Raw genomic sequence first — 122,610 nt, 5'->3', positions numbered from 1 at the left:
AAAAACCTTATTGATTTAATATGCTAAAAATTGTATCTTATCATATCCCCTAGCTAATCGGGAAATACTGGTACAAAATGTATGTGTATATACTGAAGGGAAGACTCCATAAAACCAAGCACAAGCCATTGCTGGAGAGTTCCACACCTTCCAGGAAACACGGAAGTAATTCAAGTGCCAAATGGAAGCCCTGCACCTTAGGAGAGCACGGATAGAAGAAGCAAGTTTACCTGCTGGTTCTATGCCTGTCACTCACAGGTTCATCTGACAGGAAGTGAATTCCCCTTTGTCACCTCGGGCTCTCGGTCATTCACAAGCTTTGTTGGGGGGCGGGGTGTCTACAAGTAGCCGGGAAGCAGAGTTGACTGGGCAGGCTAGACCTGGGCTATGAGGTATCTGCCCAAGCTCCTCAGCAGCCAGGTAAAAAAGCAAGTACCAGGGTCCAAGACTATCCAGTGCCGCCAGGTGTAGACGGATAAGCACGAGGTGTGAACAGTGTAATGGGCACATGGAGAATTCTCTACCTGCCAGTAACTCTTCTGCCTCTTCAACATGGTTTTTAATAATAATAACAACAACAATAACAATAAATGATAAACTCTGCTTCTACAAATTGGTTTCCCCATTAGCCTTTAACAGATTGCTCCAATCTCTTGCATTCTCTGGATTTCTGTGACTTCCCCATTACTATTCCAAGCTTTACTCTAATCTCTCCCTGTTCTTTCCCAACCTCCTTCTTTTGCTGTTCTTATATGACCTCCAAGTGGCAGAGGTCTTTTTACTTATCTAGGTCCTGTTGCTTTCCTTTCTCTATACTCCTGTCCCCACTAGCTTCTATTCATCTCACGTAGAAATTATGGATTCATCTTCCGTTCATTCTGATGTCAGTGAATATATAAGCCCCAATAATTTTTGTTCACGTGACTATTCAACTGTTCCAATAACCATCATTAAAAGTCCATCCTTAAAATCAGAGAAACATCGCCCTTCACAATAGCCACAAAGAGCATAAAATATCTAACAAAACAAGTGGAAGACTTATATGACAAGAACTTTAAATCTTGGAAGAAAGTAATTGAAGAAGACACCAGAAAATTGAAAGATCTCCAATGCTCTTGGGTTGGTACAATTAACATAGTAAAAATGGGTAATCGTACCAAAATCAATCTACAGATTCAATGCAATGCCCAGCAAAATTCTTCACAGACCTCAAAAGAACAGTACTCAACTTCATATGGAAAAACAAAAGAACCCAGGATAGCCAAAACAATTCTGATACAATAAATGAACTTCTGGAGGCATCATAATCCCTGACTTCAAACTCTACTACAGAGATACAGTACTGAACACAGCCTGGTATTGACATAACAACAGACAATGGTACCCAATAGAAGACCAGGATATTAACTCACACACCTACGAACACCTGATTTTTGACAAGAAGGAAAAAAAGGAAGTATATTTAACAAATGCTGCTTGCATAACTGCGTATCAACATGTAGAAGAATAAAAATAGATCCATATCTATCACCATGAACAAACTCAAGTCCAAATGGATCAAAGACCTCAACATAAAACCAGCCACACTAAACTCTATAGAAGAGAAAATGGGAGGTACACTTGAACGAATTGGCACAGGAGACCACTTCATAAATATAACCCCAGTAGCACAGACACTGAGAGAAATAATTAATAAATGTGACCACCTGAAACTGAAAAGCTTCTGTAAAGCTAAGGACATAGTTATCAAGACAAAACGGCAGCCTACAGAATGGGTAAAATCTTCACCAACCCCACATCAGACAGGGGACTGATCTCCAAAAAAAATAATGACATCTTAAATTTTGCAGGCAAATTGATGGAGCTAGAAAACATCATATTGAGTGAGGCTACCCAGACCCAGAAAGACAATTATCACATAAACTCACTCATGAGTGGTTTTTAGACATAAAGCAAAGAAACCTAGCCTATAAATCACAATCCCAAGACAAAAATAAGAATCCTAAGAGAGACATACATGGATCTAATCTACAAGGGAATTAGTAGAAGACAAGATCTCCTGAGTAAATTGGGAGCATGGGGACCATGGGAGAGGGCTGAAGGGGAGAGGAGCAGAGAAAAATGGATATAGCTCAATAAAATCAATTTTTAAAAAAGTCCATCCTTACAGTTCTGCTGACTTGAAAGATAACCAACACTACATTTTTGTAAGTTTTTAGGTCTTCAACTAGATTTCCTCATCTATGGAACTAGTTAAATATGAATTCCTTTTAAACTTTAAGTTGTACAAAAGCAAAGAGCCTATATGTCTTGTTTTGCCTCTGTTCTTATTGTTTAGAACAGTACCAAATACACCATAGAACTTCAACATGTGTTTATTTTATTTGTTGTTGATAAAATACAAGAAGAATATTTCTTTTCTCACTCTATTTAATAATAGAGAGTGGAATTTAAAAGAAAGTGGTAGATGACATATATTACATACTTCTGCTTGACACCCATGACATTTTGTGTAAAATTTTAATATATTTAAACAAAGACATTTAATTCTATCTTTATGCTAATAATCGCAGATACAGGAATGTATATAGATAAAGAAAACACTGATATTAAAACACACAAGTTAAATCATTTTTCATATACAGTAGACATTGGGACTTTCCAGAAAACACTCACCCATTTCTTAGCAAGCCTGGGGATCCAAACACTTCATAACCACAGCATTTCTTGGAAGCATCATTTTTAAATGGAAACATTAATGTCTGAAAACAAGTCACTCAGCTCAAGTCGACCCTCACTTATTAAGCCCCAAGCACTGGCTTTTCAATGAAACTTTAATGTCCGTTTATTGACATTGAACTTCATTGGCATTCAGAATCACACTGAGGCATTCTCTTTTGACTCTGGAAGAAACTCAAATAATTATATACTCTGTGCCAGAAAGAATTTGAGAGTTTGCAAAGATCTCCAAGCAGATTATTTGCAAATGTCAACGATTCACGGTCGTTTCAGAGAACAGCATCGCATTCTAACATTATGAATACATTCAGATAATTTTACGTCACTCTTCACTGACAAAGCAGCAGCTTTAATGGCAAAGGTAGGTCTCAGGTTTCAGAGAGGACCGATATATTTAGAAATAGTCCCCGGTTATAAATAAGGAACTAAATGTTAAATAAGAACAATATAATTAATAATTTTAATGGTATAAAAAATATAGCTCCAAGTCTTCCTCTATATAGTGACTGATGCTATGTCCTCCTGTTCCTTATTATTGAAATAGCTATTATTGCAGGTGTGGCATTCTAAATGGATATTGGATTTAAGCTTTTTAATCTTATCCAGTGCTATTTAATAATGGAAGATTATGTGATATTTTGTCTCCTTGCTGTATCATTTACAATAAAAGAAAATGAAACCAGAACCAAAAAGACCTAGAAAGTAGTCTAGTATTTAACACAAGCTTACCACATTGTTGCTACGTGTGTTTTTAGAAGTCACAAAAGTGTTTTTGATAAGGTCACACCTGGAAAACTGAGAGAGGTCTGCAGTAACATTCCTAAGATTTGGTGAAGTTGTTAACTAAACTAACAACCTGGTTCTTCGTTCTGTTTCTAAGCATACAACTCTGTGGTTATCTATCAGCCAATTATAACCAATCACATTGGCCAGAGTATGCAGTAGAAATTAAAGTCTACCTTGATTTAGACAGCTGTGGCAGACTACAAATCAAGGGGGGGGGGGAGAGAGAGAGAGAGAGAGAGAGAGAGAGAGAGAGAGAGAGAGAGAGAGAGAGAGAGAGAGAGAGAACTAGCTACTGAAATGGAAGGAATTCAGCAACACAGTCTTCTACTTTATAAGAATATTTTAATTCGCCCAAAACTGCAATTATAAATACAACAGCATTTCAGCTAAACAACTTGGAGTAATTTTATTCTCCGACATAAAACTGTAAATCGTATTTTTCTATGGAGACTATACACAGTTTGTGCCTACTGTTAGGCTGTCCGATTCCAATAGCGTTAGGAACACGTTATCGTTGTGTAGTGTATATCCGTCATGTGATGAGCTGATGTCGCCTGGCACGGCACTGTTATGCAGAGTTCTTCCTATGTAAGCGCTCAGTTCCACTGGCACGTGCAGTCTACCGGCTCCTGGAGCGTGTACATGACTTCGGTGCCGTTTCCCGAGCAGTGCAGAGGCACGGTGATGTTCCGCACCCCGTTTTCTCGGCAGCACTTGCAGAACCTAAGGTGGCTTTCCACGTTGATGTTATATATGGTAGCCGACGGGCACTTCCCATCACAAGATGCCACACTCACCTGCGAGGACAGATAACGAGGGAAAAAAATAAAGATCTTTAAATGCGCCCGGCATTGGTAGTTGTTTAAGTCCTCCAAAGAGTCCGTAAGAGGTTTTTGTTGTTGTTGTTGTTGTTTGTTTGTTTGTTTTTTGTTGTTGTTTTTTAACCATTTCATGCCCCAATCTTTTATATGTTTAAAAGATTGCGGAACTACTACATTAGAATATGACTCATACATACACCAAAGGGTTTTTATGCGGCCATCCTGAATACAGCAATGCTTACATAATTCAAAACTGAATTGTGCAAGCATAACTGAATAGAAATATGAAATAACTAAGTCCCAGCCCAATAATCCTATTGTCCCTGGTGTTCCGTTCTGGTACAAGTACAGCATAGCATTAAGTAGACCATACCAAAAAGAGGAAAGTAAAAACTCTGACTACAATTTTGTCTTTAGCTCTGTAATTTTACTCAGAGAAAATAGTCTAATATATGTAGATTGCATTTATCTCTCTAGATTGCAATTATCCCTGAGAACTATTGGTTATTTATGCTAAGAATAATTTATAATTCTTCAGAAACCAGATATTTTAATATTAAAGGATAGGAACGCTCTCAAAGTTGAATACTATATGTTGCTGTTTTCTTGGCATATTAGTCTGCCACAGATTTTCAGAAACACAAATATTCTTTATGTAACGAACTTTATTTTCCCACTTACAGAGCTCTGGCTTAAACAATCCTGTTTCTTTATGATTGATTTAATGATCACTTTCTGGCATATTCTTTCTTCTCGTTTGCCTGAAAAAAAATAGAGAATGTATTTGTTCATTAAAAGCCTAAGAAAGGGGATAAAAGGATGATCGAGTGCTTAAGAGTCCTTGCTGATGACTGGAGTTCAGTTGCCAGCACTCACATCAATGGCTCACAACTCTCTGTAACTCCAGTTCCAGGGGACCTGACACCTCTGGACCCTCCATGAACCACATTCATGTGAACGCTCTCATACCTCCACAGAATTACAAATAAAAATAATCAATAAATATTACAAGCCCATGTAAAATGCTTTCCAAATTTAAAACATAAATATAATTAGATTCGAAAGTTGGTATATTTATTTAACACATATAGTCAGTGTTATTTTTTTTTCAAACTCTAATCTTAGAAATTACATGCATAATATCTGTTTTCTCCTTTTATATAGCTTGGATCATCTAGATTCATAGTTAATTTTACTCTTTAACTCATTATCTTAGAATAATCATTCTCATTATTAGTCAAAAAACATTACAAATGTGAAATAATGAATTTTATATTTAACTATGGTTTGTGCAAATATGAAAATATAATTTACTAATACACAACAATTTTTAAATAAAACTGGGTTAAAAACGATATATTCTAAGTACTCATTAATATGCTAAGTAACTTAATTGTCAGCCTTTTGTGAAACATGAGTGATTCATACTTTATTCTGTGCCTCTGAAAGGGTCTTTCATGATTTCAAATAAAAACACCTATAATCAGTCATTCATGACACAGTAGTATGCATCAATATGTAACTGAGAGTTATATATGTTTAACAATGTAACAGGAATATATGTTTAGCAATGTTTGACAGTGATGTAAGCCCCAAAAAAGATGCCAAAGGCCAGGATTCAGACCTCGCTCGGTCATCGACTTGTTTTGTTACTTTGGGCAAGTCATTGATTCATTCTGTTCACTATACTTGTTTATGGAATAGTGGAGATACATTATCAATTTTCATATGACTTTATGCATGAAAGTCTTAGTCAAACATACTGATATGAAATTCAAAGTGGTAAAGCTAAACTACTCTGGTTTGGGGGAAGATGGGCAGTTAAAACTGGCTAAAACTAAGTTACCTTGGAAAATTAATTCAATAAATATATGGGACAACATTATTCATTACTGGTTAGTTGAACATTTTATTCCTAGAGGTATTTTCTGTGTATTTCTCGCAGATTTCTTTATAAGTATGTTCGGTATTCATAGCACTTGTGATAGTACCCGAATTCTACAATCTCCGCTACATAACCTGGCCGTCTCCACTACATAACGTGGCCATTCGGAATCTCAGGCTGCGACAAAGCTTCTCTAGGGTCAAAGAACTATCAACTACTTCACGTTCCCTTACCCACCAGATGAGAGACACCGAAGCAGTTTGCTCTTATTCTGCAACTCAAAGAGGTGGGCAGAGTTGAACTATACCCATGTTTGACTAATATTATCTCCTATTCTGGGGCTTGATTTCCTAATCATTTCAGGAAGCTAAACCTTCCTCTATGAACGGGCTGTGGGCATGTCTAACAGGAGGAGGAACACTGGTGTGGGATTCACCAGTTTAGCAACCCAGTCTGCCCTCGGAAAATAAACACTAACTCTCTATTTGTTCTCGTAGGACGATATCATGGGGCCAATTATAAGGGCTTTGACTTAGAATATAACTGTGTCTGTATCTCCCATCGAAAGGAGAGATTCAATTCCAAAGCTGTCCAAGGGGTAAGAAGTAAGACTATATAAATATATAAATACAAGTCTCTTTAGATTCTACAGCTAAAATTAATTCCTGTGTTCCCAATACAGTAGATAATTGACAAACTTTAGCTCCCACGTGACTCAGAGAACACTGAATGAAAAACTTCTTATTTTCAATGAACAGAAAACAATTGCATTTGCTGGTTCTTCAGAGTCTAGAAAATAAAATATCCGCTTTTCTTAAGGCCCAGGTAGTATAGTTTTTGTCATTTGAATTGTGTCCATCAATTTTTCTTATGCTCAGTAGGGCTATACGTGTGATTTTTATCTGGTCACCAGGCCAGATAAAATGAGAACGAGATGAATATGCGATTTTAATGCAGATTGACTGGTCCATATAAAAGGGAAAATTTGAACACATGTGTATGCGCATGAGCATGTGCGCGCGCGCACACACACACACACAGACACACACACACACAGAGGCAGGGACAGAGATTATTTTCTGACTGAACTCATTAGAAAGCAGCTTGCCAACATCAAAGTTTGGGGACTCCAGATCTCTGAAACAGTGCATTTCTGGTGTTTAAGTCACCTCCTCTATGAAAGTACGTGGTTGTTTTTGTTGTTGTTGTTGTTGGTTTTTTATTTTTTGTTTTTTGTTTGTTTTTTGTTTGTTTGTTTGTTTGTTTTCGAGACCGGGTTTCTCTGTGGCTTTGGAGCCTGTCCTGGAACTAGCTCTGTAGACCAGGCTGGTCTCGAACTCACAGAGGTGGGCAGAGATCCGCCTGTCTCTGCCTCCCGAGTGCTGGGATTAAAGATGTGTGCCACCATCGCCCGGCGAAAGTACGTGCTATAACAGGCCTAGAAGTCACACAGTAAAATGGAGATCAAGGTGTGAAGTGCTGAACTTCTTCACTTTCTTGGTTTTTTTTGGGGGGGGCAGTGCTTGTCTATGACTTAACTGGGTGTTTGTACACTATCAAACTAAGTTTGGCCTCCTTGGGTAGAAAATCAAAAGATTCCCAGAATTTATTGCAGTGGACTTTTGTGCAAAATAAATATTCTATCTTTACATATTCACGAAATTCAGTTCTTCAGGATACTCACAAATCTTATTTGAGAAATATTTCAGCTTGTATTTAGTAATCCATCCCTCTGCAATGATGTTATCAACCAAAATTATACTATGTCCTTTACCTAAAGTATCTATATAATTTTTAAATTTCTACCTATGTAACTCTTCTTAAAATTCCTACTTTTTATTCATATAAGTTCACATTTTAAAAAATAACAATGGTGGGTTGAATAGTCCTCTATTCTAGGTCAGTCTTTAAATTATTCAAAAATCCCAAGAAAATAAACATGTAATTGAAACGGATATAAAACGCATTACAGGTAGCTAACTAATGACCATGAAAATCTGTAAATACAGGATTTAAACATAATTCATTGTTGGCACTTTCCAAAGATATAGACTTAAAGATTTGTTCAAATGGCCTGAAGATACTATACTTTCCTGAATAATGTCCATACTGGTGTCTCGATGTCGTTCTTATCAGAAACTACTTAAGTTTGTGTAATTGAGCATACTCTAAGCAAAGTAGGCCATAGTGAACTTGAAACTCAAACCTATGAAAATCCTAGGCTAGAGGCTAGAAAGTCACACAGTATAATAGACATCAAGGTGTGAAATGCTGAACTTTTCCACTTTTTGGGGGGTTTGGGGGGCGGCAGCTTATCTATGACTTGACAGGGTGTTTATACACAATGGAACTAAATTTTCGCCCATCATCACCAAATCACTAAACAAGTAGCTCGGGACAACTGACATCTCTTCTAGAGGACTTGGGATTTGGTACCCAGCACCCACATGATGGCTCACAACCTTGTGTAACTCCAGGGCATCCGGTATCTCTGTATCTCTGTAAGCACTGCATGTATGTGGTACACAAACATAATGCAGGTAAAACACCCATGCACATACAATTGTTGTAATTTTAAAGAAAATACTAGGCTATGATTTTTTTAGAAGTGCCACAATAAAGTAATGTCCAAAATGAAATGAGAATTTATCTAAATAAAAATGTTTATGTACACCACACAATATAAAAAGTTGGGGTACAGGACGATCAATCATATGTTGTAAGAGCATTTAAATGATAGACCTTACCAAATACAGTTTAGGAACAGACTGTTCAGAGACCCCAACAACCACATATGTCATGAAAACTACTCTACTTTTGCACAGACTCCATCCCTACTTACAGATCTTGCAACAGCCTTCATTATAAAGCTTGACAATCCCTTCATTCTGGAAAAGGAGCAAAAGGGAAAAGACACAGTGTTTATCCATTTCCTCTTAACCTGGGATTGAAATCCAACTCTCATAATATTTTATCAGTTATCACAAAGCCTTTATAGAAAAATAATTAAAGGTTAACAATTCCTAATAAGAATTTCTTTGTAACAATATTTTCTTCAAAAACTGTATTTTCTCTACCTTCATACAAAAAGTACTAAAAAATGCTATTTAAGGAATATTTTTAATGCTTCAAATATTTTTAAGATAATAAAATAATGGAAGCGATTCTAACATGTTGTCATTCATTGCAACTCTAAAAAATTATTTAATATATAAAATTAGAATGAACTTTTAAATATCATAAAATGTTAAGAAGATACATTTTTCATTAATACTTAATACTTTATTTTTCAAACAAACCCCATCTTTCAGAACTTAAATATAACTTTAGTACATGTGATAGCTTGCTGGCCATCACTATTAAGGGTATGACTACAGAGGAAAAAAATCTGTGAGATTATGCTTTTTCTCTATGCAACTGGATAAATCCTGTTTTTCACCAAGGACTGATTGTCTAAGTAATTAACACTGGAAAAGGTTTAATTTAAAATAAAAATCATAACCCTTTAAAAGTCTTCCCCTTAATTGATTTTTCTTTTAGAAAACAAGAGGGTGAAATGCAAAAAGAACTATAGAATCTGGAAAAGCACCAAGTTCTCCAGTGGCTTGTATCAGAGAAGCAAAGTAAATGTCACTAGGTTAAGGTACATTAATGACACAAGACATCTATGTGTTTGTCTAAGAAAACAAGGTAAAACTCAATTAGGTAGCACATTTATCTTTATTAGAAGGGAGTCTGGGTTTGCTGTCCAAAGGAATTTTCAATTATTCTTCAATATCTACATAAAAACCTAGAGACAGCAAATTATCCATTCATAGGAAGTCAAATTTAAATTCAAAATAGCAAACTAAAGAACTACAACAGATATTTTATTTATGCAAAGAAAAAAACATTGACCATAGCAAATAATCTACAGTGTCTGTAGGACCTTGGAAAAGAGTCTAATGGGTACTTCCTAGATTACAGGTAACACAGAATTTCTTGAGATATAATGAAGTACAAACCAGTTTGCATTCGGTCTCATTAAAAGGAGGGCACACCATGCTGTAGTTTAGAATCGTGGCTCCCTCGTCAGTCCTAACACATTCATACGTGGTGCAGTTAGAGTGCCAGGAGCTCCCCTCCTGAGAGAGAAAAGGAAAGTGACAGCTATCCGTGCCAAGATCTGTTACATTCCTTAGAACACCTAAATTCATTAAATATTCAACCAAGTCCACAACAAGACAGAGAGCTCCTTGGGGCACATTCCATTTGAAAATTTCCCCAATTGTATCTCAAAATCACACACATGCACACATATGGAGAGAGAGAGACAGAGACAGAGAGACAGAGACAGACACAGAGAGAGAGCCAGAGAGAGAGAGAGAGAGAGAGAGAACACATTTGCAAGTGTTTGGTTTCATAATGGAGGAACTCTATCACTTTCTTTGGTCTAGGTCAATGGTTCTCAACCTGTGAGTTAAAACTCATTTGGGGGTCACATATTGGATATCCCGCATATCAGAATAATTGAGAATATCAGAATATTTGCATTATGATTCATAACAGTAGAAAAACTGCAGCCATAAAGCAGCAACAAAAATAATTTTATGGGTCAGAACAACATGAGTGTAGTGAACTGTATTAAAGAGTCACGGCATCAGGAAGGATGAGAACCATTGCTCTAGGTCGTATCTTAACTTATAAAAGGTATCAGATCTTCCATCAACCCAATCTTTAAGTTCGGGGGTGATAAAAAATAATATGCAAAGTTAGAAAATAGCAATATCCAATATATCAAAACTAAAAGTTTAATGGCTCCATAAAATACTAATTTTTAATATCTTCATAATTGATTAGATACCAGCCTTTCCCGGAACTCATTTCTTATACCTGGAAAATTGTGAGAGTCCAAGTTAAATTTACCTTAGGGAGCAATATGAACAAATTTTTACAAAAATATCAAAAATATCAAAAAAATTAAGATACAACAAATACACTAATATGTGGGAGGTAGACACTGTGCATGAGTGTGCAATGTGGGCAGAGGTATGACAGATGATATTTTTAGTAGAAAATAAAAATTCATACCTCATATATAACTGACGTTCCATTTTCCATGTGAAATTTGCAGGATATGTTTCTACAGGTTCCACAGCAGTCATAATCACTGAGAGATGGGGTGTAAATCTGGTGCTGCATATAATGAACAGGCACAGTATTAGTCACCCAGCAATACTAGCATCTTAATGAGTTAGTTCTGAAGATGTTCTCTCTGAACATCTGTAAGCATTTCTAAAACTGCATGTGAGCAACTTCAAAAAAAACCAGTTTTCTTTAGATAGACAGGATATAAATGAAGTAGATATTAATCTCTACATCTACAGGCAACAATCATCCAGCAGGTGCGACAATCTTAGGTCAACCAAGCGAGAAAGCTCTCCGTTACAACTCTTGAAGTTCAAGGTCATTCATAGCAAAGCAAAAATCTGCATTAAATAGATACCTCATAATAGTGTTGAGGAGCTATTCAATTGTATAACCCATAAAGCATTTACAAGCTCAAACTCTCTAACTGGAAATTTTAAACTCACTAGACCACCAGAACGACTTATAAGAATACTTACAATATCGCAGGCTTTTGAACAATTCACCATCGTAACGTTAAAAGTATGAAAGCCTGTATTGTTATCTTTATCTTCCAGACATTCTATTGTATAACAAAAATCCCCTTCCAAATACTTTGTCAGAGATTGGCCAGGATTCAATACTGATACTTCTTGAAACACACATACATCATCTTTTTCTAAAGAATAGTCAATTAAAAAAAAACACAATGTTATCTTTTGTATTTACCAATCAATAGAACTTATATTTAAGACTAGATTTTCATTGTGATCAACCAAATTTTCAAAATCAAGTAAGATGGTACATATACCTAGCAACCCAACAGTTTATTTAACCACATTAACCACACCAATAGCACAGCTATTCCTTAATATATAATAAAAATTAATCTGTAAAATCACTTGTATTAGCATGCTTGAAAAGATTTATTTTATAGCAACTTCCAGAAGTATGAGGTCTCAGGAATGAGCAAGGCATTTCTGTTCCATCTCCAGAACACAGATCATGACCACTATTAATGTGGATGTAGATGGATTCAGAGTCTAAATCAGTAATAGTAATGCCCTTCATTGTGAGACTCTGTAACATTTTGTGATTTTAATGATCATTATGCTAACAGAAATGATTCCATTCTTAGTGCTTCAGGGATAATGTACCATGAGCTATGAATGGTGGCATATTAGAGCAAGCTGGAAGAGGGCTCTCCTTGCCTCTAAGTCTGAGGTCTTGCTGTTGTTTGCTCATACAAAATTGTTTAAAACAAAATTGTTTTAAATAAAATTTAAAATGGTTTAAAACAATTGAACCATTAAAGAAACAGTCTACATTCTGTGAATCCACTAAATGTAGGAAAATACAGCACTTAATGCTTTCAAATGATAATACGAATCATAAAATGATGAGCAAAAATATGCACAATTTTAGATAGCATAATTTTTTATCCATCTCTCATACACTACACACTGACAAATTCCCCCTCCTTCCCCTCCCCCCAAGTCTCTACCCCCAATCTCCCTTTCCCTCAGATCTAGTGTTTCAAGGCATTTTGGCTAAGACCAAAGTGTAGATAGTATATTTTAAAGTGACTTTGAAAAATAATTCCAGTTCTGGGATGAAAAATTCATTTTTCCGACTTATCAAATTTCTCAGAACATTTTGAGATATTATGAAGGAAAAGTAAGAGTTGTTTATTAGAATACTGGCAATCAACTTAATATAAATACCATATTTCTAAAAGAAAATATTTTAAATATTTAAATGCAAAGCAACAAACACAAATAAGAAACAATTATTACTTAAAAGTAATAATTTAAGAAAACACTTACCACAAAGATACTGTACACATCCACAGTCACTCTGAAAGTTTTGATCTATTGTGGCAAATTCTCCCTATGAGAAAGAAATTGTCATATGATTTATCATAATCATTTTTGAAAATACACATTACAAGCAATTTCACCCAGATACTTAACAAACCTTCTAGGGGTAGGCTTAGCTTTGATGAGCATTCAGGAAAAAAAATCACAATAAAAATGTTATTGTGGATTATTCAATGCTTGTATGGGGGTATGTGTATACACATGCTCGTATGTATAGGCACATGTATGTCTTGTGTGTGTAGTTGAGAACGTACATGTATGCTAAAACCAGAGGACAGTGGGTGCCTCCCTTGGTCACTCTCCAACTTATACACTGAGGCAACGTATCTCACTTGTACTCATCAATTCTTTAGGTAGCCAACCTACCCCAGGGATCCTCTATCTCTGCCTCTTGTGGACAGGGGATACAGTTGAAGTACATAGATGCTGTGTATCCTAACTCAGGTCCTTACACTGTGAAGTGAGCTTACCCACTGAACTATTTCCCCAACACAGACGATTCAATCTCTTAGAACTTCAATTTCTTTATCTATTAAATAAATGAAAGAGGGCATGATGCTGATTATAATTTGTCCTAACTTTAAAGTCCTACTAAATGTCTTTGATTCTGAGATTCCAGAGGGCAGTTTGGAGGAAAAGAAGCTTGCAGCCCTGAAATGTGCTCATCTGCTCTCTGGGGGCTATAGCAGCTATGACGTGCATGTAGAATAAAAGCAATGAGTCTAAGGTTGTGTCTAATAGCCAACTCAGGAAGAGGATTGCAACGTGGCTCCCTTTTCACTAGTTATGAACAACTGCACATTACCAATCTGTGCCTTATTTCCCTCACCTATAAAATAGACATAATGTTCTTGCTGGCCACTTAGCATTATGAAAAGAAATAAATAGGCCAGTGTATATAAAGTGGCCAGGATTAAAGCTGGATTCCAACAGTACTATATAAGCTATTAGTAACTTTTTGTCAAAACCGAGACTCAAACCTCGCCCCGTTGGAAACGGTTTAGCATCCTCAAAACCAGTGGTTCTCAAACTGTAGGCCATGAACCCGTTAGGGATCTAACAACCCTTCCACAGGGATCGCTTAAGAGCATTGGAGATATCAGATATTACATTATGATTCCTAACAATAGCAAGATGACAGTTATGAAGTAGCAACGAAATAATTTTATGGTGGGGGCTCACTACAACATGAGAACTATATTCAAGGGTCACAGCATTAGGAAGGTTGAGAACCACTGCTCTAAGCAATCACAGGGCCAGGCTTAAATTTTCATGTGTTTTCTTGTAAGCATTTCCTTTTTCACAATGCCTTTAATCGTCATAAACATATTAATAAGATGAATTTGATTTTTCATGTAAAGAACTTATTCTAATAAATCCATATGACTATCTTCATTTCTCTTCAAGCTAATACATTATATTTTGGTGTATTTTATAAATTGTAATTTCATGTGTTAATTCATTTGTTCTTTTATGACTTTAAAGACAATTGCAAGAAAATTGGCAATAAAATTTTCTAATGAAATATTTTTTAAAAAACTATTAATCAAATACTACCATGCAAATGGTACTCTAAAGATAAAAATGAGAGATCTGTTTCATGTTTCTATACTGGTTACTTACTAAAATTTTCAATTTTTAATAATCAAGGGCATAATTACACACAGTATTTCCTCAAAAGCTCAAATTTCAATTTAATAATATTCCCTTCTTTGTCTAAGTCTTTTCAGACCATACCCAAATATTTATAGGTAGATTTATCTCTTAGGGATCCAACTCCACCCACAGAATACATCCTTATTATTTACTTAACATTACATTCGATAAGATGATTTACTGCTGCATAAGCATCACAGGTCTTTAAGGTTAGTAGTAAACTCTATAGTCTTGGGTTGTTTTCACTCTTTGGCTAGTATGATATTTAAAAACAAATTTTTGTGCAGCATTCACTTCATTCTTATGGGTAAATTCTTGGACCAAATGGTCCAAGACCCAGTCTAACCCAGTGATCTAAGACACTGCTATTGAACGTGTGTGCACAGTTTTCCATCACCCCAAGCAGTGCACAGTGGTTCTCATATCTCCTACCCTTTCACTATGTGTTACAACCCAACTTTTCAAATTGGACATGAAGCCATTCTCATTGTAGAACTGGTTCACACTACACTGAAAGCAAAAGACATTAAATATCTTCAAGGCTAGCAGAGATGCTCTGTGTAAGAATAGACATGACTGAAATTCCCCAGATCTAATATGAAATATTCTGTGGGCTACAAAAGTACTGGCCAAGGATCCAGTACACACACACACACACACACACACACCCTTTGAATACACACACACTCTCACACATACACACACACACACACACACACACACACACACACACACCCTTTGAATCCTGGCAATCAATCATTTACCCTTATAAGCCTCAACTTTCTTATTTATGAAATGATATAAAAATTTAGTTCCTGAAGATTTGATGTTAAGTATGAACCTGAGAGACATAGAAGTCACGATCCTACTTTTATTCAAATGTGCTTGTAATACACACACAAATCAGATGAAAACTTCGTATAAAATCTATGGTAGCTAAATTTCATTGTAAACACGACCTGAAAAATCCCTTAGGAGACACAGCTCTTGCCTTGCCTATGAGGGTATTGCTAGTGAAGTTTAACTAAAGATGAAAGACACACCCTCAATGAGAGTAGGACTATGCCATGGAATGTATCACAGACTGGATAAGTAAGAAAGAGGGAAGACACCAGTTGAGCACCAAAGTCCATTTGCAGAAATAATGTGATTATCCCTTCCCTCTCCTGCTGTCAAGCCTTCGCTACATCACGGGGCATATCCCTAGGACATTGAGGCCCAATCTTTTCTTAAGTCACTTCTTTCCTGGCACTTGGTTAAGAGAAAAGTAACTAGTATGGAGGTTAATGTAAATCCCCAGCATTCCATGTAAACTATAGATAGTATCACCTGAGAAAGTGTAACGTTAAATGAGAGGGAAAATAAAATAGGGACATCCATTGCTTGATGCTGCTCCTCATGTTTTCCAACAAAACTTGGGTTTCGGATGTCTGAATGGGCTGAGAGTATATTTAAGGAAAAGAGGAAAATGGAAATATAATGTCATTGGGGAAGACAATATCTGCTCTGATAAATGACGGTAGGAACTTATCTTCTTTTTAAAAGCTAAGAGCATGAATGAAGGTGGGTATCTGATGAAAGGCATGCAAAGTATCGGACACTGGTCACACTCTGTTAATGACTATGTCAACCTTGTTGCCTTAAAACATAAACCTCTTGAAATTTTTCTCTTTATATACTCACAGATAACTCCAGAAAAGATGCAGCGTTACATGCTTGAATCTCTTTCTCTACTATAAAGTATGTATTAGAAGTGCACTTTCTGGAAGAATTATTTAAGCCTTTCAATGTTAAAACAGCTTTTTTTTTAAATAGCTTACTTCCTTTTAATGACTGAGACCTTCACCGACATACTGTTAGTAGATTAAATTGTCTGTTAAATATTTTTGCATTACAGTATAATATATTTTATACGTCACTTTTTTTGAATGATCTTATTATGTAACCCTGATTGGCCTGGAACTCACTATGTAGACATGTTGGCCTCCAACTGACAGAGATCCACCTGACTCTGCCTCACAAGTGCTAGTATTAAAGCCTGGAACACCTTGCCAGGCCACTTTCTTTAAGAAACTATAAAAGGTTAAGTATAATGATGCAATGTCATTATTTCCATCCACATCAATATAATATAACAAGGAAAATTCCATGAATTTTGAATAATTCGGAAATGAGAACCATCAAGAGAGAAGATACTAATTTGAACAACACAATAAGGCAATCAAAATATACATTCTTACCACTTCACAAGTTGGCATGACAAGATTTTCACAGTTGCACTCTACAAGGCAAAAAACCAACATGTTCACCTGAGTCAAAACACATCAGCTCATTATTGCAAAACTTTAAGATATGAAATGAGTTACCACACTGCCAGTTTGGGCAACACTGTCCAGATACATTTTTTCCCACCAGATCCGTGTCTTTTGCACAGTTGAGTAACGGTGGAGGACAAAGATTTGGCTCACACACTAGGAAGAAAAAATCAAATGGGAAAAGATGAAAAGATGAATCTCATGGACTTGCCAGTCCTCGTTAGCTTGCTGTCATTACCAAGGCAAAGCAGGATTTCTACTCCCCAGGGGTTTCTTCTACTTCTCGCTGCCATGTGCTCCTATGGCTAGCATGGGTTCAGCCATCGTTAGTTGATCTAGCCCAGCTCATAAGTGAAAAGGCCTGACAAAGGGGTCTAAGTTAACAGCACCATTGGACTTCTTAAACATCTATCTCTTTTTGGACTTTTTGTTGACACATTAAAATATTAATTAGTGCAGATGGCCTTACCACAAGAGTACTGCGGACAACACAAATGTGTTGTATTCAGATCCACTGTGAGGAATTCCCCATCAGCGCATTGTGGAGCTGGTTCTGTGCACGCTTCACACACTGCAGATTAAACAAGAAGCCAAAGCCATATTAAACTAAAATCAAGTTAACGATTAGTTCAGATTATCAACTATACCAAAACTGAGTATAATACTGTTAATTGGAAAGTAGGAAAATAACACATAGCTCTTTACTGTCTTTATACTTTTATAAGCACAATGCAAAAGAGGATATCTTATCAGAAATATAAGCCATTTATTTCCAGAATTTATTCTTATTGAAAGCAAAATTCATAGTGCTGATTAATTGATATCATAGTTCATAAATTGATTGATATTTTTGGAATTACCTTATTTTTCTGCCATTGATTGTTCCCTCTTATGGTTGAACAGTGTGGGAGGAACTTGTTCATAACTACCTCCAGATGTGATAATTTTCTGAATGACTCTGCCAAATGACTCATCTACACAGTTCTTACAAAGACTATTAATAAACAGGCCATATATGTGGAAAAACCCCTGCCTGATTATCGGAATCTCTTTCAATGGAATTTCAATGAGAAATGGGGGTACACTAGAATAAGATGCAGACAGAGGTGACATCTCTTCTTCCTCTTGACTCTTGCTCTTGCCCCTAAATCATTGTTGGAACTTAATCCAGGCACATGCAGTCAAGGAAACAACAGAATTCAAGGAAATGTCTTGATTACTGGTGTGATGATTCTCTTGAACTGGGGGGAAAGAGTTTTCCTTATTATTAACTTTCTAGTTGAACAAACACAATGCTTTGTGCTAGGTACTTCCTAGATGTGTCTGATTCTCCTATGCTTTCTAGAAATCATCATAGTTCACAGATGGTATGTAGACATTAAGTTATTAAATGGTCTTATATATTATTCTAGTTAAGTCTTCTAGACTAGCCCACACTAAATTTTCTTTTCGAAAGATAGATATTTGCCTCGTTAAAGAAAAGCCCGTATTCTATTATTTGGATCATGTTTGAGAGGTACACGTAGCTTTGTTGATGGGGTAAGTACTGGCTGTAACACTATTGAGAGTCATTTATGATGTCCTCTGCTTTCTATCAATTTTATTCAGAGCAATCCCTACAAGATAACACAATACCGCTTGCCACGAGTCCCATGAGAGTCACGGCAAATAGATGCTCCCCAGTTCCTTTCTCTTCTTGCAACAATTATCTCTAGAGAACTCACCACAGAAAGGGTAGAAACAGCAGGGTTCTCCTTGTTGAACCTGAAGCGTAAACTGGTCTTCTCTGCAATCTGGTGTCGAAATGTTGGGACATTTCACTGTATCACACTCTGCAGAATCACAAATACATTTGAAAATTTGTATGAGGGAAACAACGGGTAAATTAAAAATGAGACTATTGCTTTTGTCTCTCTGAATTGAGTGACAATCTTAATATAAAGGCATTTTTAGCGATTAGCAACTTCACGATCTTTTACAATAAATTCCATCCATAGAAACCCAGAGGAAGGAAGCCTCCTCGGCTATTTAGAACGTACAGTGAGCTTTATTTTCCCTAATAGATTGACTTACCACATTCATACTGTGGACAGCAAGAAAGAGCGCTATAGCCAACCATCAACTTCTGACTACCCGTGCATATTGGGATGGTTGTGTCACACAACGTCATGTCGCAGCCTAGAAATAAGCAGGAGAGTGTTACAGTAGCAGTGAGTCCAGCTGGAGTCTTATGCTGCCATCTCAGAGTGGGGGAGCTGGCTCCACCAAATGCGCTTTCACTCCAATGAAGCCCAACAGAAGGAAAACTGGCTGTGTAAGAGATTGCACCAGCTCTAAGGATCCTCTGGGATTTTCTTGCATCCTTCATTGTCATGAATCAGAGGTTCAGAGTCCTGCCTTTTGTCATAAGCTGCTGAATATTATTAATAGTTACTGGCAAGTATTTTAACATGAATTTTATAACCCATTTTGAGAAAATGACATTTATGGAAGTACTTCCTAGTTAGCCTGCCGTGTTTTTCACAGTCATTGGCATGCATGTCTACAAGGCTCGAGTTTATCCACATACCACAAACTTCTTTAGAGCAGCAGGTCAGCTTATCAACGATGCGCATGACAACTTCAGCTTCTCGTTCACAAATGGGGGAGGGCTCTTCTTCACAGACGGGCTCTATCGGAATAATGCTTCCATCCTCCAGACATTTGTAGAGGGCACACTCATCAACGCCCCCATTCCAAATCTCCCCAGCACTGCGGGGTTGATCTTCACTGTCAGTGCACACTTTAAAAGATCAACAACGTTATTTCATTTACAACCTGGCACTACAGCAAGTCAAGTCATGACGTCTTAGATTTTGGATCATTACTCTTCCACCAATAAAAATGCAGGTCATGAATATATACTGTCTCAGATTCTTCTGTTTCTTTCTTCAGCTAGTACATTGCATTGCTCTTTAACCAAAGTTGCTATGAAGTCCACAGAAAACACTTTTATTTTCTACAACCTTCCATGGGCACGTTCCTTACTGGCAGTCACAAACCTGTTTCTCAAAGTATCCTTACATTTCTATTCTACCTGCCCTTCCATTTAATCATTAGCAAAATTTCTTTTCTTCTTGCCATGGTTTAAGACCCAAATGACTGACAAAGTGCTGTGTTGCAACTTTCAGAATTCTGCGCTTTTCCAATCAGTCACAACCATAAAGAAAATATGCCAAAAATAATTTGAATATGAACATAGAGTAGTTAAGTGTTTTCCCTAGATAATAATGCTATCTACCATTTCCTGCATTCTTAATTTCTTAAGACACAAAATGTTTTTTTAACTATTTTATGTTTCTGTGTTATAACCATAGGGACTAAGTCCCGTTAATTTCTCCATACACAGCCTCAGAACCACAGAGGCAAAAGTAAACCACCACAGAAAAAATAATTAGACCTTAAATTGACCCCACAAATTACTTTTAATTTTTAATTTGCCTTGATTTTTCCTAGTTATTACCAAACACACAAGTAAAGATTGAGGACCATCATTATCAAATATCCTAATTTTAACTCCAACTCAATTCGTATTAAAAGCAGATTACAAATTCGTTTCCTTTCCAACACGTGGGCAATCTTTGATGAGTTTCCCTCAGCATATATTTCCAATATTTAAAAGATATCGTACACGTGTGATGGCTGGATTCCTGGGCAATCACTTTGCACTTGGGTCCTTACCACATTCTCGCTCTGGGATGCACAGTGTTTTATCCGGCCGGTGAAGAATGGTTCCGTTCTTGCATACACAGTCCTCTCTCAAATTCAGACAGGAGGAGTGCCCATAGAACCATTTATTGAGACACGTTCTTGCCTCACAGGGCCTCACACAGGGCTGGTATTCCTTTCCCTCTGGGCAGCTCAAAGCTGTTGGCAATAAAGGACAGGATTTGCTAATAATCAACGTAATCTACGTGAATTCTGGTCGAGAAAGAGCAATCAGCCTGCATTGTTGCAGATACAAATTCCGCATGGTTTCACTTTAAAGATTGTTTTTCATTTACTGCATAACAAATAACGTAAGCCTGGTGACTTCAAAGGCATCCTTCAAGTATCTAGATGGTATTCAGTGTTGTAGTTGAAAGTGTTTCTTTAATTCATATCAAACATATATTTTTAATTTTCAGTCCAAGTAGCTTTCACATAAATATATGGAGTCGACTATTACAAAACTACTGCACCATGCAGCCAGAGATACAATTTCTCATTTTCTCTGCAAGATAATTATGGAAACACTCCTTAAATATGTAACTCAAACTAAGTGAGAGAGAGAGAGAGAGAGAGAGAGAGAGAGAGAGAGAGAGAACTGCCTATAGAGGTTTCATCATTTACTGCCAAAAAGAAGCATTGCTGAGCAGTTTCTAAATGTTTTAATAATTCTTGTTGATTTCTACTGTTCATAAAAAGTCACACTGTTCAAAAATGAATATTCAGCTTGTGGGAGTTGGTGTAAATTGGTACAGTCTTGATGGGGAACAACTTCAGTGTGTCTAGCGAAACTGGAGATGCTAGATGTTCATGATGAATCAAGAGTGGAGATTCCTCTGGTAACACACCAAGAGGGGAACAGGGGAAGGATACAGAGCCAAATTCCCTCTTATTTCTGAAACTCAGCGACAACTCTTGCATGGTGACATTTGTTTTCATTCTCCATTCACGTTCAACTTCCTAAGTCATTCTGTGACTCAAAGTAAATGGAGAAAGGACTGGGAAGAGGAGGATGTTCTAGAATGGTTAGAAGACATCACTGTGCTAGCGGTCACTCACGGCAGTAGTCAGGTGTCCTCCACAGAATGCAGATATCAAACTTGTTGCACAGAGCCACATATGCAGAGATGGCATCGCATTCATAGCTCCAGAGATAGGTGTAGTTGATCCACATCTTTTCACAAAAGTCCAATGGTGAGACCTAGAGATGCATTTTACCATATTAAAAAAAATCTGTCATGTTTAACTTCCCGAAAAGCCATGAGCTAACCCAAAACCATTTGAAATATCAGGTCAGAGCATTCCTTTTGTGCCAGCACATGGGGTGCAGAGGCAGGAAGATTGATGCGTTTGATACCAGCTTGATCTACATAGCAAGTTCAGGTTAGCCAGAGCTGCATAATGAGACCCGACTTCAACGAAGTTAAAGTATTCAGAGCAGTAAATTAATGTCATCAAAGTTTCTCTTAAACCTCAATTTTTCAAAACCATTTTTGCCACACACACCCCCGCAAAAAAAGAATTTATAAAGGAAAGAATTGATGATGCTTTAAAACAGATTTAAATAACAAGAAAGTGCATGTGTGTTCACTTTCATGTGCATACATTTAAAATATGACTGTAGAATATGCTTGCCTGCCTAGCACGGTCATCCACATGGGTTTCTTCTGAACTATAACTTACTCGTTCTTCTCCCTAGACTGCCCTTCACCTGTATAGGCTGCACCAAAATGCCTCAGTATTCTCCTTGCATGGACTTTTGTACCAAATATTCTCTTATCCACATTTCTTTCAGTGTCGAGATCTTTCTCTCCCCCCCCCTCCTTTTTTTGGCAATATTTGGTTTTAGATGGCTCAGATGTGTGAATCTTCCTGAAGGCTTTCCAAAAGCTGAACTCATACATATCTCCATACCATGTATTGTAACTATCACTTCACAGATTGATGTGGGAGTGTCATATATCAATCTGTTGATTTCATTGGTTAAGCAATAAAGAAACTGCTTGGCCCTGATAGGTTAAAACATAGGTGGGAGGAGTAAACAGAACAGAATGCTGGGAGGAAGAGGAAGGGAGCTCAGACTCGACAGCTCTGCTCTCTGGAGCAGAGACGCCATGCTCCCCTCTCCCAGGCACACGCGATGAAGTTCCAACCCAGGATGGACGTAGGCTAGAATCTTCCCGGTAAGCGCACCTAGCAGTGCTACACAGATAATTAGAAATGAGCTAAATTAATATGTGAGAATTAGCCTAGAAGAGGCTAGATAGAAATGGGCCAAGCAGTGTTTAAATGAATACAGTTTGTGTGTTGTTATTTCGGGGCATAAGCTAGCCAGGCAGTTCGGGTGCTGGGGACGCAGCCCCGCCGCTCAAATTACAACAACAGATTCCCCTTCTTTTAAACTAGAGGCACAGTGAGGACCTTATCTGTGCATAACAGAATTCTAGCACAGTTCCTAATACATGCTAGTGTAAATGGCTTACGAATTTTGTACTAGTTTGTCCTTTTCTCTTTAACAAGAATTTTTTTTTATCAACACGGATCTCTGAAACTATTTACTAATCACATAAACTAAGAAAGCAAGAGAGTGAGGAGGGGGGAGTTCATAAACTGAGGAAACAAGAGCACACAAAAATCAATCAAATTGATCAAGTGATGGCTGTGTTATTCACACTAGAGGATAGCATCATAGGAATCGATTAAAACTTCACTGTCTTAATTCTTTTTTTTTTTTGGTTTTTTTTTTTTTTTCAAGACAGGGTTTCTCTGTGGTTTTGGAGCCTGTCCTGGAACTAGCTCTTGTAGACCAGGCTGGTCTCGAACTCACAGAGATCCGCCTGCCTCTGCCTCCCGAGTGCTGGGATTAAAGGTGTGCGCCACCACTGCCCGGTCACTGTCTTAATTCTTACACAAGGTTATCAAGCACCAGTGATCTATTTCAGCTAGAGGAATTTATTCAGGGAAAATTCCATTTCCCTGAAAGTTATACAATTCTAACAATGCATAGGAGGAAAAAACTACAATTATCCTTCCTGCCTCTATAAGTTTATGAAGATTAAACATCTCTGAACTTCAAAAGTACAGACAGAAGGACCAGAGAGAAACTATTCTCAGTAGAATACCATAGCAGGAATGGAAGCTTAGGGCTTTTCATTCTCTCAGAAACTCGAATGCAATTGCTCATTTCTGGCTACTTTTAACTTACTTTGTCATGGCACAGAATGAAATCGTCTCTGTTCAATAACTCGATGCAATGGCTGCAATCATGTTCAGTACAGTTCCTAACGGGTCTTCTCATTGTGACTTCAAATGATTTCTCAATTTCCCAACTTCCGATGAATAATTCTATGTCTTCCATGTTGGTAATAATGGTGCCATTCTGCATCCTGAGGTCATCGTCTGGGTCATCATTGCAAATTCCTTGAAAGCACATGCAGCTTTTAGATGGCAAAAACCTTCATTATCACCAACTCAATTGGCTTTAATTTTAAGCATCTGAATTGGTTATCCCTTAAATTTGGCATTGATAGAAACTTTAAAATTATGTCTTTTTTATTAAATTCATATATTAAGTGAATATGAAAAAAATCATGTATATGAATATTTTGCTTCTGCAGTATCCAATTAAAATGAAATTAAATACTTTCTAGAACAGCAAATGTTTTATGAATGAATTCCAGTCTTCCATTCTACAAGCAAAATCTGGTCTAAACATAGTAAAGTTTTTTTAACAGTTGTTTCTATTCCATTATGTAGTTTATGACATAACTCCAGGAATGGGTCATTATAATGATTAGTGCTAACTATTGACTTGAGCGAATGTAGAATTATCTATGAATCACTCTATGGACAGACCTTTGAGGGATTATTTAGCCTTTGTGCATGTCTGTGAGGAAATATGTGGGCTGGGTTTCCTGAAGTAGAAAGATCCACACAAAAAGTGGGAGGCACAAGTTCCAGGTCTTGGGTTTTAGACTTAATAGAACGAACAAAGATAAACATTCATGGTTCTCTGCTTCCTGATTGTGAGTATAACACAGCCCATTGCTTCAAGCTTCTGCTGTCCTGATTTCCCTGCCATGGGATACCATATTTTTCAACTGTGAATCAGAATAAATACTTTCCCTTAAATTACTTTTGTTGGGATATCATATAACAGCAATGAGGAAAGAAACTAAATGGTATAATCTAGACAAATTATAAATTACAGATCATAAACAATCCAGACAAAATCAGGCAGTTGATGGCAGTCACCTGAGGAACAAAGATTTATTCAATATTAGGATATCACTGTCAGTGTATGAACTAAGATTGGTGGTGAGAGATACTATTTTTTCAAAGTATTCAGACTTGTTGGTGTGCTCTAGTTTTGCGCTTCTTTGAGAAAGGCCAGACAAATTAGTTTACTATTCAACAGTGCAGTTTAGAGCCAAAAATAGCATAGAGAAATGTCCCCAGGGCCCTAATCAAACCTCACCCAAATCCCACCCAAATTTAAACTGTCATTTTTCTTAATTCTCAGGACTTTATTCCATAAAACATGTGAATTAAACATTTTCTTTAAGCATCAAACTATAATCCCAAGACAGGAATATCATCAAGAGTAAAGTCTGTCAGATTCTCTAGATAACTTCATACATCAAAGTAGTCTCTGTTCTTTACATCTAAACTTTTATAATGAGAAGTAATAGCAAAACTATGTGTTAGCTTTAAATGCATTTTCAAAAATGTTTTCATTCTAACCACCATGCAAGGGGTTCGCAATACTATGAAGACTTTGTTGCCAATAACGGCAGTGGGACCAGGATGAACTGGCTTTTTGGAGTCCACTTCCTATGGACTCAACTGTGATACTAAGGGCTTGGTCCTGCCTCAAGGTGGTATTCCAGACTTAGTTGACTCCCCATGGGAGGTCTTACACTTTCTGAGGAATGGATGGGAGGTTGGGTGAGGAAAAGGTAGGAAGGAGCAGGAGGAGGGGAGGGATGGGGAACTGATTGGTATGTAAAATGAAAAAAAATAAACTTTTAAATAAAAAATTTTTAAAAATAAAAAATATAATAATGGTGTTCCATCTGGCATCCTCTCAGTTTGGGCCTCACTCTTTTTGACCAGCTTCTTCAGCCAGCACTCAGACTAGCAGTCTTGATGAAACACAGACATCACTTTAATTAACCATATATCTACCACAGTAATTATGTACTTAGGCAATGATCTGTGACTAGCACAAATGTAACCCTAGTCTCTGACCTACGCTGTTTATTTAGAATCTAGTTAGCCAAGTGACTGGCTTCACAAGAGCAAAATATCATGAAAATCAAATAAAAAACCATACTATATAGAAGAGATAGATCCTAGGAATGATTATGAATTCCCAAAGTTGGGTTTATTACTCAAAAAATAATGAATTATTATTTACACTCAATAATAACTATTTTGAGAATGATAATCTTAAATCATCACAGAAGTTTGTGCTACGTTTAATGTTAAATATTCTTGGTAGATGAAGAAATATATAAACCATATTTAACAAAATATTAATATAAAATTCAGTTCCAAAAAATGTAATATTGTGTTTAGATCACATTATAAAAGGGCCCTTATACTGTACTTTCTAAGACACAACAGATCTAGTAATTTCTAACTTTTGTTATATGGCTGCAGATATGTCTAGTTTGACTTATAATTTCATGTGTGTGTGTGTTGAATATTATAAAATTAAGTCTAGGCATAACGGTGAACATGAAGCATACATTTTATGATAAAATTGGCATAAATATTCAGAACACTAAACTCTTCCAAATGGCTTGTTTTCCCATTTTCAGACATTCAAATGTAAGAAAGAAACAAATATATAAAAGCCGTTTTATCTTTATACATTGTGTTTTAATCACATAAATTAAGATAACTCTGGGACCAATATATTAATGCAAGCTAAAATTAAGTGAATTAAAATATACTTAAAAACTTAAGAATGTTCTGTAAAGATGACTAATACATATGTAATAAGATATAACAAATGTGCATTTAAATTGAATATCTAACTTGAAATACTTTTCCTTACTTCATTAGCCTTTGTTGAAAGTCACTGATTCCTAAAGTACTCTCATGTATCATAGAGCATGACCATCACATCTCAATTTGCAAAGTGGGCCATGGGTGTCCAAAACAATGTAATGTAAAAAGGAAAACACATAAGAAAACAAGAGATATCAACATCAGAACTCACCACAGAGTCCTTCTGTATAGGACGACAAGTTAAACTGGGGTCCGAAGTGAATGTCTATGATTCCTGTGAGGTGAGCCCACTTTATGACTAACCCGGCAGGAGTAGTAATCACATACATGGTGCCAGAATCTTCTATGAACAGCTCTTGACTTGAAAAGGGCAAAGGCACGACAATAGAATCCACATCTACCTAGAATAACATGCATATAGCCCTTAGGAGAAGATTTCTTAAAATATAGAAAATAAAATTAGCCTTTTATATAATATCGTGTTTTTTAGTGTGTAAAAGTTTACTTCTCTGCCACCCTACATCTTCTGATAACTTCTTGTCTTCTTGTTGACCCTTTGCTATGCCTTGATATATTCAGTATTCTCTCTTTTTATTTTACTCTTCCTGAAAAGTAAATTTGTTACACGTATCTTCTTTAGTCTGATTCCCTCAACATGATGACCAGACCATTATTTACTAGTATTAATTTAAGACAGAGATCCTTTTTCTTCTAACCCAAGATTGAAGAGTAATAATGTTCAGAAGGATCATCTTTCAAACTTAACAAAGATTAAGAATCTCGAGTGATTCTGCTTTTTTGGTTTTGTTGAGATTCTGGACTTAATTTTCAGCATGTCTACTTGATATTTTAATGTAGACAACCCAAGGAGATTATACTTTAAAAAAAACCAGTGATTTGAGGTCATTACCATGATATAGAACCATGAGCTATAAGTAACAGCACTTTTGGTAGTTAACTCTCTCAGCAATCTTCTGGGTCTTCATCTTTGGACCCTAATCCTGTTGCCTCTTCTAATCCCTGGTTTCTTCCCATTCTTTAAGACCTCAGGATTCATCTCCTCCACATAGGCCTGTTTGACCCCCTCTACGAGTATATCACTTCCTTTCTGTATTTCTCTGATATAGCGCTCATAATTTTAATCCCTATACCTCCTATTTTTCAATCACCAAACAATAATACAAAAGCCACACAACTGCAGGTTAATTCATATTAGTATCAGTGCTGTATCGTCTCCAATAATATTGTTAATAGCTGGGTATTAATTGAACAAATGACCAGCAACTGTCCAGGAATAAGTTCAACTGAGGAAAAATAATAATAATCCCCTCTATCCAAAGGCTCAAAATAATAGTATTTACTATATTTGAGGCTATTTACTATATACTCTATCAACTTCTATCAAAATAAAAAATGCAAGAGCTATCATCTAAAAATTACCATACTTGCATATTTTATCTTTTACTATCTTATTTTATATTCATTTTAATATTAATTACATCATAGAATCTAGGGAATTGTGGCAATGCAGTAATTATGTCTAGAAAGCAAGATAGTAGGCCATCCATTTAAAGCAAAACCTTTGTACATTTTTCCTTATTTTTTAGATGGAGCCATTTAGATCTAAATGATGTATTCATCTGACAAGTCAGTTTGTTTAAGTTATTTTTTATTGATTTTTATTGAGCTCTACATTTTTCTCTGCTCCCCTCCCTGTCTCTCCCCTCCTCTTCAACCCTCTCTCAAGGTCCCCATGCTCCAATTTATTCAGGACAATTCAATTTTACATGCTAAACAGATTCCTCAGATTATATTTTTTCCTATAAAATCACTCAACTCCTTTCAAGCATTTCATGGCTTTGTTTATGTTATTAGAATAAATTTGAATATGTTATGTTTATTTTTAAGTTAGTACTTATTCATTAAAATAGAGTGGTGTCAACGCTCTTGAACAAGTCATCCGTCTGCCTTTCTGCTGGGTCTCTTCCCTGGTATGTGCTTGCTACTGCTGTTTTCTACACTGTCCTCCTTCCTCTCCACATCCTTTCCTTCACCTGACTTGAAACATGAATCTTAGCTCTGGAAGATGAAGTTTGGTGGCTCACACATCATCTGAGAGTGCGCAGCAGGTGTAATGTGGCCCTCCATCGGTCCCACGGAGGGTAACTATTTGAAATGCCTTCACATAGATGGAGGGAAAGTACCAAACTAAGAAACACATCTTTTAACTTTCCATGACAAAAATATGCTTTTCCATGACAGCAACAAAAAAAAATACACACATATCTAATTCCTCCTTTTGTGGAGATGATTATTTTGCATAATTTCCTCCTCTAATCCCATGTGAGAACATATCTTAATTGCATGCTCTTACCTTTCTTGCTGCTCTGTTGATAAGTATTTTGTGTGTAGATATTGTCACATTTAACTTCTTAAAACAAAGTCCTGAGATTCTTCCAAAAGATGCCTTCATTTGGAAACAAATTAAAGTGTTATGATGTTAAAGAGTGTTAGTGACAGGCAAAAGGAGCTTACAAAATTATTCACAGATACTCACTGGCTTTTTAAAGGCATTTCCATTCTGGGGGAATAAAGAAAGACACGCATTTAAAATAAATGCATTGATTATCCTTCAAAACCATCAGTAATATTATAAATCTATGACAAATACTTTTCCATGAAAACTTCCTTTGTTTCAATACTAAGAGATCTGTCTCATTTAGTATTTTATCACTGTGGAATCCAGGATGTTACCATGAGCTACAGATTTAGGAAGAAATGGCCACAAGATGGGTGATAACCTACCTGATTCGTGGAACATTTTTCAATGTGAACAACTACAATTTCCCCGGGGATTCTTACTAGGATGTAAGAAGCCTTGCTGGAGAGGGCAGCACTGTTTCCATCAAATGTGATGATGCTCAGCTCTGACAACATGGAGCACCGACCTAGGACAAAACCGTGCGGAGTGGAAGTTTTTAAATTACTATTTGAATTTTAGAACTAATTTCTCTCTTAAAAATATACCTTCTTTCCAGCTCCCCTGCTACTCTCATGTTGTATTTTGGTGAGTGTGTGTGTGTGTGTGTGTGTGTGTGTGTCCCACCGCACTTAACTGGGATTTGTTGTGTGATCATGGATGGGGATTATTTCCATGGGTGGGGACAATGTACAAGTGGCCACCTTACTGGGAAATATAACTTCCTCTTCTTGTAGCTTAAATCTCTGTGTGGAGAGGAAGATAAGAGAAAATAATGAGGGAGACTTTTAACCAAAGAACATAAAAGTGTGTGTAAAATTGCTTTAAAATACATTTTTAAACACAAATTACCCAGACCAACTCCAAGGACCAGAAAATCTAGGGATGGGATCAAGCACTCTGCCGTAACAAGTTCCTGAGATGCTAATACCTGCTATAGGCAGGGAAGCAGGATCCCAGTCAATTACAAGATCCATTCTGTTCATACAAGGATCTGCCTTGTTTCCTTCCAATTTTCTGAATCTGTTTTAATGCACTCAGTTCTAAATGAGGAAACATTTTTTTTTAAACACCTCATTAAAATATACTTGAGGTATATGGGGAAAAGGGGTGTGTGTGTGTGTGTGTGTGTGTGTGTGTGTGTGTGTGTGTGTGTGTGTATTGACATGATAATCTCAAAACAAACAACAAAACACAAAACAAACAAAAAACCTCAACACTGTTCTCTGATTCAGAGACACGGTTCACCGTATGAGAAGCACAAACTCACAGGGACATTCCCACTCGGGACAGCATATATCACTGTTCACTTGAACAGGCCACCCCCGGAATCCACAATCTGGCATTTCCAAGTCCTTTGGGCAGTTCAGCGACCAGTTGTAAAAGGTCCATTCCATATTAAGGCAGATGTACTGGCTACAGTTGTAAACAGGATCAAACTGTTGAGGCTGAGAACAGAAGAGCAAAACCAGTTAAGCTCGCAAGCTCAACTAATGCTTTCATTGGAGTTTAAATTTCGCATTGACATAGTTCTCATAAGTAGACACGCAATTAACAAAAACCTTTTGAAAGATAATTCAGAATTCGCTCCAACTTTTGTTGTCAGACCATCTCTGTAATAATCAGTATATACTTAAGATTTACATTAACACTCACTTGAGATCAGAAGTATCAGACATTTAAGCAAGAGGTTTTTTTTTTCTTTTTTCAAACACCCAAACTAGATAGGACAAATTATCAAGGAAATATTCTTAAGTTCTTACTTAACCATGACTTTGTTTTTGTTACTGCCATCAGAAATCAATTAATAAGAATTATCTGAACTAGTTAAGAGAGCACAATTGTGTATCATAGAGATGCAATAATAAGTAAAGTGCTTTTTTTTTCAAGCATAAAACTTGACTTCAGGCTCTAGAACTCCTGCTAAAAAGCCTGTTGTGTAGGAGGTGCATGCTTGTAAACTCAGAGCTGCAAAGACAGAGACAGTAGATGCCTGGGCTCATTGTTCAACCAGAACATCTTACTCAACAAGATCCAGGTCTTTGAGAAACTCTGTCAAAAAATAAGGTGGATGAGTCCTGAGGACCAACACCTAAAGTTGTCCTCTGGCTTTAACATGATACACATATGTGAACATGCATGCCCAAACATCACACAAACACACACACACAATACACACACACAATGAAATTACAGTTACAAACATGCAACGTATATCCTGTTTCTCTTTTAGCAATTAACTGGATGCTGTGCCAAAGGGAGTTAGTGTTTGTACAATGATACACAGATTGGTGTTAGTGCTATAGAAACAATGAGCAGCTGAAAGAAACACACAGCCATACCTCACATTCCAAACCTGTTGTTGGAGTCACATCTGACGGAGTAACCATGTCTTCATCTACAAGAAGTAAAAACATGTCCCTGTGAGTGGGGTGGGAGCGACCATGAAAGGATGCTAAATGTGATTTTTAAAACCGTGCTTAGAAATTTTACATTGTCTATTTCACTCATTCCTTCCAGGTATCAAGCAACCTCGATAGAATAAAAATAACTTTGTAATTTTGCAGATGTAGAAACGAAGCCATTGAATAATCTGGTAAATAGCGTGGGCAAATTCTAACTCAGGATTCCTGATTCTAGAATACCGCCACTTAGTGATGTTTTTATAAACAGTCTGGTTGATAGGATGATGTAGCACAACTATCTGAACAGATAAAAATATCAAGGGAATCACTGAATACCCCTCAGGAGCTACAAAACCCCACTGGGTTTCAATGTTAAATTGTGAATCTAGTCCCTTTCACTGTCAACCTCCAGCTTAGTCTCTTTTCAGGCAGAACAGATGATGCTCTGTAGGACCATGTGGCAACTCAGTGTGAGTGTGATGGAGAGACCGACACACAGGCTCAACAGGCTTATCTGCAAGACACTTTCTAACATTCTCTATCGGTACTGGCATCGTGCCTAAAATAGTCGGTCTGAAGAACAACAGGACAGCCAAGGCAAGTGGCTGGAGTCTTCCCTAGCTGGAAATGTAATGTATCATTTATAGGATTTAAAAAGACTGCACAGTGGTTCCCATTGCTGTTACAAATTATCACAAATTTCAGAAGCTTAAAATAGCAGCAATTTATAATATTGCAGCTTTAGAAATGAGATTGCCAAAATCAATGCCTTGGTATAGCTTTCTTCTGTGAGCTCTAGGGGAGACTGTTTCTTTGGCCTTTCCAGATTACCTGGAGTCCTTGGCTCATGTTCCCTTCTCTCTCTCTCTCTCTCTCTCTCTCTCTCTCTCTCTCTCTCTCTCTCTCTCTCTCTCTCTCTCTCTCTCTCTCTCTCTCTCTCTCCTCTCTCCTGTGTCTGCTGTCACATCTTTTTCCTGACCTGGTGACTACATTGGACCCCTGTGGATAATTCAGGCCAAGACTCCCAGGTCAAAGTCCAGTCACAAATCGATCAGCCACTTCACATTAGTTAAGTCCATTTGCCATGAAATGCCACACATAGACCAATAGGAGATGAAGACATACACATTTTTAAGAGAAATTTTCAGTCTATCATAATCTACAAGATAACTTATACAATTTTAGTGAATTCTGCAGTTAAACCTTACATGTGTCCTATTTTATAGTCTTTAACTTGAGGAACAGTTAAAATTCCACTCATTGATCATATAAACAGTGTTCATGTTATCATATGTCTAGATGTTGACTCATGCAGAGAGTGAGGTTTAATAAAGACTTAAATGTCATTTTTGAAGTAAAATCATATCAATTTCTCATTTAGTCATAATACAAAATCAGAAAGGAATCTAGTAACTGGTGGTTGCATTTTCTCAATGCAAATGACACATTGTTTCCAGGTCAATGTTGCTTTCAATGATGTTAAATTCATCCCGGGGGGTTACCAGCAGTATCTGACTGTAGAATTGTGCTGGCTGGGATCTCGTGACAAACACAGGACATTTAAAACTGAGACGTCTGACTCTCCACATTCCCTGGGTCTTTTTGGAGATGATTTTGACTATTCCAGAATATTTGTATTTTCAAATGCTTCAGGATCACTTTTTCAATTTCATTATGCCTAGGATAATGTAAAAGCTACATGAACAATAATTCAGCTTATATTTTAGGAACATTTTATATGTTTATATTTTATATGTTACTACATAAGAGGAACATTCTATATGTCATTAACCCGCAGGAATATTTTTCTGAATACTTTTGATCCGTGCTTGGTTGGAAGCTATACACATGGAGTGCTCTTTGTTTTGCAATACTTGGACAACAATTACTTATAATAAGATAGAGGCTATGAGCTTAAAACATCCCCACCCTAACCAAGTGCCCAGAGAGAACCAGGCATATTATTCAACCGAGGCTAACCAAATATAAGTATCTGAAACTAAACTTTTGTAAATCACAACCCAGGAGAAGCATATTAATCTCAGCAAGTCTCTATGAATGGAATTATGAAATCATTTCATGGAGCAAGTTTCACAATGAGGGAGGAATATGAGGGTAGGAGCCCCATATACTTCCTCAGAAGTCTGGACGGAATCCAAAATATCAAGGAAAGTTCCAGAGGAAACCTGGATTATATACATCTTCTGAAAGCCAACTCCACTACCATAAGTTTGGAAGAAGCCTTAGTAACTAACCTACATAATCTGAAATGGAGAAAGAGTTGGACCAGTTGCAGAATCCACACACAGCCCCTTAATAAAAACAAAAGTCACCTCTGGGGTTTTTGTCAATTTGGTAGTCCATGTACTAGCAGCTGGGATAAATGGGCTCAGGCTTGTATTGCTGGATGCTAATTTTGCTGTTTAAAATTGTAGCACTCCCCAAATCCCTGGGTATGGCTCCTTACCTGGTGGTGCTAACGCAGGTTCTGTGGGAATCAGTGGTATGCCTGCAAAGAAACAGAGGTGCCCTGCCTTAATCTGTATTGACACAAAAGAAGACTTGCCTAACACATACAGCTCTTTGCCTTCAAGGGGACTATTTAAGGAAAAAAAAATAACAAGAAAGAAAAGTTAAAAAAAAAAAAAACAGGATAGTCAAAACAACCCTGTACAATAAAAGAACTTCTGGAAGCATCACAATCCCTGACTTCAAACTCTACTACAGAGCTACAGTACTGAAAACAGCCTGGTATTGGCATAAGTACAGAAAGGAGGACCAATGGAACTAAATAGCAGACCCGGATATTAACTCACACACCTTTGAACACCTGATCTTTGACAAAGAAGCAAAAAATATCAAATGGATAACAGAAAGCATATTTAATAAATGGTGCTGGCATAACTGCATATCAACATGTAGAAAATGAAAATAGACCCATATCTATCTCCATGCACAAAACTCAAGTCCAAATGGATCAAAGACCTCAACATAAAGTCAGCCACACTGAACCTTATAGAAGAGAAAGTGGGAACTTAAACACATTGGCACAGGGATCCACTTTCTAAATATAACCCCAGTAGCACAGACACTAAGAGAAATAATTAATAAATGGGACCTCCTGAAACTGAAAAGCTTCTATAAAGCAAAGGACATGGTCAACAAGACAAAACGACAGCCTATAGAATGGGAAAAGATCTTCACTAACCCCACATCAGACAGAAGTCTGATCTCCAAAACATACAAAGAACTCAAGAAATTGGTCATCAAAAGAACAATTAATTCAATAAAAAAAATGGAGTACAGACCTAAATAGAGAACTCTCCACAAAGGAATCTAAAATGGCTGAAAGATACTTAGTCATCAGAGAAATGCAAATCAAAACAACTCTGAGATTCCATCTTACACCTGTAAGAATGGCCAAGATCAAAAACACTGATGACAACTTATGCTGGAGAGGTTGTGGGGAAAGGGGAACACTTCTGCACTGCTGGTGGGAATGCAAGCTGGTACAACCCCTTTGGATGTCAGTGTGGCAATTTCTCAGAAAATTAGGAAACAACCTTCCTCAAGACCAGCAATACCACTTTTGGATATATATCCAAAGGATGCTCAATCGTGCCACAAGGACATGTGCTCAACTGTGTTTATAGCAGCATTGTTTGTCATTCCCAGAACCTGGAAACAACCTAAATGTCCCTGGATCGAAGAATGGATGAGGAAAATGTGGTACATTTACACAATGGAGTACTACACAGTAGAAAAAATAATGACAGCTTGAATTTTGAAGGAAAAGGGATGGAGCTAGAAAACATCATTTTGAGTGAGGTAACCCAGACACAGAAAGACAATTATTACATGTACTCACTTATAAGTGGTTTTTAAACATAAAGCAAAGAAAACCAGCCTACAAATCACAATCCCAGGAACTGAGGCAATAATGAGGACACCAAGAGAGACATACTAGATCTAACCTACATGGAAGTGGAAAGTATAAAAAGACAAGCTCTCCTGAGGAAATTGGAAGCATGGGGACCTTGGGGGTGGGTTGTAAGGGAGGGGAGATACAGGGAGGAGTGCAGAGAAAAATGTAGAGCTCAATAAAAATCAAAAATCTCCCAGTCTTAACAAAAATAAATCACAAGAAAGAGATAGGAGAAGCAAGATAGATATGTTTTAGAAAATAATTGGCAAGTTATAAAACAGCCCGATGACGGAGAAATTGAAATAACTTATTGTCTTTCTCAAACTTCTGACTGTAGCTATTTTTCTCAGGAAAAAAACTATCTGTGCTTTTCATTTTAAACAGTAAATCCAGCAAGGTCCACACTTACAGTCTTCTGGATAAACACATTTAAGGGTCACCTCATCCAGGATCATATGTTTGGGGCAGTGCGGCAAACATCCTTCAACCCTTTAAATGAAAAAAGAATAAATGAAATAAAGTGTAAATAGAAAAATCCGCATTAAATATTTGCAGCTGAGGTTTAGTATACTTAAAAAAAATCTTCATCATCAGATACTTGGGAGAACTTTACTTCTTTATTTTTAAGTGCGTGTGTGTGTGTGAGAGAGAGAGAGAGAGAGAGAGAGAGAGAGAGAGAGAGAGAGAGAGAGAGAGAGAGAGAGAGAATGTCATGTGTGTGCAGATACTCACGGAGGTCAGAAGAGGATATCAGATACCCTGGGAACAGTTGTGAGATATCCACTGTGAAGAACAGGAACCCAACTCAGATTCTATCTAAAATCTACAGACACACCTAATCATGGAGTCATCTTTCTGACTCTACTCTCACTTCTATATTCCAAATATCTGAGCAGATTACTATGAAGTTTGACTATGATTGTCCTGAGGAGGTTTATAGGACAGACAACATCAACAGTGGCTTTCGCTGCCTACTATTCAGCCCTAACCTCCCTAAAAGGAGAATTGAGGTCTCACAGGGAAAGAAACGGAGTGGTTCACAGAAGAGGGTTTCTTTTTTTCATACAGACAAGGAGGAATAACAGTGGAGGTGTGAGTTCTTGGCGGAATTAATATTTGTACCCAAATTCCTTCAGTGATATAGGTGAGAGTATATCTAATTATGAGTTGGAGAATGACCGGTTTTAAGACCCAAGAAGTGTGTGGCTTGAATAAGAAACCCCATTACTTGTAGGAGTCACAGAAGTAAAGGGACAGTCTCAAAATTTTCGAGATGCCATGGGCTTCGGCACTGGATGCACAAACCTAAAGATGGCATGTAGGTCACTGCTCTTCCTAGGAGTGAGACCAAAGTCTGAGTGAAATCCTATTTTCCTGTCACCCAGATGAAGCTCAGAGTCCAATGTTTCTTTATTGGAAGGAACTATAACCCACCCTGTACAGCCAAGTCTAATTATTAGATTCACACATGCCAGAGAGAATTAATGCAAATCCTCCTAGGAAAAGGCCTGATTATCTGCCTCTCAAATGCACTAGCAGGCTGTAATAATATTTTTAATAATCTCTAAACACTTCCAATTGCTTCAGGCATTAATAGGTTGGACAAAGATGTGCAGTTTTCCATTCAGGGTGAACATGAACTGACTTGAACCGATGACAGGTCAGCAGCAGAGGGCAGTGTTTGTGAGGCAAAGGCTTTCTCCTGCCGAACAGGCTTAAGTAGGAACAGTTAGTTGGCAATATCTTAGATTCCACATGTACAAATGCATCTTTTAAAATACAAAGAGCTTATACATGTTCAGCTGCCTGTATCATACAATGGACTAGAAGAATGGAATTCTAATTGACAATATAATCCCATTTGAAACTTTATCAGGCAGCAGAAGAAAAATTAAAGTTACAGGAAATTTGACAAGCTAAAGCCAGTGGGTTATCGTTAAATAAGGTCATCCCTATTTTTTTATTTAACTCAATTATTTCACAATTGTTTTGTAGAGGACAAAATTCATACCTATCCTCTTAAGCCATTTTCCAAAAGCCATTATTTTATCCCTTATCAGTAACTCCATAGTCACATATAACAGACTTCTCTTTACTTTGTCATAAAGCTAATATTATGACCAACTTCCAACAAATAGATAGAATACCTCAGTGTAAAGGAATTACTATAAAAGATACATAATAAGAAGAATTTATATTTGTGCTCCAATGTACACTGCTTGACATAATTTCTCACAAACCGTTTTCATTTTCAGGAAACACTTTGATGTTTAACAGTTGCTTGGTACCAGAAATTCAAGTCATCTGAGACAAGAATGACTGACCATTCATTTGGGCCCTTGAAAGAGGGGTGCAGGGGGATATTGAAACCTAGCTTAGTGCATGGGTCCCCTTGGGCCACGGGCACAATCAAGAGTTGGTAGAGACACTTTAGCATAGAGGACAAGACAGCAAGGGCTATGCACTAATGAGAGAGCTTGGCAAGTAGAAGCTGCCCTGCATCTTCTAGTCAACCCTCAACCTCTCCAGAAAGGAAAGCCATTCAAGGAAGCACACTGGAGGCATTGGGGGAGCTGTCATCAGTCACCTCGGACACTGGTTGTGCTACAAAAGGAATAAGGGCACCTAAATGCCACTTCCTGTTACAGCTGGCTTTTCTCCTAGTGACAAACACACGTCTTCTGTTCACTTCCTCTTCAGGGGTCATCATTACCATGTGGTCACAGAAGGGGCATCATGAGAAGCACTTGTGACTATGAGAGATCCAAAAGGTAATCACACTTCTTTCTTTAGACACACACGCACACACATACACACACACGTGCACGCACGCACACAAGTTTCAATTTAAAGATAACAAATCAGTAGTCCCTCATTCCTCTCATCTCATAGCCCTTGGTAAACAGGGCACAGTGGATCAGACCCTCTCTCTTCAAACTGGGTGCCTTAGGGAGAGCTGAGTGACTTCTCTGGGCCTCACCTAGTCTGCTCTAAAAACGGGGGGGGGGGGGGTGATATTAACCATTCTACAGCCCTGAAGAATGCCACCTGAATGTTCTGCTGATTTTGGTCCCTTCTCTAGCTCTTGCCAAACTGTTGAGCCTGCTTATGTGAAGACAGAATTCCTGAGATGGCTTAGGCCTTACTTAGTCACATGCCTGGAGCATTTCATAGTACTGATAGTAATAATAATTCTGCAAAAAACACTCCTAGGTCTTTAGTATAAAATGACCTCAAAATATCCCCTCCCACTATGGGTCCATTTGCCCTTTCTTATGAAAGATGCTTACACTCCCTGCTTCCATTTTGCCTCTTCCTCATGTCCAGGATACTAGACCCTATGAAGAATTTTCAGTCATAAGAAATTTTGTATCATTAGAAGTAAATTTCTCATCTTAATATTTTCCTTATCTCATCAAAGGGCAAAATGGTCTTCCGTGGAGTTAGATGGTTTGAACTTTCCAAGAGTTGTCCAGTTTTCACTATTGGGAACTGAAGTTCCTAGAAGAAGTCATACACATGTGTAGGGGCATTTCATTTGTATTTTAATAAATAAAGTTTGCCTGAAGATCTGAGAGTAAAGCAGCCACATTGGTCAGCCTTACAGATGAGACAGTGGTAACACACACCCTTAATCCCAGTAGCCACACTAGTTGCCATAGAAAGCAGACAGTACACCCCTTTAATCCGAGCCCTAGAGAATGGGAGGAGACAGCTCTCAGACACAGTTTCATTCTGAGATTCCTGGAGGCAGGTTCGCCATTTCGGACTGAGGTTGAGGTAAGAGCCAGTGACTGGCTGCTTTGCTTTTCTCATATTCAGGTTGAACCCCAATTTCCCTCTCTGAGTTTTTAATTAACCATGCTACATTTGGTACCCAACTTTTAGGGTACAAATTACAAAAAAGCCTTTTACCTGAGGCTTTTTAGCCACCAGCCCAGGCCAGAGCTACGGTTGGAATTCCAGCTCTAGGAATTGGAACCCAAACCTAGCCACCTGGGTTTTGGAGAAACAATAGCTTTCCCAGCTCTCGTCTGCCACTGCTTAGCTTCCATTTAAATGTGGAAAATACACAGAGATCTGGATACTGTTTGTTATTGTGTCATCTTTAAAATGTTTAGCTGCTGAGGAAGGAACAAGAGCTGCTAAAAGACATTTGATTATAAATGCTGCCGGATTTATCCAACCTGTATATTCTGAAAATGACTTAACTTCAAAACTTAAGTCAAGAGATATGTTACTTTTTTGTTTTGTTTTCCTTTCCACAGAAAACGAGAGGCTGTGGACTCATTCTGTGTTAAGAAAAATAAGGTTTGATCAGGGAAGCCTCCCCCCCCCCCCCCGGCGAAAAATCTAATAGGAGTAAATGGCCCAGATGATCCAATGTTTTAGAGCATCTCTATTGCAGTTTCCTCTGAGTTCTTCATCCAGAACAGCTTCAAGACTGCTGGCTGAGATGATCCAGCCTCAAAGAATTTAAAGGTTTATGCACCAGTGTTACTTACGGCGGAAGAAAAGCACAGGCTAGGGCTTCGGGGTCGCTGCACGTTTTAAAGCAAGGAGTAGCACAAGGTTCGTATCTCCACTCACACATCCTCCTGTAAGGTACCACTGCCTGGATTTCTGAGCAAAGAAGAAGAAGGAGAGTTAAGCATATTGACACATACATTTTGAAAACTAATAACTTCTGATAAGAACCCGTGTTGTGTTTGACCTCTCTCTCATCATAATATTCCATCAGATAAAAGCATTACAATTCCCTGGGGACCAAAAGATCTGGGTGCTTGGGTTGAGCGACGAAATGAAGACCTAGCCTCCAAAGAGTTAACCGTCCTCCTTTCTCTCATGTTTATGCTTTCAGTGATTTCCCCCATTATCGTAGCTGAGAATTTTACTCTTTATGCTGAAATTTTACTTCTATTTTATTCTGCACAACTCAGCTGAGGAACATCATTTGTGATCTGAAATGAAACATGCCTTCCTTATAATATTCTAGCATCTTCACAGCCCCAAACAATCAGGAAAACAGTAAGACCAAACACACATCTCAAGACAAAACTCTTGGGAGCGTGTCCCACGACTGTCCTTCCCACAGAACTCAGCACATCTCTCATACGTGGCAAGTCCTGCTTGACTACAACAGAACAAATCAGTGGGATTGAAAGATAAATCCTGTAGTTCTAGATAGTTTGGTTTAAAGACTTTTCTCTTACAAGCTCTGGCACTATATCTCTTTCCCACATCACGGAGAAGGCCTTCTGGCACAGCCTAAGCTTTTCTCTACATAAGAGATCATTTAAATCTGTGCCCGAATCTACTCCCTGAAGACTTCAATTCTAAAGTGTGGGAAGGAAAATGGGCTGTTTCAGAGGATTCTTTGTGTTTGCAGAGCTGAGCTCGAGTTCCTGGTTCATGGGTCCTGAAGGAGGACTGACTTTAGGATCAAGAGGACCAGTAGAGTTTCTCAGAGGACGAAGCCTCCAGTGATCAGTGTCTCTGATGACGTCATCCACTATCCTTTGCTAGACCTTGAGTGGGGCTGCTAGATCTGACTCTAGTAGAGCAGACTTCTGGATTAAAGGGGAAATGGAGGCTTCGGGGTTCAACTTTACATACAATCAAGTACAGTAATCACACCATTCTACAGAACGGTATACAGGCATGTCAGTACTTTTATTCAAGAGCCAAAAGGGTAAAGAAATGTCCCTAGATAACCTTGGCTATCCCCAACCTTCAGAGTCCCACATGTCAGAAAGCAATCTCCTCAGCTGTAGATTGCAAACAGTCTTTCTTGGAAATCACACCAGGCTTTTACAAAACTAAGGAGACTTTCCAGGGGTTAATGAATGGAGATACTCTTGAAATCAGAAGACAAAGATAAATAATGCTATCTTCAAGTCTAAGAATTAGATTAATAGAGGCTGTGTTATATGAAAAACGTAGATTCAAAAACTAAACCATTTCATAGGACGTGAGTGGGTTTTGATGACAAAGCCTAGTAAGTACTATTAGCAATATTTGGGGAAAATAATTATAATAATAGTTACGTTATTCTAAGCCATTTATATCCATGCATTTAATACAGTAGATAAAAATCAGTATTATTTTGCCCAGTTAGCTGAGTAGCCTGATAGGTAGAAGGGTTAGGGTCACATAAGTGTGCTCATAGAATCAGATTCTTAACATTGGCATCTGACAAGGTCTACATGGCATATGTGTCTGTACTCGCTCAGGAAGCCCACCTTCTATGCTGAAGCTGCTTGACTCCTTGAACTCTTCCGAATCATCGTATTTTGAAACTCTGACACTAGAATCCGTGAAAACAATAAAGAAGCCTTTCTTGCTGTATAATTCGAATGCACTGGCACCAGGAATCCAGAGGCCTTGGTGGTGGAAAAAAGTTGCCCTCTGATGAAACGCTGAGCTTGCCTGCCACATCAACAAGCTAAGAGTGCCATTGTCGTGAACATAGAGAAAGTAGTTTGGCCTTTCCGCAGATTCCAAGGAAACCAGAGCCAATGCTGTAAAACAGAGTGTCTTGATGACATAGAGTCTCGGGGGAACACAGGCATCACGCTGTTCATTTGCAAGGTTGAAAATAATCAAACACATCCCCTCACAAAATTAATGCCCCTCTCAGGCACATCGGACATGAATTATGAGATTTCAAAAAGAAAAGGCAAGGCTTTAGGTGTAGTGAATAACAATGAACCAACCCTCCCAAACCCAATCTCTGACAGGTTTTCTCGTTTTGAATTTATCTATTATGCAAAAATAATACGAATCTATATTCATAAGCTGTAATAATCTCACATAGAAAAGCTGCAAACCACTAACCTGTGTGATGGTAAAGAGTAAGAGAACAAAAATAAACTAATCTAAGAGTGTAACCAACTTTGATATCAATGGGGTCTTAGAGGAAAACTGGGCCATATAGGGGATCTTGCTATACTGAGAAAATGTTATTTACTCAATAGTGCAATCTGTTTCTCCAAAGATGACAAAATGGCTAATGAGTCATCAGGCTTTGAATAAGTATGATTGCATTTTATCAGTTTGCTTTGAAATTGTCCCTTATGTATGTAAGATTCCTGCTATAAACACTTTATTATTGTTATTTATTTATTTATTAAAGATTTCTGTATCCTCCCCGTCACCACCTCCCATTTCTCTCCTCCTCCCCCAGTTAACTCTCCCTCCCTCTCCAGTCCAAAGAGCAGTCAGGGTTCCCTGCCCTATGGGGAGTCCAAGGACCTCCCACCTCCTTCCAAGTCTAGTAAGGTGAACATTCAAACAGCCAAGGCTCCCACACAGCTAGTACGTGCAGTAGGATCAAAACCCATATAAACACTTTTTATTAAGATATTGAGTTAATTTTTTAAAGTTATTTGTCTCTTTCAAAAGCGGGCGTCACTATAAACTATAAAATCAAGACATCTATCAAATGCAATGTTACCAAAGACATGAATTTTTGTCCTTAACACTTGCAAATATCATGACTGAGGAACCAAGATGCAAAATAAAATAAAATAAATTTTTATACAAGGAAAAACAGTTGCAACTAATGTACATTAAAACTTCAAACTGGTAGATGCTTGAAGAACACAGAGGTCATTTTACAGGAAAGAAGGTATCATTCAAACCGGAAAATTGGATGCACTTTCTCAGAAAAGTGAGCATTTTATCAGACTCATTCATTTCACATTGTTTTTCCTGAGCTTGTAGAAGCAGCTGTGCGTGATTCTGGCTAGACTACAATGGAAACGTAGCCTGGCATTACTGGCTGGAAGGGGCACACCCACCGGGAAGAGCAGGTGCCAGGTAGTTACAAGCCTAGGACACAAACTGCTGGGACAAGCCAGTAAATGAAGGCCCAGGACAGAGGAGGTGGCTGAGGACAGAGACCGTGTCTGACTATCTACACTCCAGTATGTGCCTCCATGCTTAGTCATCTGATGTCAATCATACCCTTCCCTTCCATTTTAACCTCCCATTAAAATTAAATGTGAGCAATAAACTGTCTTTTAATTTTTTTTCATAGTAAGCTGTGTGGCTCATACTGTAAACATTTAACCAGTGAGTTACTTAATACCAAAAAGGAAAAAGGAAAAAAACACTCAGAATGAGCAGTTCTAACATAGCAATGCTAATACATATGGCAAGATTTTGTTTTATATTATTTGGGGAACTTAGAAAATGTCATAGCGTATGAAGCATCTAATTATTACTTGGGGAATACTTAATGAAAACGTGTAAGTGAAGAACTATATTTACATTTTCAATTATACTTACAAGATGTCTTCTCTTTGAAAAGGCCCGGAGTGATCATAAAAATAAAAAACAAATTACCACGATTACTACTTCTTGGCAAAGAGAAAATGCTTCTACTGGTCAGGTTGGCACCTAGAACAAGGCCGCTCTGCCCATAGCTTGCCAGCGTATATGGTCCTTCTCCAAGTCCTGGTGAGGTTACAAGTAGGATAATTATAGATTAGCGTGGGACTTTACATTTTTTTAAAATATTTATTTATTTATTATGTATACACTATTCTGTCTGTGTGCATGTATGCAGCCAGAAGAGGGCACCAGACCTCTTTACAGATGATTGTGAGCCACCATGTGGTTGCTGGGAATTGAACTCAGGACCTTTGGAAGAGCAGGCAATGCTCCCAACCACTGAGCCATCTCTCCAGCCCCCGGGACTTTAAATTTTTAAAAAGAAAAATACTCCGTAAATATTTGGCAATTAAAAATTATTCAGATTAATTAACAACCAGTTTTTCAAATAAAAGTAGTATAGTAGATAGTGTATATATTTAAAATATATTAATTAAATTATATAAAAATAAATGTATGTGTGTATTTATGTATGTAAATATGTACATGAGTGCATTATGAAATTTTTATGCATATAAAACAAAACAAGGTGAGAAATGACTTAATCTTTTAGTCTTCAAATTCTCTCTCCTCTAGAAGAAATTTGTCTAGGTTGCTTTCCAGTCTAAAACCCAAGGATACTGATATCCTCAATAAACACATGAAGTTTAATTGTATCAGAGCTTATGAAATGGCTCAGCAGATAAAATGCTTTCTATACCCGCCTGGTGGAGTAGGCTTGACCCCTAGAGCCCATAGTTGGAGATAGAACCCAACTCATAAAGGATATCTTCTGACTTTACGTACATGCTATGACACACAGCATGTGCACACACACACACACACACACTAAATGGTTATTATAAATAAAATAAAACCTTAAAGACTTTTATCTGTACTAATGGTCTCATGTTATGACGCTCTTCTAATTGCACTGCATGAAAAAATTCAAAGACACAATATCCAATATTTTACGGTTTGGAGAATTAATAATTTTCAACAGAAGGTGAGTCTAAAATAAAGAAGAAACAAGACGCCTAGACCCAGGCATGGAACTCATCAGAGAAATATTTTTGCAAAGCTCATCTTATAAAAACAAGTAAAGAAATGATGTTTGTTGATACTTTTAAATTGCTATTTTATGTAATTTCTGTCCTACTAGTATCCTTAATATAACTGAATATAGTAAAACTTTGAAATTTCTTATGAATCGTGATACATACTGTTACATTATGACCAACTATATACTTTGCACGGGTGTGTGCATATTTTTGCCTTGTGGACTATATTCGGAGTTACCATGAGCATGGTGGATCATCTCCTAAAAGATTTATCATGTTACATTTGATAAATTTCTCTTTCCCCTTTTCTAATTTTTATCTCAAGCACAATTTTATCTTCTATCCCACCCTAGGTAAGAAAGGAAAAAATGTTCAATGAATGTAAAATAAGGTTTTTCTCCTTTAAAAGACTCAAGTCCAGAGAAGGGGAAAAGGGTCGAGGAGGGGATAACAGGGTTGGAGGAATAAGATGTCTTCCAAAAAAGCATTTTTGGAAGACCAGGAGAGGGAAGGATTCAGTGCTGTCCCCTATACTAATATCACCTGGAATTGGTCACCATGGAGCAGCTGGAGCCACACAGATTATGAGAGAAGAGCTTCCAAGTATGAGTGAAATCCTTGGATCTCCTGCATAGCGATGGGACTGGAAAGACTGTCCCCATGCCAAGGTGGAGCTGAACAGGAGTAGTGAGAATTTTCCCACAACACAAGTAACAGTTGGTTCTGGCCCTGTAACTAGTATTTACTATGCACAGTGTCAAGCCAGGTACATGAGAACCAGAAAAAACTACACCAAAATTCTGTACTGACTTTGTAAAAAGAATTTGCTATTACTTTTGGTTAAATATCAAACAGCTAGAAGAAAGGATTTTAAGTGTTCTCACCACGAAGAGTAAATGTTGAAATGACTGACAAGCTAATTCGTCTGACCTTATCATTCAATTGTGTGTTTATTTAAAAAAACCACTGTATTTCACTGCAAATATATGGAATTATGAACTTAAAACTATGGAAACTTTAAAACTTTTTAACAGGGTTCATAGTTATATGAATGGTTATATGAAGCAAGATATGCCTTCAATATACTTTTGCATTTTACTTAAAATTAATTAAACTGTTCGTTCATTTGCATCATTCCAAAGGTATTTTTGGAAGACCTTTTAAGTACAAATAATCTAAATTACACACTTTGATTCTTAGAAAATAAATTCAGCATCAGTCCTCATTAAATTAGATCAAATGTAGAAAGAAAAGCTTTCATAACTTTGATTCATGAATTATTTGTGTTTTGTTCACAGTATAAATTGTTCAAAAAGTTTTATCTGAAAATGTGCCTGACAGAACACTGCAGAGATAGTCATGGATGTGTCACGTACCTTCATTATAGTATTCACAATCAAGAGCTACAAGAAAGAAAAATAAATAATGAGTTGCATATAAATTACATATTATTTGTCCTTGAATGTGCAACAAAGGGACAGGCATTTATTAATAACTACATAAAATAACAGAGAGTGACATCATTGCTTATAAACTTCCTACGAGCAAAGGTGATTGTGTGGGCATCTGTGGGAGAACACAAACTCGTTCACGCAGAGGTAAAGCTGATGTTTTTAAAACAATCCTGCTTAAAGCCCAGGTCAACTTCAAACTTGCTCACCTGATCCTCCCTTCTCAGCCTCTCAAGTGCCGGGAAACAGGTGCACACATCCAGGTCTTACTCAACGGTTATTTTTAAGATGGTGTGTTTCAACAAGATAGATTTCATGACATTATTGTTTTTTTATTCTACTTCCCGACTGCAGTGTCCCCTCCCTCTTCTTCTTCCAGTCCATCCTTCCCATCCCACCTCTTTTCCCCACTCCTCCTCCATTTCTGTTAGTATTTCAACAAAACATGGCTTGTCAAGTTGTAGCAACACTAAGCACCTTCCCATTTATTAAGGCTGGGCAAAGTGACCCAGGATGAGGAAGAGGGCTCCAAAAGCCGGTAAAAGAGTCAGAGACAGTCCCCTGTTCCTGCTGTTAGGAGTTCCACACAAGGAGGACTCGTGACATTATTTTAAAAGTAGATAAAAATGCTTGGCAATTTAGAAGTCAGTCATAGACACTGTCCAAATTGGAATCTGTTCTTCAGATGACTCAACCCCTACATAAGTAAATAAAATTATTAAGGAGTCAAAGCTGACAGGAAATCAAGATGGGATTTTAAGAGAACATCCTTATTATCAGAAGGATGAATCTTCACAGGCATAAAGAGGATTGGGATCACAATCAATTTCTGTGAGGATGGTATGTAATTTCTATTTCAGAAGTTGCAGGAGCAGCAGTCAAAGATAAGAGAAAGCAGCAAATTCCTTTCTCTTTGACTGTCAAAAGACTATGAAATTTAGACAACTAAAAACGGTGTTTCCATGAGTTCCATGGAATTGCTCCACAATAAAACAACAAATAATTCGGATCTTCTTAAAAACTATCCACTTAATGAGGTCTTAGGCAAGATACCCACCACAAACTGTGGGTGACCTCCAGCGCACCGGCACGCCTTCCTGGCAGCATTTGTAGGCATAGGCGGCCACACTGGTACAGAGACATTCACAATCGCCACCTAAATTGCAGTTACACGTATCTTCGTGGCAGTTTTTGGCAAAAGAGGTCACATCGATCTGGAAGTAAAAGGAAAGATAATAGGATTTCAATAAGTGCCGCTTGGGATTACATTCAAACGGCTGAGAGAAGAGAAACTGCCCACTTTTCACGATGGGTGACATCCGCATAATACCACCACCCACACAGTCCTAATTGTCTCAACCCACGGTGTTGCCAAAGGAAACGGAGTTACTAAACAAATGCCACCTCAGAGAACTAGCAAACCAAGTAAGAATAACAGAGCGATCAATCTTGACATCCGCAATAGGGCAGATTTCAGACTTATGAAAAGTGTATTGTTGGATTGTTTCATTCTTGGCATAATCACCCAGCATCAAAGCAGCTTGCTCTATTTCTAAATGCGCTTCACATTTTTTTTCTTTTACTTCTTCGTCTCCTAAATGGCAGTATGCTGGTGGTGAGTGAGTGGCAATGGCAGTTTCTTATAAACGTCTCATATTCAATTAATTGCTTCCTTTGCATTGCACTCGTGAAATCACTGACTGGATTGAATAGAGAGGACTGACAATGTGTCACAAATGAAAGGTTTGGTGTCAGCTATTTGTGTTTTATGTTACGTGCCAATGCATGGGTTGATCTTTTAAGTAGCATCCAGGAGAGGAGCCTTGAGACTGTGGCATGGGTCCAGAATGAACGTCATATTGCCTGTCAAGGAATTATGGTCTCAAAAGGCATAAAAATCTCAAAATGGAGCCTCTTTAGAAACGGGACTCAAGACTACCCATGTCCTTTTAATGCTGTACTATTTTTGCTGGGGCTTGGTTTTGGTTAAAATCCAAGAAAAGTTTTCTATGTACGTATAACTAGAAAGTCAATGATATTTAATACATTGGGGGGGGGTGACTGATAATAATCTTTTAGGCTACATCCATAACTGTAGCTTTCTTGTTTCATTTTAAAAAAAAAAAACAGGATATATTGTGTTAGCAAGCTGTCCTGGACTCCCTTTAAGTTCCTAAAAATGTTTTGATATTATAGCAGAGTTATCATATTAAAACTTACCCCTGAGCCAGGCGGTGGTGGTGCATGCCTTTAATCCCAGCACTCGGGAGGCAGAGGCAGGCGGATCTCTGTGAGTTCGAGGCCAGCCTGGTCTACAAGAGCTAGTTCCGGGACAGGCACCAAAGCTACAGAGAAACCCTGTCTCGAAAAACCAAAACAAAAACAAAAAAAAAAAATCCTTACCCCTGAGATGTTTAAAATAATAATTACAAACTCATTACATGTTAACATATATTAGTAAAACCCTGAATTTGATCAAGCAAAATTAAAATAGTGGAGAGAGCGATGCTTTACATTTTTGCAGATTTCTTTAACATCCTTTCACAAGACACAACTTGACTCTCATATCTGATTTCCCATTCGATATGCTGTACTATTTTTGCTAGGGCTTGGTTTTGGTTAAAATCCAAGGAAAGTTCTCTATGTACATATAACTAGAAAGTCAATGGTATTTAATACATTGGGAGGGTGACTGATAATAATCTTGTAGGCTATATCCATAACTGTAGCTTTCTTGTTTCATTTTTTTTTTAAAAAACAGGATATATTGTGTAAGATAGTATTATGACATTTTCAATTGTGTTTTAGTGATTTCTCTTTCCCCACATTTCCTTCATGTTCCCATCCCCACTATCCCTGATTCCCCCCTCACAGCCTCCTGGGGACAGAGCGGGGAATCCTTGCTTCTTTTATGTCCCTTTGTCCTTTAGCTCACTCCCTATCCTTCCCCATCACCTATTAATTACCTTCTGACATTTTTAGACTTTATCCTCTTACATCTATTTACATGTAAACATGGATACATTACAGGCTAGGATGTGTCTAAGAGATAGAACATGTGCTTCAGTTTTTGTTTCCTTTCTGAGTCCATACATACTATCCTACAGCTCCATCTATTTTCATTTTTCTTTACCGCTGAATAAGATTCAGTGTGTACAGATACCACATTTCCATTTATGCATTCACCTGTTGATGGACATCTGAATGGCTGAAAGAATTGCTTCGCTGCTTTGAATATGCATAAAATAAACTTGAATGAGAAAGTATCTCCATAATAGGATGCAGATTTTTTTTAATGGTGATAAGTGGTGTGCCTGGGTTAAGGGGCAGTTCTTGTTTTAATTTTTTAAGAAATTCCACATTGATATTCACAAAGACTAGGTTGAAATCGATGTCTGAAATCACACCAATGAAGTCTGTACTTTGCTTGATTGAACTCTTTAGGCTTAACTTGCCTTTAAGTTAAATAATCTTTAACACCTGTGTGATTCCATATCATTGGCATTGATTATTTGAAAAAAAAATGTGTAGTGTACAAAGGTATGGATGTTATTGCATTTAATTATAGACAACAGGTCACATTAATTCATATCACTAGTTGATGTGGGATTCCCCCTGTATGCTGTGAATACCATTGGTTAATAACAAAACTGCTTTGGGTCTATAGCAAAGCAGGGCAGATCAAAGCTAGGCTGGGAAAACTAAACTGAATGCTGGGAGAAAGAAGGCGGAGTTGGGGAGAAACCATGCAGCCCCACTGGAGACAGATGCCGGAATTTTACCAGGTAAGCCACAGCCTCATGGTGATACACAGATTAATGGAGATGGGTTAATTTAAAACATTAATTGGCCAGAAATAATTTAAGCTACTGGCCAAACAGTATTGCAAATAATATGATTGCTGTGTGATTATTTCAGGGCTGAGCAGCTGGGAACAAACAAGCAGCCTCCTACAACAATCAGCTGTATTTTCAGAAAAGTATCTCAGAACTTTTAAATCCATATCAATGGAACCAAGATTTGCAAAATTCTATTTTTCACTTCAAAAAGTTTAAATATTTTTAAGGACAACAGATGCCATCAGATGTTTGCCTTAAAGTCTCAGACTTATTCTCTTTTCCTTAAGAAAATATCTGCCAAATATTCTTGTCTGAATGACTATATTTTTCTATAATTTGTTCTTTCAAGTAAAAATGGTGTTCCAAGGAACTAAAAAGCAAACCTGCCTCACAACTCAAAAAATGCACAAGTAACTTCTTTGAGAAAACAGGGGGCATGTGGTGGAGGTATTCTTGGCTTTAAGAACTGTACTAAATTACTTTCCCAACTTCTACTGGGGCCCAAAATTATCATATGAGGAAGGAGCTTAGATATTTAAGTTATGTTCTTAAAATAGCTTCTAAAACTATTTTAAATATGTCACCAGGAATCCTGTTAAACTATACTTAACGTTGAAAAGAATGTCCATTTGAAATACTCTCTGACGACAGAGACACAACTATTTCCCCTTTTGTTTTATACATATTTAAAAAAACACTGTGAATAAATTGTATTTCATGAACTAGAGTTGTGATGATCATTTCCAGATGCACACTGTTAGGTAAGATGGGCTGAGGAAGAAAGGAGGTCAACTGATCCTGTTGCTCAGAGAAGCAACACTAACAAGGGTCCCCTAGCGATGACCATAGGACACCTGAGAAACAGGAGTTGTTGGATTTGCCCCCACTCATCTCCACACATGCAGAAGCAAGTCTCTATATTTGAGATGTCAGTGAAAGTTCTCAATTTACCACATTGCGACACGGAGCAAAAACATCACTGTACAGAATGGAGCACTCTTTCTTGGCATAGGGAAATTTGTTTTGGTGGGCCTCGCAAGGCTTCAGTGCTTCAACAGGATCTTCACACTGTTGAGTAGCAAAGGGAAATGAAAGACCTTAAAGGGGTTGAACTCTAAAATCAAAGCACCCTACACCCATGACAGTGGCATCGAATACAGTTTAACCCTTTTGACATTCTTTACCTATTTCCTGTTCTTATCCATAGAGGTTACATAGTAATAACATAAATCGCTTCTGAGAAACAGCTAAATATTAAACAGAGTGATGTTAGAGAGAGAAATTAATCTTTTGAATTTTTTTACAAATGCAGAGTTTTCATGAAAAATTCTATGAACATGAATCTCTCCTATATACACGCCAGGGCTGTTGCCTGCGCTTCTTTCCATCATCCCTTTCTCAATACATCGTAAATCCTGAGCCCAACTTCTATACACATATATATCTCCTTGTTTTCCTGTCTAGGGGAGAACTCTAGCTGATATTTCTGATGCCAGAAGGTATAAGGGTTTTTTTTTTTTGAGTCTTCCAAATCCATCCTTCTCAATAATGTCCTTCAACAAATATTGGGAGCTTTTGTTTTTTATGGTCTCAAGTTTTTACAGTTTTCTAAGTCTCCTCCTAAGAGCTAACCTGGCTGTACTATAAAAGCCTCTGCCCCTGCTAAGATTTATCTTTGGTCTTTAGGGTATTAGCCCTATGTCATCACCATATGAACATTATGAGATGTTTTTACACTCTGTACTCTCTCCATCTCAGTTCAGATCAGCCAGGTGACTTCCCTCCCTTTCCTCCATCCTCCTATCCATAAACCAGTGGTTCTCAACGTGTGGGTTGAGATATATCAGATATTCTGCACACCAAGTATTTGTATTATAATTCATGACAGTAGCAAAAATTATAATTATAAAGTAGCAATGAGAATAATGTTATGGTTTTGGGGGTCATCACAACATGATAAACAGTATTAAATGTCAAAGCATTAAGAAGGCTGAGAACCACTGCAAAAACTTTATCTTCTTGTATCTTGTACATGATAAAGGCCTTATTTCCACATCAATTGTTCCAGGAATCCTCCTTGGACTGTAACAACCTCTACTAAAATGCTTATCTATATCAACATATTTTTGGTAATTTTCTAAGTCACCTACTGACTTAAGCATTGAGATTTCTTAAAGGCAGAGACTATCATATTCATATTCTGTATCTATATTATAATAAAAGACATTATCTTGAACAAGTGGTAGTGGTGCACTCCTTTAATCCAGTACTTGGGAGGCAGAAGCAAGCAGACCTCTGTGAGTTCAAGGCCAACCTGGTTTGCAAGAGCTAGTTCCAGGACAGGCTCCAAAGCTACAGAGAACCCCTACCTTGAAATAAAAACAAAAAACAAAAAAAATACATATTAAACAAAATCTACTGAATGGATATAAAGCAGAAGATATTTTGCTATGCTTGAACAGACATGAGAGAAGATATAAATCTGAATATCACCTTTGCTACTCTCTGTTATTAAACAAATCATTTAACCTTTCTGAAACACAATCTTTCTATCTGAAATGTGGAGATAATATTAACTTTTGCACCATAAAGTTATCATAAGAATTACATAGAAAAGTAAGTATGAAAGTTCATCACTATACATTCTTATAAAAACATTCTGTAAAAAATAACTTAAGTAACTTGACTCTTTGGAATGCTCTAAATTCTGTAACTCACCTGCCCCAAGGCCCAACTGTCCCCAAACACCTGTGCGTTTCTCACTTCCAGGTTATTAGATGTGGTCATATCATTTGAAGTGCACTTATCAAAGTTCCCACACAATCCTGCCAGTTTGTTCTACAGAAATAAAATTATGTTGAAAAATTTTATATTCATTCCAACACTCACATGTATTAAAACTTGGATGACTTAAGATATATAAACAACTTTCATAGAAATAATTTAAAACAGATATTTTGATGAAATAGCTTTATATAAAATATTATAAATTACATTTATAATATTTAACAGCCCCCAAATATTTTATAAACCTCCAAGAACTATCTATCCACACTAACTATAGCATCTTAGCATTGATATTTCTAACAGTGTAAGTAGAAAAGCATATACTGAAGTATATTAATACATACATGTACATACAACATATACTGATACATATATCTTGTATATAAGCATAAATAATTTTATGAAGAAAAACCTACTAGATTATATATTTAAGGTTCTGTAACAGTATAAATGTTGAAACAAAAAACGAACTTAGGTCACTACAGATTGTGAAATGATGAAGGAGTAGCTTTGGGATCTATTCATATCAGCACTGACTACTGGATTTTCTCAAAATACTGTGGAACAAATTGCTTTTAGAGGCAGGATCCTCTAAGATGGCCAAAAATGGGTAATATTCCAACAAGAATGGAACTTCTGCTTAAAGCTTTGAACTGGTCCTCCTTGAACTCTCTCCTCCATAATGATGCCTGCAATGGGACCCTTTGAAGTAACATGGACCGACTCCCCATGTTCAGAAAAGCAGACAGTACAAGGGACCTGTGTCTTAAAAACTGCCTCTATAGAAGACCAGTTACCACTTCCACCCTTGGGTAAATAAACCACGGCACATCCATACCACAGGTTACAATAGTACTATAAAGTGAAAAAAAAACACTATTTAATACTGAATGGGTGGATTTTATATTTATTTAGCCAAGTCAAAGATGAGAGATCTCAAAAACTACCAAAATTCCACGTAGATGATATTTGGGGAAGGAAAGCACAAATGGATATAGAAACAATGGAAATAGAATGCTTTTTTTCCAGATTGTGGAGGTGGAGGTAAAACTTAGCAATAAGGGGGACGCATGGATGAAAAGTCAGTATTAGTAGACTTGCTTTGTAAAAAGCTCCAATATTAGATCCAGACTCTATACAGTTTTCAAAATACACAGAACCATAAAGGTAACTTTAAAGTTACTGTTATTCACTTACTAAAACAATTTTATATTATATGTGAACTTACTTTTAAAAGGCTAAAATATGAAGCAAAATAAAGAAAATAGATTATTATAATAAGTGAATCGTTTTTTTTAAAAAAAAAAAAAAACCTTAAATAACAAAACTCAAGGAAGGAGAAAGAAGAGGCATGAATGAAGCAACAACAGATAATATGGTGTAAAAGCAAAAAAAGAACAAAATAAGATTGGCCCCAATTATGCAAACTAATAGTCTATTCCTTTATATTGCTAAGTAATGCTGTTACACCACTTGCTTGACCCCATTTCCTGGAGTTCTACACATAGTATATTACTAGAAAATTTGAAAAAATAGCTTAATTCAAACATAACTCTCTATAGTTTATTTTTTAAAAAGAGATCTTCTAAAACTGAATTTATTTTACAAATTCAATCTTTTGTTCAGCCTTTCTTTTCTTTAAACATGATAAACAAGATCAACACAATTCCATTTATTGCATCCCATTTAGGGGTTAGGCTGGCCTACCTTCCACTGTGGCCCGACTTTGATGTGGATGGTTGTCTTCTCGTCCCACAGAATGGTGATATCTTCCTCTGGGAAGTACACTACTATGTTGTGTCCAGCCTTCCACAACTGGTATGCAGGCTTGCTCTCCAGGAAAAAACCTGATCGCTTCTTCCAAAAAGATTAAATGTCTTAGAATGGATATCACACTCTCTAACCAAAGGTGAAGTATTAATGCTTTCCAGTATCTATCTACCATGATTGTTTGCTATGTTTTTTTAACTCTCTAATACAAAAACAATGTATTAAGTAAGAAATACATTTGAATGATATTCATAATAGAAACAAGATGGGCTCAACAAGAGACCATGGGGAAGGTAAAAAATAATCCAGTGACAACGAAGAGAAGAGAAAGAAAAAGGACTCAGAAAACAAGAACAGATAATGAATACAAAAGACTGAGGATAAAAAAAAGGCATGTCTTCCCTTCAAAAGAAAAATGCATCCTTGCTTATGATTCTATAGCATAAAACCAGTCTTCCAATGATACTAAACTCTTTAATGAATTAATGAATTCTTTAAATGGAATTGTTACATTTGGTAAGATACAGTGCTCTCACAGTCCAATGAAAATTTCAAGATTAAGAAGTTTGATGACTGAAAACAGAAAGCACAATACAAATATATACATATACATATACGGGCATACATGGAAGTATGCATATGGGAATGAGATAGAGATGCAGACAGACAGAGAGAGGAGAGATGAATTACTATCAAAGAGATTTTAGAGGGATTACAAGGGGAGGCGTTATACTTGGGAAAGAATCTGCATAGAAAGCTGCAATGAGAATGGAGAAGAAACGAAGACACAGAAACTGAAGGGATGACTTAGACAAAGGTTTGATGGGGGGCATCCAGGATACATTCAGGACTAAGAAAAGCAGTAAAGAGCTGTAGCATGGGTACCGTGACAAAGGAAGCCTGGGGACTCAACACTCAAGTAACCCTAACAAAGTAACTATCATTTGTTCAAAATACAGTCAATAAAGGCTTTGATAAGGGAACTAATAGCCTATGATTTGGAAACTCAAGGGAAATCATTTGAAACTAGGAAGGCGTAAAAGGGATTAGATGGGGAATACCCTGGGAAATGAGAATACCTGTCATTATGACCATGGCCATGAATAGAGCTCATAAAATGACCTCAAAAATGCATGGTTGTATTAATGAGAAGAAAACTAATTTATCCAGAAGGAAACAAAAATTGGAAACAGATATGAAAATTTTCAACCATTTTTCTTCTCTGAATATAACTAAGTGTAGCGGGAGAAGGTCTAATGTCTAGAGTGGTATTAAAGCAAGCATTCCAAAGGGCAGGTGAAATAAACTTAGTCATATTTATAAGGTGTTTTCCATCTACCATACCAAGATTATGCTTATATTACGTTGTACACAGCAAATATAACTATCCATATTGTTAACTGGCTTTACCTAGCCTCAAAATCTTCTACCCCACATTTATCTATTCTCACTGGCTAGGGTTAATCTAATTATTGTTTGAACCATCTCAAATTTATGCACTTGATATCCTCCTGCTAAGTACTATAGCCCCAGAGTGTGGCATAACTGATTTATTCCCTCTTTGATTTCCTCTGTCATGAGGCCATACAATATCTCTCATTCCCAAATAAACTGATTTAATGACCCCACACTTAGAGTTCTAAAGCTCTGTAACCTCCATCTTGAAATCAAGTTTCTTTTGAATCTATGATTTGTGAGTCAAGCCCAGTGGGATAAAGATCCCACATCTGTGCCACGGCATCCTTGCTCACATCCATTCTATGCCCTGCATCTCCTGCCTCTCAGCACTGGTTTTAAGCTTCTTGCTTCCTGTACTCTGCTTGGAGACCACTGCTATGCTTGGGGACCACTGCTATACTTCATCCACAGCACAGAGTGAGGACAATGGTAGATTGAAGATGGAACCCAAGTACCAAAAGTGACGAGAGGAGCAGCTCCACACTAGGGAGGTCTACAGTCACCCTGAAAGGACATCTGTGCTCAAAGGGGCACACGTCAAATGAATAGAAAAGCATCCTGACCAAAAAAAAGGGGGGGGGACAGAAGCTTTTTCCCCAAGGATCTTACATTTTCATTTGATAGATGCCCTACAATTTGTATAACCTGCTATGCCACCAAATTATTCTGCTACGGCATCAACTTTTAGCTTCATTGTGCTTTCCGGTAGTTTTTGTTGATGTTGTTGTTGTTGTTGTTGTTGCTGCTGCTGCTGCACTGCATTTGTCACCTGACCTGGCCTTGTCATCTCTTCCCATCCCAACAGTCTGGTTTTAAATCAGCTGGCTCCAAATCAAAAGCACACCTTTAGCTAGTTGCCATTAGATATAAGATGCTCGTCTCATTCGGTGAGGCAGCCTGTGACAAGAATGTCCTTCCTAATCAAAAGAAATGACTGTGATCCTTGCTTTTCAGTTCATCGGCTAAAGCTTCCATCTGAAAGAGTCAAGAATGAACTGCCCAAAGTAGAAATCTGGACTTTATAAGACAAGCACTTCAAACAAAACTAAATGATGTAAGAAAAATCAGTTCAGAAATGAAGATCACTAAAACACTTCCGAGCACAGCTTCGGCAAATTTGTAAAAGATTTTTAATTGGCACGTTTGATTGAATTATAATTGTGCATTTATACAAAGGGCAGAGGGCTGTTTATTCACTTCCCTGGATGAACAGCCCATTAGTTTATGAAGCAAGTGGCACTTGCTAGATTTCCACTTATGATCTCCCGGAAAGACATTTTAGCTGGGAACTTGTGGGGATCAAACGATTCTCGTGACTTTTCCTAATCTTCCTTCGTTCCTCGCAGTCTAAATAAAGGAGATTCATCAACACCTGTGTACAGCTGAAAATTGGAGGCTGGGAATTACACGGAGCTGTAATTACCACTTTAGAAATGTGCCAAATTGTCTTTATATGAGCATTTAACCAATTTCTCCCCTTTTGAAAAAGCATCCTTGATCATAAAGAGACCTTCACCTATAAATGAATATCTAGCTAATGGCTAAGCTGAACATTTGGGATTACTTAAAATATATGTCAATATGACTGCAGAAGCAATTTTGTCTTGTCTGATTGCTGAGTTGTTACTCTTTGCGTTCCTACCTGAGATTCAAGGTTCTAAAACTACAGCAGAAATTTGGGGTAAGACTTAAATCCAAAGTAACAAAAATGTCAAAAAACAATCCAGGGGTAGGACAGATTACACAAATTACAGGACCTATCCAAAATGAAAAAGTGTGGCCTTTTGTTTAAAACTGAGAAATAGCCGTCTTTTTAGCATCAGGGTTCATGTTTCCTGCCATGTCTTTTTCACTCTTAGCCATTCCAGTGGCTGAGGCAGAACACAGAAACTGATCCTTACAGCAAATGTTCCAGATGACTTTCATGAAGATCTGTTTCAGAGAAAACTTGGCAAAATGGTGTTCTGGGAATTCTGTTTGAAACAGTGAGCTTTAAAAGACCATCGTCAGATCACACACTTCAAATCCACAAATTCACTGCCTTTAAAATGAGCGCATGTGGGTTGTGCCGTCCAGTAGCTTCCAATCTGAGCCTAGAACCCTTGGCAGGCCCTCTTGCCCACATGCTTTCTGGATTCTCAGCCACACCCTTGCTCTATCATCCCAGGGGCTTTGTTTCAACCTAAGCCAATTGTTAAACCAACCATGACATTTTGTCTTCTAACTCTGCTCCTTTGAGTGTGATCATTCCTGCAATGCTATCCTTTGAGCTCATCATCTATAGATCCTCATTTATCTATCTCCATTCATCTGTCTATTATCTATCATCATCCATCTCTTCTTACGGTGTATAGTTCAGGTTCTGACTCCATATGAAAATAAGGATAATAAAAGGAAGGGGGTCAGTCCTTAAAATTCACTTTACTGACTTCCATTGTAATCTTCATGGGACCGAAGAAGGTGGTTTTGTAGTCAAGCTGAGGGGAGCTGAAATTTGAGAAGCCCAAGAAACTTTGCTGGAAGGGCACAGCAGGTAGGTGATGGGTGAAGGTGCTAAATCAGTTCTCAGTCACTCCCAAGTCTATGCTCCAAATCTCCTTGAAAATTGAGGGTTGCTTTAGTGTTGGTGGTTTTTCCCAGGTGTTCTTCTAGGAGCTTATGTAGACCCTGACGCAACACATCACATTGTCCAATCTTATTTCCTTTAGAGAATCATCATTTTATTGAGTATATTAAAGGCAAGCAGTGTCTCTTCACTATGACAGCCTAGAAATTGGGTGCAAGTTTTAGTATATGGTAAGGATATTGATGAATTAGTAAATAAGTAGATGAATGAATAAAACGGATTCTATCTTTTGATTGGACAAATTATTGGTATACAAGAATAAATGAAAGCTGCAATGATCTTATTTCATCTATTGTTCATAGATACACAGGAAGACAGAAAAACACACACGGAACTTAACGAAGGGCTGAGGGGGATCTTACAGGGTCTTTGAGAGCATCCTGAAACATTTCCTAAAGGAGATGGGACATACTGTACAGAATATGGAGAACAGACAGATGTATTCATAAATCACTTTCTCTAAAAGTACAGATGAGAGTAAAAAGAACCTAGAATATGTAAATAACTGGAAAATGATTCAACCTATGTGAGATATGGGATTGAAAAAGAAAACCATGAGAGGCGAGGTAGGAAAGATGGACAAGAGCCTAATTGGTGAGAACCTGGAAGGGCATAGAAAGACATCTGAAAATTTTGAAGCACAACGGACATAGGCAATCAGATTTCTGTACGGGGAAAGCCACTGTTGCTGCAATGGATGGGATGGAATAAAGGGGAAGGGGCTGGTTGGAGAATTGGGAAGACAGACTGGAGGCTGCTGGAGGAACTCACATAATAGGTGTGATTCTCAAAACCAGAAAATTGATCATGGAAAGAAAAATTAGCAGATATAATTGAAATATGACAACAAACAATACAAGCAGAAGATGTAAGCCATGTATGGTTTACCAAAACAACACAAACCAATGAAGAAAAAAATCTAGATATTCTAACTACTTATAATCAGAGGTATCCAAGTATAGAAGCCATTTCTAGTCCATTTTCTATATCAGTAGCACAAGTTGGGATTATTGTAAAAGAAAGAATTCACTTACCTGTTTGTAAGGAGCCTCATTGAGGTAGATTTCGGTGTCCCCAATTGATATCAAAACACTTTTAGAACAAACAATATTATTGTCAAAGCACTTCTTGTTCTGGGCAATCACAGAGATATCAGAATCATCTGTACTCTGAAATATGTCAAGAACACTTTATTGACACAAATGTATACTATATATAGTTCCAGTTATTTTTATTAACAAATGTAAAGACAACCAATATTTATAATGACTTACATTCAAATTAAAAATGATCATATGACAAAAGCAAAAATAAAAATTATACTTAACTGAAAATGAGAAAATATTCTATTGGAATACCAGTCTTCAAATAATTAACCTAATATGTTTTAAATTTGGTTCTAGCAAAGTTTTCAGCTCTACTTGTCAACCACTATATTCTCTTTATCAATATATAACCGCTAACATAATAAGTCACTTACAGAGATTTAACCTTTTCCAATTTGAATGTAAGCCCTCATCACCATGTGAGTTAACAGCTGAGTGGCTCCAGAGCCCACTGCCCTCCCATCATGGCTCACTCTGGGAGCCTAGCCCAAGAGTCTCTGAACTACACGTTGAGCTATGACCTGCGGAATACCACTAGCTGGTGAGAAAAGCTTTGAATTGCAATCACGCATTTCCAAGGAGGCAGAAATCTGAGCTGAGACGTAGACTAGAGTGCACCACACAGACACAGGCCTGCACCTGCATGAAAGACTCTACAGGGCAGGCCTGCATCCATGCTCATGCAAGGGATGTCCAAAGATGTTGCTTCCCAGGAACACTTCCTTTCCTTCATTTTTATTTTTCTCCTATTTCATGTCTAATTTCAACTTAGTGGATCAACTTTGTCTTGCACTAATATCTTCTTAGCCTTTAGCTTCTGAATAGGTTTTCCTAGAATGCAAAGGGGGGCCTGGAGGTGGAGATCTCCCTTCCTCATCCTCCAAGCGCTGAGACAGTTTTAGAATGTCTGATCACCTTTCTCCCTCTTTCTCTTGTCATGCTACCTTGGATGAAGCAACCCTAGCTTCTCCCTTTGCCTTTACAGTTTCCCCTTCATTTACATTTCCCTTCTCTGTTTTTTAATCATGGTTACTAGCAATAGGAATTCTAAATCAATATGCTTCCTAGTTTGGCCAAATTATTCCTGCTTGTTAGTAATTCCAGCAGCAGTGCCTACAGGAGAGGGTCTGGTGAACAGTGCTGACACAATAATTAATGTGTCTGTGTGATTCACTTCTCCTTGATGGGTGCTGGGAGCTCTTGGCTTCTTCCTGAACGCTCCTTCTGCAAAGCATTGCCTGAACTTTGAAAAGCAGCATAATGAGGGCCATTAAGATGATTATAGCATTGTTCTACTAAAAAATTAATCCCACACTTCTGTGTTTTTATGAATGGTTTTCAAAGCAGAAAAGAAAATATAATGCAGGGTGTTGTTTGTTCTTTCTCTTGGGAAGAGTTATTTAGATTAAAAGACGAGAAAAGTGGGCTACAAAGCTTCTATTACAATTACATTTTTGTTACCGTTAATCAAAGTAACTCAGCGTTAGCTCTATTCTTTATATTAAATCAGAAATGTCAAGAAATATTCTATATTACATGGTCTGTCTCCTAACACCCTGCTATGCTGACAGAAATCCGAAACAATAGCAATGCTAAGAGTTCTGTGTCTATAATTCCCCCTCCTGATCTACTTCAAGTTAATATTAGGTTTGGAAATAATGTGGCAGAGTTACTAGGCAACACAGGAACAATTACAAAGCGAGATGGAAAAGGTCAATATCAAAGTTTTTTATTCTCCTCATTCTAAAAGCTCAGTTCGATAATAGTCTTCCGAAGGATTCCAAAACTTGAGATGTTGGCACCTTTCAAAGTAGAATAGTATTGTGCTTGACAGGCCATTGTCAACACCTGTCCCACATAAGCCCGAACCGCCTTTAAGGTAAACCATTCCACACCAAGTCCCTGCTGATAGGTTCCTATGAATCAACAAATAATAAAGAAGGGTTTGTAGCTGCACGATATTATGAAACCGTGGCAGGGCAGAATTTCAGGGAAGCAAGACAGATAAAAATATAGAATCCATTAGAACCAGAGTCTGAAGGAGACTGGAGAAAAGAGGCCCAAAAGTAGGACCAGGTGATCAGAAACAGAGGAACGGCATCAGAAGAATAACAAGAAGACGAGGGTGACTTCGAAAACAGGATGCACACGAAAAAGATTTAGAGGAAGGTGCTCAGTCAGTAGAGCGTTTGGTATATAAGCTGGAGAACTTGAGTCACCAAATCTGTATTAAAATAAAAAAAAAAGCAGCCGGGCGGTGTGGCGCACGCCTTTAATCCCAGCACTCTGGAGGCAGAGACAGGAGGATCTCTGGGAGTTCGAGGCCAGCCTGGTCTACAAGACCTAGTTCTGGGACAGGCACCAACTACAGAGAAACCCTGTCTCAAAAAACAAACAAACAAAAAAGCCACAGTAGCACATATTTACATTTCCAGTTCTTAGGAAGAGATAAATTCTTGGAACTCAAGGATAGTCAAATTTTTATCTCAAGTTCAATAAGAGGCTCTGTCTCAAAATATACAATGGGGAAATATTTATGAAGATATCCAATATCTGCCTCTGGCCACTACACATCCACATGTACACACACACATACACACACACAAAAGTCCTTAAACTGGATTTCACATCTAAGTAATTATTTTCTTTGTAGTTTTATATTAATTAAATAATATTCTCCCTATGACCCAAGAATCAAATAAAAGTGAACACACATGAATTTTCGTTCATCACTGTACCCCAGCTTCTGAGTCTAGGACTGACATTGTAGAAAACACATAAGGCATCACGGAGGAGAAAATATAGGCAATGTTTAAAATTTTCAGAGTAATGAAATCAGAAAGCTCTCTGAAGCTCTCTGGGGCTTAGGGAATTCAGTTACATTTGAAGGATCTGCTAAGGAGAACCTTGAAATCCTTATCTAAAAGAAGTTATGTGGGAAGAAGTCTAACAGGTACCTGCTACTTGCTATGGGTTCACAGAATTAGAGTTCAACTCTGAAATCTGAGAAAGAAAATAATATACTTGCTCCAGTCTCAAAAGAAGCACTGATATTTCCATAAGGACATCTTGGCCTTGGGAAGTCTTGGCACATGATGTGAGCATCAAGAAATATTACCACTAAAAAAGTGAAACTGGAAAGAATTTGAGCACCAAGAAATTGGACATAATCTTATTTTAAGACTATGAAAATTAGCCTAAATTGCTTAATCACTAAGTTATCATTGGCACACAATATTGTGTTTTATGACCAAATGAGATGGCTTCTCTTTTTAGAGTTCTGTTTTATTAGCTTATCATGAGTGTCATAGTCAATTTGTCCTGAAACATTTGGGGCCCTGATATAGTTTTATTAGTTTCAGTAAAATTTCCCATGGTAAAATCATAAGAAATTTTCCTACCTTCTTATTCACCATTAAGTTCATTTTGTTTAAATTACCAATAAAATTCAGCAAAAACTTAGTCCTAAAACTCAGTAAACAATGTTCTTTGGGAAAAGAACACTGCCAGATAAACAGGTAGATACAATTCTGGAACTGGTTTTCTTCAAGTCTTCTTTGACTAAGTGAAATGATCTTCTACCAGACATTGGACGAATGGCTTAACTAGGATTGCTTCTAATACCTAATTACTCTACTTCCTAGAGAAGAGCTCACAGAACGGAACCACACATAAGCATAAGGTGAGATAAAAGTTATGCCCAGAAAAATACATTAATCGCATATTTATTTGCCAGTGGATGGTGTCCAGTTCATTGTTTTTGTGTGACTCACTTGAAAAATTACATATTTTTATTTAGAAATTTAATTCTGGGATCAGTGGTGGATAAACAAATTATGCAAATAGGTTATCTATACAGTTTATATATAAGAAATTTTAAGACTTTCTCATATATATACAAATCCAGGAATTTGCCAAAGTATAATCAAAATAGCATTTCTAGAACCAAAAATAATCTCTCTTGGTTTTTATATTCATAAGAATAAAATATATGTTTAATGAGTTATATGTATTTTTATTGCACCAAGATAACAATAATTGAAATAATTTATATTTAATGAGCAATTACTGTGTAATCAAGCCCTTTCTATCCTTGGGATTGGTATACTCATTATTTTCATTTCACAGACAAGGCAAAAGGCACGGGGCTGAAGAATTAGTGTGTCCATTACAAATAAGAAAATTTAAGAAGAGTTTAAAGCTGAGCAATAAGTTGAAAACACTATGGCTTTCCTACGTTTTAGTAGTAGTAAATATTAATGTGATATGCCATGGACAACGGGCTGTTCTTCACATTGTCTTTATATGAGTTGAGTTCAAACCAAGAAAGTAATTATGACCAACCTTTATCAAAAACACCTGGCAATCACTGATGTAGTCATATTCCAACCCATCAAAGGAATAATAGTGCCGGTCCCCATATACTGTGCACACTGCAGGACATGGATAATACGTGCAATTGAACATCCCCCGCCGACAAACACTATTGAAAGATAACAATAATTATTTTGTTAAGAAATTAGGTTCAAATTAGTATTTTTATTATATACGTGTGTGTGTGTATGTATGTTTTGCCTGAACGTATTTCTATGTACTATGGGGAGCAGAGGGCTTGTGAAGGCTGGAGGAGAGTCTTGGAGTCCCTGGAACTGGGACTCAAACCAGTGTCCTCTGCAAGAGCAGCCAGTGCTCTACTGGGAGCCAACTCTGTCGCAGTAGCAATTTTCTAAGAACCTAAACATTGGTTCTCAGACACAGTCTGAGTCAATAATCCTTATAAATATCACCAATTTATTCTGATAACACCTATTACAGGGAAAAATTTGTCATGTTTTTTCATTTATAGTACCAGACACCAAAATTAAGTCTGGAACACACAGAAAATAGGCAATTGAATGAATTTTTTTTTTTTTTTTTGGTTTTTTCGAGACAAGGTTTCTCTGTGGTTTTTGGAGCCTGTCCTGGAACTAGCTCTTGTAGACCAGGCTGGTCTCGGGCGGTGGTGGCACACGCCTGTAATCCCAGCACTTGGGAGGCAGAGGCAGGGGGATCTCTGTGAATGAAAATTTTATATTCAAGATTCTATATTCAAAATTTTAGAACACTTGCATATATTTTACAGAAATTTAACAAAAAAATTATTTTTATGACGCTTTCTCGCTGACTTCCAAACAATAAAACTTTTCTTGAATAAGGCCAGCTCTTAGTAACCCTTAGCATTTTCTTATGTGTGTGATGTTTCTCCTATTGTTGCCAAATTGTCTTATTTTCTACTTCTAGGCTAACAAATATGTACTTAAAATGCCATTATCCCACCAGAAAAATTAGTGACTCAACTTCCATTAGCCTCCAGCTCTAATACGGGCAAGCTAGGTTATGAATCCCTCTTTCTAGTCAGGCACATCAAGTCTCTGCAGTCAAACAACTGAAGTCAATACAATCGCTGAGGAAAACTTCCACGGAATAAATGGCTGTCCTTACCAGGTGTAGCATGGCGTGGAGATGACTTCCCCAGAGACATACTCCCAGTCCTTCCAGACGCAAGGACAGCTTTCGGGAACATAGCACTTTCCCTTGTGCTCGGCCATGCTTTCAAATGAAGAGGTCACAGGAGTAGAGAAACCGGCAAGCGTCAGGCGGGCTCTTGGGCTCTAGTTTTATCATACTCACCTCTGTGTTTGCATTGGAAACTGAATCTGGTCTTCCCCTCTTCCCCCCCCACAAGATGCTTGTGTATCACAGTATTCACTAAACACTAAGATTATTATCAGATATATTTTTACCTCTTGTTATATAGCACAATAATTATAAAACACAATCGTTAACATGGCGAGTTGTTCTAGAAAAAAAACATATTTGAAGAGAAAATGGGTGGCCCAGTCACCATTATTAGCTACTAAAAAGAGGCCGTGTTGTCTGACAGTTCCTGGTAAAACAATAAATTATGACAACAATAATAATTTCTGCTAAAGGATTTCGAGAGCAAACAAGCTTGTTTCTCGATGCTAAGATATAATATTATGACAGTTTGATTTAGGTGTATTTAAATGAAATATATCAAGTATTTAACTTCCCTTTATGTTAGTATGCTGTTTGGAATGTGTAGTTTGAAGCGTTTTCCCATCTTAAAAAGTTACCACAGAACAAACTATCTAAAGATATCTAGTACTATAAAATGTTTAGAACATATAATTTAATAGTAATGTAACAATTCAAACTCATAATATTGGAGGAAATAATGTGCTTTCAAAATATTCTGATGTTAAGATTAAATAAATCTACATTGCATGGATTATATGTATATCAATACCCTCATTATAAATATAATTTTTCAATATTCTTATATTTTGCCTAAAATCCTGTATATAAATTAAGATAATTAACAAGCATAATAATAATAAATATAATTGTAATACTTTGAATATTATTTAAGTATATAGTAAAATCACTAAAATGAAACATTTGAGTGAACCTTGGTAATTAATTGATATTAATATGTATATGGATAACTAATTGATTAAATAATTTTAATAAGACAAAAAACAAATGACCAAAATATATTATTACCAAAAGATATAGAATGCATTTTTATGATTTTTTTAAATGCTATAATTCATTGTTATAAAACATGTGGCTGAGGACTGAGGATTTCACATCAATATCTGTAAGTCATCCAGCATGTATGAAATTCCGGATTCCATCCCCAGAACAATAAAAAAAATATTACCATAAAGTTTTTAATCCTGAATTCAAAAATAACCACACGTGTGTTTTTAGACCTCTGCTGTCCTCATAGCTTTGAATACAGTGTGGCGCTTTCTTACGGGTGCATACAGTCTGTTAGACTTGACACACCACTCAAGAGGAAAATGGTATTCATTATCATTTAGCCATAGAATATACATTTTTGTTGAGAAAGACTGGATAAAGGAACTTGTGTGTGTCAATGATGTATTGTCTGATTCAATTTCTTTCCTACTGATTTCTTTCCTACTGACCAGCTACTCCCCTCGTTCCACACCCTTACCTCACTCGTACAAACCTGTCCATCTTCTTGACTCTATATCTTTTTTTTATTATTATTATTATTATTCTCATCGTTTAGGTCTCACTTTAGTTCTCTCTTTTCTCAGTCTTCTCTGTCCCTAACTTCCTCACCAGCTTCGGTACTTAACAATCTGTATCAACTCCTCATTGAGGATTGATCAAGTGAAATAAATATTTGATTATATGGGTGATAAAGACCCCAATAACAAAAACAAGTATTTCTGTTTACTCTTACACAGACACCATCTTCAAATACGCCACAGGCTCACTAACCTAACGACACTGCACTACAGTAAACTGTTTTCACCTTACACATGTATTTTAATGCCTCCCCTAAATCCCCTTCCCAAAATACTGTTTCATAAACCTTAGTTGTTTCAGTCAAATGAACCACGATCTCTGTAGACCCAGACACAGCGATAGTCTTGAGTGATTATACAGAAGATTGATGAGTTTTTCACAGCTACTTAAAGCCCGGGAGAAGGAAGAAGACATTGTCCTTTTGTGTCTTTCTGGTTGGCTGGGGGGTGGGGGAAGCGAGCAATGGGCACCGACTGGGCTCCTAATGTGTAACTGGTCTGCTGTGATGTACTCAGCCATCCATGAAACAAACAGTACTCCACTCATTTTTAAAAGAAATTGAAACTGGGTAAACGTGCCCCAAGGTTATTTAATAAGGAGGACCAATATTTGAAGCCACCTATATTGACTTTCCCTTGATTTTGCATTAGGGCAAGGATTTCTAAACTACGGGCCTGTAGATCTTTTACAGCCACCAAATCTATCAGGATCCCAGAAAATATATGATATACTAAGGCATTGTCTCAACATGAGCCAGAAAAGGTCATACTGAAGAGAAGATAACTTAATTACCATCACTGACCTTTTACTAGAAGTGTTTCTGTTTGTTGTTTTTTTTTTGTTTTTTTTTTTTTTTCTGAATCAACCAGAAGCATCTCAGTTCTTTCTAGCGCTATTTCAATATAATTACGGAAAGAGAGGTGACACTTCTCTACGTTTCTTAATAAGGTTAGCCAAGAAATAAATGTCAAGTTTGAACTGAGAGTCAAAGGTAGTAGCAAACAGCATCAGACGCTGAAATAAAATTTAGATATGGCTTTAATCGGTCATGCATCCCAACAGTCGCAATCAAACAGACCAAGCCATGTTGCAGGTTTTAATTATTTGACCACAATAAAAATTTTCTTTCCCTTGTCCTTTAGATAAATTGTTTTCCTAGCTTGTTTGCTCTATGGCCTGATTTCCACCTGTCTTTGCTCTTCTTGCGTGCAGGCTCTTGTCTTTTGTGACCTTCTTTCTCTCCCTCCTATGCCGTTCTCTAGACAGACTGACATCATTCCCAGATACTTGGCTCTTTGGAGCCATTTAGATAAAGGTGATTCTCCTGGGAGGCAAGCAAAAAGGCCTGTTCCTCCTGTGCTCTGACTTTTATGAGTTGTTCCTGGGAATGTCTTTGTGGAACGTATTCACTGAGGAAGAACGAATGACCCATTTACCTGAGATGGCCCTCTCTCTATCCATCACTAGACAAGCAAGAGCCAAGGAGACCTGATTCTATGAGCACTAACAGCCTTAAGATTCTGTCTGTCTATTTATTCTGTATTCTATGTACCACAGGTACACGGTATTTCTGCAACTGAAGGAAATGAAGGAAGAATAGATATCCTGCAATTAAATTGTGATTCATATATATTGAACACACTCTACACACACGCATGCATGCACACTCACACACACACACACACACACACTTATCTTACAATATATTACAGATCTTACAATGCCTATCTAGTTGAGGCTTCAGAGGAATGTGTAGAAAAAAAAATCATTCAACTAACAGTAGCAGAGCAGGAATTCAAGCTCCGGTGTAAATGCGGTCAGAGTTCCCACTTAAAGCAACCCCCTGTCTACCCTCAGTATCGTTACCTGAAATGTTTATAGTTAAATCAGTCGGCTTCACTATTACAAATTAACGTCACTGATGATCCCTGCATCAATGGAACGTATTTGATGTATACCTAGATGGTGCTTTGAGAAAAGGTAATTGATGGTGTCATATTCCCACCTGCAACTGAAAAGGGAGAAATCCCAACCTTATCTTAAAATGTGCACCTTCTTCAATTCGGTGCGTGACTCCAGTTACATTGCACAATGTTGAGTTAGCTTAGTAAAATAGTTACAATAGTCTAGTAGCTAGCAACTCAAAGTTAACCGCTGGTCAAAACAAAGACTTCGACTATTCTTGAAAGAATGGTTTTTAAATATTTTTAAGTAAGTTTGTGTGTGTGTGTGTGTGTGTGTGTGTGTACTTGTATAAGTCCATGTGTGTGTGTAGATGTGCATACATGGGCCTAAGTGTCTCCTGCTTTGACTATGGAGGTAGGAGGACAGCTCTTTGGAATCAGCTCTCTCCTTCCACCTTTATGTGGTTTCCAGGGATCCAGCTCAGGTCATTAGACTCACAAGGCAAGCTCTATTAACCCCTAAACCATCTGGCTGGCCCCAAGAATATTTTTGAAGAACCCGTACTTTTCCTGAAAATCTTAAATGATCGTATTAGCAAGATAAGGGAACTCACCCCGGAGCACAAACACAGCCACTTATGCAGGGTGAGGATGGGGCACAGGAGAAGTTCATGGCCAGGTTTGCACACGTGGTCTCACAATTTATACCACCAGCTGGTAATTCGGGGTCAGGAAACCTGCAGTCAAAGTATTCCTTCCCTTCTGGGCAGGCGTGAACTTCAAATACAAGCAAGGATAACATGGCTTTAACTTTGTATTGGCTTCACACACTTGAGCACAAAATGCATGGACCAAATCATTGCTATAACTAAAGGATGCTCTCATTCATTGATCCTTGAGTTGATGAGCTTAGCAACATTATCTAGTCAGAGTTTTTCAGTCATCAAAATTTCCAAAACCTTTTTCAAACTGGAAAATCTTACCCACTTTCCCTGAAAGGTCAATAAATTAAATAAATTTAATTTCTTGAAGTACAAAAAAAGGGGGTATGTTGATTAATTCAAACATACCAATTTTTAAGAGCTGAAAACTATAACCCATATTTCAACAATTATAAAGCCATAATCAATATATGTTACTCCTTGAACTTGCCTAACCTATAATAATTATTTTCATCAGTTTTTACTAGTCTCTAAAGTACAAAAGTAACCACTCTTACAGAGGCATGACAGGGACTTCCTGTTTCTCCGGAAGGCTTTGGGTCTGTCAGGAATCAAGACCCTTACATAGGACCAGAGGGATAGAACGGTGAGGACTCACTTCATTGAGAAAGCAGGCTACCTAGGCATCTTCGATTCAGCTATGAGCTTTGTTGAAGAAAGGGGTGAACAGTTAGCTATGAGACCCAGTATATGGGGCCTGTTGAGAAGCCCCAGACTGACCCAAATCATGACAAAGTAAATCCAGAACACACAATTCAAAGGAGATCTTATTGTTTAGTTTTGGGTTCTAAGAAACAGGCTCTCACTCTGCAGCCCAGGCTGGCCTTAACTCCCTCCCTCTGCTTTAGCTTCTTTAACTGGGAGGGTAGATATGCGCCATGAGGCTCAGCTCACAGCTGAGTTATAATGATAAATAGCTGCGTATTCAGATAAGTAACAGAGCCTAAATCTCACTACCTAACAGAATGAAAACCAAGAACTGTCATTTGCCCAGAATTGTTCTGTAGTCCCTGAAAGTCTGAGGCTATTTCTTCATCTGACGGGAATACAGATTCATACAGTTCCCTAATTGGAAGATTTTCGGGATACAGACTCTATTGGGAAGGTGACATTCTAAGAGAAATGGTAACTGATATATTTTATAAACCTATTGTTTCTCCTTTTCAGTTTTATAATGGGATTTTCCATAAGCCATGTTTGCTTCTAACTCAGCATAGCTGAATCTGGCCTTGCAATCTGGATTGCTTTATCTCCACCCCTTCACTGCTGGCCTATAGGAGTGTGCCACCATGTTCTTATCCTATGCTATTTTCAGATCATTGCAACTAATACTAGAACCCTGCTACCCAGACACACCCCAGGGCCCAGGAGCACTGACATAGTCCTGGCCATTGGTAGACATTCAGAATCGCTAGCATTGCTCCTGAATCAGTATCAGAATCTAGGTCTCAGCAAGATCATCAGCACTTTGTGCATGCATTAAAAACTGTGAAGTGTTAGTCTAAGACAGAGTTTTCTGGTTTCTGATCCACAGCATCTGATCCAGCATCTGGGCTAGCTCCCTCAAACCTTTTGGCTACCCGAAGTGGTGCTTGGGTGGACAGTGTAAAGGTTACATAATCAGCTGTGGCTCTAATCAAGAGATTCTCAACCTGTGGGTCACAACCCTTTGGCTAACCTCTCCCTCCAAAAGTATTTATATTATGATTCATAACAGAAGCAAAATTGTGGTTATGAAGCAGCAATTCGGTAACTTTAAGGGTGGGAGCCAGCACAACATGAGGAACTGGATTAAAGGGTTGTAGTATCAGGACAGTTGAGAACCACAGCTAGGGGCAGCATCGTATGCTCACCTCTAACTGTCCCTTATAGACTCTAACTCTTGATGTGAAGAAAGTCAGGGAACACTGGAATGCTATGCTGACTACATGATATTACTGTATGCATGTGCTTGGGTAACAAAGCCTGGGAGGGACTGGATGCCTTCTAGTAAGTAAGAGGCAGTGTTTGAGATACGTGAAACTGAATGAATGGAATTTTTGCCCTGGCAATGCTGAAGCATGCATGGGCAGCCCATACGTGGCGGTTCTGTTGAACTTGTCCATATTGGGTTTCATGGTCTAAGTTGATGAGGATGACTGACCAGGTCTCTTCCTCAGGAGGGCACCAGATCTCATTACAGATGGTTGTGAGCCACCATGTGGTTGCTGGGAATCAAACACAGGACCTTTGGTAGACCGGGCAGCACTCTTAACCGCTGAGCCATTTCTTGGGATACACATTCCACGGGAAAATCTTTATCTGGAACTCACCAGTAGAGGGGGTTGCTGGCTCGTCACATTTCACAGTCCCGTTTGAGCACTGGCTAGAAGTAAAGAAGCTGTTAATTTGTAGATCGCCAAAGTGTGATTCATATAGATAATTATTGAAGACAGCTATTTCGTTTTGACGTATTTTATCAAACGCTTCCATGGAAGCGGCCTTGTGAGAGACATCATGATAAAAATATCACATTATTGTGAATGGCCTGGCCCAAGTGCTTCTAGCAACAGGGGGAAAGATGCAATTTGATTTATACAATGTGACGTACTCGACACAAAAATACATTTAAAACTTAAGAGAAAAAAATTTAAAAATCTGTTCATATTTAGGTAGTCTGAACTATTCTAAAGGATAAAAGGGGGTTATGACTTAGATCAGACAGAAAGATTCTAACGCTTAGTGGAAATATAAAAACTCTGGCTCTGTACAATTGTTGGCATTATCGACACCTACGGATCAGTTGTGAGAACCTGTAATGGGCCGGAAGAAGGATTCTGGGAGAGAGGTATAGATAAACTGGTCCTGTTATGTGGACATGTCTTCACTGAGTAGACAGGTTATATCTGGAATGGGTGTTATCCTATCAGAGCTATTGGACCAGCTTTGATATACGTCAGGAGGTGATAAGCGACCCCTATGTATGTTATTGTTCTGATCCATTCCAGAATTGATGTTTTTTTTTGAGCCAGTAGATGAACCATGAACCTATAAGCTTTCAGGATGCAGTCTGAATTACTACCCCACTCCTGACATCTCTTAAAGAACCAAAACCTATTAAAGGGCTTTTGTTTCACCAGTACATGTCTTGGGCATTTCCTATTCCATGTTCCAATGTGATATATATGGAGTTAATATATTCATTGACACCTACCATAATCCTGAAGGTGTTGGGATGAGCTCCCCAGGCTGATAAATGCTCCCCCTGTAATGGCACCGGCAGTGATAGCTATAAGTAGAAAGGTGAAGTAAATAAAATAAGATATGAATTTTTTCCAACACAATTGAAATGGCAATTGATTCCCTGCTCTGTGATTAGCCACTGTAGGGCCCGATTCCAATGTGCAAATAGCAGAAACTAACTGGACATGGTAATTAGAGAGTCTGAAGATCAAAATAGTTCTGAACTGCTCGTTAAGTCCTAAGAAAAGTCTCTGAATGCATTTCAGAAAAACATATCTGCTGTATCTTTTACTCCTATGTGCAAACCAGTCTTTGGTTCCTCTGAGAGCTAAGACCTTTCTGAGAATGGACCCTATAATCTTACCACTCATGTGACAGGAAAATGTCATTCTTGCTAGTGATTTTGGGTGTGGAGAAATCAAGTAGGAAAAAGCCTCAGGATTAACTGGTGGAATCTTTAACTGCTTTCTGTTTCTTTCTGTGAGTATCTCAGCACATTAAGAAAAAAGTAAATAACAAAACAAGGGAAAAGATACTTAGCCATCTAAAGAACCGTGAGCAAAAGTTGATTTGACCTATCAGAGGGAAATCAGACACAATCTGGCTGCTGTCCAGCCATCTCTGTGACTTACATGGGCACACAGAAGTTAAGGGTGTCCTCGTAGAATTTGCCTTCGGGACAGTTGCATCCTTCCGCACAGTCGTCATTGCACTGCTCAGGAGAGGAGAGGGAGGTGCAGGAGCGGAGGCAGAATGAGGAACAGTGATGGTACAGCATGCCCTTCTGACACACCACGGCTGTGGACAAACTAGCGTCACTTACAAAATCTCACACGCATAGAAACATATGCTCAATCATAGGTCCAAAGTAGATATAAGTCGTGCAGCAAACACTACCTTGCAGCAGTAAACACATCACAGATTTGATAATAAAATCAAAGAATGAATGAATGAATAGATAGACAAACAGAAAGATGGCCTCATTAAGGGTATAACATAGAAGTGAAATTCCTATTGGAGAGGCCATTAACTTAGACATTCTGTGCCATTCTTGATTCCTGTACCATATTTATTCATTCTTACAGATGATATCTTTAACAGTCTGAGTAAATTCCTGTGTGACATTGAAATCTTCATAGTGCTGTTCCTTTAGCCTACTTTGCTCATCATTGCTTTGATAAAACACTGACCAAAACCAGTTTGAGAGAGGAAGGGTTTATTTGACTTACGCATCCTAACTACAGTTCATCACAAAGAAATGCCAAGACAGGAACTCCAACAGGACCGGACTCGAGTACCACGGAGGAAAAGTACTTACTAACTTGTTTCCAGACACATGTTCAATTACCCTTTCTTAAACAACCCAAGAACAACCTATCTGGGTGTGGCGCTGCCCATGGTGAGCTACGCTCTCCTTCATCAATTCACAATCAATGTCTCACGGTTATGGTAACAGACCAGTCTGATGGAGGCATTTCCTCAGTTGGGATTCTTGTTTCCCAGATGATTCTTATTGTGTCAAGTTGACAAAACTAACCAGTTTGGTCATCATCACATTTACCATATTCTTGAAATCTAAATAAGCAATTGTCTATAAATGTGATACAATTTGATTTTATTGATCCATACAGTCTTTATTTTTTTAAATCATGTTTATACTTATTTTTCAAAAAACTTCCAACTTCTCTTTAGGTCAAATGGAACCAAAAATGGCAGGCAACTAGTTAAATATAACCTAAAATAGATCTACACAATGACAACACCAGCTGACATACCAGTGTGGATGGGGGAAATCTCCTCAGCTCCTAACCCTAGATGAATAACTGTAGGCAATTAATGGATGTTAAAAATCAATTTTTCTTCAGCCCCTGATAGCCTGTCTAATTCCAAGAGTTTGGCCCTAAATACATATATATGAGTAATATTAAACAGTCTCAGGAGGTTGTATTTATGCATAAATATGCAGTAATAATAATTATAAAAGAAGTCATAACTTTGAGAAGGAGTGGGGAAATGACAGAAATTGGAGGGGGAAGGGCAGGGCAGATGATAGAACACTCACATGTAATATTCTCAGAAAGAAAATAATAAATTAAAAAACATTTGAAATTTTCAAAGAACTAATAAGAATACTCTTTTTAACCTTTTTATTTATTTAAGGTAAACAAAGATTTAAAATACACTAAAACACCTTGATCATTCTGACTCAAACATAATTAAAATTACGTTCTGTGTGTAATGTAACTGTGTGAGTACGGAAGTGGAGAGGATCCAGTCACCATAAGCAAGGAGAGAACTAAAGCGCAAACTCTGAAGTAGAGGAAGGAGTGTTGATCCTAGTTGTCTTAGATCTTAGATTTCACTCTTGTGAGAATGGGATATCCCTTATAAAAAAAAAACAGAATGTGGAAGAGCCAGGCTGGAGAGATGGCTCTACCATTATAAAGGTTAAGCTCCCTTTAGTGGCATCAATCAAGAGACTGGAAGAACCATAGGTGACTGCTCAGAGATGAGAAGCCTCAATTGAAGAGGGGACGAGGGTAGGGGTCAGATGGGTAAGGGTCAATGGGCTCGTATTCCCAGCCTTGTAGGCCCTGAGCTCTGCTTTTATAACATGAGAGCGGGCTGCGTGAAACAACAAATTTAACAGTTTTCAGTAAACTTCCTTTTTTTAAAAAAAAAAAAAAAGTTAAAACAAAACAAAACCAGGAGGCCTAAGAGTTGTGCTGGAAAAATAATTATAGGGCACATGTAGAATTTCTCTTACATGGAACAGCAGACATCATAATTAAAAGAATTAAAAATCAAGAACATGAACTAGCAACTGCCTACTGTATATTGTACCTGTCTAACTACAGATCTGCTGTGTCACTTAGCGCATCGTCTTCTTCCATATTCTTCACTGTTTAGATAGGATATTTCCAGGATAAGAATATTTTCAAAATTTTCCAATTATTTCTAATGCTTCTTTCAAGAGACATAATCATACTCTAACTTTGTAATACATAACAGTTATTAGTGTTTTCCTCTGTGTGTGTCTCTCGCCTCCTTTCACTCCTTCTTCCCTCTCTCCCTCTTCTACTTCCATGGATTTAAGTGAAGGGTCTCTCACATACTAAGCAAACACTATAGTACTCAATCCTTGTGTTATAAGTTCATTTATCCAACATATATCTAGTTTAAACAAACTCTGTATTCATTTATGTTCAGTACTTAAACACTATAAGAATACTTCAAATAATTTACATACAATATTGACATCTCTTTAATAAAGTCAAAGGTGGCAATGGGTGAATACAAACCTGTCAAGAGTTACCTGGTCATCTTCCTGTGCTGCCATACTCACCACAGAAGGAGATCTGCGATCTGAAATCAATGGGCACACCACGCTGGGCACATAGGTAAGCATAGTGGGCAAGAGCATTGCACAGGCAGGAGCTTCCACACTTGCATGCGTCATGGCGGCAGAGCTGATAGTACAGCCCTGGACTCACGTAGACATGGCAAGGAGCAAAGAGCTCCTGGTGGATGACGTCACAGTGGGCTGCATAGCCAACTAACAGAACAAGAAGCCATGAGTCTTTCGTATCCGAGGCCAGGTATTACCCTAAGAATGGGGTACGGAACCTACTCAAGTATCTCCCTTTCCTAGAATTGTATTGCTACTTTAAATGACAGTCAGTAGGTTGAGCAACCTAGGTAACAACACTGAAGCCATATTCAATTGTCTTTTAGCCAAAACTACAGTGTGCCTGAGTAACTTGAGCAACAGAAAAACCGACAGAAGTGGTGGCCTCAGTCAGCCCCAGCCTGAAGATCGCCTCAGGAAACCTGTTGTGAGGACCTGGCAAATATTACTTCCAGGCCCCTGAGCACGAGAAAAGTGGTTCCAGATAATGGATAGGCCGATAAGTCTATAGAAAACCCTTTACTCCAAGTCTAGCAATCATTGCATTCCTTCTGATGGAGTCTCAAGGGTGAAAGACAATGGGGCAGATGTCAGAATCATTTGATTCAACATCTACACAATGCAGTGGCCAATATCTAGCAAATGTGAATAGCTCACTCTTGTTTGCTTAATAAATCTATGTGTGAAAGAACGGGTGAGCAATGATTAGGAGTTGGAATATATTTTGAAGTCTCGGAGACACAAATATCATTATAGTATTTGAATTATAGTATTTGTCATTATAGTATTTGGAGCAAGTTTGTACAATTGCCAACATCAGATCAGTCCTTGACCTAAGGCATTCCTGTGTAGGACTAGCAAAACAAGTTTGACCAGATCAGGGAGCTAAGATCTCTCAGAAAACTGAGAAAAGGTGAGGTATGTGGTTCCTTGATGTAAGTGTACCTTACATGCATTGGCTTCCTCATAGATAAAAACCAATCTTTGTATTGTCATTGTGACTGAGAGGCAGACGGACATCAGATAGTTTTACTTTCAAAGAACAATACTGAATTGATTTTGTTGAGGACACCAAGGATATTTAATTGCAATATAACATATTTTCACTAATTCTTTAAGAATTTAATACAATGCATTTTCATCATATTCACCACCCAACTCTTCCTCCAACTCCTCCCAGATCTGACATATTTATTAATAATAAAAACCCTGGTAGTTACCTAAACACTATTTTTGCATTAAATATGCATGCATATGCAAAACAAATGACTGTACACAGTTGGGAGACACAGTCCTAACCCCAAGAATCCTGAAAGAGTAAAAGAACACACTGATAAGGCCATTCCTTTGTGTTCTAAGAAATTGTAGATCCAATCATGCTGCTGTTGTATAAGAGGTAACTCAAGAAGATCCTTGTGAGAAAATATCAAGAGTTTGGTTCAAAGTTACTGTCTTTTTATCGATTTTTCCTTTCTTCCTGGGTCTTTCTTAATTTGCGTGTTTGGGATTTTCAAGAAATCATAGTTCACAGCAAAAGCAAAAGAGAAAATCTCTAAGGCATACACCACAGAAGGCATCAAGTGTGAAAGCAAAGCAATGAAAAATGTGGTAAAACGGACACAGTGGAGGCTGATAAAAACAACAGCCAGAAGGCACAGCTCTGCAAGAACCCCACTGAAACCTCTACGGGGCAACTTGATAAATAATAAAGTCGCTGCAACAGCAAGAAGGAAATCGTCACTGTTAGAAACAAGATATCAAAAACCAAATGAGATTAGTTGAACAAGTAAATTCATTTTTAAAGTATCAGAATGGAATGGAGGAAAAATGGAAATGGGATGTCAAAGTAATAAATGATACAGGCCAAGATTCCAGTACTCTTGAGATTAACGAGAGATATTGACAATCCTCCTCATCAAGTTAAAAACATCTAATTTTTTTAAGTGTTGGGAGCAAGATTATCTGTTCTTCCCTGCACATCCAAACTAAATTATGGACTCCCTGCTCATAAAGCTATAATAGATGCTGTGCATAGGAATAAATCCATGATGTCCTTGAGTTATCACACCATGAAACTGAAGCTGAGCATCCCCAAAGTCTGACAGCAGTGTTAGAGTGTTTCCAGCATCCAAAAACCCCAAAACACAGACTGTGTTTAAGAAGAAGAAAAATTATAAATACCCATGGTGTATAAATTTTTACATGCAAAGTAATGGGTTGTTTTCTGTTCTTCTAAATAGCCCTAATTACATTTAACAGGCATGGATGTAGGCATATGACTGAACAAAAACACATAAGGAATGGCAGTGAGTGTTCTTACATAATGAATAAATCATAATTTCAAATCATAGCATAATGTTATAAAATTAGACTAACATACTGAGCATCTCCCCTTAAGTCTACATGTGAAAAGGAAGACTTACTGTTCTGTTGATTAATATTACAGGGGTCCACCATCGGGACATGGACAGGAGCAAAACAAGTGGAGGAAACTCTCCACGCATGTGCGTGAAGCTGTGGGGTCCCTTCTATCATGCCCGACGGAGAGCTGGAAAGCCAAGAAAATGTTCACCATCGTCTCTTTCATTCACCTTATTTGTGCATATCCTTCAAATATTCAAATAAGCAAATGTTCCTTTTCTTAATATTTAAGTAAATCTTAGAACTTCAAGTTTGCTAGCAATTTCTAAGAAACATAAACATTTCAGCTTCCCATTATTGAGATTTTTCAAGGTGTGAAATTATTGACATATGTATTGTGATTGAATCTTCATTTGTGCTTTGTGAAGAAATCCTCCTTATGCCCATTTTATAAGAGAAGCAAAAAAGTACCTCAGAGAAATGTTGATCAGTTTCATTAAGCTGGTATCCAAGAAAACAGAAGATCAGTCCTGGCTCCCACAGTACCCACATAACCAAAAACAGTATGAGTGTGGATTAGGGTGATTGTGGGAATGAAGAAGTACAAAGTTCCTATGGTCTATTCAAGCTAATTGCAAATAGCATAGGGTAAAATGGCCTATACTCTTGACTCATTTTATCAATTTATATAAGGCTGAAATACTGAGCAAAATTAATACCATTAAAATTGAAGTAAAAAATGATAGAACATCACCCTTCTTTCAAATTTCCTCTCTTCTTCAGTTTCCTCAGTAGACCAAAACAGAAGAGAAAAAAACCACCCTTTTAAAGTGAGACTGCAATATCAAGGGAGCAAATATGAAGTTCCACCTTCAGGGGCCCTCAAAACTCATTAACTCAACAGCCAACATTGGCTAAGTGATTCCCTATCAGTCCAGGGCCTGTGAAGTCTACTTATACAGATCCAGAAAGCAAATCCAGTCTCCTGAAGGATATATAGACCTGTGCTCACAGCCACGATGTACCTGAGCAGAAGTCTAGGCTTGACTTCCACTCTCACAGCACGCTAAAAGGTCAGTGCTTCGGTCACCAGCTAGCTGAGACCAGTTCTTCAACGGCACAGAAAGGAGAGAAAGAAAACCGTGCACAAGACATTGGGTGATGTTTCCCCTCATCCCGTGCATCCTCTCCTTCCTTTTCCTCTTTCCCAGCAAGACCCCAGGATGCTAAAGAACTATAAGAAGCCTAAAATAAAAGTCTCATTTTGTTCAGATGAAGGTATTAAAAGTCAAAAAACTGCCTGCGTTCTATTTATGTCCCTCCTTGCCTTCCTTCTCCCTCCCTCCTCCCAGGGAAAGCAAAATATCTCAGGGTTCCCAGGAGGAGCTACCCGGAGCCTGGCTCTCTTATTTCACTTGGTTGACTTAAAACAATAAATGGGTTAAAGATAGGAACCAGAATGTAGGCCTGTTTATTTATTGTATTTCACTTTATAAAATGGCCTTTCAGCTCATCATACCTGACTTACTCTAACAGGGCATGTAAAATAAATTCTCAATTAATATTTTTCCATTAAACTATGTTTGTAGATTCGCATTAACCTTTGTCAAGTAAAGAATTTTAACTACTTTAGCTGAAAAGCTAAACACTGTTGAAGAGTTATCTCTGACTGAAATATTATCCTGCATCCTTATCGCGCCCGAATGTTTATGCATGGAGGGGACTGGTGCCTCGGAGAGTGGCAGACAGATCTGCCATCTGTTAAACTCTGACTGCTAACCCATTCTGACAAACAAGGCCAAGAAAGAGGGCTTAATGTCTTTTCTGGACATCTGAGCCAAGCCTCCTAGCCTGGTTTCTGTTTTGAAAATGTGATAGAGACACTGTTATTTTAACTTCAAGTAAATAAAAAAAAAGATCTGAAAGTAAATAAATTGCGTTAGAGATAATGTAAGATAAACTTTACTTTTGAAACTTTAATTAAAGCATCAGCTCTCGTTGTTTCATTACACATTCAGTGAACTTCTTGATGCATGGTTAAAAGTTCTGCTCAGTTCGGCTGTCTATCCGGGATGAGCAAGTTCTACGCTTACAGCGACCAAGGGTAGTAGCCTCCTAATGCTCTCAAACCTGGCAGTTTGGTGCGAAACCAATAAATGATGTTCTTCTCGCAGCTAATCCAGACTTGACTTCGGCTAGATATAAACTCAATTTTACAAAGCAAACACTGTCTGCATGGTTTGTCTGCCAAAGTTTACGATTAAGATTATAAAGGGAAAAACCACAGAGGGAAAGATTATGTGTGGAGTTATTTGGGGGAAAAAAAAATCACATGTTATTTAGAGAACAGCTCTTCTATGACATATTCCCTGGATGCTCAGCCCACAGCGACCTCTAAGCTTATACTCTATTTCTGGTTATGACCACGAAGGGCAACATTTATTATTTTGAAATTACCTCAATATATTACGTGCACTATTAGCTTCTCACCTGTCACCAAATAGTTCGTCATTAGAATCTTTTATATGGATATTACGGGCCAGCTTAAAATTGTATGTATTTACTATGTACAATACAATTCTTTAACATTACACATATCCACTCTGCAAGGGTTGAGCCAAGCTAACAGACACAGATGCCACCTCATATTCTTGTCATTATTGCATGAGGAAATTTGCCATTTAGCCTCTTAGCAATGTTCAAGTATCTAACACATCAACGCTTGTTCCTGTGCTAGATGGAAGATCTCTAGTCATCCACTGGTCAACAACTCCCTTCTGCCAGCCCCACCTTCAGCCCAGCTCCCGACCACTCCTGACAGCCATCAGGGTGGTTAGCTTTTAATTCCATGTTTTCTAATGGTTAAAATCCCTCCTTGATAGGGCAAGATCAGTTTGCAGAGGATGAGTACCTTGTCATCACTTAACTGTCTCCCAGGAGGCTTCGGACCAAAGGACCAGTACTCACAACATGACCCTGAACTAGATACTGTTGATTCAAACAGGTTTTGCAAAAGCATATTCTCAGCCGGGAGGTGGTGGGGCATGCCTTTAATCCCAGCACTGGGGAGGCAGAGGCAGGTGGATCTCTGTGAGTTCGAGGCCAGCCTAGTCTACAAAGGGAGTTCCAGGACAGGCTCCAAAGCTACAGAGAAACCTTGTCTCGAAATCCCCCCCCCAAAAAAGCATATTCTCATATCAAGGAGACAGACGTAATTTATTGCTTTTCTGCCAACACAACAGCAATTTTCAGAAAAATCCAACGAACTTAGACACCAGCATTTGTCTCATAACTAACAGCAGTGCCAAACAAAACCAGCACGTACTGTAAATAATAATTAATACAAATGACATTAGGATTTTCTCAAAGGTTGCAAGTTTCTAAAAGCAGATGACTGAGCTCGCTATGTAGCAGAGGAGCGCACAGGAGGCAGCAGTGAGCCACATCCTGAGTCCCATTGCAGAAAGTCCAGTCAAGCATCACTCCAGAATGTGGGCTAGTTCATAGTTTATCTTAAAGTGTGGTCATGACACATATGGAGTTGTGCAAATGAAAGGTGGTCATGAAAAGTTTGGCAGCAATCAAAGGGTTCTGAAAAACCAGCCACCCAAACTAAATTCCAAGACAAATGAGGTCACATGCGGAACAGGTGCCTATAATACCAATGCTTGGGAGGTGGAAGCAAAAGGATCAGGAGTTCAAGGCCAACATTGGCTTGCACTGCAGGTTTGAATTCATCCTGGGCTACATAAGACATTTTCTGATCCCTAAAATCCCTGTAGAAAATGGGGGTGCACACTGGGAAGGTAGAGTCAGCTGGAGTCCTGGCGTTCAAGCACACAGCCTACACTAATCAGGGAGCTCCAGACCAATAGAGAGCCTCAAAAAACAAGGTGGGTGGCCCCTGAAAAGCAGCACTCTAGGTTGACTCCTGACCTGCACAGCACACACAAGCACACACACATACACACACACACACAATCACATCACATTAAATACGTTGTGATTCCAAGGTGTTTCTCTCAGCAATCACTTGTGAGGCATTACACGACTCTACGGCAACTGCACGCAACACACACTATGCACTTCAAGTACCATCATGCCACACAACGCACGCTACCCGCTTTACGTACTGTCATGCCGTACAACGTCAACAAACGCTGCCTGGAGCACCTCATCTCTGGCTGGAGAATATTGTATGCTGAGAATTGCAATGTTTAAACCGCACAGAGATGTTTGCTCTTAGGCAAACAACAGCTTTGCTTTAGAAAGTGTATTTTTAATATTTTCTACCATAATTCCTCCCTCATGTAAGTATCAAATTAATGTTATCTTTAGACTGTATTGATAGAATGCTTGCTTTTTTTTTAAGCATCTTACTTGTTGATTTGAGTTTTGTTTTAAATGTCATCAAATTTTGGCTTGCGGTTAGAACAAATTTTTCAAGAACATCTGAAATGACCTTAAACGCGGCTCTACCATTTTCTACTACATTTTTATGTGAAACAGCATTCTCAATATTGATGTTTTTAAAACCAAAATATTGGGTGAATCGGGCTGTATGTCCTGCAGTAGGACATATTCAATTCAATTATTTGTGTAAAAACACAATCATCTTCTCACTATGCAAGTTTTCTTTCATCTTAAACAGTAAAATTATATTATAGCAAAGAATTGTTTAAAATAATTGTTCTTTTAGCTTATTATCACTATATGTTAGATATATTATATATATATACATATATATATTATGTAGTACTGCATAAAAGTTCATGGATAAAAGGGATCTTGAGTGGGAATACTTTAAGAAATCCTAAGTGACCTTGAATGACGTTTTTGTCCCCTTGGGGTCTTAGTTTCTTCTCTAATTACTGAGACATGAACACTAATGGGGGTTGGCTATATAAATTAAATATGATGGTATATGTGAAGTGCTTAGCCAGCGATTGCTGACCTCCTATCCGTTATGTAAACATTTTATAATGAATCGCCCTCCTCTAAACTGACAGTCATTAAACTCAACGAGCTGGACATAAATCACACTTACAGAAAGTCATCTCTGATGTTGCCATTAAAGGTGCCACACAGCCCTAACGTCCTTCTTTTCCATGCACTGGAGAGCTGTATGTAAATTCTTTCTCCATCAATAGCAAACATGATCTTTAAGCCAAAGGTGGTTCTCAGAAGAATGAATAAGGATGACAGGGTTTGGATTTCCACAACGCCTGGAGGGAAATAACATATATAAATGAGGGTTGTCGCACAGAGGCAGTGTTCTGAGATGACCAAGGGTAACCGTAGGCCTCTCTTTCTATGACACCTGCAAGTGTGTAGCCAGCTGGCAGGACTTGTCTATGCTCCAGGGATGAATCTTTCCTAGTGGCTTCTTGTTTTCTCTTGTTTCCTTCCCTCTCTCTCTCTCACTTTCTCAGTCTTTGGCAGTATTCCATATGGACTGTTATCAACACATAATTTCCATTGTCAAACACCTTAAAGTGGCAGATCTTAGATATTTGAATTCTAATCATCTTTTTTATAGTGTGTGTATTTGTGTGTGGTGTACGTGTATATGTTTGTGTGTGGAAGGAATGAATAGTATAGCAGAGATGAGGGGTATGGTTATATGGGGGGTTGGGGGTGGAGATGTGGCATGTGACCTGTATTTGTGTATATTTGTGTGTATATGTCATTTGTGTGTGTTTATGGGGATGCAGTGTGTGTGCATGTATGTATGTGTATGCTGTGGTGTGGCATGACACGTGATGCTATCCTAAAGTGGCCATGATCCATTAGGAAGTATCAATTTCCTTACATTTATTCCATATTCTTGTGAATGCCAACAAAAAGAAATGGAAAGTATAGCTCTTGGTAATCACTATTTTTTGAGACACAACACAGACAAACTCATGTTCAAAACTAAGAGAGTGACTTTGTCACCAAAAGCTCTTCTTTGTTCCTCTGTCAATTTTTTTTTAAAAGATTTTAAATTTCTCAATTTGGTCCCTAACGCCATAAACCTGAAAAATCTTTGACCACTGTATTTTCCTCATTGTTTTCCCCAGACATCGCCAATGAATCCAGCAGTAAGCGTCGGCCACTTGTGTTCTGACAGACCCTCATCAGTCTGGCTTCCCCCTGTCTCTACTCTCTCTGCGTTGGAGCAGCTCCTCCTGGCTCTGCCATGCCTCACTAGACAGCATGCTTCATGTTGTATGGCTGATATCTATCATCTCAAAATCACTTCCACACCGCTGTCCTCATAGTCATAAAAAAGGAAAACAAAAGAAACTCTTTAGAACTCACTGTTTATTTGGCTAAAGTGTATGAGATTTCCATTTCATAAAATGATAACTATTTTATATTGATTTCTATATGAATTTTCTTAACATGATACCTGCGTGACACTGACATGTGACTTGTAACACAAGCTGGAACATGGCTGAGAGTTCTCACTGGGAGAGCAAAAGAATATCCTTAATATCTATGCTGTGATGTGGACATCAACAAGGTCCATCTCAAGAAACTACCGCATACAAAGCTCTTGACACACTGTTCATACCCCACTCGCTTTCCTGATGTCAGCTCTGGATAGTCTCTGTTGGCTCTCTCAATGATGTAGCAATGTCAATTTGGTTACATTATCCCCTAAACAAGCTTCATACACTTATCCCTCACTTCCCTCCACAGCACTATCTCAGCTTTTCACCCTAAGAATTTCTCAGCTTCAAATCTTCACTTGACCCATAAAGCCCTTTGCCCAGTGTTGAATGGGTTACTCCCCATTCAAACCCGCAAATTCCTCCACAAATCTTTGAGTCTATCTCATTTTATTTTGAGAATCTGTTTGCTTGTGCAAACTCTAGGCCACTTGAGAAAAATAGTAAATATGATGTGTAGAACAACACAAGCACCCAGTAAATGTTTTGTCATCGAACAAGAAGAAAATCTTTAGATTGTGCTTGCTATCGATGCTAATGCACGCACAGTGTTGCTTCTTACCGTTCAGAGTGAAGCCATGGTTGGGACTGGTGAGGATCTGGCCTCCCCTACTGAGCGTCACTTGTTTGTTAAAATCATCCTCCAGTATTAGAGTTATCGACTGAAGGCAGACCAAACCCAGGTTCTGCATAAAAGTCAAAGTGTTAGTGATAGAAAAGAAAGGACAGAGGCAAGAAGATGGGAGAAGGATGGGAGAGAAAGGGGAAGACAGAAAAAAGAGTACGTATAAATAATTTCTCATATATAATGGAGGCTTGATGTTGGTGATAGATATAATGAACAACTGATACATAATCCATTTCATGTAATCCCACCCCTCGCAATGTATGGTTGGCTATAATATATCAAATATGATACAGATTGCAGAAACTGTGTAATAGCAATATTTTCAATCAAGTGCCAGCAATTGTCTTCTAAGATACATGGTGCATCACTTAGCAAGTACAACTGACAAACTTGTCACGAAAGACAATTGCATTGTATAACCAACAATTTAGGACTCATTCTAAAGCTAATTCAAACACTAGTAAATTTCAATGAAAGAATCAAGTTGGATCCAGGCATGCTGGTTCACATGAATAATCCCAGCACTCCAGATGCTGAGGAAGGAAGAGTGTTAAAAATCTTAGGTTAGACTGTACTACATAGCAAGAGTCTCTCTCAAAAACAAACTATGGGGGGGGGGGAGAACTTAGTTAATAATGTTTGTTGAAAATGGCCTTTTATTGGAATTATTTTTTATTTATTTTTCTCTTACATATTACATCCTAACTACAATGTCTCTTCCCTCATTCCACCTTCCTCTCCTCCCACTGCCCCCAATCCATTCCTCCGTTTCCTTTCAGAAAAGGGAAGGCCTCTCATAGCTATCAGCCAGCCATGGCATAATCAAGTTTCCCTAAGACTAGGCCCCTTCCCTCACATGAAGGCTGGATGAAGTAATCCAACAGGAAAAGAAAGATCCAATATAAGCAGGCACAAGAAGGTAAGACAGCCCCCTCTCCTACTGTTAGGAGTTTCACAAGAACACCAAGCCACACAACAATAACATACATGCAGAGGTCCTAAGTGAAATCCACGCAGGCTCCCTGATTATTGGTTCAGTTTCTGTGGACCCCAGGTTAGTTGTTTCTGTGAGTTTTCCTGTGATGTCCCTGACCCCTCTGGCTCCTACAATCCTTTACCCATCCCCACTCTTCTATAGGATTACCTGACCTGATTATTAAAGGTTTAGGTAAAATTTTGAAATTATTTTTCCTTTTATAACAGATTAATGATGTTTTTATTTAAAGAAAAAATCCAACATCGATATTATAATAAGTCAAAGAATTATATATTATATTATTACATTTTATGCATCCCTTTGGAATGATATGAAACCTACTGGATCCTATACAAAAAAAAAACTACCCTGTTACACAAAGAGTTTGACAATAAATTAAGGCTTAGTCCCATAGTGAAATCATGTATTAAGTGTCAAAAAAGAACATACATAAATAACTTTGAGTTATTTTTGTTTGCAAATGTAAATACATCTAAAGTCAAGGTTCACCACATCATCAATATATGTCATGACTAACCGTGAGCATTATTCATTCTTTTGTGATATATTAAGAATAATGACATATTAAAAATCAATACATTAAGAATAATCTATTTTATTAATCAGAGTTGTCACTTAATCAGAATGTGAAGTTGGAGTCTGAACTGTGATTATTCCCCTGCTTACTGTTGGGCGTTAGCGCTTACCTGTTCACAGTGAGCTTTCTGTAAAGTAATTGTGAATTTATCTTTTCCAGTTCCTTTCACGAGGATGTACTGGCACAAGCCAATGAAAGAGTAATGGCGCCCATCAAAGGTGGTAAAATGAGAGTCGCCCACAACAGAGCACTGAACTATCCAAAATAAATAAGGAAAGAGAAGAATACAGAGAAAGGAGGGAGGAAAAAGTGTGTTAATTCCTGAACAGCCGGAGGATAACAATTTAGGATAAATAAGCATACCTCAAAAGAAAATCTAAAGTGTAAATTTAGTTTTACTGATCTGACAAACTAAGTCATTAAATTTCATTTAAAAATTATTAAATGATAGCCTTTCCAAGTAGTTTTAGGCATTATATTTACTCATTTTGACAAAATTTTACCAAAGTTGCCTACTCAATGGTACCATGTATTCAATTTCTCAATTATCCTCTACAAGCCAATTTTATGTTATTACATGCTTTGAAGTATATATGAGATGCATTCATAAAAAATCAGTGTTGTTTTCCCTTCCAAGTTAAAAACTTCTTTTTAAGATTTCAAGATTGGTTTTTAACATTTGAAAAAATTACCTGGACAGTCATGCTCAGTGCAGTTCCAAACTCCACCAACACATACACTAAATAAAATCATAAAGATATTAGCCTGACACAGACATTATGCTGACATTTGCCTCGATATATCGATTAATAGACAAAACATAATAGGTTCTCTATTATCTGACTAGTATTCTAAAAAAGTTAGACTAATCATTATGAACCGGATGGTTCATAAATGGCTGTTTATTATGTATCTATTTAATGTCACCAGCCACGGACAAGAGGAAAGAGATGTCTTCTTGTGGAAGACACAGACTATAGGCTTCTTCCCACCTTGACAAAGTGAGGGGTTTCTGGAGAAAGAAAGAGTCTCTGATGACGCCAGCATCTGAGAACATGGTTAGTTATATGATGGCATGCCTTTTGTGCATACTGACAGCAAAGAGAAAGGGACCATGGTCATGTAGCCTTCTGCATTTGCCTGGGAGTGTCCTGGAGGAATTTCATGCTTACCCAGAGCCTGAGCTAGGTTGATAAGAAATTGTAAATCTTACTGATCATGACCAAAAATTGGCAATAGAGAGTCACTTTATAAAGTACCCAGTATGTAAACCCAGGGGCACCACCTAGTTCTAAGAATAAAAGCATGCGTGAAGTAATGCTTATGAATTAACAAAATGGGATGGGTGGCAGATGGGCAGAGGATTTTATGAAATTACCAAGGGAAATAATAAGAATACAAACACATAAAGACAACGAACGTGTGCAGCTCAAGTAAAATACAAACTGCGTTTCAGAATTCACAGATGAAACTAAGCAATGGGTAGATTCTACAAGATAACTGTCATGACCAAGTTGTTAAGGAGAATGGTACCTAGAAACTGTTCTCTACCCGTGGACCACTTACCACTCGGTGCACTCTTGCTCAATTTTTGAGCCAACTGAATAAGCTAACCCATGGAAACTACATGGGCAACTTTCCAAGGAGATGCAAGTCCCATTGTCCATTATGAGGCCTGTTTAAGAAAAATAAAGGTTATATTCTCAAAAGAAATAGTAAGGGTTACATTCTTTGATGATACAACAATTCAGTCAAGTGTTGAGACCTTGCTTATAGTAGGTGCTAGAAACAAAAGCTCCTTGACTGTCAGGGAAGATTCTAGCAACCTGGCTCTCAGTCATGTCTCCCTTATAAAGGCTTACGTCAATGAAATTTCAACTTTGATCTCCTGTACTTAACCATCAAAATCCCAAAGCCTACCAAAGAGAAGAAAGGAAGCTGAAAAGTACTTCCTGGACTTTAAGGGAAGAGGAAGAAGTGAGATAGTGTATCCTTAGTTTATGTTCTGATCAGCCAAAGATAGATAAAAGAGATTTACACTATTATGCAAACACTAAAGAACAGTGCTACTCCCTGGTTCGACCAAGTGCATTTGCTAAAACTTTGTGAAGGTAAATGAAGATGGAGCAAAATTTAAATCAGCTTTTCCATGCGCTGATTTTATTCATAGCAAGTTTCTACAGGAAAAAAGATTGGCCTACCATAGCACATGGACTTAGGCCCTGAAGCCACAGCCTTATCCAGTGTTTGATTGTAAGCAAACACCTCAAGACTGCCACTGGCTCACCGTACTAGCAAATCAAAAAAGGCGCTGGGAAAATCATTTATCACCTTTATGTTTATTTGTTTCGAGACCTGAAGATTGACCAAGGTCTTTCGAATACTAGGGAAGTACTTTAGCCCTGGCCTACATGCCCAGTCTTCTTTTCCTAATTTGTATTTTTTTTAAGGGTGGGGAACATGTTGGACTGAGAATGTGGCTCCGTGGGTAAAGTGTTTGCTGTGTATGTACAGGGTTTGAGTAGGGATCTATAGGATGCAGATAAGGAAGGCCTAGTGATGCGCTCATAAAATCCCAGCCGTGGGCTATTGAACAGATGAATCCCAGAACTTGGTATTCAGCCAGTCTAGCCAAAATGGCAAGCTCCGCAGTTCAGAGAAACCCATTCTCCAAAAACTAGTGGAGAGTAATAAAGACACACACATAAACTCAGTCTCTGGCCTCCGCGTGCAGATACTTACACGCACAACAATTGATTACTCATGTGCACACTCAAAGAAAAAGAGAGAGGAAGCTAGAAAACATCCTTGTTCTTCTCTATAGATCTCTATCCATACAATAACTTTAAAGCTCACTTCTACTGTCTGTTGTCATTTTCATTTCAAATATTAAATCTACACTAGGACTAAAATCTTATCATGGAAAAATATAAAGACTCTTTCCTAAACTCACTTTCATAGTCCAGGAAATAAAATTATATAAAGTATTATGATATAGTGAAACAATACATTCATCACCTTGGGAATTAAAAATACTAGTGTCCAAGTTTCTGAATTCTTTTGCAAAATTAAAAAAAAACACCCTTTTATTGAAAAGAGGGCACTTTCCTTAAAGGATTACTTAAAGGACTGAATGCTACCAGGGTACGAAGTTGCGGTTGCTCTGATGTCCAGGGAATGGACAACAAGACCAAGATGTGGTCTTCCCATAACCGAGTACCACGACAGAGGAGTGCAGGCAGGGTTTCTTCGCAAGGCGCTTACCGTCAGCACAATAGCATCCATCAAGGCAGTGAAGATTGCTCCCGAGACACTGCTTCTCAAACGTGCAGCTAGGGGGGCAACAGCTGATACAGTCCCGGTGGACAAAGCTGTCGTCGCATTTATCAACTGCAACGGGCACGCAGTGGGTGACAAGTCAGTTTTTCCAAACAACGGGGTTGAGGAAATAGATACATTTACAACTATGTCAGCCATTTTTTTAAGTTTTGCAGTGTGTTAGAGAAGTTAGGCAAGCTGAATGCTAGGATAAAACTGAAACTTTTTGTAAAATACGTGGCTTGAAAACCACAAACGTACTGCATGCTGGGAAGTCGTCCCTCCAGTCTTGAATGGGAAAGCCAGCGTGAGAACAGGCTCTGGCGTACTCGGTGGCTGCCCGACAGTAAGTTTCATCATCATCCGTTCTCGAAAGAATAAAAAAAGAAAGAAGATAGAGAGAGAAAACTGAGCCAGGGACACTTGGAAATCTAGACAGAAATCTTCCTTGGACCTTAGACCCCCCCTGAGTGTTAAAAGCAATGAGGGTTTGTAAAATAAAGACGCTAACATTAGTTAATGTCAGAATGCATAATCTTCCATGACGTACCTTGTAGGAGACAAGAATGTTAAAAACACATACAAGAGATCCTAGCTGAATACACCCACCTAAATTTAATACAATGTACGTCCACACCTTTATCAAAGCCTTTCCCTTTTCCTATGGGTCAAGTAAAACTATAACGAAAAGTATTTATATTTAAAATTTTTAAATCTTCACATGTGATTTTACATCTACACAAATTTTAGACATCTTAGAATTTAATGGTCATTAAATGCAGATAAAACATTTAATGAAATAAAAACAGATAAAATTGTATTTCTACAAAAATATCAAGGATGAGCTTTTTTTGGAAACACCTCATTCTGAATTGCCCAATAATCTGTGGCCCTCCTAAGGATTATGCTCATACCATATCAGTTCTTGCCATAACAGTCCAAAATATTTTTCAAAGACTTAATAAATAATATTTAACTTAAGATTTCAAAGGAGATTTCCAAGCCCTTTCACTGAAGCTGGACATTTTTACAGCGTTGCCACAAGTAAATTATCTCTAATTATTTTTTTTTGCCATCACTCTAGAAGCTCTTTAAACAATAATTTCTTATGGGATCTGCCAGTTCCCAGAGCAGATTAACTAGGCGCTTTCAAAATAAACAGGTTTCTAACAAGGTAGCGAGCTTGGTTTTCAACCCGGTCCGTACTCAAAATTGGATCGTTAAGCGTCTTACACGATAATGACCTTAAGAATGTTCCACTCTACGACTCTTAACATCTGCAGTCTTTGTTATAAAAGCCACCTTCTCAAATTGCCCTTATTCTGTGCTACTGTAATTGGAGCCAAGTAGCTTATCTAGTCCAATTAACTGAGCTTTAGAAGGCAAAAGAGAAACCTGTCCGCTTAACTGCAGGGGCTCAAAAAAATCCTCAGAGAACAAAACAGAAAAGTCTTCCTGAAACGAAGTAAGTGTATTTCAAAAACTGTTGCGTTTCTGGAAGAGATTTACCTTGAAATCTCACGGTTTACCTTAAAAGGTGTTTAAGTGTTTCTTACAATTAATAGTAATTTTGAAAGTTAACAGAGAAAGTGATTTGGGGCTTGCCAAACGATGCAACAAATATCAAAATATCTGTCATTTACTGAGAATTTATGTTACTCCAGGGAGGCACTATCTGAGGCACACAGTCTTATGGCACCTAACAAAATACATCAAACTGTTCAAGAAGGAATTCATTATCCTAACTTAGTGAAAGGAAATGAGCTGATTTTCCATTTGGATGTTAACTCCAGTGAGAAAAACAAGCATTAAATAATCGTTGTTTCTAATTTGATTGACTCTTACATGCCAAAAATTAAAAATCATCTCTTTGCTGCCAAGTTTTTAGAAGCAAACCCAGAAGGCATAGTTACAAGGATCGTATTGTTTCCATCAAATTCTACGTCTTCAGTGGAGTTTAGTATGCAGCCCTTGATTTCTCTGTGCCCATCACAAGCAGGAGGCAAAGGTGGGTGCCACTGTTGGGAACCCACTTCTCTACCCCACTAGAATAGAGCTTTCAGAGGAGAGACTATAGGAACATGGTTTCTATGTTTCCATGTGTACCACACTGCTTAGCTAGGAAGCACAAAACATGGGCGTCAAGTCAATTTCAATGAGCCATCATTGCTGAAGCAAGAAACAAATGTGTGCCCACAGTCAATCTACCTTTTCATCAAACAGAATCTTTCTGAATCTGTTTCATGGTCCAGGTAAAGAAAAGAATCATTCATTTCTGAAGAAGAAGAAGAAGAAGAAGAAGAAGAAGAAGAAGAAGAAGAAGAAGAAGAAGAAGAAGAAGAAGAAGAAGAAGAAGAAGAAGAAGAAGAAGAAGAAGAAGAAGAAGAAGAAGAAGAAGAAGAAGGGGGAGGAGGAGGAAGAGAAGGAGGAGGAGGAGGAAGAGAAGGAGGAGGAGGAGGAGGAAGAGGAGGAGGAGGAGGAGGAGGAAGAGGAGGAGGAGGAGGAGGAGGAAGAGGAGGAGGAGGAGGAGGAGGAGGAGGAGGAGGAGGAGGAGGAGGAGGAGGAGGAGGAGGAGGAGGAGGAGGAGGAGAGTACAGAGTACCCAGAAGGAAATACCAGGAGAAGTGGAAACTTATTCTGGGAGTTTCCTCTTCTGTTTTGGCATTGTCCATGAAACTCAACCACAAGGCCCTTCTTCTTATTTGAGACGATGTAACAAATATCAAAATATCTGTCTTTTTCACCAATCCAGTCTTTTCACCTTAGACATATACTTTAAAGGTCAGCTAATTTAAACCACAAGGTAATGTAGTTTAAATTAGCTGCACCAGACTGCTCTGTTCCATTTATAATAGAGAAAGAAAAAATCAGAGATTCAAAACAACTAAAATAAAAAGTTGGGAGTTTATATGATGTGGACATAGAAGAGGAATGCTTTTATCTCTTATTCTCCCTTATTTTCATTATTAGCAACTTGCATATTTCCTGAGTGTATGAATACAAGACACATTACTGGCCTTCTGTACACCTAGGTATGGGGCATGTTTCTACATTCTGGTCCAAAAGACTAAGAATGAGGATTTTATATGAATCTTCTAGGTTAAAAAAACTGTCCCTTTGTTTCCTTTCTCCCTTTCTGATAGTTAACATGAAGACGTAAGAGGAGCCAGTTTGGGCCTTGAAGTTGAGAACAGAAACAAGGACACCCTGTATCAACAAGACTGCAAAGTCACTGTGAAGTTTATGGAAAAGGGCCATGATGTTAATCCAAGAGCAATTACTGGCTTGAACTTTTAAATGAGAGAAGTATAAACATTCTGTTGAAGTTTATCCACTGTTCCTTTGGCTATTGGAGCAGCCAAATTAATGAATAGAGAGTGACCTTCTTGAATATACCAAATGAGTCTTTATCTCAGCCTACAAAAAGAAATGCCTGTTAAAGATGCCTATGGCAAAGCAACTTAGGAAAATTTGAAACAATGAACACAAACCACTGTGGGGAAAGAAGAATAATTTTTAATTCTATATAAATGGGAAAGAAGGGACAAGCCCACCTTTGCAAATCTTGAAAGGGAACAGGTCAGTTTTAGTAAAAGAACAAAGGCATAACAATCAGTGCTTATTTTTTAAAAAGAGAGAAAAGAGGTTTTTGCAAAAATGCATAATAAGTCATGGGCCATCAGTGGAGAGGAGAAGCTAACTGAGAGCTTTGTACTTGTTTAGGAACCCGTGGATTTGGAGACCATCTACCAAGTCAAGTCTTGACTGCACTCTATGCAAAGGCAAACCAAAAGCCAATAAGTTTATTTTAATGTTTGGAAAACCTTAGTATATTCAATATACTGTTATAATAATTGATCTAAAGAAGAGTATTTACAAGTAACATAATTTCAATACTATTTTGACTTCTTTTAAATTGTGTTTGATAAAAGCAGAGATCTTAACAAGCTATCAAAAATTCAAATGGCTTTACTCAGCTAAAACCTAGTCAGCTGTTCTACAAAAGCTTTCAAGTACACAACTTACATTTCTTGTGACTCATTCAATATTCAGATATACAAAATCCCTAATGTACTCTTGAATCTTCAAGATGGCTAATCATATATACTTGATAATTTAAAATAAACAAAATTTAAAAATAGTTCAACAATAGGTAATTTGTCTTAAATGCTATGATAAACACAGTGTGATCAATTTGTTGCCTAGACAACTTCCTATTCTGGATGTTGTTAACCTGGGATAACATCAATCAATCTGTGACTATGAATTATACAAACATTAAAGGTGTGTTTCTAATCATCTCCAATTGAAATTCAGCATTTCTTTCAATTGTGCATAAAGGCATCAATCAAATCACAAAATGTGATTTTGTCAGCAACACATGTGATTTTGTCAGCAACATGTCTCATTTATTTCTCATGTGTTCTAATTTCTCGTTACAATTATAGAAATTACAAATTATTGTTTGTATCCATGATGTCAAATTTCATCTGTTATTAAATATGAAATTTATTTTGAAGCACATACATGTATTAAATATTGGTTCCTTTCACCTTTTCGATGGCCATTTTCATTAGTTTCCTTCATAAAATTGTTTTATTTTGAGGATTTTTAAATGTCACTGCATAGAAGTTTCTAGAGACACCTCTAGAATCTAAACAAGTGGACAGTGGCACAAAATGTTTTAAAGCCACTCGATTCTGCTCCCGCTCTGTGAAACAAGTAGCTACCCATTAGACAGTCCGTTCCTAATGACTAGCTGTTAGTCCAGTCTGGGCTTTACACTTAGCCCTCTATGGCTAGCTGCTGACATGGCTACATCACAGAAGTGCATCTGCTCTTGAGGCTTTATGTGTTTGTTTGTTTTGTATTTTGGGGTTTTTGCATAAAGAAATATGCTCCAAATACCCATCGTTTCACTTACTTGCACAGATCATTAACACAGCTGGCAATATATAAGTATGGATCGATGTATTCATGGCAGCTCAGGAAAGGGAACTGCAACAATATCTGGCATTTGAAGAAGATTGCCTGTGTGGTGGGAAACAGATGCCAAGCATCAGAACATCTTCCTGGTACACAAGAATTCTCGCCTTCTCTTGGTATTAATCTACTTGCCGACTCAGTTCTTACCAGGAAAGGGCAGATAGTCTGCGCTCATCAAATGTAATGAACAATTTTCAAGCTATGTATTTTTTTAATTACTGCATCAATGGATTCCATTTTAGCCACTATTTCTGAAATGAATGTGAAACCATTCCATTTTGCAATTCCATGATCTGAATTCAGTAATTTAATTATACTGCATTTGCACTAAAATGCCTAATGCTAAATACTTAAAAAAGATTTGGATAAAGTCCAACATGCTCTTTTTTTTTGTATCAAACTTACCTCAAATGCTGGCATTCCACTGGAACATGGATTTGGAAAGTCTGAGGGAGTGGGTATACATTTAGGGTCATCTAGAGTTTGCACCATCCAGCTGTTTGCAAACGTAGCAATGTCTTCTGTGTAGTCCTCTATTGCAAACAAGCATAAACGGTGTTGTGTCAGATTGTATCAGAGGCCTTTTCATAAGCCTTATTAAAATTGTTCTTCAGAGATGAGGAAGAAGTCTCAGCCTGTAAGTGTTTGCCACACTCCAGCCTGGGAGCCTGAGTTTGATAACCAGGACCCGTGTAAACGTGTGGTGCAAAGCACAGTGGTGCACATTTGTAATTCTAATGCTAGGGAGGCTGAGAAAAAGAGATCCCTATGGCACACTGGCCAGAACATTAAGAACACTTGTTGAGTTCCAAGACAGTGAGAGATTGTGTTCCAAAGGAGGTGCATGATGTTCCTGGGAATGAAACATGATGCTGTCCTCTGGTCTCCACAGGTAAATGCTTACATGTGCACACATACACATCTATCTGTGCATGAACGTGCACACAGATGAACACACACAAACACAGGCACACATATTTTTTTAAAGTTCTCTTTTATTTTGAGAGTAAACAACAACAGGTTAAAAAATGTACTGAAACCATAAAAACGTTTCAGAAAACACCCCTATAGGCAATGAAAGACTAGAAAAGAACCCAAAGAAAATAATGCTAAGAAGTGAACCTATTTCACCTAAATATGATGAACAATAGGTTGAACATGCTTTAAGCGGATTCCAGAATTAAAAAGCATAACTGACCCCAGAATAATTAAGAGGAGAGATTTAGTAGTTCATATATCCGACAGGTAGTGCACAGCCTGCAACAGATCAGGCCTAAATGTGTCACCACTGGGTCTTTGAATAAGTTCAAGACAAGATACAGAAATTAATCCTGCCCCATATTCAGACAAAGGCTGAATCTCAAATCTCATGGGATTGGCAGAAACAACTAAGACAGAAGAAATTCGGATTGAAGCTTTGGTTTTCTACCATCCAGACTTGATGGTCACAGGTCAGCTGTGGGTGGCAATAACTATACTAATTAATCCAAATCTCTAGTGAAATGTTGCCCCACTTTTCCTGACCAATTTAAGATAGGGAAGCTAATATCTGTGGGTTACTAGCAAACCCCAGTTAAATTCATTGTTTACAGGAATTCTCGCTCCTTATATTACATTCCAAGCTTGCTTATAACCTAGAAGATTGCACAGGATGGGCACCTGCCATTCCCACCTCATGCCCCCCGACTCATCCTCCCGCTCTAGCTCATACACAGTCCTTTCCAATAACCTGGTTTGGGGGGCTGCTCATTCGCAACTCAGGGCCCAAGATTTCATGGGCCTCCTCCTCCTCCAAAACCTCTCTTCTTGGATGCTAAGCATGAAGACTTCCAGCTCAGTTTCTCCTGGTGACAAGTGAGTTCAAGGTCCAGCTAGGTAATTTAATGAGAGTCAGTCTCAAAAGGAAAAGAAGGCCAAGGGTGTAGCATAGGGAGAGAACCCTTGTGGAGTGTGTACAAGGCCAGAAGTCCCCATTCCTTCTATTGTAAAAGTGAACAAATTTTAAAAACACTCTTACACCAGTTTCCTCTCTTCATTTAGGGCTCATTGAATGTGACCTTCTGAAAACAAGTTCTAGATCACTGGCAACACACATTGTTCTATTGTTCTATCTCATTTCCCACTTTCCACCAAGACTACTATTTCTCCCAAGGATTATATTTTAATTGGTCTCCTTATTTATTTTACCTTCTATGGCAATAAATGAGACCAGCTTCACTGTTTTGTTCTTGTATCCTTAGTTTAATATCTAACATAAAGCAATGCTCAAAATATATTTACCAAATAAACAAATGAAGAATATAGATGAATGTTCAATATTTACTGAATTACATTCTTGATCTTACAAAAATGTCTTGCCTTCTTCATGATCTCTGGAATTGCTGGAAACATTATACACAGAACAAAAGCTGTTGTAAAACACTTATCTTAAAGTGGAAAAATTGATGATCTCCTTAAGTCAAGCTATAGCCGTATTTCATTTTAGAATACCATTTTTTCATGGTCTGAAGAATAAAAATATTTTCAAAAGTCCCAATTATTTCAACCTTTTATATTACATTGCATTAGTAAGAGAGTCATATGTGTTGTATGTTGTGAGATTTTAAATCCATATCTGTTAGTTCAGGAGCAGACTAAACCAGAATTACAATGCCTCCTGTGGAAGATGCTGAAAGTAAAATTATTCGCTGAGCACATCAAGACACTTTTGAAGAAGCACTATTAGTTTTCAAGTTGGAGACATGAGAGTAGACCAAGGCCTTTGTGTTGGTGTGAAGCAAGACCAAGACATAACCTGGGAACACGGAATTCTCAACTAAACAACAAATTAAATTCTTCCCCCTTGAACAGAAATTCTGAAAAGTTTCATTTCTTTCTGAGGTCATCTTTGAAAGATAAGTAGGGGTGCAAAGAGAAATACAATTTTCATTTCTCTTGGGAATCTGCATATTCAATAGTATTCCAGCAAACTATGCAACTCTTGATCTGATCAGCAAAGGGCATGCTGCCTTTCAGGCAAACACTAGAGCCAAAGAAGACATGCTCTCGTCTGGAAATTGCCTTGAATTTTACCAAGGGGAAGAAAAAGAAGAGTAGATTCATTTTATGTCCCTACAAGTTATTTTAAATGAGATTTCTTTAATACTTCTGCCTTGAGACAATTGCTGGTCTCTGGACTTCTCCCACAGTCATTCAGGAGTCTTCCGACTTCCCTGTCTTCAGCTCAGCGCTAACTCAGTTCCACTTTGCCAATCTTCCCGCTGCTCTTCATCTAATAGGCTGTTGTTTGCTACCTTCACTTACTTCACTGCCAAAAACCACTCTCTGTCCCACAGCTCCTGAGCAGATGCCCAGCCCATATTCCCATACACGGATGCCTAACCCATCTTCCTGCACACGGATGCCCAGCATCTTCCTGCACACAGATATACAACTTATCTTTTTGCACACGGATGCCCAACCCGTCTTCCTGCAAGTGGATGCTCAGCCCATCTTCCTGCACACAGATGCTCAACTCATCTTCCTGCACATGGATGCTCAACCCATCTTTCTGCACAGATGCTCAGCCCATCTTTCTGTACACAGATATCCAACCCATCTTCCTGAACATGGATTCTCAGCTCATCTTCCTGCACACGGATGTTCAACCCATCTTCCTGCACACGGATGCCCAACCCATCTTCCTGCACACGGATGCCCAACCCATCTTCCTGCACAGAGATGCCCAGCCCATCTTCCTGCACAGAGATGCCCAGCCCATCTTCCTGTCCCTAACAAGAGTACTGCATATGAATGCCTATCCTATCTTCCTATCCCCAACAAGAGTAGATCCTGTCCTCCATCTTCACCTCCACACCAGGCTCCTGGATGTCCTGATGGATGCCATTCAAAGCCATCTTGTTCAACTCCCATACTAATAACTGAACTGATTTTTATGTTTTTCATGAAAATTTGATTATGAGGAAAATTAATCACAAACTGGCATTTGATTGACTCCGTGTTAGTTCCAAATACTCCTTCCAAACAGGCTTCAGATTCCAAATCTGTAAACCTTTTCATTCCCAGCCCTCAATGGATAAAAGTGACCATTCCCCAGTGTTCCTCATCCTGTGTGTTCATATTGAACTCACAGACTCCTGGGCACCTCTGTTACCACTTTCTCATTAGATACTCACAGACTGGGAGGCACCGAGGGTTGTTTTCTTTATTCCTATTCTACATATTAGGAAATTGGCCCAGCGGAGCTAGGCTCTCTACTCTAGTTCTTGATGAACTAGCCCTGACGATAAGTTACCCACGTAGTGTGAGTAAATGTTTGCATTTTACTAAGGGCTTGTAAAAGACATACAAAGACATATTTCTATGCCTGTGAGACACTAGAGACAATTATAAAAGACAACTGAGTGGTCTCTGTGTGATGGGAAATCTACATGCTAGCAGGAACTGTCTCACTTTATCCTTGTCACTCTATGAAAATAAATGCTGCCGCATCACTAAAATAAAAAAAAAAATGTAATAAATAGCAAAGCAGAATTTTTATTCCACATTCTGACTTGCAGAATCCATGCTCTAAAATGCTCTTTTAACACCCATTAAAGTACAATAAATAGATAACTACCATTAACTTTGTAAGGCAAAACAAGCAATATCATATAGCAAATTGTGGTTTAAATGCAGTTGTTTGAAATTAATAACATCTATTCCAACTCTCATAGAATCAACTTAAAGCTGCATTATGCTGGAGGTTGTGACGTTGTTCAAAAATTAAGAATTTTATATTCTAAAAACCTTACAAGATGATATGAGGGATAGGAATAATGTTGCTATCTGGCCATATTAAACATTATGACAAACGATAAAGTATATTTTTGTTATCACTTGTTACTCTGTAAGTCCAGAATTACTGTGTTCCTCTTTTACAGCAATAAAAAGATTCAATGATCCAATCTCAGGCGTATGTAAGAGTGGAAGCGAGGTACAAGGTCAGGTCTCCTGGTACTAAGAACAATATTCTCTTTTATTTAGCTTCTTTATGTGTACTTGACTCATGCTTATGGCCTGTGCTCTTACCCCTCAGTAGTCTCTAAACAGAAATAGACTCCATTACTAGTGACTAACTGAGGTAAGTTTCATGCCTTAGACACAGTGAGTGACTAGGAAGATAGATAAAACTTTTCCCAGTTGCTATGCAAAGTGCCTAGCCTGACTTCATTTCATCGTATTTACAAAACTATCATTTGGAAGTCATTTTAATTTATTACTGATAAGACTGAATACAAAATAGCTTTTCTCCTAAAGTAAATGCATTCAAGTCGAAAGGTTTAAATCACTAGACTATGAACTCCAAGGATGGGGAATTCCACATTTTGTTCACTGCATCTCCCAAGTCCCCTTGACAGTGTATATATTATGGCTCAAACTCCTGAAGCCAGCTAAATGCTCAGTTAACATTTGCTATGTGAGCAAGCCCTGCATCTCAACCTAGAAAACACTGTCAAGTAATCAGAAAATGTTTTCCAACTTGACCTCCACTTGGAATCACCAGAGTAGACAGATGGTAGCCAGGGATTTTTTACAACTGGTCAAGTCTTCTGGCTACTAACTGCTATTGGCCGAAGGGGTGTAAAGAGAACACCCCTTCCCCCACCCCTTTCTCGAGCTCCATCTTCTTACCTTGCTGAATCATGAAGTCATCCGACTGAATGCCATTGTAGTTTGCACACAAGCCACAGGACTTCCCTCTGTGCTCTTCGGACAGTTTGAGGTAAACTCCCGATATTCCATCCCAGGCCAATGAGAAACCAAAGGTAGTTTTCACCAGAATGTAGTCGGCTAGCTTCTCAAAGTACACCTGGCCAACAGTCTGAGGCAGAGATAAGCTTAAAAAAAAAAAACACAGAACAGTCTAATATCTGAGCCACGGCCAAGTCATAGCTATACATACCAGATTCTCACGACAATTCAGGCGAAAGAGAATTTTTACACAGAGTGAGATCCCCAAACATTTAAATACATGGGAAACCTCAACATTGTTGACAAGTTTAATATTTAGATTAAAAGACAACGAAGATGCCACTGATGTAGACTTAATACTTACAACTTAGTGGTTGTTTCAAAATCCAGCAGAAAGTTAGCTGCATATAATCTTTTCCACATGGAAACTAGCTCTATCAACATCATAGAATGAGGGTTAAAGAATACTTTTGATCCAGACAGCTAAAGGTAATCTAAAAATTAACAGTTCTAAATTACAGACAAGTGATAGTCAAAATATGCAGGTGTCCTGGAGCTCTGATTTTATTCCCAACCCAAAAGAACTAACCAAATGGGCATTGCAAAAGCAAAATGAGTCACTTGGAAAGCAAAAGAACCCTGTCCTCCTTCCATTTATAAACGAGGCTGTAAAGAGCAGGTCCCAATCGTAAAGTAAATTTGAGACGCTCACTTTTATGAAGGTAGTCATATCAAAATAAATTTATAAACCATGATGGAAGGCAGGCAGTTAACAGATGCGGTCACACCTTCCTCTCCAAAATTCAAATTAGTAATTTCTGTTCTAGAAAGAGCAGGGCTCTGTCCAACAAAAACTGCAAAAGTAAGCAAACTATAGATAATTCCCAAAGAAACACTAATACCTCCGACCATTTACACAAAGATTTTTTTACATATAAATATTTATAGACAATAGTTACAAGAAGATAGAAATAACTATGCATTATAGCTCGAGAATAAGTGACAAGTAGAAGTGTTATGATTAAAAACTAAATGTAAAGAATTCATAGCAAAAGTCAGTATGAAACAGCAATAAAAATATTCCTTGTTTGAATTTACAAGTTTATAAAAGATCTGTATTTTAAAATAGTGGATCATATTTTATAAGCATATTTTACACTAATGGGGTGCTAATTCATGGGAGGTGTAGCTCTGGGGAGGGGAATTTTGCTGTGTTTAACTGCCAGCCACCTCTGTCTGCCAGCTCTCTTTTTTCTGTAAATTTAATTAAATATGTATTTTTAAGAGAAAAAAATAGCTACCTCTAACTCTTTGATGTTTATGACACAGAAGGTTGCTGATATATGGCAAGACCTTGCATCAAGAGGAAAGGGCATCAAAAATTAAATAACCACCAAATATGGTGAAGGCTGCTCTTGTTTGCCTTCCCTGAGGCTCACCTTTTTACAATGCTGCTCCTGCCTCTGGCTGACTCTCCATGGAGGAAAAGCAACATCACCGTCCTACCCTACCCTGGAAGGAATCCCATGGTTCACATGCCTAACAGTGAGTTCTGAAGGATGGATAAAGCTGTTCCATCTCACTATTTACTTTCTCTGGCCTAGCTGAGATAGGAAATGTTCGAAACTGGATGTCTTTGTAATTATTTAGATCAGAAAGGAAATTGTTCCCTATGACTCCCTGTTCTAACTGTTTGAAATGTCCGTCTAACATAAACATCCCCTTCCCAACAACTCTCAGGTCACGCTGTTGGCAGGCAGGAAGCCACTGTAGCTGCTCTGATCTATCAACAAGGACAGTTATTTACTGGCTCAGAGTCTTTGTCAAGGCTTCGATGGAAACTCTCAAGTGACGCCCAAGACTCATTCTCATAGACTTGGGAGGGCTTCCAGAATCCTTCCCAAGAGAAAATAAAGTCAATTTTTGTACCATGTTCCGTGAAGGGAAAGAGAAAATATTGAAGAGGCCCAAAGTAATCAGAATTAAATTATATAGAGACATTTCTTGATTGTGCCCTCAGGAGAACATGTTCAATCCTAGGTGCACCTTTGCAAATATATCTGCATCATGAATACTAGGCTGTGGACCAGCTAGATTCCCAGCTGCCTGCTGGGCTCCAGTGCCACGGAAGGTGTGACGTCTCTCTGACACTACTGCACAAGGCAACCAAAGAGCAAGCCCTCTATTCCCGTTCTCCACCACTCCCTTCCCGTCTGAGACCTCGGACCTGTCAATCAACCTCTGGTGTCATTTGCACAGATATTTTTCTCGTCTTACCTAATTCCATTCATTTTTATTTCGTGACCATAAATTCTAATTTCCTCTTGGTTCGAAAAGAATAGGCTGATGGAACGATAGCAAGAATACACAGAACCAAGGCACTTTGGGCTGTTGTGGACCTGGAAGGGAGAAAAGCACAAAGGAAATCATGGAAAACAACCGCAAGTATCCACATGGGCAATTAAACCCTCGGAACATCGTTACAACTTGCAGCATCACAGGCCCCACGACATCCTACAAAGTGAGAACTACTCTTACACTTAGGGTTTTTGAGAGGAAAATAATATTTGCCTCAAAAATGGAGCAATATAATTTTATAAAATGCAAGTTATTCGGGACATTTGTGTGCTCACCTTAGCTTCCATATGTTAGATAATAATATTCTGAAGCTATATGATATATACTGTGAAAAATTAGTTTGACAAAAGAATCATAAACACCACGAGGAAACACATTTGGAGTATCTATGCCCCGTTAGGGCATCTATGGACTATCATGGGAGAATATTAAATGGAGTTCAATAGCAAGCAATATTTATAGGCTGACAAAGTGAATATGACTTCGCTTAAAATAAAAATTGATTCTCTTTATTCCCAAATGCTTTAGAAAAAAAGAAACCATTTAAATAATAAATTTCTACTTCAGACATTAGGAAGAATTCCATTCACTTGGAATAACACAAAGCAGGGAAAGAGCAGAAAAGAGATAGTGAATGTTATTTTTTTCCTTAGCTCAAGATTCATTTCAGAAGGCTCAAAAGCCAAAATATAAGTCATAAAACTACAAAGCAACTGAAAAATGGGTAGCTAAACAAATGCAAAAGAACTTTCAAATATGAAAAGGATAATAATTCACTAATAATAAGACAGCTTAAATATATTAATTTAATATGTAAGTGGTAAATGTTATCGACTTATTATGTATCTAACACACACTCTAGAACTATTGCCATCTATAAAGCAGACAAAAATAATGCCTCCCTTAAATTTTTATCCCATGACAGGAAAAGAGGTAAAATGTGCAACTAAATAGAAATAAAATATTTAGTGTTGATTACACTAAAAAAAAGTACTAGGTGAAGCGAAGATATAGTATATACACATCAAGATTTAGAAGAAGATTTTAGATGCCAGGCTAAGGAAAACTTCTCTTAGACACTAAAATTCTAGAAAGGATGGGGCTTGAGGGGAAACTGTGGGACAAAACATGGAAACATATTTAACCAAAAAAGCCAATAAATATGAAGGCTAGGGGAAGAAATTTGACTGAAATATTCTCAATATCCAGAAACCATTATCCAATCCTATCCAGATTGTTGAAGGATTCCTCTTTAGAGAACAAATGGAGAAGATTGATAGTTATCAACACAAGGGGAGTTTGCTAATGAAACCAGAGTGTCTTTCCTCAGCCGAACAAGCCCTCTGCAAATGTCAGCGGTTCTGGATCAATTTTTAAGCATGTATTCTCAGATGTAAACAAATATTCATAGATTGTTTATCACCTGAAGCAAGTCTATATTATGAAAGGCAGAATGAAAGAAACAACAAAACATGAAATCAAAGAAACAATAAGCTTTTTTGTTTGCTTTGTGAATATGATAAATGATCCTTATAATTAAATCCTCACTCTAAACTGATTTGTAAAAGTTATATATACTTATGTTTCTTCTTCCAGCAAGGGGGAATTCAGACGACTACAACATTATTTAGAAGTAAAACACAGGTCAGATTTCAACATTTTGTCTATAAATAATTAGTTTTTAAATTGGACAGTACAGTACTCCCCTACTTGTGACTTGAGATGTGACTTGTGACAAGAAAGGAAGTCTCTGGTGCCCTTGCTTCAGCTACTGCTCTTCTGCAACTGAATTTTGAGATATTTTCATTGGACTTGGGAATTCTGAAGCCTAGTGTGAGTTCTGTGAGCTCTATCATGCAGCACGAATCTACCTAGCAATGACGTAATTCATGTAGTTGCTGTCATAAACATGGCTTCCTCTACACACCAAGAGTTGCTTTTGTTTTATAGTGTTATTTACTCATCCATTTTTGGATTCAAGGATCCAAACCAAGGCTTTGTGCATACTAAAAAATTTGCCATACCAATGAGCTACATTCCTTAGCCCAGGAGGGGCATTTAAAAAACGCAAAAACAAGTGGACATCTCAAGTCAAAATAGCAAGGAAGGAGAAAATATAAATAATATTATTAATATCTGACTTTACCTTCTTCCAAATTACCAAAAAGAAAAACATATCAGGGATACTGATGAGAGTAGCTGTGGTAATCAGCATATATTTCTCTACAGCCTGTAAGATACCCTCTCATGGATTCAGTCCCTGTTGCTAGCACGCCAGACATCATCTTAATAAAATTACACTAATATGGCCACAAAATTGGACCATTCCATTAAAAGTGAGTCCCTGAGTGTTCTATAATTATTGTCCATTACTCATCATTTGTCCAATACTTTTAAAATACATTATTTTCCAGAGGTAATTTTTTAATTGATGGAATTTGAGTACTACCTACCCATACAGTGTACTGAGGCTCCAAATTACCACAGTCCTTTGCAAATATATAAGAGCAGCTTCCTGGGAAATAGTAGTAGATCCCATCAAATGTTTCAAAGTGATACTGTCCCCAGGTTTTGCAAATGCCATCTCTGCCACTTCCCATGTTTGGGACTAAAAAGAAATTAAATAAAAATAATATTTAGTATTATTAGTGTAAAATAAATAAAAACATTAGTGGAAAATAAATCACAGCTATCTCAAAATGTTCGGTCATGATAAGTCATTGTAATTCACTGAAATAAGTGTTTTTCCCCCAATTGGGTAGTTCATGGTGCAGAAAGACACAAGTGGTATTGAGGTATCAGCTGCTCTTAAAACCACCCAACTCTTTAATAAAACCCAGTCTTTGAGTTGCTATGAAGAAAAGACTTATGTTAGAAACTCCCCTGATTTGTGTTTCCAAGAGAAAGATTCAGGAAAAAAAAAAGGAATAGTAAGGAAGGCAATCCAAAAGAAGACGGTGATGTCGGCAACGCAAATGAGTGACTCAGAGGAGAAAGGTCACCATGGAGTATCCTAGAGCAGCGTGGACAGCAGCAGAATGCCACAGCCTCCATAATTCTTTCAAAAATGTCTTTATGGTATCCAGAGAGAAAATTAATGATGGCAAAAAAAATCATGTTTATATGCCTGGAAAATGGAGCTGGAGGCATTACTCATTTGGTTTCCTGGAATCGTGAAAATGATGATCTCAAATTGGTGAAATTTCAAGCAATATTTATTTTAAATCAAAGGACATCTATTAGGATTATGTCTCTCATCTAGATAAACTTCTACTCGATTTTATTTTTATTTATGTTATGTATTATCATTGGTGTTTTTGCTGTAGGTGTGGGGTGTATAGGGTCATATTGTATCAAAGCAAGGAGGTGTCTGAGGGCCATTTTGTGGAGTTGCTTCTCTCCTTCCACCTAAGAATATGTGGGTTCCGGGGATAAAACTCCCCGCATCACACTTGGCAACAAGGCGATTCTTTGCTGAGTCATCTCACAGACCCTTCATATTTTTATATTTTAAATGATTCACTTTATAATAACGTAAAAAGCAGCAATGTTTGCTAAAAAGTCGCTTGGTGAATTGTTATATACACATAAGGGCCAGTGTTTAGTGTCTCCTCCTTTTTGAAACATTTACCTAAATTTATCAGCTCCATCCAACTTTGGTCCACTCAGGGAAAGACATTGATGGGTTCCTTTTGCTGGTTATCATCCCTGGCAGTGCAATCCTACATTCCACGCTTTCCTCGAGGGTACTCATGTTTAAGGATGGCTTACCTCTTACACACCACTAGTTGCCGAAGCATGTCTGTGTTCCTCAAAATATACTTTGTTTTATGCCTAGCATATAATCTTCCAAATGGCAAAATATCAGTCAATATCTGTTGATAATTATTAATATAAGATCCTCCCCTTAGACATTATGGATAAAAATATTTTAAAAAGAAAAACGATCTCCATACCTGATGAACTCTCAGTACTATTTCTAGTCTATATACGGAATATCCAACTTATTAAATAAGAAGAAGAGAAGCTTAAGGTGAAATATACTGAGGAAGAGCTACACATAAATGGAAAGATGGTCCTACGGGTTAGTGCAACGGAAAGGAGAAAAAAAAATACTCAAGGAAACAGAGATCAGTGGGAAGGGAAAGCGCATACAGCTATGCTCTTTTACAGTGTTTCTGAATTCCTTCAAATTGATGAAAATAAACTTGGAGCTGTCTAGTTAATGTCCCAAATCCCATGGGAAGAACGCTTCCAAGCAAATCATGACTTAATGTTCTCTTTCATATCCCATAATTCTCTCATAAATATCCCTGAAACTTACCAATCTGGCACCTTGTCCCGAGAGCTTGGAATATTTGACAGTCACACGTACCGATCTTAGAACAGAAAGCCCCGTTAAGGCATTCATGAGGACAAGAACCTGAGGGACAAAGCAATAACTTATCTTCTGGCATGGATCAAGCTCATATAAACACAATATGTCACGATTTAGCTTGGACTAACTGTAACACTATTAACTTAAACAGAACCCTGGGCCTTTTGCCTTGTGGTGCATAAGAATTAAGCCATCAAATCTCTATCTATTCATTTCATTATGTGTCCTATGAAGCAAGAGAGACAGGCTTTTGCATCCCAAAGTATTTTGTGAGGAGAGGTTAGCCTCCTTCGAGCAATCCAAAGGTCAAGTCCCCATGTAAGGAATCCCTGTCCCAGATGATGAGAACCAGAAATACCCAAGCTGGAGATGATGCCCTGTACCGAGTTTGGAATGCATCCCACCAGTACTTTCTCCTGGAGCAAGCGCTGTGCTGAAGAATAACTCAGACTTTGCTGCTTCAGGGAGGGCTCAAGTACAGTCTAAAATGCAGAAGGAAACACCCACCTTTGATGAGAAGGGTGTCACATGTCGTTTGGAGTTTGCCCATGAATACTGAGGCTCAGTTATAAAGGACTCAGTGTTTGGGATCTGTGCTTAACAAAGATGAGGCAGAAGCAAAAATCACCTCTGGTTGTCACAAAAGCAGGACTTTTTTGTGGAAAGAAAGCTTGTCCCAAATAAATAAATTAAAAAGAAGAAGCAAATTGCTACGAGTTTTTCCTAATTTCACAGGTATCTCCTGAGTGAATTTCAGAAGGCAAATGAGTCCTAAGGACCCCAGGAACACATCAGGAGTGAAGAGAATGTCTTTGAGTCACTGTGAAATGTTGCTGAAGAAGCTAGGCCTGTCTGGAAGATGGTGAAGACACTTCCCAGCTGCAATTATAAACCCAGTCTGCCAACCACAAGAAGGACTCAGTCTTGCTATCATTTTGCCCCTAAACAATCCACTGACTTCTCTACATGTCAAAGCCTTCAGCTCCCCAGGTAAATTTTAGATGAGGAAAACAAATGAACTGTTTTAACTTAAAACAAAATATATTTCACCAAAATATAGGTAGAAATAATGTTTTTCGCAAACTTCCAAGCACTTTGGTTTTTCTTTAAGAGACACATCTACCTTTAAACTTTGTCTTGGATCAAATAGTCTTAAATTTTTCAAATGGGTTGGTGTCTAAATATTTAGATAAACAAATACGTCTTTTTGAAAACGTATTTACAAAGTTGCTTACTCTCCTAAAAGTAAATATCAAATTGAATCCAAAACTAATCACTATGACTTAAACATAATGATAAGAATTACTTCTGCTTCTTTACATTTGAAGCTACCATCAGCTGTCTGTGTAATGGAACTGGTAAACTGCTGAGATAAAATTCGGATGCCAGGGAGTGAAGGAACAGGTCACACTGACTCGGAGCAAGAGAAAAAGCCACTGATACCCACTGGCGCTTTCTCCAGTCACACTGTCATCCGCTTTGTCTAAATGTTTAGCTCTGGGCATTTCTAAAAATAATTTGGATGTGTATAGGACAGGAGCTGAAACGATTGCTATTATTACTACCCTGGCTCAGTACCCTCCAATAAATATGGAAACAATCAGAACTGATTTAATATACACCCCCCACCCCAAGGGATGGCCTCAGAAACCATACACAAAGGAACAAATCTCCACACTGACCTTTGATTTTACTCTCGCCCCAATTAATCGCTTCATGGAAAAAGTATCTCGGAGAGGTTGCTTCAAACTTCAAAGCAGAGAAATAAAAACACAAATTAGCTCATTTAGTTACCATACGTCAAACGTGCAGATAAAAAAATTTCTGGAATGCGTCTGCAAATATGGAAACAATGAAGTCAAGTCAAGTGCTGACTTAACGCAGAAAGCTATCGTTGAGATCATCTCAGTGAGATAGGAAGGGTTCCCTTGGAGTGATGCCTAAAATTGATTTAAAGTCTTCTTTCTGTCTTGTGGGTGACTTGGGCAAGATATTTGTCCTCTGTGACCTCAACCCCCCTGCTCCTAGCCATGCCCATCATTACTTTGTGAACAGAGTTCTGAAGAAGCACTGTATTTATATTAGCTGATATTTTTCATAGAAGGGTATCAGTCCTCTGACATTTACAGATGAGGTAGGGAGGGAAGGCACAGGGTTGGTACACTAGCAGTCAGTGATGACGAGCCTATGGACCAGACAGCGAGAACACCACTCACAGAAACACTTCTGACTTACATTACCTCTACTTAGGCAGATTTCCTAATGTCTCCATGTGTAAAATGGGAACAGCCGTGACACCTGCTTCAGCATGTGGTATAACAATGAAGTAAAGAAGGGTCCTCTAATCTTTAGCGCTCGCCACAGAAGACTAGCAAGGAAGCTGATATTGTTTTAAACAACTGTTATGAAATATTGTAGTGTAAGACTTGTTGCAAATAATTATAGGCTATTAGAGCTAATCACTTAGAGCGTTTTAGTCCAACTCAGTCCCAATTGCATATATAATGCAAGATTGTATCCTTACCAAGAGCACTTTATATTTACCTGAAGACATAGACTCAACCTTGCCACATGATTATAAAATTAGGTAGATGATGATGTTGGAAAAACTGGAAGGGGATGCATAATAATAATGAAGAGTAATGGGATGTGAGGAGCTAGGTCCTTTCTTCTCTAGATTCTGATCATCCTCACACGCAAGAAGCTTGATTAAAGCATTTTCCATTTCATTATTTCTTCCTGTGTGTGGTGTGTGGTGTGTGTATGTGTGTGTGTGTGTGTGTGTGTGTGTGTGTGTGTGTGTGTGTATACTCATTCACGTAGGTACACGCTTTCCCTACGGAGATCAGAGGTTGACATTTGCTGACCTCATCAATTACTCTCCTCCTTATTTTTTGAGATAGGGATTGAACCTAGAGCCCAGGGATTCAGTTAAACTGACTAGCCAATCAACTTCAAGGATCTTCCTGTTTCGTTCTCCCCACTCTGGACTTAGTGGTAAAAGGCCATAGCTGGCTTTGCACTGGGAATCTAAACTCAGGTCCTTGGGCTTCTATGGAAGGTACCTACCAAGCCATCTCCCTAGACCATTAGTACATTCTTCGACAGGCGAACTCACCCTATGTTGCCTGACACAACTAGAACTCTCCCATTTGTTGAAGACTCTTAAAGATTCACTTCTAAACTCCTTTTCCCCTACTATAGCTACAAGTTCATAAGTTCATTAGTTCCTCCTCACAAATTGGGTTTATCTTCCATGTTTTACTGCCGCTGCTCAGTCTCATCCACTTTTATTTGTCTTGTCTTCAAACAAGTTAGACTCAGCCAACAGTTTATGACCATGGTTCCACCACGGTGTCAAGTTTCATTCTCACCTTCACCATATTGTTTCCAGCTGCCTAATTCAAAGGGACATCAACATTGTTGAGCATAGACCATCTTTGAACCTGCTTGGCCAATCCTTGCAATGGAAATAAATCCATCATCTTTGATGTCTGAAAAATGCATAGCTACTTCAACTCTGCCTCACAATGACCTTAGTTCTTGAATAAATTATCTACTCCATGTAGCCTCATGGCCCAATAAATAAAAAGGAATAGCAGTATCTCCCTTATAGAATCAGGAGGATAAAGTGAAATAATTACCACTTTAATAATATCATCGTTCATTAAAAAAAATGAAAGGCTCGCTACTCCTTACTATTACTAACTGAAAATAAAATATAGAGGCTGTCAAGATGGCTCAGCAGGTAAAGTCCAATGACCTGAATTGGATTCCCATGATCGCAATATGGAAAGAGGAAGAGGCTCCCAAAAGTTGTCATCTGACATCCATGTATCTGCCACAGCACAAGAGCACCCCCCTTTCTCCCTCCCTCCCCCCTCTCTCTTTTTATTTCTCTCTCTCTACATATATATGCATGCCTGTGTACACACACACAAAGACAAAGAAATGTAATTTTTAAACGTAATATACTTTATAACACTGGACTAAAGCAAATGCATGTATTTTTTTTTTCTTGTTCCACTCAACTCTGACCTTCTCTAAGGAAATCCCAATGACCACTTAGCACACCAGCTCCCTGACAACTCAACACCCTTTCTGTCTACCCAGGGTTGTAATGCGTTTCACTAGGATAAAGTTTCATACTCAGTTTTAGATTCAGAGCATATCTGAAGTTAGAATAGTGTACCACTTTGATAAGTGAGGCATTTTTTTTCTTGTGTTATGTACATAACATCAAATAATTCATGGTGACTCAGGCTCAATAAACCACTTGAACAGAAACGCTATTTTCACAGATCCCTGGAGACATGAAATTTCTGAATTACAAGCATGGTTATTCTTGTTTATATGTATAAAACATGACCCCTGGCATGGCAGCCACAAGTACCAACTGAACTGGAACAAAAGATACTGTTCAAATGGGAATGTGCCTCGTGCTGTTCAGAACTGTGGTTAGGAATGCGATTTCAGCCCAAGTCTTGGTTGGCCTCAGTGCCTGCTGCAGGAGAATTATCGGATGTAGAACAAAGAATGTGGCAGTGGATACACACTCTCACACAACTGACGAAAGAGGACAGCCTGTTCTTTCTTGTTCCTGGTCACACCTCCACAGGAGGGTGCTCAGGACCACAGACGTGTGCCTTGCACAGGGAACGCACTGTAACACTGACATGCCTGCCATTTATAGAAGTCTGTGCCTAGGCTTGCCTTGCTGACGTCACTACCAGCATATTTCTGTGGACAGTTATCCATCCATCAGGGCTGTTTGCTTACGGCCGAGGAATGAACTCAACGTGCGTGGCCTTCCAGCCTCTTTCTAAGCAGTGCACTACGTGACTGTGACCTCGTTGCTCCCTGTCATATTTCTCCTTTGAGACCTTAATCGACGTTAACTGATCTTGACACGCATTCATGGGCTACAGGAAACAAAAGGGCAAGCAAGTCTCCTGCGCTTCATCCTGCCTAAAATGGACACCAAGGCAAAGCAAGGGCATCCCCTCTTGGTAACAGAGGAGAGGCATTAGCCTAACTCCTGTAGGCAGATTAAATAGATACTTACGACATACAAATGCACACTGGGTCGGTTCCACCCACGGGGCTCTTTATATGCCCATTTAGGGCCCAGCTCACACAAGTTTTTCAGTCTAGAGTGTTCACTCACCAGAATGGAAGAGGCTTTTTATCTTCACCACCAGATCTTTCTACTGAATTATACAGATGAACTTTTTGGTTAATATGCTCTACCGGCAAGCATGCCCTTCAAAATTATTTTAACTGCTACCCATGATAGACAAGAAGCTTTGTACACGAGCATCCTTCTGAGGGTTTGGTTTGTCCTCAGACATGGTATCCCTACATAGCCCAGGCTAGACAAACCAATCATCCTCCTACTGCGGCTTCTGAAATACAGAATTCTTCTTAAACTGAATTATTATTTCCATGGCTATTCTAGGTTTTTTTAAGACCCCATGACAAGGAAGATGATTCCGTAGATGAAGTACTTCCTATGGAAGCATAAGCATCTGCTTATGTTTCAATCTCCATCCATCCACAGAAAAAGACAAAGCCATGGACAATAAACTCTGGTCACAGGATATGAAGAAACCAAGTGGAGCAGAAAGCTTCCTCCTGCTGGCTAGATTTCACAGGAATAAAGGTACCAAGTAGCCTGCGGGGCATCAGGGAAGTTATCTATCAATGACATGGAGATGCAAACCCTGCGAGCTACAGGCGCAGTCTCAATGACATGTCCAAATACACCAAACTACACACAGACACACACACACACACACACACACACGAGAATCTCTAATCTCAATTAAAAAAAATGAATTTGTTTTATCTTCTAAATTGTCAATATATTATATCGTATTTGTGTTCTGGAAGAGAATATTTGTTTAACTAAGTAAAGATGTGTTACATTTGTTTGTATTACAGAATAGTTGTTTAACTATGTAAAGATGTGTTGCTATTACACCTTGCCTGCCTAAGGCGCCTTGTTGGTCTAATAAAAAACTGAATGGCCAATCGTTAGGCAGAGGAGGAATAGATGGGGCTGGCGGGCAGAGAGAAAAGAAGAGCCAGGCAGCTGGGGGCCAGTCAGCCAGAAGCAGAGGAAGCAGGAAGGCGGGATAGACAGTATGTGGATGAGGAAAATGAGCCTCAGGACAGCATATAGATTAATAAAAATGGTTTGATTTAAGTTTAACCGAAAAGAACGAGCTAGAAAAAAAAAAAGCTAAGCTAAGGCCAGGCATTCATAATTAACAATTAGTCTCCATGTCATGATTTGGGGGCTGGCAGTAAGAGAAAAACTTCTACCCATTTGTGTTCTGCATCTATTCATTTTCTTCAGTTTACTCTAATAAAATATACCCACAAAGGATAAATGTACTAAGCAGGAAATACTTATAGTATTTCAGAGGTTGAAGAGACAGTTTACTGGTTAAGAGCACTTGCTGAATTCAGAGGAACTGGATTCAGTTACTTGTGCCCACATCAGGCGACTCAACAACCACCTGCAAGTCCAGCGCCGTGGAACCCAATGCTTCGGGCTCAGGTACACATACTGGCATGTAGACACACATCTACCCATAAGTGAAAATAATTTCCAAAGAGAAATCGTTTGGATTTCAGGATTTGTCAAGGGTTCCCTTGAACGTTAAGTACATAAATACTCGAGTCATATTACTCCCCCAAAGAAAGTCTTCCCCCACACTAAATCTCTAGTTTATTATCTGTCTTTCATAGAGAAATATTTCCTGACGCTCATTTACTTGAACATTCCAACGTATTTTGATGATGCGGCAATCTTGTTACTCAGTATCCCTTCAATATATAAGAAGGAGCAAGCAAAGTGTTCTCAAATTTACAGTAAGCTGCTCTTCAGAAATAGCCATCATTTAGATTTTTTTAGAAACTACAAAAGATGTCTGTCAGTATATAAGAATATGTTCAGTGCCCTTTGGACGTATCTAACTCATATCATCTCAGTCTTTCTCCATTTCTTCTTAGGTGTGTTTGCCTTGTTGCTACTGTCCTGCCCAATACTGTATTTAATTTTTAAATCATTCAAAGGTTCCAGCAAGTAGATTGTATGCAATCCACATCAACACTGAAGCCTATGTGTGGGTTCCTGAGGTGGATGAAGAGAAAGAAAAAAGCGTTTCATTCCAAACAAGAACCGAGAATATAGTGCAGGGTCGCAAAAATAAAACACAATAAAAGCTGCAGAGAAACGCCTTCACGCCATCACGCTTCTTCCTGTCTTGTTTTTAGCATTTCATTCCCTCCACAAAGGTCTCATTGTTGATGTGACAGCAAAGGCCGCAACGGAATGAATTCTTTCTTTGCCTCGCTCCAGCTGAGGCTTAACCTACCTGCGGTCCTAACAGAGCTCCTTTCTGTCCCTTTTCATGGAACTCACTTCTGCAAGAAAATACAAAGAACTTGTGTAGTCAGAGGCCCCTGGGCAACCTGAACAGCCTTTCCCAAGAGGGAGCTGGTGTTTGCGTCCAGATCTCCATCCCTTTATCAAAGAGGCCTTTCTTGGCTTAACATTTAAAGGACCCCCTCCCCTCTTCGGAAGGGTGAGATTTGGGCAGTGACGCTGTCTCATTTTACAAAATTCGGGACTGGCCCCAAATCTCACTAGGCTCTGATATACGTGGAATTTTAGGAAGGAACTTTGAGACTGAGTGACAAGCAAAATAATGTAGTATTATATCACTGAAAGGCATAGTCTAGTCTCCCTAGAACTTTGTGAGTTTGTTGAAGTAAATATTTATCAAGGGGGCATTTACCTTTCCAAATGTAATATTCAAATTTCATCTGTTCCATGTCATTTAAAAGTAGCGTGATATAAAAATGTAAGGACATTTGATTGCCAGCTATCCAAATCAAATCATTAATTCACTAAGTTACACATAACATAAGCTATGAGATTTGATATTTTTATTTTATTTTTATCAATAAAAGTATTCTTTTAAAATCCAATTACTATAATTCTGCTTTTAAGCAAAGTAGTTAAAACTATTTCATTATTTATTACTAGAACCATTTTTAGTCATTTAAGCACTAAAATCAGTTTTAATTGATGTTAACAATAATACATTAGCAGTCAATAATAAATGTGAAAACGTAAAGAGACATATTATTGGATATAACTTCTTTAAATCTATGAAATGAAAGAAATGTCTCTTTGGGACCTACGGCCAGTGGACAACACCAAGATCTTCTTACAAACAGAAAAGGAATGCCCATTCATTTCTAATGTTTGGACATCTTTCAAAGAAGAATATCTCAAGCTTTGGGTCAATATTTCACTTGTTATTAAAAAAAAAACAGACAAAGCCGTCTGTTGAACTTGGCATAGTCTCATTGCTTTGGAGTTTCAGAACAGAGAGACAAAGAAATACTCACTCGGAGGTCTCTGTCGGGATAGATGATGCACAAACGTATCCTGCCAGAGATAAATACAGGCTGGTGAGACTGCACCACACTGCTACTTAACGAATCATTCTTACCCAGATTCTAAAACGTGGATTGAGACTCGCAACTAGCTATTTTATTCTCTTAGAGGACTCCGACCAGTGAAGAATCTGTGATCCACCTGAGGTGAGCAACAAGGCAGAAACTATAGTGACGATCTGTGGATTTCTACAGTGGCATCACGCAAGGAAGTGGGGGCTAGGCATGGAATCGCAGGACTGTTCGAGTTCTGGCCCTGCAGCTTAGTAGTTGGCAGGCTGAAGCATGCTATAAAGCAAGCCACACAATGATCATGGTGAACAAGCCAATCTCAGGGTCCCTCCAGCATAGCAGCTACACCGTTCTCCTTGAGAACAAGGCGCTACTGTAAGAGGAAGATAGCAACTTGGATGAGTCTGTCACACTTCCGTCATTTCTTCCATTTCCCCCTAAGCTCCAAAACGTAGACTCTTTCTTAGGGATCAAGACGTAAAAATTAGATATAAATAAATGCCCTCTCCATGAAAAACTGAATAAAAATTAGCTTATAGATAAACTTGCTATAAAAATTGAAAATTAATTCACAACCTCAAATGCTAAAGTTAGATCTCTTTTCGATTTTAATAACATGAAGCAAGTTTAAACACTTCATTCCCCTCTATCATAAAGTTACAAGTGCTTAATTAAATAAAGGAAATAATTGCAAAGTGTTTGATAGGAGTAAGTTACACTGATAGTATAATGACAAAGGCATGGTTTTAAATAGTCACTAAAGAAAATTCAAAAAGTTTCAAGAAAAGGTTTAAAATTCTCTGCATGCTTAAGAATTCAGTAAAACTGCCTGAATGTTATTTAGTACATACCTATTCTAATGACTTCAGAATGCTTGAGAACTAACTGAAAAGGAAACTATATAAATTTCCAGAGAGAATGAAGATAAATGATAAATGACCTTCACGATAAATAAAGGTCAAAACACGAAAGTCCTTACCTTGTAAAGAAAACAGCAGCACCTGAAACGAGAAAACACTCCAAGGTACCATTAAGTTGAGCTTTCTCGCAATGTTCATTTCAGTGGACTCTCTCTCTCCCTGAACGGAAGCCAAATTGTCCGTCTCCACTATGACGACATCTTGCAAGCGGGGGTGCTCGTCGTGGGCTCAGATGCAGACGAACACCGTTATGGGATAAAGGGACTGAAGGGAAACCCCACCTTGCTACACACAGCATCTGAGGCTGTAGAACTCACGTTCAGCCCTTTGGCTGAGTCTCTCGTTAGCGATGAAAGGCAGCTTCTTGCCTGAGCCCGTATCAGTTACAGCCGGCCACACACCTGCACATCACACACCTCTTTATCTGATATCAGCCTGTTGTAACCTTGCAAGATGCGAGCATCCAAACAATACTTGGTTATGTCTTCTAACGTCATGGAATAACCATTGAATTCCTAAGTGTTGGTTCATTATCTACATCTTCTTAGTCACAAAACAGTAGCCTTTGAGGACGAGGACAGGTGGAATGAAATCTAATCAACTTTCCCTACAGTGTCTACAATATAGCATTTTATTCTTAAAAATTAAATTAGAACTATGTGCATGTATTTTCAACTGAAATTTTATTACGGTCCAATTAAGTTGACGGTTTCATCAGCCCAGAGAGCTGTTAAACACTTTAGAACGAATGCAGATTTGAAAAGAAAACAAAACAGCTCAGCACGTACTAAAAACTTTTCCTAATATTCTATTTTTCCATCCTCAATGGTCAGTACCTGTTTAGATCACAAAGAAAGAGGTCTTATTCCTGCAGTTGGGCACGCTTCTCCAGAAGCGATTGACTGCCGAGGGCAGCATCAGAGAAACGCTATCCTTCATACTGAGCAACAAAAGAGATGCTCTGAGCCCACAAACAAATGAACGCCAGGCTTACGCGGTGCGTTCACATTTCCTAGAGCAGATTCTGTGAACTACCTTGCCCCTGTCCCTCTCACTCAGCAGACAGGCTACAATAAGAAAAAGCATCTGACTACATCAGTACCACATCGCAATTGTTACTGTTTGGTGTTTCCCAGACACTTGCTTTGCAATAAGTTCAAAGTATCCAATGACTGATACATCCAATATCCAGTACATACCCCGTTTCCTGTTATTGTCCCACATTCCCTGACCACGTGATATTATTGTTCCATGTGATCTTAATTCTCCATTGATGAAAAACACCTAATTCCATGAAGCAACAACAAAAAAAAAATGTATGCCCACTCAATAAAAAGTAATCATGACATATACACACAAATAGCATTAAAAATAGCTATGTGCCTGTCTACAGCACACACGTGCACACTCATTCTGAAGTTTTAATGCATGTGTTTTAAAGTAAAGCATGCATTCAATAATATTTGCTAAAAAGTCCATCGTCTGTTATCCTTGAACTAATTGGACAACTAAGTCTGCACAGATAATTAAGTTAGTAACTCAAGATTACATTCTAAACATGGTCCAGAAATATGTATCTATTAAGCCACGGTCAAAACTACAAAATCATCTCTTTTTTTTAATGTGTCAATATAGACTAATTGAGAAGCAATGGCTACACTCTGTTTAGAACATAAGAAAAATTGCCTTCCAAAGAACTTTCTCAGATTTAAGGAAGTAAGTTTTTTGTGTAAAATGCTATAAATCAACATATGTTACTAAGCCTTTGCTTCCCTTCCCCTGGCTAGTCTACAGCTCTTCTTAGCTTTGCTTATGAAACAGTGTATGATGTGACAGATGTTGGAATTCATAATTCAAAATTGTTTTATCTAGCTAATAACACCTCGATTTCTTGCCTTGAAACTTAACTTTTTCAAAAATGATGCACATATAGAAAACTCTTGAATTGAAATCAAAGTGAAGTTTTATGATTTGATAGTTGGATTACGAACCTAGTTGTTTTAAATGTGCTTGAAAATTGCCTAGAAAGTCATGTGAACTTCACATTTCTCATATAAACTTTGAGAGCACAAAAAATTAATTAAATTTAATAACTGAATTTTCACCTCAAATTTCATCTGGTATCTTTTGATTCAAAAGTATCACTTCAATTTTCACTGAGTAAAATTGAAAATTCCAAGACTATATCATCTGACTTTTTTTCTCTTTTTCTGTTTTTAAACTCGGTATTCAGAAACCGGAAGGTGTTTTGTCTATTACAAAGCAGTAAAAATTACCACCCTAAAAAAAAAAAGTAATCCTCAATGTAGCATTCTTTTATAAGTAGGGGCTTGCTGTGTGCTTTCCCTCCACTCCCCTTTGTCAAGGCTTCTCATAGAGAAGAAATTTCAAAAGAAGAAAAAACAATGACAAAGAAAGCAATAACGAAATGCCAAGTTCTTTTTCAACTAACTCCATCCTGAACTTGTTACCTGAAATGGTAGTCAGCATTAAAATAAGCAAAATAGGCTTCCATGAATAGCTCCAACAGAACAGAGTGTCTCGATGAAAGATTAGACCCAGGCACACAAAACGGGAATTTATGACTATTTCTATGTGTGATTATTGCCGTCAGAATGACAGCTTTTATATTTCTTTCTACCCTGACAAAGGAACTTAGGCAAAATGTGAGTCATCTGCCAGTTTATGAAGAGATTCTAAGTTCATAAGAAGCCTGAGTCAAGCACAAAATGCAAGCAATAAACAGTCCCTTTTTGCCACAAAGCACTGTGCATTTTCCCACATGGAATATGAGCTTCAGAAAGTTGACACCTAACAACCTTTTGGCCCCAACCCACCACATTCAAAACAACTTGCAAGAATGGGAAAACTCTGACCTCGTGGCGTGTGTGTGTGTGTGTGTGTGTGTGTGTGTGTGTGTGTGTGTGTGTATCAATGATAATGGGATTTTGTAATAAAATTTGTTGCCTTGGAAGAAAATGTATTTCCCTAGAATATTTATGTAATATCCATTTACATAAATTGAGATCACATCTACAGTAGCTAAAATGTGATTGCCACAATATCACAGTCTACTAGTGAAATTCAAATTCAGTACAAATGAAATTCCTCATTTGCTTTGCTAAACCTAACACATTGCTGGTTCCATGATTTTTTTTTCCAGAATTTGTCTTGCCATTGAGATACCAAAAAAATCTATCTCTAAGATGAATTTTAGCACTATGAGTTTCACTCTTTTATTATAATACTATAATAATATAAGATTACCTATTACAATAAAATAATCTGAAGAATTGTACATATGCTTTCAAGCTGTGTGTTGTGTGATTATGCCTGAGATGTTTCATATAATTTATTTTAGATGTGAGATCTATCTTAGCTTTACCATATGAGGACAGGTAATATTTCGTAAATCATATCTGTACTAGTCATTACTTCAACTTAAAGTTTAGACCCAAAAGTCACCACGCTATAGTTTATAAAGACATTCATTTTCAGGCTGCTGTAGAGTGATTGGCTTTGCACTATCCAATGGGGAAAGAAGTAATGTTCCTCCAACACATCTCCTCTTGTCAACATCTTACCCCTGCACCTCTCGTGTTTGCTGGACTACTACAACATGTTGGATTTACACGATCTAGAACATTACAGGAGGTACTAAATAGAGAGAGGGGAACTAGTTTCTCATGCCTGTGAACCTTGCTTGTATCATGAGTATTTGTGTGCACCTGCTTTAAAATTGCTGGGAGAAGGTATTTTAAGGTCCTGGGGAGCCAGCAGCAATGGTTTCAGTCCCACGGATTGTAGTTTGCTTCTCTCAGCGGTTTTGCAGTACTGTGTGTTGTTTATATGGTTAGCATTTTCTGGGAGAATCCTATTATCACCAGAGTTTAGGATGTATCTATCACCCCCCCATACCCCCAAAAATGTACCTACTGCTATCATGTGTTCTAGGAGTTTCTTGTTTCTTAGCCTAAATGTTCTTAGAGTCTGAATTATAATCATGACTTCATATTGAAGGAAATCTAAGTCCTCTTCTTGCTTTGGCTTTGGTTTCTGGGAATGTCCCTTAGAGCTATGTGGAAGCATCAAGTGATTTCTGTGGTTAATCATCTTATGTATCTCCTCCCGGCTTTATAAGTGGTAAATTTGAAGATCATTATGAATTACCATATTGCCAAAACCAAAACACCGACCATCAAAGACAGGTTTTGTTCCTTTGATGTACTTTAAATATTTGTTTTCTTTATCAGCTTAATTGTGGCTTCCCTTCCCAGCTTAATTATAAAGGAAAATTATCCAAAACAAATAATTGCAAGATTTGTGGTTTTTTTAAGGAATAACATCAAAACAACTCGTCATCGGATCATATTGCATAAATTAACCAAGTAAAATTTGGTGATTAATATTAATAACAAAATGATATTAATAAAACCAAACCAATCAGATTCCTCAATGCTGTGCTATCGCACCCAGATTCCAGCTCAAACAGCAACAATCTGGCTTACTATGGCTGCCAATGTAACCTCTGGATAGTGCCTGGAGTCAGTTTAATCACACATGTCCTCTGCATTGGGATGGTTGGTTCTGAATGGTCTTTGGGGATACGGTCTTCCGTGATTTTTCAGCAGAACACACATCAATATGAAAACAACAGAAGAAACCAAGTTCTTCATTGTGTTTTGAGAATCAAATAACAGTTGGTCAAGAACCCAAGAGTGTACCCCCTTATCTTAATGTGACCTCTTCCCTACTCCCAGCCTGAATAAGACTCTTACTGAGTGGCATACAAAATTGTTATTACCTCCC

General features: G+C 38.0%; 1 protein-coding gene across 4 annotated transcripts; it reads right to left on the bottom strand.

Moving 5' to 3' along the window:
* Positions 1–4,069: 4,069 nt before the first annotated feature.
* Otogl (otogelin like) lies at positions 4,070–117,939 on the bottom strand. 4 transcript variants are annotated; one of them, XM_075954211.1, is made up of 59 exons: positions 117,861–117,939; positions 116,822–116,861; positions 115,780–115,828; positions 110,077–110,143; positions 108,341–108,439; positions 106,470–106,624; positions 103,936–104,057; positions 101,599–101,804; positions 96,331–96,458; positions 95,864–95,970; positions 91,201–91,307; positions 90,886–91,011; positions 89,188–89,296; positions 88,314–88,360; positions 87,731–87,876; positions 85,982–86,105; positions 84,030–84,207; positions 79,045–79,169; positions 76,559–76,768; positions 73,845–74,010; positions 73,184–73,258; positions 72,303–72,355; positions 69,883–70,045; positions 65,718–65,825; positions 64,581–64,719; positions 60,165–60,299; positions 54,984–55,133; positions 53,208–53,327; positions 51,441–51,557; positions 47,708–47,864; positions 46,576–46,602; positions 44,055–44,222; positions 42,005–42,283; positions 40,268–40,385; positions 36,172–36,251; positions 34,276–34,346; positions 32,193–32,196; positions 31,775–31,824; positions 30,703–30,880; positions 29,759–29,901; positions 29,511–29,534; positions 29,328–29,420; positions 27,165–27,354; positions 24,141–24,355; positions 21,995–22,136; positions 20,909–21,094; positions 19,758–19,970; positions 19,262–19,366; positions 18,913–19,020; positions 17,658–17,759; positions 17,240–17,344; positions 17,114–17,154; positions 13,164–13,227; positions 11,838–12,016; positions 11,302–11,406; positions 10,236–10,355; positions 9,074–9,119; positions 5,028–5,107; positions 4,070–4,322 (listed from the first exon to the last, which is right to left on the bottom strand). In XM_075954211.1, exons 1-59 carry the CDS (start codon positions 117,937–117,939, stop codon positions 4,122–4,124), a joined length of 7,044 nt encoding a protein of 2,347 aa, XP_075810326.1. In that variant the 3' UTR covers positions 4,070–4,121. The 4 variants fall into 4 exon arrangements, with proteins under 4 accessions (XP_075810326.1, XP_075810330.1, XP_075810328.1 ...); XM_075954215.1 differs by lacking the exon at positions 60,165–60,299; XM_075954213.1 differs by lacking the exon at positions 32,193–32,196 and having other exon boundaries at positions 34,305–34,346; positions 117,861–117,912.
* Between the last annotated feature and the right edge of the window lie 4,671 nt (positions 117,940–122,610).

Source organism: Microtus pennsylvanicus, chromosome 20, assembly GCF_037038515.1.
Source record: "Microtus pennsylvanicus isolate mMicPen1 chromosome 20, mMicPen1.hap1, whole genome shotgun sequence".
Taxonomy (NCBI): domain Eukaryota; kingdom Metazoa; phylum Chordata; class Mammalia; order Rodentia; family Cricetidae; genus Microtus; species Microtus pennsylvanicus.
The sequence above is the reverse complement of the archived record's forward strand: the minus strand, read 5'-3'. Positions and strand labels throughout refer to the sequence as shown.

Coding starts and splice junctions, on each gene's coding strand:
- Otogl (XM_075954211.1), bottom strand. CDS start 117,939: ATGAACATTGCGAGAAAGCTCAACTTAATGGTACCTTGGAGTGTTTTC. Junction 101,805..103,935: donor ATAAAAATGAATGGAATTAG/GTAAGACGAGAA, acceptor TTTTTTTTTAAG/CTTATCTCTGCCTCAGACTG. Junction 19,021..19,261: donor CTGTCCACAGTATGAATGTG/GTAAGTCAATCT, acceptor GTGATTCTGCAG/AGTGTGATACAGTGAAATGT.